Source organism: Ischnura elegans, chromosome 10 (genome assembly GCF_921293095.1).
Source record: "Ischnura elegans chromosome 10, ioIscEleg1.1, whole genome shotgun sequence".
Lineage (NCBI taxonomy): Eukaryota > Metazoa > Arthropoda > Insecta > Odonata > Coenagrionidae > Ischnura > Ischnura elegans.
Window position 1 is genome coordinate 11,715,420 of NC_060255.1, and position 144,179 is coordinate 11,859,598.

The following is a 144,179-nucleotide window of genomic DNA, read 5'->3' on the forward strand; positions in this document are numbered from 1 at the left end:
ACATATTGGTATTCCTCATAATAGAATGTGGAAATATGTTTTGCATGTAGTCCCATATTCGATATATATCGAATCTTCGTTTTCTTAAAATATATCGAATTGCTATAACACATACGATTCGGCATCCACGGGCATATGTGCGATGGTAATAGATAGTGGATGACCATAGAATGATTTTCGAATCAATAGCCATGAGCATTTTGCCGTACAGATTTCAGTGTTATCGAACGTTCGATTCGATTATAATAAGAAATAGGAATATTGACATTACTTGGGAAGTATTTGAGGTAGATGAATGAAATTTGGTAAATGGGAGGATATTGGAATTTGGCATCATGCACAGGGGATATACGTTTTGCATTTTGTCTCGCATTCGATATATATCGAATCTGCGTTTTCTTAAAATATATCGAATTGCTATAACACATACGATTTGGCATCCACGGGCATATGCGCGATGGTAATAGATAATGGATGACCATAGATTGAATTTCGAATCAATAGCTTTGAGCATTTTGCCGCACATATGTCAGTGTAATCGAACGTTCGATTCGATTATAATAAGAAATAGGAATATTGACATAACTTGAGAAGTGTTTGAGGTAGATGAATGAAATTTGGTAAATGGGTACATATTGGTATTTGGCATAATAAACAGGGGATATACGTTTTGTATGTCGTCTCACAATCGATATATATCGAACCTGCGTTTTCTTCAAATGTATCGAATTGCTATACTACGTAAAAAATTAAGCATCCACGGGCATAGTTGTGATTGAAATAGATAGTGGATCACCATAGAATGAAATTCGAAGTAATATTTATGAGAATTTTACCATACAGATGTCATTATAATCGAAGTTCGATTCGATTATTTTATGAAATACGAATATTGACATAACTTGAGAATTATTTGAGATACATGAATGAAATTTGGTGAATGGGTACATATTGGTATTCCTCATAACGCACAGGGGAAATACGTTTTGTATGTCATCTCACATTCGATATATATCGAATCCGCTTTTCATTAAAATATATCGAAATGCTATATCACATAGTATTTAGCATCCACGGGCATAGTTGTGATGGTAATAGATATTTGATGACCATAGAACGCACCTTTAATCAATAGCAATGAGTATTTCACTGTACCGATGTCAGTATAATCGTAAGTTCGATTCGATTATTACGGCAAATACGTTAATTGATATAACTTGATAAGTATTTCAGGTAGATCAAAGAAATTTGGTAAATGGGTACATATTGGTATTCTTCTTAATCCAATAGTGAAAAATGTTTTGTATGTAGTCTAACATTCGATATATATCGAATCTGCGTTTCCTTAAAATGTATCGATTTGCTATACCACGTAGGTTTTAGCATCCACGGGCATAGTTGAGAAGGTGAGAGATAGTGAATTACCATAGAATGAATATTAATCAATATCTTTGAGCATATTACATTATATATATAAGTTTATTCGAAATATCGATTCGATTACTATAACAAATACGAATATTGACATAACTTGAAAAGTATTTGAAGTAGATGAATGAAATTTGGTAAATGAGTAAATATTGGTATTCCTCATTATGCAATTAGGAAATTGGTTTGTATTTAGTCTCTCATTCGATATATATCGAATCTGCGATTACTTAAAATGTATTAAATTGCTTTACATCATAATATTTAGTATCCAAGGGCATATTTGAGAAGGATTATAGATAATGGATGAATAGAATGAATTGTTATGGATATAATGATAAGAGTATGAATAGATTTGCGTATTTTTCAATACTGATGTCACTTAATTCATAAGTTCGATTCGATTATTGTAGCAAATATGCAAATTGACATATCTTCATTAATATTTCAGTTTGAGGTATGAAATTTCGTGTGTGAGTACATATTAGTATTCCACTTGCTGTCAAATAGAAATTAATGAAGACTATGGGCTAAGTTCCAATTAATGTCAAATATGAGTTTTCATAAAATTAATCGACTGGCTTAACCTTTGACATGGTGAATTTCTCCAACTTTTCAACAACTTATGGACCCAAGACACAACTACTTATGACACAACGATACACACTATACCCTTCACTAACACGCTTGAAGAATTCAAGCATTATATACTCGTTAGATATATTAAAGCTGCAATCGGATTGATCACTGACTGATTCATCATAATTCCCAGCCCAAACTGCCGAGTCGATCGAGTTGAAATTTTCGGTGGTAAAAGTAAAAAAAAATTCATCGGGAGGAAAAATCTCAAAATCCCGAAAAGTTCGATACTTTTCGATATATATCGAGTTGAATTAACATGGCAGCCTTATGGGACTAAAACTCTTTCCTTAATTACGACTAAACTTGGCGTCTCAGGGTAATCGTCTCCCATTGACGTAAACTAGATTTTTTTGTCTATTTTTTGGTACCTTTGCTTTTCGTCGAACTCTTTCGATCACTGTCGAAATAATTTTTGAAAATCGACAATGCTTTTCTTATGGACCAATTTTGGAATTTTTTTTGACCCACTTGCAAAAGTAGTAGGACCGTCGCCGCCTAATACAATTTATCTAATTTTTTACCTGATTTTTAGGCTATCTCGGAATTTTCGTATGTCGAATAGATTCCGAGTTATTAGCATTATCGAAATAACATTGTCGAGATAGGACGATAAATAAATATCGATTTGAGAGCTGGCGCTTCAAAATTAGGCTATTCAGCTCAAAAAAGCATGCCTACAAACGTACCTTCGGTACGTCCAGGTTTTCATTTTTAATTAGGTTTCGTAATATTTAATGAATTATTTCGTTCCGAAATTTTCCCAAATTATTTTCTTGAACCCCCGGCAATCGCCGCCATTCCTAGCCGCCAAACGGGCGGTGGTCGGTGCCCGTAAGTAATACACGCATTTCCCTATCCCATTAATGTATTTAGACGGGTGAAATTTGCGGAGGGCTAACATAGGTCTATACCCAGTAAAGCCTCACGGAAAAACTTTTTAAAGTATTGATTTTTTCATTACGTATTCGGTATCGCATATGCAACAGTCATTTGTTATATATACGGATTTCCCATTGACATTGGCCATAGGCTTAGAAGGTGAATTTACTGCAATGGTGTAATGGAAAAGAGCATAACTTCCAAAGTATTTCACCTAGGCCTATGAAATTTGGCAGGTAGGTACATCATTGTATTTTTATTATGACTATATAAAATTTAGTCCAATAATGGCCATAATTTTCGATATATATCGAACCTACGTTTTCTTAAATTCTATCGAATGTTAATAACTTATTGGAATACTCATCTCCGGGAGAAAGTTGTGCCGGTTTACATGTAAAAACGACCAATCAATTGAAAAAAAAACAGATGACATGGATATTTCAGAGAGCCGGTGTCAGTATAATCGAATTTTCGATTCGATTATTATAACTAAAATGAATATTGAGATAACTTTATAAGTATTTGCGGTAGATGAATGAAATTTGGTAAATTGGTACTATTTGGTATTGCTCATAATTCAATGGGGAAATTTGTTTTGTATGTAGTCCCATATTCGATATATATCGAATCTGCGTTTTCTTAAAATATATCGAATTGCTATAACACATACGATTTGGCATCCACGGGCATATGTGCGATGGTAATAGATAGTGGATGACCATAGATTGAATTTCGAATCAATAGCTTTGAGTATTTTGCCGCACATATGTCAGTGTAATCGAACGTTCGATTCGATTATAATAAGAAATAGGAATATTGACATAACATGAGAAGTGTTTGAGGTAGATGAATGAAATTTGGTAAATGGGTAGATATTGGTATTTGGCATCATGCACAGGGGATATACGTTTTGTATTTTGTTTTACATTCGATATATATCGAATCTGCGTTTTCTTAAAATATATCGAATTGCTATAATACATACGATTTGACATCCACGGGCATATGCGCGATGGTAATAGATAATGCATGACCATAGATTGAATTTCGAATCAATAGCTTTGAGTATTTTGCCGCACATATGTCAGTGTAATCGAACGTTCGATTCGATTATAATAAGAAATAGGAATATTGACATAACATGAGAAGTGTTTGAGGTAGATGAATGAAATTTGGTAAATGGATACATATTGGTATTTGTCATAATGAACAGGGGATAAACGTTTTGTATGTCGTCTCACATTCGATATATATCGAACCTACGTTTTCTTCAAATGTATCGAATTGCTATACTACGTAAAAATTAAGCATCCACGGGCATAGTTGTGATTGAAATAGATAGTGGATCACCATAGAATGAAATTCGAAGAAATAAATATGAGAATTTTACCATACAGATGTCATTATAATCGAAGTTCGATTCGAATATTATATGAAATACGAATATTGACATAACTTGAGAATTATTTGAGATACATGAATGAAATTTGGTGAATGGGTACATATTGGTATTCCTCATAACGCACAGGGGAAATACGTTTTGTATGTCGTCTCACATTCCATATATATCGAACCTACGTTTTCTTCAAATGTATCGAATTGCTATACTACGTAAAAATTAAGCATCCACGGGCATAGTTGTGATTGAAATAGATAGTGGATCACCATAGAATGAAATTCGAAGAAATAAATATGAGAATTTTACCATACAGATGTCATTATAATCGAAGTTCGATTCGAATATTATATGAAATACGAATATTGACATAACTTGAGAATTATTTGAGATACATGAATGAAATTTGGTGAATGGGTACATATTGGTATTCCTCATAACGCACAGGGGAAATACGTTTTGTATGTCGTCTCACATTCCATATATATCGAATACGCTTTTCATTAAAATATATCGAATTGCTATATCACATAGTATTTAGCATCCACGGGCATAGTTGTAATGGTAATAGATATTTGATGACCATAGAACGCAACTTCAATCAATAGCAATGAGTATTTCACTGTACCGATGTCAGTATAATCGTAAGTTCGATTCGATTATTACGGCAAATACGTTAATTGATATAACTTGATAAGTATTTCAGGTAGATCAAAGAAATTTGGTACATGGGTACATATTGGTATTCTTCTTAATCCAATAGTGAAATATGTTTTGTATGTAGTCTAACATTCGATATATATCGAATCTGCGTTTCCTTAAAATGTATCGATTTGCTATACCACGTAGGTTTTTGCATCCACGGGCATAGTTGAGAAGGTGAGAGATAGTGGATGACCATAGAATGAATATTAATCAATATCTATGAGCATTTTACATTATATATGTAAGTGTTTTCGAAATATCGATTCGATTACTATAACAAATACGAATATTGACATAACTTGAAAAGTATTTGAAGTAGATGAATGAAATTTGGTAAATGAGTAAATATTGGTATTCCTCATAATGCAATTAGGAATGATGTTTTGTATTTAGTCTCTCATTCGATATATATCGAATCTGCGATTACTTAAAATGTATCAAATTGCTTTATATCATAATATTTAGTATCCAAGGGCATATTTGAGAAGGATTATAGATAACGGATGAATGTGATGAATCCGTATGGATATAATGATGAAAGTTTGAATAGATTTGCGTATTTTTCAACACAGATGTCGCATTAAGCATAAGTTCGATTCGATTATTGTAGCAAATATGCAAATTGACATATCTTCATAACTTTTTAAGTTAGAGGTATGAAATTTCGTGTGTGAGTACATATTAGTATTCCACTTGCTGTCAAATAGAAAATAATGAAGACAATGGGATAAGTTACAATTAATATCAAATAAGAGTTTTCATAAAATTAATCGAACGGCTTTACCTTTGACATGGTGAATTTTTCGAACTTTTCAACAACTTATGGACCCAAGACCAAACTACTTAGGACACAACGATACACACTATACCCACCACGACACGCTTGAAGAATTCAAGCGATAAAATACTCGTTACATATATAAAAGCTGCAATGTCATTGATCACTTATTGATTGATACAAATTCACAGCCTTAACTACCGGGCCGATCGAGTTGAAATTTTCGGTGGTAAAACTAAAAAAAAATTCATCGGGAGGAAAAATCTCAAAATTCCGAAAAGTGCGATACTTTTCGATATATATCGAGTTGAATTAACATGGCAGCCTTACGGGACTAAAACTGTTTCCTTAATTACGACATAACTAGGCGTCTCAGGGTAATCATCTCCCACCGACGTAAACTAGATTTTTTGGTCAATTTTTTGATACCTTGGTTTTTCGTGTATCTCTCTCGATCACTGTCGAAATAATTTTTGAAAATCGACAATGCTTTTCTTATGGACCAACTTTGGAATTTTTTTTGACCCACTTGCCAAAGTAGTTGGACTTTCGCCGCCTAATACGTTTTTTCTAATTTTTTACCTGATTTTTTGGCTACCTCGGAAAATTTGTATGTCGATTACATTCCGAGTTATTAGCATTATCGAAATAACATGGTCGAGATAGGACGATCGATAAATATCGATTTGAGAGCTGGCGCTTCAAAATTAGGCTATTCAGCTCAAAAAAGCATGCCTACAAACGTACCTTCGGTACGTCCAGGTTTTCATTTTTATTTAGATTTCGTAATATTTAACGAGTTATTTCATTCCGAATTTTTCCCAAATTATTTTCTTGAGCCCGCGGCAATCGCCGCCATTCCTCTCCGCCAAACGGGCGGTGGTCGGTGCCCGTAAGTAATACACGCATTTCCCTATCTCATACGTGCATGTATACGGATGAAATTTGGAGAGGGCTAACATGGTTATGATCCCAGTAAAGCCTCACCACCTAACTTTTTTGAGTATTGATTTTTTCATTACGTATTCGGTATCGCATATGCAACAGTCATTTGTTATATAAAGGGATTTCCCATTGACATTGGCCATAGGCTTAGAAGGTGAATTTACTGCAATGGTGTAACGGAAAAGAGCATAACTTCCAAAGTATTTCACCTAGGCCAATGAAATTTGGCGAATAGGTACATCATTGTATTATTATTATGACCATATAAAATTTAGTCCAATTATGTCCATCACTTTCGATATATATCGAACGTACGTTTTCTTTAATTCTATCGAATGTTATTAACTATTTGAAAAATATATCTTGAGAGTTACTTATGCCGGCATAACATTTGAAACGACCAACCAATGGAAAAAAAACAAATGACATGCGTATTTCCGAGAACCTATGTCAGTATAATCGAATTTTCGATTCGATTATTATAACTAAAATGAATATTGAGATAACTTGATAAGTATTTGAGGTAGATGAATGAAATTTGGTAAATTGGTACATATTGGTATTCCTCATAATGCAATGGGGAAATATGTTTTGCATGTAGTCCCATATTCGATATATATCGAATCTGCGTTTTCTGAAAATATATCGAATTGCTATAACACATACGATTCGGCATCCACGGGCATATGTGCGATGGTAAGAGATAGTGGATGACCAAAGAATGAATTTCGAATCTATAGCTATGAGCATTTTGCCGTAAAGATGTCAGTGTTATCGAACGTTCGATTCGATTATAATAAGAAATAGGAATATTGACATAACTTGGGAAGTATTTGAGGTAGATGAATGAAATTTGGTAAATGGGTAGATATTGGTATTTGGCATCATGCAGAGGGGATATACGTTTTGTATTTTGTCTCACATTCGATATATATCGAATCTGCGTTTTCTTAAAATATATCGAATTGCTATAACACATACGATTTGGCATCCACGGGCATATGCGCGATGGTAATAGATAATGGATGACCATAGATTGAATTTCGAATCAATAGCTTTGAGCATTTTGCCGCACATATGTCAGTGTAATCGAACGTTCGATTCGATTATAATAAGAAATAGGAATATTGACATAATTTGAGAAGTGTTTGAGGTACATGAATGAAATTTGGTAAATGGGTACATATTCGTATTTGGCATAATGAACAGGGGATATACGTTTTGTATGTCGTCTGACATTCGATATATATCGAACCTGCGATTTCTTCAAATGTATCGAATTGCTATACTACGTAAAAATGAAGCATCCACGGGCATAGTTGTGATTTAAATAGATAGTGGATCACCATAGAATGAAATTCGAAGAAATATTTATGAGAATTTTACCTTACAGATGTCATTATAATCGAAGTTCGATTCGATTATTATATGAAATACGAATATTGACATAACTTGAGAATTATTTGAGATACATGAATGAAATTTGGTGAATGGGTACATATTGGTATTCCTCATAACGCATAGGGGAAATACGTTTTGTATGTTGTTTCACATTCGATATATATCGAATCCGCTTTTCATTAAAATATATCGAATTGCTATATCACATATTATTTAGCATCCACGGGCATAGTTGTGATGGTAATAGATATTTGATGACCATAGAATGCACCTTTAATCAATAGCAATGAGTATTTCACTGTACGGATGTCAGTATAAAAGTAAGTTCGATTCGATTATAACGGCAAATACGTTAATTGAATTAACTTGATAAGTATTTCAGGTAGATCAAAGAAATTTGGTAAATGGGTACATATTGGTATTCTTCTTAATCCAATAGTGAAAAATGTTTTGTATGTAGCCTAACATTCGATATATATCGAATCTGCGTTTCCTTAAAATGTATCGATTTGCTATTCCACGTAGGTTTTAGCATCCACGGGCATAGTTGACAAGGTGAGAGATAGTGCATTACCATAGAATGAATATTAATCAACATCTATGAGCACATTACATTATATATATAAGTTTATTCGAAATATCGATTCGATTACTATAACAAATACGAATATTGACATAACTTGAAAAGTATTTGAAGTAGATGAATGAAATTTGGTAAATGAGTAAATATTGGTATTCCACATAATGCAATTAGGAAATTGGTTTGTATTTAGTCTCTCATTCGATATATATCGAATCTGCGATTACTTAAAATGTATCAAATTGATTTACATCATAATAATTAGTATCCAAGGGCATATTTGAGAAGGATTATAAATAATGGATGAATGTAATGAATCCGTATGTATATAATGATGAAAGTTTGAATAGATTTGCGTATTTTTCAATACAGATGTCACATTAATCATAAGTTCGATTCGATTATTGTAGCAAATATGCAAATTGACATATCTTCATAACTTTTTCAGTTAGTGTTATGAAATTTCGTGTGTGAGTACATATTAGTATTCCACTTGCTGTCAAATAGAAATTAATGAAGACAATGGGCGAAGTTTCAATTAATATCAAATATGAGTTTTCATAAAATTAATCAAATGGCTTTACCTTTGACATGGCGAATTTTTCGAACTTTTCAACATCTTATGGACCCAAGACACAACTACTTATGACACCACCATATCTCCTTACCCACCACGACACGCTTGAAGAATTCAAGCGATAAAATACTCGTATTAACGTCCCTATAATAGCTGCGATTTGATTCACTGATTGGGTGATTGATACAAATTAGTAGCCAAACTGGTGATATGTGTGGGTATATGGAATATTGGACGTAAAAGTAAAAAAAAATTCATCGGGAGGAAAAATCTGAAAAGTTGAAAAAGTCGATTAGTTTTCGAGATATATCGACTTGAATTAACATGGGAGCCTTATGGGACTAAAATTTTTTCACTTTTATTATGTATTTTTAAATATGTGAGGAACATGAGATTCCCTTGGTATAAACTAGATTTTTTGGTTGATTTTTTGGTGTGGTTGTCAATGCGATGAATTAATATTTAGTATTTTTTATGATTTTTTGAAAGTGCCCCATGCTTTTCTTATGGCACTACGTTAGGATTTTTTTTGACCAACTTGCAATCATCACAGGACAAATTCCTTGAAACGCAAGATACTAGATTTTTTGGTTAATTTTTTGGCTATCTTAAAATTTTCGTACGTCGAAACAATTCCGAGGAATAAACGATTTCGATTTTCCATTGTAGAGGTGGTCGAATTTTCAATCTTGGATTTCGGCGTTGAGACATGTGCCATATGAAAATTTGGAATCTTTAAGAAAAACCGTTAGAGGGTTCTCCGAACCCTCACGTTTGAGCTTACTTTCGCCGTATCCCTCTTGGTTAATTAATAATTAAATTCCGAAAAATGTCCTGCAAGCGAAAAATCATTGTCGCCATTTTTTTGTGGAGCATGCAATCTTGAATATCTTAGCAACCGTTTAAGCTAGAGGAATGAAATTTTCAGATAAATAATATTATTAAAATGGTCAACTTTTGCAATGATGACCATTCCGCTCGATCGATTCATGTGCGAGTTATATCGATACGAATCTCCTTGGATACGCTTTAATCGCTAATAACTTTTTTATTAATCAAGTTTTGAACAAGAATGTCATACAAAATACGACAGAAAATGTCATTCATCCGACAAAAGTTAAAACAGGCGAATCGATTGATTAGACTCGAAGTTATGATCGATACAAGGTTGTATTCGATTGAGCCATTTTTTGGGCTTATTTACATAGTTACGGAAATAAAAATTTTAACAATATGTAGGGAAAAAAATGAATTATGCGCACACATAAATTATTTAGATGAATTATGTTTCCTAATGAAGATACATCGATTTGAATTTATATCTTTTTGTATAAGGCCCCCGTAAGAAATACACGCATCCCGTCTGTCTACGTCACCATTATAAGAACATAGGCTAAATTTTGAAAGCGGGGATATTAGAGAAGGCAGGGATCAGGGAGTGACCATAGAAGGGATATCAATAGGATTGCGGATTTTACAGTACAGATGTCAGCAGTGTCTAAAGTACGATTCGATTAGTATAGCAAATACGCAAATTGGCATAACTAGATAAGTGTGTACGTTGGACCAATGAAACTTGGTAAACAGGTACATCTTGGTATTCCTCATGATACTCTATGGTAGTATGTTTTGTGTTCAGTCTCACGTTCGATATATATCGAATCTACTTTTTCTTAAAATATATCGAATTGCTATAACATGTAGGATTTAACATTCAAGGACATAGTTTACTAGGGATTAAATAGTAGATACCCATAGACTGGATTTAAAACCAATAGCATTGCGGATTTTACAGTACAGATGTCAGTATGATCGAAAAATCGATTCGATTATTATAGCAAATACGTTAATGGGCATAACTTCCATAGATTTACCGTTGGATCAATGAAATTTGGTGATTGGGTACATATTGGTATTCCTCACGATTCCCAATGAAAATTTGTTTTGTACGTAGTCTCACATTCGATATATATCGAATCTACTTTTTCTTAAAATGTATCGAATTGCTATAACATGTAGGATTTTACATCCAAGGACATAGTTGACTAAGGATTAAATAGTAGATACCCATAGACTGGGTTTTAAACCTATCGGATTGCGGACTTTACCGTACAGATGTCAGTATGATCGAAAAATCGATTCGATTATTATAGCAAATACGTAAATATGCATAACTTCAATAGATTTACCGTTGGATCAATGAAATTTGGTGAATGGGTACATATTGGTATTCCTCACAATGCCCAATGAAAATTTGTTTTGTACGTAGTCTCACATTCGATATATATCGAATCTACTTTTTCTTAAAGTATATCGAATTGCTAATACATGTAGGATTTTACATCCACAGGCATAGTTGACCAGGTATTAAATAGTAGATACCCATAGACTGAAAATTAAACCAATGGGATTGCGGACTTTACCGTTCGGATGTCAGTATGATCGAAAAATCGATTCGATTATTATAGCATATACACAAATTGGTATAACTTGAAAAGTATACCCGTTGGACCAATAAAATTTGGCGAATGTGCACATCTTGGTAATCCTCACACTGCCCAACAGAAATATGCTTTGTATGTTGTCTAACGTGCGATATATATCGAATATGCTTTTTCTTCAAATATATCGAACCGCTATAACATATTGGATTTTACATCCAAGGGCATAGTTGGCCAGGTATTGTATAGTAGATACACAGACTGACAATTAAACCAATAGCATTGCGGATTTTACAGTACAGATGGCAGTGTAATCGCAAGATCGATTCGATTATTCTATCAAATACGCAAATTTGCAAAACTTGATTAGTTTATACGTTGGACCAATGAAATTTGGCAAATGGGTACATCTTGGTATTCCTCACAATGCCCAAATGAAACATATTTTGTGTATAGTCTCACGTTCGGTATTAATCGAATCTACTTTTTCTTAAAATATATCGTATTGCTATAACATATAGGATTTTACATCCAAGGACATAGTTGACCAATATAATTATGTGGAAGATAGCCATAGACTGTAAGTTAAATCAATAGCATTGCGGATTCAACAATACAAATGCCAGTAAAATCGAAGAATGGATTCGATTATTATAACAAATACATAACATTGGCACAAGTTGAATAGTGTATCCGTTGGACCAATTAAATTTGGTGCTTGGTACATCTCGGTATTCCTCACAATTCCCAAAGGTAATATGTTTTGCATGTAGTCTCACGATTGATGCATATCGAATATGCTTTTTCTTAAAATATATCGAATCGTTATAACATAGGATTTTGCATGCACGTACATAGTCGACCAGGAATTTTAGTGTTGATGATCAAAGATTGGAAGGTAAATCAATCGGATTGCGTATTTTCAATGCACGTGTCAGTATACTCGATAATTCGATACGATTATGATAGCAAATATGCCAAATCTTTTTTGAAAATTGGAATATCTTGAGAATAACTATTTTTTAAGACCAAAGAAATTAGAGGAATCGTTACAATTCAGTATTATACAAACTGCATTATGGACATTCGTTTTTCAAGTGGAATATCTTTATATATTTATCTAAAGAATCTGCGTTGTATTTTCAAGAGTGGCTTATCACAATGCTTATGAACTTTAACAGTTGAAAAATAACCACATAATCAACACTCTCTTGAAATTTTTAAAACCTTATTCCGATTATGTGTCAATGGTTAACTTAATGGATCAAAGAATCAATTATCCGTCAAATAAAATCACATTGAAAATAACAAATATTTCTAACAGTGAAAAATTTAGTTCCTTACCCTTTCAAAAAACGGCGGGGAAATTTTTGAATATTAAACCACTTATGGGCACATGACTCGAAGATATGTGACACAACTATGTTTCCACCCCCCCTAATTACCCGCTTGATGAATTCAAGCGTCCAATCGACTCGTTACATATATTAAAGCTGCAATGTCATTGATGACTTATTGATTGATACAAATTCACAGCCCAAACTACCGGGCCGATCGAGATGAAATTTTCGGTGGTGAAATTAAAAAAAAATTCATCGGGAGGAAAAATCTCAAAATTCCGAAAAGTGCGATACTTTTCGATATATATCGAGTTGAATTAACATGGCAGCCTTATGGGACTAAAACTATTTCCATAATTACGACTAAACTTGGCGTCTCAGGGTAATCGTCTCCCATTGACGTATAAAAGATTTTTTGGTCGATTTTTTCGTACCTTCGTTATTCGTCGAACTCTTTCGATCACTGTCGAAATAATTTTTGAAAATCGACAATGCTTTTCTTATGGACCAACTTTGGAATTTTTTTTGACCCACTTGCAAAAGTAGTAGGACCGTTGCCGCCTAATATAATTTATCTAATTTTTTACTTGATTTTTTGGCTATCTCGGAATTTTCGTATGTCGAATAGATTCCGAGTTATTAGCATTATCGAAATAACATTGTCGAGATAGGACGATCGATAAATATCGATTTGAGAGCTGGCGCTTCAAAATTAGGCTATTCAGCTCAAAAAAGCATGCCTACAAACGTACCTCCGGTACGTCCAGGTTTTCATTTTTAATTAGGTTTCGTAATATTTAATGAATTATTTCGTTCCGAAATTTTCCCAAATTATTTTCTTGAGCCCGCGGCAATCGCCGCCATTCCTCGCCGCCAAACGGGCGGTGGTCGGTCTCCGGAAGAATTACACGCATTTCCCTATCCCATTAATGTATTTAGGCGGGTGAAATTTGCGGAGGGCTAACATAGGTCTATACCCAGTAAAGCCTCACGGCATAACTTTTTAAAGTATTGATTTTTTCATTACGTATTCGGTATCGCATGTACAACAGTCATTTGTTATATATACGGATTTCCCATTGACATTGGCCATAGGCTTAGAAGGTGAATTTACTGCAATGGTGTAATGGAAAAGAGCATAACTTCCAAAGTATTTCACCTAGGCCTATGAAATTTGGCAGATAGGTACATCATTGTATTGTTATTATGACCATATAAAATTTAGTCCAATAATCGCCATCACTTTCGATATATATCGAACCTACGTTTTCTTTAATTCTATCGAATGTTAATAACTTATTGGAATACTCATCTCCGGGGGAAGGTTGTGCCGGCATTACATGTAAAAACGACCAACCAATTGAAAAAAAAACAGATGACATGGATATTACAGAGAACCGGTGTCAGTATAATCGATTTTCGATTCGATTATTATAACTAAAATGAATATTGAGATAACTTTATAAGTATTTGCGGTAGATGAATGAAATTTGGTAAATTGGTACATATTGGTATTGCTCATAATTTAATGGGGAAATTTGTTTTGTATGTAGTCCATTATTCGATATATATCGAATCTGCGTTTTATTAAAATATATCGAATTGCTATAACACATACGATTCGGCATCCACGGGCATATTTGCGATGGTAATAGATAGTGGATGACCATAGAATGATTTTTGAATCAATAGCTTTGAGCATTTTGCCGCACATAAGTCAGTGTAATCGAACGTTCGATTCGATTATAACAAGAAATAGGAGTATTGACATAAGTTGGGATGTATTTGAGGTAGATGAATGAAATTTGGTAAATGGGAAGATATTGGTATTTGGCATCATGCAAAGGGGATATACGTTTTGTATTTTGTCTCACATTCGATATATATCGAATCTGCGTTTTCTTAAAATATATCGAATTGCTATAACACATACAATTTGGCATCCACTGGCATATGCGCGATGGTAATAGATAATGGATGACCATAGAATGAATTTCGAATCAATAGCTTTGAGCATTTTGCCACACATATGTCAGTATAATCGAACGTTCGATTCGATTATAACAAGAAATAGTAATATTGACATAACTTGAGAAGTGTTTGAGGTAGATGAATGAAATTTGGTACATTGGTACATATTGGTATTCCTCATAATACAATGGGGAAACATGTTTTGCATGTAGTCCCATATTCGATATATATCGAATCTGCGTTTTCTTAAAATATATCGAATTGCTATAACACATAGGATTTAACACCCACGTGCAAAGTTGAGGCGGAATTTATCTGTGTGTGACAATAGAATTAATTTCGAACGATTACAATTGCGCTTTTTGCCATAAATGCGTCCGTTTCATCGAAAGTTCGATTCGATTATTATAACTAATGCGAATATTGGCATAACTTGAAAAGGATTTTAGGTGGATGAATGAAATTTGGTAAATGGGTACATATCGTATTCCTCATAATGCGATGGGGAAATATGTTTTGTACGTAGTCTCACATTCGATATATATCGAATCTGCGTTTTCTTAAAATATATCGAATTTCTATAATGTACAGGATTTAATATCCGCGGGGAAAGTTGAAGGCGAATAATATAGTGAATGACCGTAGAATGAAATATGAATCTATAAAATTGCGCATTTCACCATACAGCTCTCAGTGTAATCGAAAGTTCGATTACATTATTTTACCAAATACTTAAATTAGCATAACTTGATTAGTAGACTTAGACCAATGGATTTTGGTGAATGAGTACACCTTGGTATTCTAGATAACGGACGGTGGTAACATGTTTTGTATTGCTGGAGACTCATCGGTAGTTTACCTCATCTTTTCAATGTAGGCACTCTTTTGTTTTCATAGCGGATTAAATAGCCCTTAAGCGTGACCATTGCAGCAATACGTAAAATACCACATCTTGGGAAGTATTTATTTTAGACCAATGAAATTCGGTTTGTAGGTATATCATAGTATTGCGCACACGGCATCATGGAAAAAAATTTGGAATAATATTGCCTATATATCGAATCTGCATTTTGGTCAAATGTTTGGAATTGCTATTACTTCTAATAGTGAACATCTACGAGGATACTACTGCAAATATTATGAAGAAGATGACCTATTACTTAATATAAAATCTATAGGGTCGCGGATTTTTCTATACTGGTGTCAGTAAAATCGAAAGTTCTATTTCATTATCGTAGAAAATACTCAAATTTTCATATCTTGGCAATTATCTCAGGTATATCAAGGAAAATTGGTGAATGGATACATCATAGCTTTGTTCATACTGCACAATGAAAATATGTTTGTTTACTGGCCTCATGGAGATATAAATAGTGATGCACTTTCCGTTACTGTAGACAGTATGTCGTCTTAGATCAATTGCTCTTGCAAATAACCTAAAAGGCATATATTGGTAAGTATTCCCTTTACACTAACGACCTTTTGCTGTATCGTTCGTCTTGCTATTCACCTTAGCATCATTTCTCGGCCACACGCGTCGTGGCTGGATCATGGGGGGAGTGCAGGATGGGCCCAGGCTACCCACACACCCATCGCCGCCCACCAAGCGTGGGCCTTCCGCCTACGTGGAGGTAAATCTTTAAAAAAATCCTAATAACAGAAATAGCCGTCATATATTACATGATTGGAAGTGAAGCTGGTCTGTTTTTTGTTTTATATTAGTGTAAATAATTGTCGCAGTGCTGCTAAAAAAACACTAGCTGTTGGCGTTGTTAACGTAGCCCCGTATGCTACCAGTGGCACGTATTTCCTGATTTAAGTCACGCTTTCATTATGAATGCGTATCAATATACAGCGACGTTAATTTATAATAGCATAACTTACCTAACTACGATTGATAAGGTGAAAATCCATTTTATATTTCAATTTGGGAAGCCGCTGCATTGGGATATGTTTTCTTTTGTGTCGATCCGTCAATCATATCTTAACGCGTATTCATTACTTGCCGTTTTCATACTCAATTCACGGAATTTTCTTCGTGGATAAAAAATTTGCATTTTAAGCGCTCTTTGCTGATATGATTACGTGTTAAATACTATCGCGTATTATGATTGGTGTGCGTGTAACAATATGGACTGATATTTTAGGCTTATATATTATCATTTCGTATGCATTTTAATACCACCATAATAACACCTTTAATGTTTTACGTCAATGGATACCTGCTCTTTCAGATATTACTCTGCTCTTTTAATTTCTTTGTACAATCGCTAATCTTTACAGAGCTGCGATGAAGAAAGGAAAATGCATAAGTTGGTCGTCCTTTCAATTACAATATTAATATAATTTAACACAGAATTATTTCGTGCTTCGGAATGGGCTGGCTGCGTTAGGTCAAAATAACTTCCCGACTGGGGTACCACCAGCCGATGGATAGCATTGACGATCTTATGCGGTTCGTGTCGACTACGTACGAGTTTTTTTATGTTGTCTTCACTGAACACAGATTGGGGAACGGGGAAGTGTGTGATGGACAGTTAGCTCCGAGACGCGGCGACACGATTGAAGGGGAGGTGAGAAAAAGAGCGCTGATTGGTTAAGAGTGCGAGGGGGAGAGAGTGACGAAGACGTTAGGAGGTGATAGGGGGGAGAGACGGGTCAAACCCTCCCGCGGGTCAGGTCGCATGGAGAAGATGGTGGGTGAGGGGTAATGGCGGGGGGGGGGGGGTGAGGTAGAGAGAGAGGGCGGGAGAGGGGAATGCCCGACATTCATTGCGAGCGAGGGGGGTAGATTTTGAATGCTTGCGTAACGGACGTGGAAGCCCTCCCTCTTCCGGCTACCTGTTTGAACATGTGCTTTATAACTGCCTAGATTTTCAGAGTAGACGGACGTGGCTGAAGCTCTCTGCACTTATTTTTTCTCTGTGGGAGTTTATTCGCAGTGGTTCTTCAAGAATTTCGTGCTATTCATCTTCCCGATTATTACCTTATTCCACCCCCTTAGAATTTGTAAATCGTCTTCAATTTATTCAATAATCAGTGTTTTCCACAAACGGAATCCATTTCGTTGTTCAAGGTCCCTGTACGTAATACGTTATGAGTTCTCCAGAGCCGGGACCAAGTGGTGAGTCTTATTTCTTTGTATAATTTTTCTGTTAAAATTTATTTGCCAATGTTTTCACTATGTTCATTGTTGATTGTTGGTCAAAGACATGGATATTTGCCAGTGTTCAAGGGTATTTCTATGTCGCGTTCAGACAGCAGTATGTTCAGCGTGGGTATGAGCGACGAAGGAGGATGTTTATAGAATAATTTAATGTCAATGTTTGAAACTCCTGTGTCTGCGGCGGGTTAACAGGTGCTACCGATTTTCATTTTTTTGTAACGGTGAAGTAATGTTGTCCAGTAAGGGGAATCCTCATATGACTTTCACACGGTATAGTTGTGGCGTATTATTTTTCGCTGGCGTTGTTAATCGCATATTAATTATGTTTCACGTACATAAGATACTGCTAATTATGTTTTTCTTCGACGTAGTTAATCGCGCATTGATTGCTTCACGTAAGTTATTGTTAATTATGTTTTCGTCACATAGACGTGTGACTATATCTACAATGCTTGCGTTCCATTTTCCGTGTTATGCCTTTGCACGTGTTTCCGCATGGAGAACTATTTGCATTGTGGTTTTACGTTATCGTGTATTTCTATTAATTGCATACAATTACGTGTTGGAATTCCCTCACCCTATATTAATTCTTTGTTTGCGTGTGGCATTTCATTGCAAAGTCTGTTACGTCTTAATACATTTAACGGCACGCATTGTTCAGTCATTCAATAGTAAGTTTCAAACCAATAATGTCTTTCACGGTATGTTACTACTTGCATATTAAGTATGCGGATCGGTGAATACGAAGTGTTGCAGATATTATTAACAATGGAAAAAGTTTTCCTGAGGTGGAAATTTTACCCTAAATGCTTTAGTGAAACCGTGTCGGCCCTTCTAATGTGTGCACAGTAATTATTATTTGAATCCTTTAATTTCTTTGTTTCTAACAATTCCCGATACATATAATATCTATGATTGTAGTTTATTAATGTTAACCCTGTCGTAGTTTCCGGTGTTATAAAATGCGTAGAGAAACCTCTTTTTCTTCCCGATAACTAAATTTGCAAGCTTTCCAATAGTCCTCATTATTAAATCAATTGCTTGCTTATCTCACTTAAATTCCATGTTACAAGCGAAATCTGAAGGACTTCCATACACCATTGCTAGGTACACACGGATTTTGAATGGCGATTTTAGTTTTACTTCTATCAACATGTGCGGTATTTAGGGTGAGCGAAAACCATAGATGTTATGGGAAGAAGTGCTGAAGCGAGGGGAGGAGGTGCTTACGGAAGATAGGGGGAGCTTCGCTGAGCCCTACTGTTTGCGGCTCGGCGTGTAGGAACGAGGAGTGGAGAAAGAGAGGAGAGGGGCAGGAGGGGGGAGTTAGGTGAAGGGGCACCGCTTCTGGCAGCCCTGCGGGCTAACGTGGAAATACCTTTCCACACGCGACACGGAATTGCGCAGGCTACAACTGTATTCATTTTTAAAATGGCGTGCAATTGCGCGAATGCATGAAGGAAGTTAAAACAGGGGCTGTTTGCCATCTCCCTTCCACGCATTTTTGCAAATTTTTTAGCCATTCACCATTTACGTGAAGCAATTTTGGCTGCGCCTTCGTACACACGTCAGATATTGCGAGTACGGGACCCGCGTTAAACGGTCATAAAACCTTTTTGCCACGCGTCTGACCACGGGTTAATCTTCATAAAAATGTCATCAAAAATAAATGTAATATTGGTAAATGTATTTCTGCTACTCGGGGATAGCGGAACAACATCATCCAAATCGAGTATCGCCGTATCTGATTTTCGGGTTATCTTTGCATTAAGTACAACATGGTAGCGATTATGTTTCCGGCGGCAAAATATCTCTGGGAAAAAGTTGACAATCAGTTGGAAAAAATAGCAATACTGAATATGAGGAAAAACAGCATCATTTATTTTCTATAATGGTGCGACCTTATTACTATGAGTAATGTTGACGCATATTCTAATTTTCTCTTACGCCATAACAATATTTAACCATTATCTTCTTCTGGAAAAGTAATAATGAAAGTACAAAAATGTTATGCTTTACCTATTTTCATTGGCTATTGCAGGCGGTTTCTTAAAATGATTTACGATAGGATGTACACTCCCCGTGTTGATGTTTACAGGACATAGTTTGTGTTCGCCATTTCTTGGTGTAGATCAAGCCAAGAATATTTTCTCCATTTGATAGTATTTTCAGACACCCACATTAATTCAGTGTGGTAATGAATACAAAAGTGTTCGAGTTTTCATGGTTTGAAAATGTTTTTTTTACACCAAACCCTATGGTGAAACCGTAAACGTAATTCATTGGTATGTACGATCATAATTTTTTACATCACCTACTTTCGCTGATTGAAATGATTCCCGAATAATACATCGTCTATATTTGGCGTTTTTTAATTAATGCACGTAAAATAATATCCGGTGTCGTAATAGTACGTAAAGAAACTTCACCTTTTCCCCCCCTTTAATGGATTAGTGAAAGTTATTTTACACAGTCATTCAATTCGTACCTGGAGAGTACTTACCCGGCGATAGATATATAGTTACACCTGACGTTTTCACTATGTTCATTGTTGATTGTTGGTCAAAGACATGGATATTTGCCAGTGTTTCAAGGGTATTTCTATGTCGCGTTCAGACAGCAGTATGTTCAGCGTGGGTATGTGCGACGAAGGAGGATGTTTATAGAATAATTTAATGTCAATGTTTGAAACTCCTGTGTCTGCGGCGGGTTAACAGGTGCTACCGATTTTCATTGTTTTGTAACGGTGAAGTAATGTTGTCCAGTAAGGGGAATCCTCATATGACTTTCACACGGTATAGTTGTGGCGTATTATTTTTCGCTGGCGTTGTTAATCGCATATTAATTATGTTTCACGTACATAAGATACTGCTAATTATGTTTTTCTTCGACGTAGTTAATCGCGCATTGATTGCTTCACGTAAGTTATTGTTAATTATGTTTTCGTCACATAGACGTGTGACTATATCTACAATGCTTGCGTTCCATTTTCCGTGTTATGCCTTTGCACGTGTTTCCGCATGGAGAACTATTTGCATTGTGGTTTTACGTTATCGTGTATTTCTATTAATTGCATACAATTACGTGTTGGAATTCCCTCACCCTATATTAATTCTTTGTTTGCGTGTGGCATTTCATTGCAAAGTCTGTTACGTCTTAATACATTTAACGGCACGCATTGTTCAGTCATTCAATAGTAAGTTTCAAACCAATAATGTCTTTCACGGTATGTTACTACTTGCATATTAAGTATGCGGATCGGTGAATACGAAGTGTTGCAGATATTATTAACAATGGAAAAAGTTTTCCTGAGGTGGAAATTTTACCCTAAATGCTTTAGTGAAACCGTGTCGGCCCTTCTAATGTGTGCACAGTAATTATTATTTGAATCCTTTAATTTCTTTGTTTCTAACAATTCCCGATACATATAATATCTATGATTGTAGTTTATTAATGTTAACCCTGTCGTAGTTTCCGGTGTTATAAAATGCGTAGAGAAACCTCTTTTTCTTCCCGATAACTAAATTTGCAAGCTTTCCAATAGTCCTCATTATTAAATCAATTGCTTGCTTATCTCACTTAAATTCCATGTTACAAGCGAAATCTGAAGGACTTCCATACACCATTGCTAGGTACACACGGATTTTGAATGGCGATTTTAGTTTTACTTCTATCAACATGTGCGGTATTTAGGGTGAGCGAAAACCATAGATGTTATGGGAAGAAGTGCTGAAGCGAGGGGAGGAGGTGCTTACGGAAGATAGGGGGAGCTTCGCTGAGCCCTACTGTTTGCGGCTCGGCGTGTAGGAACGAGGAGTGGAGAAAGAGAGGAGAGGGGCAGGAGGGGGGAGTTAGGTGAAGGGGCACCGCTTCTGGCAGCCCTGCGGGCTAACGTGGAAATACCTTTCCACACGCGACACGGAATTGCGCAGGCTACAACTGTATTCATTTTTAAAATGGCGTGCAATTGCGCGAATGCATGAAGGAAGTTAAAACAGGGGCTGTTTGCCATCTCCCTTCCACGCATTTTTGCAAATTTTTTAGCCATTCACCATTTACGTGAAGCAATTTTGGCTGCGCCTTCGTACACACGTCAGATATTGCGAGTACGGGACCCGCGTTAAACGGTCATAAAACCTTTTTGCCACGCGTCTGACCACGGGTTAATCTTCATAAAAATGTCATCAAAAATAAATGTAATATTGGTAAATGTATTTCTGCTACTCGGGGATAGCGGAACAACATCATCCAAATCGAGTATCGCCGTATCTGATTTTCGGGTTATCTTTGCATTAAGTACAACATGGTAGCGACTATGTTTCCGGCGGCAAAATATCTCTGGGAAAAAGTTGACAATCAGTTGGAAAAAATAGCAATACTGAATATGAGGAAAAACAGCATCATTTATTTTCTATAATGGTGCGACCTTATTACTATGAGTAATGTTGACGCATATTCTAATTTTCTCTTACGCCATAACAATATTTAACCATTATCTTCTTCTGGAAAAGTAATAATGAAAGTACAAAAATGTTATGCTTTACCTATTTTCATTGGCTATTGCAGGCGGTTTCTTAAAATGATTTACGATAGGATGTACACTCCCCGTGTTGATGTTTACAGGACATAGTTTGTGTTCGCCATTTCTTGGTGTAGATCAAGCCAAGAATATTTTCTCCATTTGATAGTATTTTCAGACACCCACATTAATTCAGTGTGGTAATGAATACAAAAGTGTTCGAGTTTTCATGGTTTGAAAATGTTTTTTTTACACCAAACCCTATGGTGAAACCGTAAACGTAATTCATTGGTATGTACGATCATAATTTTTTACATCACCTACTTTCGCTGATTGAAATGATTCCCGAATAATACATCGTCTATATTTGGCGTTTTTTAATTAATGCACGTAAAATAATATCCGGTGTCGTAATAGTACGTAAAGAAACTTCACCTTTTCCCCCCCTTTAATGGATTAGTGAAAGTTATTTTACACAGTCATTCAATACGTACCTGGAGAGTACTTACCCGGCGATAGATATATAGATACACCTGACGTCCCTGCGGACGACCTTTTCCGTATATGTACGTGAGGGAGCTTAATGCTATCATCATTGCTAGCGCGTAATATTCTGTTTTTGAAGCAATTTTAATGTTTGAGCATTTCAACCATGGACACTTTTGATAGTGTTCGGAGGAATTTTTTTTGCTTCTTATTTTAAATGTGTCAAACTGTGCTTGACTTCATTCTACGGAGGAAAACGGCATGTTTCATTTATTTTTAAAGGAATGTCAGTAGTGATTTCACTATGATTTTCAACGAGGTGTGTTAATCATTGCCCTTCAGAATTTAAGAGTATGCAGATTGACTAACTATTCTATGATTAGGCGTCATTATCGCGGTATTTGAGAATTCAATGTTTTTACTGTCTATTTAAAGGTTTCACGCTATTTTCTGCCAATGCAAACTTAAGTGTCAATGTATCTTTTTTTATCTAATCTCTAATATATCGTACTTTCTGTGGTTATCAGTATTAAATGAAAAACAAAATATTCATATATATTACATTTATAACAAAAATATCAACCTCTTTCTTTAGACCAGTTACTATTTTTTCAAATCAGGTATCAGACCAATATGGGCTATCCGATCCCATCATTCCTCTTCGTCAGATTCTGACGGCTCTTCCATCGCTGATTCGGAGCCCTTGACGTCAGGTAATGTTTCCTATATTTAATATTGTTAATATTAATATTTCATTTCTTTTAATTTCACATTAGGTATATTATTTTGGACAAAAACAAATATTGCGTTACTTAAACATGTTCATATTCGTTTTTATGAATTTTCATTTCTAAAAGATATTTTCATTTCCCTTTTGTTTATTTTCTTATTATTTTAAATCCCCAAATTCATTATGCATATAGTAACAATTTTTTAAAATTTCCTTCATCAAGGTGTCCCACCAAAAAAGCGAGGCAGGCCGTGCAAAACGAAGAGAGGGAGGCCGAAAACTTCCACCCTTACTCGGTCACAACAACGCAATATAGCATCTAAGAAGTATGCCTCTAATAACCCCGTTCCACATCGAGAGGCTGTTAAGCGACATAGGGTACAGCATCCAGAAATCCAAAGGGCAGCGTCACAGCGATATCAAGCGGCAAACCCGGAGGTTCATAGACAGGCCGAGCAGCGTTACGTAGAGGCAAACCCTGATGCTCGCACTGAGGCCTCTCAGAGATATAATGTAGGTAACCCTGAAATAAACCGGGAAGCCGTAAGCCGTTATCGCAGAGAAGTAAACACCCGTGTCCGCAATTTAATACGAGGGTACACCGGTCCACCTTTGTCACAACTACTGTGCCTAGGTAATCTTCCCGGCGAGTATCTAGAGCACGTACCATCCCTCACACTGCAAGTGGAGTCCTTAAGGTCAGAAATGATTTTCCGGTGTCCGTACTGTAGGGCCGCGCTCTTCGTTGAAGAATCTAAAAGGGCTAAATGGTGCTGTGGGGGCGGGGATTACGTAGTGAATGCTTTACCACAACTTGAGGCTCCTTTTTATTCTGATAATTATTTTCTAAAAAACGCGCGAGCTTTCAACAACTTTTTTGCTTTTTCCGCTTTGGGGGTTAGTGGTAAATTTCAAAATCCCGACGCAGGTGTTGCCTTTGTAAAGATTCAGGGCAGGATTTACCACCGCGTATTCGATTTGAGCTGGAAAGGGGAGAAAAATAATATGGCGTTATACGTAGAGGACCCGCAGGAGCGACTCAGGTTAGCGAGGGAAATAGAATTGAGGCAGGACGTGGTCAATGACGTCATGGAATACCTAGGTCAGGTCAACCGCCTAATTGCAGACCTGCGGAATCTAAATAATCATGTCTCCGAGTCGGCGCACTTGGTTTTTAAACAGACCTCAAGGAGGACCGATGGACCGATAATTGGAGATGCACCCGCGACGAATGAGATAGCTGGCATCTTGAGCACAAATTTCGAGTATCATCCGCATCAGGTCGTTGTATGGAAAAAAGGAGAGGCGAAACCCCATCAGGTACATTATTTGAGTGAGACGTACGAGGCGTTGCAATATCCTCTTATATTCCCACATGCGTCATCCGGATGGTCACCCGACCTGCGCGATCGTACGGGTAATAAAATAACTCAGGTTAAATATTATAGGAAACTTCTCCTCTCAGAGCCAAGATTCACGTTTTTGCGTCGGCTTTCTCAGGAGTATTTCGTAGACATGTGGTGCCGCGCAGAAGAGGCGCGTCTGCAATACGTTAAGCATAATCAGCGTAACATTTTGAGAATCGCCTCGAGACAGGAGCTGGACGAGTCAATTGCCGCTGAGGGAGACATTGTGCCAGGGAAGGTGTACCTGCCGTCGACGTTCACCAATAGTCCGCGCTACATGCAGATACGTTATCTTGATGCAATGGCGCTGGTTTCGAGGAAAGGGAAACCCAGTTTTTTTCTTACCGTTACCTGTAATCCGTCCTGGGTCGAGATTAAAAATAGCCTAAACCCGGGTGAGAATGCCGTGGATCGGCCAGATTTATGCGTGAGAGTGTTTCAGGAGAAGCTTCGTAAACTTCTCAATGGCATTAGGAACGGCGTTATTTTCGGGGAGCTAATTTACATTCTTTACGTGATAGAGTTTCAAAAGCGTGGCCTTCCCCACGCACACATCGCTTTTCGAGTCGCCGGAGGAGGCCCCACGCAATCAGATGAGATAGATTCTTTTGTTAGGGCCACCATTCCACCGAGAGAGGAGGCGAATGGCCGACTTCACACGTTGGTCCTTCAGCATATGATACACGGACCATGCGGCATTAATAACCCGAATGCACCGTGCATGGACAGGGAAACCGGGAAATGCTCGAAGCGGTACCCACGGTCGGCAAACGAAGTCACTCACGCCGACCGGAGAGGGTTCATTCTTTACCGTAGACCTTGCGATAGAACCGTTGAGATGGGAAGGAACCGGGTCGTCACGGATGAGTGGATCGTACCTTACAATCCTGCAGTTCTCCTCCTAATGGAATGCCACTGTAACCTCGAAGTGGCCACGAGTCAAAGAGTAGTCAAGTATTTGTTTAAATATATAAACAAGGGACCAGACCGCGCGAGAGTAGCGATCGTAGAGGACCAGACGATGGACGAAGTTGAAAACTACGCCAACCTCCGATACATCAGTGCCTGCGAGGCCTTATGGCGTATATTAGAATATGACGTCAGTTGCCGGGAACCGACCGTGTTAAATTTACCAATCCATCTCCCTCAGCAGGATAACGTTATATTCCGTCCAGGACAGGAGAGGGAGGCGCTTCATAGAAGCAAATCCAAGTTGACGTTGTACTTGAATAGGCCGGAAGATCCAGAATTCACGCCATTGACGTTGATAGATTTTTACGAACAGTACGTAGTGGATACGACCGCTAAGCCAGGGAGCATTCCTTTCGACGATGGTAATCATTTCATTCATAAGCGACAGCGTGGGAGCAGCGTAGCTCGACTTCGGTGGCTCTCCCCCACGCTGGGGGAATTGTTTTTTCTGAGAATGCTCCTGGCGCGATTCCCGTGTAGGAGTTACGAGGAGTTGCGCACCGTAGACGCCGTTACCTACGGATCTTTTCAAGAAGCGGCAATGGCAAGAGGGTTGCTCGACGAACTAGACGAATACGGACACGCTCTAGAAGAGGCTGCGACTTTTAAGACGGGAAGAGCTCTGCGACAACTCTTCTTCGCCGTAATTATGTTTGGTGCTCCCGCAGCCGTTCTTTGGGAAAGATTTAAGGGCCCCCTGAGCGAGGACTACGCGGGACGTTTAGACGAAAGAGCGGCCTATCATCACGCCTTATGCGATATAGATCACATGCTTCGTCCTCACGGAAGATGTTTGAGGGACATGGGTCTTCCTGAGGTCGAAGACGTAACTACGGAAGTCGGTCGAGAAGAGGTACGATGGAATCCCGAGGACGCCGCCAGGGCAGTTGAGGAGTGGCGTCCCAAGCTGACCGAGGAACAGCTTAGCGTTGTCGACGCCGTAATCACCGCCGTTAGGAATGTTCATATGAGGGATAGAGTATTTTTTATTGACGGGCCAAGCGGGACGGGGAAAACCGTGGTTTTAAATCACCTGACGGCTAGGATGCGTGCAGAGGGCGCCATCGTGTTATGTACAGCCTCAACGGGAATAGCTGCTTTGAATCACCAAGGGGGTATCACCGCGCATTCAATGTTTCAATTGCCGCTAGAGACGGACGACCCTAATGCACCGTGCGGCATTACCGGAGGGAGCCAGAGGGCCGATCTTATACGTAGGGCTTCGCTAATCATTTGGGATGAGGCGCCCATGTCACATAGAAACACAATAAACATTCTCGACCGATCATTGAGGGATATTTGTCAGGTGGAAGCGGCGTTCGGGGGGAAAGTTGTAGTGCTAGCCGGCGATTTCAGACAAATACCGCCTATTATTCCAGATGGGTCAAAGGCCGACATAATCGACGCTTCCCTTAAGTCATCCGTATTATGGCCTATCATTATTAAGAAAAAACTCCGTTCCATTCTTCGCTCTCGAGACGATCGTGCGTACTCGAAGTTCGTTCTTGCTGTCGGGGAAGATAGAGTCCCAACCGTAGCGATGGGGGAATATCAAACTATTCCTCTCGGTAGTATTTCATTCACAACATCATTGCAGGAGCTTATAGATTTCGTGTATCCCGCTGATGTGTTAAGTAATCAAGCCCTATGCTGTAACCGCGCCATTCTGTCGGGGACTAATCATAACATCTCGGAAATAAATAGATTCGTATTGGACATGATACCGGGAGAAATTGTTCGCCTGTGCAGCGCCGATAGCACACCACCGTGCGCGGGGGCGGTGGATAACACATTAATACATACGGACGTTCTCAACGCTATAAGTCACTCGGGTGTCCCTGACCACATTCTAGAGTTGAAGGTTGGCTGCGTGGCCATATTGATTAGAAACATCAGCTTTGAAGATCGTTTAGTTAACGGGACGAAAGTTATCGTAGAGAAAATATCCCGGCGATTCATTGAAGCTAGAATTCCGAATGCGACAGACACGGTAATGATCCCTAGAATACCTTTTAAATTTGCCGTTTCAAATTCAGGGATAGAAATGATCCGTAAACAATTTCCTTTGAAAGTGGCGTACGGAGTCACTATAAATAAGTCTCAAGGCCAGACCCTGGAAAAAGTAGGCGTCGATTTGCGGAGCGATGTATTTTCTCACGGTCAGTTGTACGTTGCTCTAGGCCGCGTTAGATCAGTGAACGACGTGAAAGTCTTAGTAAACGAAAACAGAGTAAGTAATGACAGGGCCCATACAATTAATATCGTTATGAAAGAACTATTAGATACATGAACACGATAGTTACGTTTGCACGGGAAAAACATGTAATTTTTGAAAACGTTCACTCAAATAGAAACACAACAACGACGATAACAATTTATGGTAACGGTTACTATTTACTCGCGTAATTCACGGTTTGAAAAATGCTTTTAACAGGAACAATTTAGAATTAAAGTAATCGGGAACCGGTGTCCAATGAAGGCGTCGCAGTAAATGAATGCCAATGAAAATTTATTCATTCCTGGCAATGACCAAAGTAGTATTGTTTTCTCCCATGGAAAATAGTTTATAGCCTTGGGAAGGTCTCGAAGAGCAGAAGACAGAAGTAAAAATTTTTGTAATTGAAGAAAGAACATTGAAAGAGTGCCCTCATTCTGCCCGCATCATCCTCGAAGATTTAGTACGAGAAAAAGAAGACCATCCACCTGCGTATTCACTATCCGAATCCATAAACATGCGCTTCGCTGAGTTGTGTAGGATTGCTACGAGAAGTACGAGAATGCCTTCCATGTCTACGCTTTGAGGTGCTTAGGGTGACCTTATCCTCGCTCGAAAGAGTTGGTCACCAAGAAGATTGTAGAGTAGGGACATGTGAAGGCCGAGTACTGGCCATATGGATAGGGTTTGTGGTGACCCTACGTGCCTTCCATCGTAATCGTTCTATATTTTACGGAGACCCATTAGGACGCTGTGAACGGCTGGTCTCCGGCGTAGGGGGGAGAAGGCACCACGGGTGTTTCCACCGCAGAGAGAGAGAGGTATCCAAGAAGATTGAAGACTAGGGAAATGGGGGGGATTAGTTTCGTAATTCGTAGGTAGAAACAGTAGTCGTTTTAATTTAAAAAATACAAAAACTCAAAAAAATGAAAAAACTAAAATACAAAAATAGTATATTAATATTTTAGTATTGCATGTTGTTTGATCAAAATGAACTTTGTTTTTCCATCACATTATTTCATTATTTCCGTATAACTTCGAAAACTTCGAAGTTCCGCATGACTGGAGGTCAATTTTTTTAACACACTATGAAGAAATAGTGATTAATGCATGTTATGGAAAACAGAAACCAAAATCAAAATTAAATTCAAACCGGTATTATGGAAAATTAATAAATGTAGAGTAGAAAATATATTAGTACACCATATGATGTATGTCGACTCTCTAATAAGAAGCACCTAGCATGATATATTATTGCATGGGCTCCAAGAGGAGATTCTTTGGAGTACGGTGTTATTAATTTTATTTACATTATATCAACTTACTTATCCCCGGTATGACTTAAGTAATATGATTTTGACATTAACTGAAATGCGTGGAAGTTCCGCATTGCTGGTGGGGAATACATATTTATTCAGAGCAAGAATAATTATTATTTTATGCATGTAATAAAAAAGGAAAAAAATTAAAATTTCTTGCACAGGACTGTGGAGTTGTGTTATCATGTGGATGAGTAAAGAATTCTGCTGCAATATTTGATTGTATCTATCTTATCATGAATGTTAATCAGCAAAGTATTTTTAGGGTAATGGGGCCTGTCTCGAAAGCCTCTTAATTATGGTGGCAGTAGGGCGTCAATGATTGGGGATCCTGTCAGTTGGTGAAACAGAAGGGGTCCGCAATCATTGGCGCGATGGACCGGCCATCGGTATTCATATTCATTTGTTTGAATGCTGGAAACGGGTTCCTAACGAGCTGTTTGTGGTACCTCACGGGTCAGCATGGAAAACCACAGTTAACCGAAAGAATTTCTAATGAAGAAGCAGGATCAATTTCATAAATTTTAAATTTATTGGTACTACCGGTTTCGCTGGTACCAATATATTTAAAATTGTGAAAATTGCTCCATCTTCTTCATTGTGTTCCGTTTCCACTCCATTTCGCCTAATACCTAAGATTATATTCGAAAGATATTCTGTCTAAAAAAACCGAACTCGATCGTTGTACATAGAATCTGGAAGCTATATTATGTATTCAGGTCTTACTATTTTTGCCATTTCTCACATGAGATAGTTCTACTTGAAACACATCCTTAAATATATTCGTGTCCGAACTCCCATAAACAATTAATTACTACAAAATGGACCCTTTCAACATTTTCAGCGTGTCATGCGATACACATTCACCTTTTTCTACCCGTTTCGGTGACTTTTTATGAGAATACTTGAATGGCTTATGGACTCAATACTAGATCTCATATGACACTACCATGTCCAAATACCCTGTATTCACACGCTTGATATATTCAAGCATTATATACTCGTTACATATATAAAAGCTGCAGATTGATTGTTGACTTATTGATTGATACAAATTCACAGCCCAAACTACCGGGCCGATCGAGATGAAATTTTCGGTTGTAGAACTAAAAAAAAATTCATCGGGAGGAAAAATCTCAAAATTCCAAAAAGTGCGATACTTTTCGATATATATCGAGTTTAATTAACATGGCAGCCTTATGGGACTAAAACTTTTTCCTTAATATCGTCATAACTAAGCGTCTCAGGGCAATCGCCTTCCCGTGACGTAAACTAGATTTTTGGTCGATTTTTTAGTACCTTTGTTTTTCGTCGATCTCTTTCGATCATTTTCGAAATAATTTTTAAAAATCGACCATGCTTTTCTTACGGACCAACTTTGGAATTTTTTTTTACCCACTTGCAAAAATAGTACGTCGTTCGCCGCCTAATACGTTGATTCTTATTTTTTACCTGATTTTTTGGCTTTATCGGAACTAACGTATGTCGAATAGATTCCGAGTTATTAGCATTATCGAAATAACATTGTCGAGATAGGACGATCGATAAATATCGATTTGAGAGCTGGCGCTTCAAAATTAGGCTATTCAGCTCAAAAAAGCATGCCTACAAACGTACCTCCGGTACGTCCAGGTTTTCATTTTTATTTAGGTTTCGTAATATTTAACGAGTTATTTCATTCCGAATTTTTCCCAAATTATTTTCTTGAGCCCGCGGCAATCGCCGCCATTCCTCCCCGCCAAGCGGGCGGTGGTCGGTCTCCGGAAGAAATACACGCATTTCCCTATACCATTCATGTATTTAGGCGGGTGAAATTTGCGGAGGGCTGACAGGACTATACCCAGTAAAGCCTCACGGCATAACTTTTTAAAGTATTGATTTTTTCATTACGAAACCAGTATCGCATAGGCGACACTCATTTGTTATGTATACGGATTTTGCATTGACATGGGCCCATGGTTTAGAAGGTGACTTTGCTGCTATGGTGAAACGGAAATGCGCATTACTTCCAAAGTATTTCACCTAAGCCTATGAAATTTGGCGAAACGGTACATCATTGTATTGTGCATTTGACCTAATAAAATTTAGTCCAGTACTGGTCATTACTTTCGATATATATCGAAACTACGTTTTCTTGGATTTTATCGAATGCTGATAACTTATTGGAATACTCAACTCCGGGGATAGTTGTGCCGGCATAACATGTGAACCGACCAACCAATGGGAAAAAAACAAATGACAAGCGTATTTCAGAGCACCGGAGTCAGTATAGTCGAATTTTCGATTCGATTATTATAACTAAAATGAATATTAGGATAACTTGATAAGTATTTGTGGTAGATGAATGAAATTTGGTAAATTGGTACATATTGGTATTCCTCATAATATAATGTGGAAATATGTTTTGCATGTAGTCCCATATTCGATATATATCGAATCTGCGTTTTCTTAAAATATATCGAATTGCTATAACACATACGATTCGGCATCCACGGGCATATGTGCGATGAAAAGAGATATTGGATGACCAAAGAATGAATTTCAAATCAAAAGCTATGAGCATTTTGCCGTACAGATGTCAGTGCAATCGAATGTTCGATTCGATTATAATAAGAAATAGGAATATGGACATAACTTGAGTAGTATTTCACGTAGATGAATGAAATTTGGTAAATGGGTACATATTGGTATTTGGCATAATGCACAGGGGATATACGTTTTGTATGTCGTCTCACATTCGATATATATCGAATCTGCGTTTTCTTGAAATATATCGAAGTGATATACTACGTAAAAATTAAGCATCCAAGGGCATAGTTGTGATGGTAATAGATTGTGGATGACCATAGAATGAAATTCGAAACAATAGCTATGAGCATTTTGCCGTACAGATGTCAGTGCAATCGAACGTTCGATTCGATTATAATAAGAAATAGGAATATTGACATAACTTGAGAAGTATTTCAGGTGGATGAATGAAAATTGGTATCTGGGTACATATTGGTATTTAGCATAATTTATAGGGTATAAACATTTTGTATGTCGTCTCACAGTCGATATATATCGAATCTGCGTTTTTTTCAAATGTATCGAATTGCTATACTGCGTAGAAATTAAGCATCCACGGGCATAGTTGTGATGGTAGTAGATAGTGGATGACCATAGAATGATTTCCGAATTATTGCCATGAGATTTTTACCATACAGACGTCAGTATAATCGAAGTTCAATTCGATTATAATATGGAATACGAATATTGACATAACTTGAGAAATATTTGAGGAAGTTGAATGAAATTTGGTAAATGGGTACATATTGGTAATTCACATAACGCACAGGGGAAATACGCTTTGTATGTCGTCTCACATTCGATATATATCGAATCCACTTTTCATTAAAATGTATCGAATTGCTTTATCACATAATATTTAGTATCCACGGGCAAAGTTGTGAAGGTCATATACAGTTGATGAAAAGAATGAATTGAAATGTATAATATGATGAAAGTATGAATAGATTTGCTTTTTTCTCAATACAGATGTCACTTTATTCAATAGTTCGAATCGACAATGGTAGCAAATATGCAAATTGACATATCTTCATAACTATTTCACTTGGAGGTATGAAATTTCAGGTGTGAATACATATAAGTATTTCACTTACTGTTGAATAGAAATTGATGAAGATAATTAGCTTACTTTAAATTTATATCAAATATGCTTTTTCATAAAATATATCGTATAACTTTAACTTGGTGTGATGGAATTTTCTAAGTTTTTACTAACTTATGGACCCCGGACTAGGCTACTTCTGACACAACTCTACCTCCATACCCTTCACTAACACGCTTGAAGAATTCAAGCATTATATACTCGTTGGATAATATAAAGCTGCAAAACGATTGATGACTTATTCATTGATACAAATTCACAGCCCAAACTACCGAGTCGATCGAGTTGAAATTTTCGGTGGGAAAACTAAAAAAAAATTCATCGGGAGGAAAAATCTCAAAATTCCGAAAAGTGCGATACATTTCGATATATATCGACTTGAATTAACATGGCAGCCTTATGGAACTAAAACTATTTCCTTAATTATGCCATAACTAGGCGTCTTGGGGTATTCGTCTCCCACTGACGTAAACTAGATTTTTTGGTTTATTTTTTGAAACCTTAGTTTTTCGTCGATCTCTTTCGATCACTGTCGAAATAATTTTTGAAAATCGACAATGCTTTTTTTATGGACCAACTTTGGAATTTATTTTGACCCACTTGCAAAAGTAGTAGGACCGTCGCCGCCTAATACAATTTGTCTAATTTTTTACCTGATTTTTTTGAAATCTCGGAATATTCGTATGTCGAATAGATTCCGAGTTATTAGCATTATCGAAATAACATTGTCGAGATAGGACGATCGATAAATATCGATTTGAGAGCTGGCGCTTCAAAATTAGGCTATTCAGCTCAAAAAAGCATGCCTACAAACGTACCTCCGGTACGTCCAGGTTTTCATTTTTATTTAGATTTCGTCATATTTAACGAGTTATTTCATTCCGAAATTTTCCCAAATTATTTTCTTGAGCCCGCGGCAATCGCCGCCATTCCTCCCCGCCAAGCGGGCGGTGGTCGGTCTCCGGAAGAAATACACGCATTTCCCTATCCCATTCATGTATTTAGGCGGGTGAAATTTGCGGAGGGCTGACAGGACTATACCCAGTAAAGCCTCACGGCATAACTTTTTAAAGTATTGATTTTTTCATTACAAAACCAGTATCGCATAGGCGACACTCATTTGTTATGTATACGGATTTTGCATTGACATGGGCCCATGCTTTAGAAGGTGACTTTGCTGCTATGGTGAAACGGAAATGCGCATAACTTCCAAAGTATTTCACCTAAGCCTATGAAAATTGGCGAAACGGTACATCATTGTATTGTGCATTTGACCATATAAAATGTAGTCCAGTACTGGTCATTACTTTCGATATATATCGAAACTACGTTTTCTTGGATTTTATCGAAAGCTAATAACTTATTGGAATACTCATCTCCGGGGATAGTTGTGCCGGCATAACATGTGAACCGACCAACCAATGGAAAAAAACAAATGACATGCGTATTTCCGAGAACCTATGTCAGTATAATCGAATTATTCGATTCGATTATTTTAACTAATATGAATATTGAGATAACTTGACAAGTTTTTGTGGTAGATGAATGAAATTTGGTAAATTGGTACATATTGGTATTCCTCATAATGGAATGTGGAAATATGTTTTGCATGTAGTCCCATATTCGATATATATCGAATCTGCTTTTTCTTAAAATATATCGAATTGCTATAACACATATGATTCGGCATCTACGGGCATATGTGCAATGGTAATAGATAGTGGATGACCATACAATGAATTTTGAATCAATAGCTATGAGCATTTTGCCGTACAGATGTCAGTGTAATCGAATGTTCGATTCGATTATAATAAGAAATAGGAATATGGACATAACTTGAGTAGTATTTCACGTAGATGAATGAAATTTGGTAAATGGGTACATATAGGTATTTGGCATAATGCACAGGGGATATACGTTTTGTATGTCGTCTCACATTCGATATATATCGAATAAACGTTTTCTTGAAATATATCGAATTGATATACTACGTAAAAATTAAGCATCCAAGGGCATAGTTGTGATGGTAATAGATTGCGGATGACCATAGAATGAAATTCGAAACAATAGCTATGAGACTTTTGCCGTACAGATGTCAGTGCAATCGAACGTTCGATTCGATTATAATAAGAAATAGGTATATTGACATAACTTGAGAAGTGTTTGAGGTAGATGAATGAAATTTGGTGAATGGGTACATATTGGTATTTGGCATAATGAACAGGGATTATACGTTTTGTATGTCGTCTCACATTCGATATATATCGAACCTGCGTTTTCTTCAAATGTATCGAATTGCTATACTACGTAAAAATTAAGCATCCACGGGCATAGTTGTGATTGAAATAGAGTGTGGATCACGATAGAATGAAATTGGAAGAAATAAATATGAGAATTTTACCATACAGATGTCATTATAATCGAAGTTCGATTCGATTATTATATGAAATACGAATATTGACATAACTTGAGAATTATTTGAGATACATGAATGAAATTTGGTGAATGGGTACATATTGGTATTCCTCATAACGCACAGGGGAAATACGTTTTGTATGTCGTCTCACATTCGATATATATCGAATCCGCTTTTCATTAAAGTATATCGAATTGCTATATCACATAGTATTTAGCATCCACGGGCATAGTTGTGATGGTAATAGATATTTGATGACCATAGAACGCAACTTTAATCAATAGCAATGAGTATTTCAATGTACCGATGTCAGTATAACCGTAAGTTCGATTCGATTATTACGGCAAATACGTTAATAGATATAACGTGATAAGTATTTCAGTTAGATCAAAAAAATTTGGTATATGGGTACGAATTGGTATTCATCATAATGCAAAAGGGAAATACGTTTTGTATGTAGTCTCACATTCGATATCTATCGAATCTGCGTTTCCTTAAAATGTATCGAATGGCTATACCACGTAGGTATTAGCATCCACGGACATAGTTGAGAAGGTGATAGGTAGTGGGTGACCATAGAATGACATTCTAATCAATAGCTATGATCATTTTACTTTACATATGTAAGTACATTTGAAATATCGATTCGATTAATTTAACAAAAACGAATATTGACATAACTTAAAAAATTCTTGTGGTAGATGAATGAAATTTGGTAAATGAGTAAATATTAGTATTCCTCATAATGCAATTAGGAAGGATGTTTTGTGTTTAGTCTCTCATTCGATATATATCGAATCTGCGATTACTTAACATGTATCAAATTGCTTTACATCATAATATTTAGTATCCAAGGGCATATTTGAGAAGGATTATAGATAATGGATGAATGTAATGAATCCGTATGGATATAATGATGAATGTTTGAATAGATTTGCGTATTTTTCAATACAGATGTCACATTTATCATAAGTTCGATTCGATTATTGTAGCAAATATGCAAATTGACATATCTTCATAACTATTTCAGTTAGAGGAATGAAATCTCGTGTTGGAGTACATATTAGTATTCCACTTGCTGTCAAATAGATATTAATGAAGACAATGGGCTAAGTAGCAATTAATATCAAATATGAGTTTTCAAAAAATTAATCGAATGGCTTTACCTCTGACATGGTGAATTTTTCGAACTCTTCAACAACTTATGGACCCAAGACCAAACTACTTATGACACTACTCTAACTATATACCCTTCACTAACACGCTTGAAGAATTCAAGCATTATATACTCGTTGGATATATTAAAGCTGCAAATCGATTGATCACTTATTCATTGATACAAATTCACAGCCCAAACTGCCGGCCCGATCGAGATGAAATTTTCGGTGGTAAAACTAAAAAAATATTCATCGGGAGGAAAAATCTCAAAATTCGAAAAAGTGCGATACATTTCGATATATATCGACTTGAATTAACATGGCAGCCTTATGGGACTAAAACTCTTTCCTTAATTACGCCATAACTAGACGTGTAAGGGTAATTGCCTCCCACTGACGTAAACTAGATTTTTTGGCCAATTTTTTGATACCTTGGTTATTTGTCGATCTCTTTCGATCACTGTCGAAATAATTTTTGAAAATCGACAATGCTTTTCTTATGGACAAACTTTGGAATTTTTTTTGACCCACTTGCAAAGGTAGTTGGACGTTCGCCGCCTAATACATTGTTTTTAATTTTTAGCCTGATTTTTCGGCTATCTCGGAATTTTCGTTTGTCGAATAGATTCCGAGTTATTAGCATTATCGAAATAACATTGTCGAGATAGGACGATCGATAAATATCGATTTGAGAGCTGGCGCTTCAAAATTAGGCTATTCAGCTCAAAAAAGCATGCCTACAAACGTACCTCCGGTACGTCCAGGTTTTCATTTTTATTTAGATTTCGTAATATTTAACGAGTTATTTCATTCCGAAATTTTCCCAAATTGTATTCTTGAGCCCGCGGCAATCGCCGCCATTCCTCCCCGCCAAGCGGGCGGTGGTCGGTCTCCGGAAGAAATACACGCATTTCCCTATCCAATTCATGTATTTAGGCGGGTGAAATTTGCGGAGGGCTGACAGGACTATACCCAGTAAAGCCTCACGGCATAACTTTTTAAAGTATTGATTTTTTCATTACGAAACCAGTATCGCATAGGCGACACTCATTTGTTATGTATACGGATTTTGCATTGACATGGGCCCATGCTTTAGAAGGTGACTTTGCTGCTATGGTGAAACGGAAATGCGCATAACTTCCAAAGTATTTCACCTAAGCCTATGAAATTTGGCGAAACGGTACATCATTGTATTGTGCATTTGACCATATAAAATATAGTCCAGTACTGGTCATTACTTTCGATATATATCGAAACTACGTTTTCTTGGATTTTATCGAAAGCTAATAACTTATTGGAATACTCATATCCGGGGATAGTTGTGCCGGCATAACATGTGAACCGACCAACCAATGGAAAAAAAACAAATGACATGCGTATTTCCGAGAACCTATGTCAGTATAATCGAATTATTCGATTCGATTATTTTAACTAATATGAATATTGAGATAACATGATAAGTATTTGCGGTAGATGAATGAAAATTGGTAAATTGGTACATATTGGTATTGCTCATAATTCAATGGGTAAATTTGTTTTGTATGTAGTCCCATATTCGATATATATCGAATCTGCGTTTTCTTAAAATATATCGAATTGCTATAACACATACGATTCGGCATCCACGGGCATATGTGCAATGGTAATAGTTAGTGGATGACCATAGAATGATTTTCGAATCAATAGCTATGAGCATTTTGCCGTACAGATTTCAGTGTTATCGAACGTTCGATTCGATTATCATAAGAAGTAGGAATATTGACATAACTTGGGAAGTATTTGAGGTAGATGAATGAAATTTGGTAAATGGGTAGATATTGGTATTTGGCATCATGCAGAGGGGATATACGTTTTGTATTTTGTCTCACATTCGATATATATCGAATCTGCGTTTTCTTAAAATATATCGAATTGCTATAACACATACGATTAGGCATCCACGGGCATATGTGCAATGGTAATAGTTAGTGGATGACCATAGAATGATTTTCGAATCAATAGCTATGAGCATTTTGCCGTACAGATTTCAGTGTTAACGAACGTTCGATTCGATTATCATAAGAAGTAGGAATATTGACATAACTTGGGAAGTATTTGAGGTAGATGAATAAAATTGGGTAAATGGGTAGATATTGGTATTTGGCATCATGCAGAGGGGATATACGTTTTGTATTTTGTCTCACATTCGATATATATCGAATCTGCGTTTTCTTAAAATATATCGAATTGCTATAACACATACGATTTGGCATCCACGGGCATATGCGCGATGGTAACAGATAATGGATGACCATAGATCGAATTTCGAATCAATAGCTTTGAGCATTTTGCCGCACTTATGTCAGTGAAATCGAACGTTCGATTCGATTATAATAAGAAATAGGAATATTGACATAACTTGAGAAGTGTTTAAGGTAGATGAATGAAATTTGGTAAATGGGTACATATTGGTATTTGGCATAATGAAAAGGGGATATACGTTTTTTATGTCGTCTCACATTCGATATATATCGAACCTGCGTTTTCTTCAAATGTATCGAATTGCTATACTACGTAAAAATAAAGCATCCACGGGCATAGTTGTGATTAAAATAGATAGTGGATCACCATAGAATGAAATTCGAAGAAATAAATATGAGAATTTTACCATACAGATGTCATTATAATCGAAGTTCGATTCGATTATTATATGAAATACGAATATTGACATAACTTGAGAAATATTTGAGATACATGAATGAAATTTGGTGAATGGGTACATATTAGTATTCCTCATAACGCACAGGGAATATATGTTTTGCATTTAGTCCCATATTCGATATATATCGAATCTGCGTTTTCTGAAAATATATCGAATTGCTATAACACATACGATTCGGCATCCACGGGCATATGTGCGATGGTAAGAGATAGTGGATGACCAAAGAATGAATTTCGAATCAATAGCTATGAGCATTTTGCCGTTAAGATGTCAGTGTAATCGAATGTTCGATTCGATTATAATAAGAAATAGGAATATGGACATAACTTGAGTGATATTTCACGTAGATGAATGAAATTTGGTAAATGGGTACATATTGGTATTTGGCATAATGCACAGGGGATATACGTTTTGTATGTCGTCTCACATTCGATATATATCGAATCTGCGTTTTCTTCAAATGTATCGAATTGCTATACTACGTTAAAATTAAGCAGCCTAGGGCATAGTTTTGATGGTAATAGATTGTGGATGACCATATAATGAAAATCGAATCAATAGCTATGAGCATTTTGCCGTACAGATGTCAGTGTAATCGAAGTTCAATTCAATTATTATATGAAATACGAATATTGACATAATTTGAGAAATATTTGAGGTCATGAATGAAATTTGGTGAATGGGTACATGTTGGTATTCCTCATAATGCTCTGGGGGAATATATTTTGTAAGTTAAGATACATTCGATATATATCGAATCTACGATTGCTTAAAATATATCGAATTGCTATACCAGGTAGAATTTAGCATCCACGGGCCAAGTTGAGAAAGTAATAGATAGTGGATGAAATGAATGAATAGAAATGGAGAACATAATAAAAGTATGAATTCGTTTGCGTATTTTTCAAGATAGATGTCACTCTCATCACAAGTTCGTTTCGATATTTGTAGAAAATATTCAAATTGACATATCTTCATAACTATTTCAGTGACACCAATGAAATTTGGAGTGTGTGTACATATTAGTATTCGGCTTATATCCCAATCGAATTAAATGAATATAACAGGCTAACTATCGATTTATATCGAGTATAAATTTTCATAAAATATGTCCAATTGCTATAACCTGACGTGGTCGAATTTTCAAACATTTTACCAACTTATGGACCCAGGACTAGGCAACTTCTGACACTACTCGATCTCAATACCCTTCACTAACACGCTTGATATATTCAAGCGCATAAACCTTAGTTTTTCGTCGATCTCTTTCGATCACTGTCGAAATAATTTTTGAAAATCGACAATGCTTTTCTTATGGACCAACTTTGGAATTTATTTTGACCTACTTGCAAAGGTAGTAGGACCGTTGCCGCCTAACACAATTTGTCTAATTTTTTACCTGATTTTTTTGCTATCTCGGAATATTCGTATGTCGAATAGATGCCGAGTTATTAGCATTATCGAAATAACATTGTCGAGATGGGACGATCGATAAATATCGATTTGAGAGCTGGCGCTTCAAAATTAGGCTATTCAGCTCAAAAAAGCATGCCTACAAACGTACCCTCGGTACGTCCAGGTTTTCATTTTTATTTAGATTTCGTAATATTTAACGAGTTATTTCATTCCGAATTTTCCCCAAATTATTTTCTTGAGCCCGCGGCAATCGCCGCCATTCCTCTCCGCCAAACGGGCGGTGGTCGGTGCCCGTAAGATATACACGCATTTCCCTATCTCATACGTGCATGTATACGGATGAAATTTGGAGAGGGCTAACATGGTTATGATCCCAGTAAAGCCTCACCGCCTAACTTTTTAGAGTATTGATTTTTTCATTACGTATTCGGTTTCGCATATGCAACAGTCATTTGTTATATATAGGGATTTCCCATTGACATTGGCCATAGGCTTAGAAGGTGAATTTACTGCAATGGTGTAACGGAAAAGAGCATAACTTCCAAAGTATTTCACCTAGGCCAATGAAATTTGGCGAATAGGTACATCATTGTATTATCATTATGACTATATAAAATTAAATCCAATAATGTCCATTACTTTCGATATATATCGAATCTACGTTTTCTTTAATTCTATCGAATGTTAATAACTATTTGAAATACATATCTTGAGAGTTACTTATGCCGGCATAACATTTGAAACGACCAACCAATGGAAAAAAACAAATGACATGCGTATTTCCGAGAACCTATGTCAGTATAATCGAATTTTCGATTCGATTATTATAACTAAAATGAATATTGAGATAACTTGATAAGTATTTGAGGTAGATGAATGAAATTTGGTAAATTGGTACATATTGGTATTCCTCATAATGCATGGGGGAAATATGTTTTGCATGTAATCCCATATTCGATATATATCGAATCTGCGTTTTCTGAAAATATATCGAATTGCTATAACACATACGATTCGGCATCCACGGGCATATGTGCGATGGTAATAGATAGTGGATGACTATAGAATGAATTTCCAATCAATAGCTATGAGTATTTTTCCGTACAGATGTCAGTTTAATCGAACTTTCGATTCGATTATTATACGAAATAGGATTATTGACATAACTTGAGAAGTATTTCAGGTAGATGAATGAAATTTCTTAAATAGGTACATATTGGTATTTGGCATAATTCACAGGGGATAAACGTTTTGTATGTCGTCTCAAATTCGATATATATCGAATCTGCGTTTTCTTCAAATGTATCGAATTGCTATACTACGTTAAAATTAAGCAGCCAAGGGCATAGTTTTGATGGTAATAGATTGTGGATGACCATAGAATGAAAATCGAATCAATAGCTATGAGCATTTTGCCGTACAGATGTCAGTGTAATCGAAGTTCATTTCGATTATTATATGAAATACGAATATTGACATAACTTGAGAAATATTTGAGGTTATGAATGAAATTTGGTAAATGGGTACATGTTGGTATTCCTCATAATGCTCAAGGGGAATATATTTTGTAAGTTGAGTTACATTCGATATATATCGAATCTACGATTGCTTAAAAAATATCGAAACGCTATACCAGGTAGAATTTAGCATCCACGGGCAAATTTGAGAAAGTAATAGATAGTGGATGAAAGGAATGAATAGAAATGGAGATCATAATAAAAGTATGAATTCATTTGCGTATTTTTCAATATAGATGTCACTCTCATCACAAGTTCGTTTCGATATTTGTAGAAAATATTCAAATTGACATATCTTCATTACTATTTCAGTCACACCAATGAAATTTGGAGTGTGTGTACATATTAGTATTCGGCTTACTTCCCAATCGAATTTAATGAAAGTAACAGGCTAACTATCGATTTATATCGAATATAAATTTTCATAAAATATGTCCAATTGCTATAATCTGACGTGGTCGAATTTTCAAACATTTTACCAACTTATGGACCCAGGACTAGGCAACTTCTGACACTACTCGATCTCAATACCCTTCACTAACACGCTTGATATATTCAAGCGCATATCGACTCGTTGGATATATTAAAGCTGCAAATTCATTGATGACTTATTCATTGACACAAATTCACAGCCCAAACTACCGGGCCGATCGAGATGAAATTTTCAGTGGTGAAACTAAAAAAAAATTCATCGGGAGGAAAAATCTCAAAATTCCGAAAAGTGCGATACTTTTCGATATATATCGAGTTTAATTAACATGGCAGCCTTATGGGACTAAAATTATTTCCTTAATATCATCATAAATAACAGATTTAGAGAGATCACCTCCCACTGACGTAAACTAGATTTTTTGGTCGATTTTTACAAACCTTGGTTTTTCGTCGATCTCTTTCGATCACTGTCAAAATAATTTTTGAAAATCGACAATGCTTTTCTTATGGGCAAACTTTGGAATTTTTTTTGACCCACATGCAAAAGTAGTTGGACGTTCGCTGCCTAATACATTGTTTCTAATTTTTAGTTTGATTTTTCGGCTATCTCGGAATTTTCGTATATCGATAACATTTCGAGTTATTAGCATTATCGAAATAACATTGTCGAGATAGGACGATCGATAAATATCGATTTGAGAGCTGGCGCTTCAAAATTAGGCTATTCAGCTCAAAAAAGCATGCCTACAAACGTACCTTCGGTACGTCCAGGTTTTCATTTTTATTTAGATTTCGTAATATTTAACGAGTTATTTCATTCCGAATTTTTCCCAAATTATTTTCTTGAGCCCGCGGCAATCGCCGCCATTCCTCTCCGCCAAGCGGGCGGTGGTCGGTCTCCGGAAGAAATACACGCATTTCCCTATCCCATTCATGTATTTAGGCGGGTGAAATTTGCGGAGGGCTGACAGAACAATACCCAGTAAAGCCTCACGGCATAACTTTTTAAAGTATTGATTTTTTCATTACGAAACCAGTATCGCATAGGCGACACTCATTTGTTATGTATACGGAGTTTGCATTGACATGGGCCCATGCTTTAGAAGGTGACTTTGCTGCTATGGTGAAACGGAAATGCGCATAACTTCCAAAGTATTTCACCGAAGCCTATGAAATTTGGCGAAACGGTACATCATTGTATTGTGCATTTGAGCATATAAAATGTAGTCCAGTACTGGTCATTACTTTCGATATATATCGAAACTACGTTTTCTTGGATTTTATCGAATGCTAATAACTTATTGCAATACTTAACTCCGGGTATAGTTGTGCCGGCATAACATGTGAACCGACCAACCAATGGAAAAAAAACAAATGACATGCGTATTTCCGAGAACCTATATCAGTATAATCGAATTATTCGATTCGATCATTTTAACTAAAATGAATATTGAGATAACTTGACAAGTTTTTGTGGTAGATGAATGAAATTTGGTAAATTGGTACATATTGGAATTCCTCATAATGGAATGTGGAAATATGTTTTGCATGTAGTCCCATATTCGATATATATCGAATCTGCGTTTTCTTAAAATATATCGAATTGCTATAACACATACGATTCGGCATCCACGGGCATATGTGCGATGAAAAGAGATATTGGATGACCAAAGAATAAATTTCAAATCAAAAGCTATGAGCATTTTGCCGTATAGATGTCAGTGTAATCGAATGTTCGATTCGATTATAATAAGAAATAGGAATATGGACATAACTTGAGTAGTATTTCACGTAGATGAATGAAATTTGGTAAATGGGTACATATTGGTATTTGGCATAATGCACAGGGGATATACGTTTTGTATGTCGTCTCACATTCGATATATATCGAATCTGCGTTTTCTTGAAATATATCGAATTGATATACTACGTAAAATTTAAGCATCCAAGGGCATAGTTGCGATGATAATAGATTGTGGATAACCATAGAATGAAATTCGAAACAATAGCTATGAGCATTTTGCCGTACAGATGTCAGTGTAATCGAATGGTCGATTCGATTATAATAAGAAATAGGAATATGGACATAACTTGAGTAGTATTTCACGTAGATGAATGAAATTTGGTAAATGGGTACATATTGTTATTTGGCATAATGCACAGGGGATATACGTTTTGTATGTCGTCTCACATTCGATATATATCGAATCTGCGTTTTCTTGAAATATATCGAATTGATATACTACGTAAAAATTAAGCATCCAAGGGCATAGTTGTGATGGTAATAGATTGTGGATGATTATAGAATGAAATTCGAAACAATAGCTATGAGTATTTTGCCGTACAGATGTCAGTGTAATCGAATGTTCGATTCGATTATAATAAGAAATAGGAATATGGACATAACTTGAGTAGTATTTCACGTAGATGAATGAAATTTGGTAAATGGGTACATATTGGTATTTGGCATAATGCACAGGGGATATACGTTTTGTATGTCGTCTCACATTCGATATATATCGAATCTGCGTTTTCTTGAAATATATCGAATTGATATACTACGTAAAAATTAAGCATCCAAGGGCATAGTTGTGATGGTAATAGATGGTGGATGACCATAGAATGAAATTCTAAACAATAGCTATGAGCATTTTGCCGTACAGATGTCAGTGCAATCGAACGTTCGATTCGATTATAATAAGAAATAGGAATATTGACATAACTTGAGAAGTATTTCAGGTGGATGAATGAAAATTGGTATCTGGGTACATATTGGTATTTAGCATAATTCGTAGGGTATAAACATTTTGTATGTCGTCTCACAGTCGATATATATGGAATCTGCGTTTTCTTCAAATGTATCGAATTGCTATACTGCGTAGAAATCAAGCATCCACGGGCATAGTTGTGATGGTAGTAGATAGTGGATGACCATTGAATGATTTCCGAATTATTGCCATGAGATTTTTACCATACAGATGTCAGTATAATCTAAGTTCAATTCGATTATTATATTGAATACGAATATTGACATAACTTGAGAAATATTTGAGGAAGTTAATGAAATTTGGTAAATGGATACATATTGGTAATTCACATAACTCACAGGGGAAATACGCTTTGTATGTCGTCTATCATTCGATATATATCGAATCCACTTTTCATTAAAATGTATCGAATTGCTATATCACATAATATTTAGTATCCACGGGCAAAGTTGAGAAGGTCATATACAGTTGATGAAAAGAATGAATGGAAATGTATAATATGATGAAAGTATGAATAGATTTGTTTTTTCTCAATACAGATGTCACTTTATTCATTAGTTCGAATCGATTATGGTAGCAAATATTAAAATTGACATATCTTCATAAGTATTTAAGGTAGACCAATTAAATTTGGAATGTGAGTACTTATTATTATTTCACTTACTGCTAAATAGAAAAATAATGCAGCTTATGGGCCAACTTTCGATTACCATCGAGTATCCGTTTTGATAAAATATATTAAATTGCTTTAACTTGACGTGGTGAATCTTTCGAACTTTTCAACAACTTATGGACCCAAGACCAAACTACTTATGACACAACGATACACACTATACCCTTCACTAACACGCTTGAAGAATTCAAGCATTATATACTCGTTACCGTCCCTATTAAAGCTGCAAACTGACTCATTGATTGGGTGATTGATACAAATTAGTAGCCAAACTGGTGATAGGTGTGGGTATATGGAATATTGGACGAAAAAGTAAAAAAAAAATCATCGGGAGGAAAAATCTGAAATCTTAAAAAAGTCTATAACTTTTCGAGATATATCGACTTGAATTAACATGGGAGCCTTATGGGACTAAAATTTTTTAGGTTTTTTTCGGTATTTATAAATGCGTCAGGAACATGAGATTCCCTGGACGAAAACTAAATTTTTTGGTTGATTTTTCAGTGTGGTTGTCATTTCGATAAAATGATATTTAGTATTTTTTATGATTTTTTGAAAGTGCCCCATGCTTTTCTTATGGCACTACGTAAAGAATTTTTTTGACCAACTTGCAATCATCACAGGACAAATTCCTTGAAACGCAAGATACTAGATTTTTTGGTTGATTTTTTGGCTATCTCGAAATTTTCATATGTCGAAACAATTCCGAGGAATAAACGATTTCGACTTTCCATTGTAGAGGTGGTCGAATTTTCAATCTTGGATTTCGGCGTTGAGACATGTGCCATATGAAAATTTGGAATCTTCTGGAAAAACCGTTAGAGGGTTCTCCGAACCCTCACGTTTGAGCTTACTTTCGCCGTATCCCTCTTGGTTAATTAATAATTAAATTCCGAAAAATGTCCTGCAAGCGAAAAATCATTGTCGCCATTTTTTTGTGGAGCATGCAATCTAGAATATCTTAGCAACCGTTTAAGCTAGAGGAATGAAATTTTCAGATAAATAATATTATTAAAATGGTCAACTTTTGCAATGATGACCATTCCGCTCGATCGATTCATGTGAGAGTTATATCGATACGAATCTCCTTGGATACGCTTTAATCGCTAATAACTTTTTTATTAATCAAGTTTTGAACATGAATGTCATATAAAATACGACTGAAAATGTCATTCATCCGACAAAAGTTAAATCAGGCGAATCGATTGATTAGACTCGAAGTTATGATCGATACAAGGTTGTATTCGATTGAGCCATTTTTTGGGCTTATTTACATAGTTACGGAAATAAAAATTTTAACAATATGTAGGGAAAAAAATGAATTATGCGCACAAATAAATTATTTAGATGAATTATGTTTCCTAATGAAGATACATCGATTTGAATTTATATCTTTTTGTATTAGGCCCCCGTAAGAAATACACGCATCCCGTCTGTCTACGTCACCAATATAAGAACATAGGCTAAATTTTGAAAGCGGGGATATTAGAGAAGGCAGGGATAAGGGAGTGACCATAGAAGGGATATCAATAGGATTGCGGATTTTACAGTACAGATGTCAGCAGTGTCTAAGGTACGATTCGATTAGTATAGCAAATACGCAAATTGGCATAACTTGATAAGTGTGTACGTTGGACCAATGAAACTTGGTAAACAGGTACATCTTGGTATTCCTCACGATACTTTATGGTAGTATGTTTTGTATTCAGTCTCACGTTCGATATATATCGAATCTACTTTTTCTTAAAATATATCGAATTGCTATAACATGTAGGATTTAACATTCAAGGACATAGTTTACTAGGGATTAAATAGTAGATACCCATAGACTGGATTTAAAACCAATAGCATTGCGGATTTTACAGTACAGATGTCAGTATGATCGAAAAATCGATTCGATTATTATAGCAAATACGTAAATGGGCATAACTTCCATAGATTTACCGTTGGATCAATGAAAATTGGTGATTGGGTACATATTGGTATTCCTCACGATGCCCAATGAAAATTTGTTTTGTACGTAGTCTCACATTCGATATATATCGAATCTACTTTTTCTTAAAATGTATCGAATTGCTATAACATGTAGGATTTTACATCCAAGGACATAGTTTACTAGGGATTAAATAGTAGATACCCATTGACTGGATTTTAAACCAATAGCCTTGCGGATTTTACAGTACAGATGTCAGTATGATCGAAAAATCGATTCGATTATTATAGCAAATACACAAATTGGTATAACTTGAAAAGTATACCCGTTGGACCAATGAAATTTGGCAAATGTGCACATCTTGGTATTCTTCACAATGCCCAACATAAATATGTTTTGTATGTTGTCTAACGTGCGATATATATCGAATATGCTTTTTCCTCAAATATATCGAACTGCTATAACAAATAGGATATTACATCCAAGGGCATAGTTGACCAGGTTTTATATAGTAGATACCCATAGACAGAAAGTTAAACCAATAGCATTTCGAGTTTTACAATACAGATGTCAGTAGGATCGAAAAATCGATTCGATTATTATAGCAAATACGTAAATTGGCATAACTTCAATACTATATCCGCTGGACCAATGAAATTTCGTGAATGGGTAAATCCTGGTATTTCTCACAATGCCCAATGGAAATATGTTTTGTATGTAGTCTAACGTTCGATATATATCGAATCTACTTTTTCTTAAAAGATATCGAATTGCTATAACCTATAGGATTTTACATGTAGGGACATAGTTGACCAGGAATTTTAAAGAAGTTACCCATACACTGGAAGTTAAACCAATAGTATTGCGGATTTTAAAGTACAGATGTCAGTATAATCGAAAGATCGATACGATAATTATAGCAAATACGCAAATTGGCATAACTTGATTGCTTTATAAGTTGGACCAAAGAAATTTTGGGAATGGGTATATCATGATATTTCTCACAATGCCCAATAGAAATATGTTTTGTATATGGTCTCACATGCGATATATATCGAATCTTCATTATCCAAATTATATCGATTTGCGTTAAAATTTAGGAATTTACATCCACAGGCATTGATGACCAGGAATTATAGAGTAGATGACTATTAACTGGAATTATAATATACAACGTTGCGGATTTTACAGTGCAGATGGCATTTTAATCGAAAGATCGAATCGATTATTGTAGCAAATATGCAAATTGGCATAATTTAAATAGTATATGCGTTGGACCAATGAAATTTGGTGAATGGGTACACATTGGTATTCCTCACAATGCCCAAAGGGAAGATTTTTTGTATGTAGTCTCTCATTCGATATATATCGAATATACTTTTTCTTAAAATATATGGAATTGTTATAACACATCGGAATTTACATCAATGGGCAAAGTTGACCAGGAATAATATGGTGAATGGCCATTGACCGGAATTAAAATCAAACGCATTGCGAATTTTACATTACAGATGCAGTATAATCGAATGATCGAATCGATTATTATAGAAAATACGGAAAATGGCATAACTTGATTCGTATATTCTTTGGACCAATGAAATTTGGTGAATGTGTACATCCTGATATTCTTCACAAAGCCCAATCGAATATGTTTTCCATTTACTGTCTCATTAGATGTATATCGATTCAGCGTTTTCTTAAAATATATATTGAATTGCTATAACATGCAGGATTTTACATCCGCGGGCGTATTTGACCATGAAATATAGGGTAGATGATCTAATGGGAAGATAAATCAATAGGATTGCGAATTTATATTTTCACATGTGAGTAAACTTGACAATTCGTTATGATTATGGTAGCAAATATGCTAATTTGCGTATCTTTTTTACTACTGATGTTAGACAAAAGAAATTTTATGAATATGTTTATTAAAGCATTGTTCATGCTGCACCAATGAAATATATTCGTTTGTTATGCTCCCATTCGACACCTATCGAATATACCTTTTGTAAAATATATCGAACTGCTATTACTTACCAAATACAACATCAACGGAGACAGTTGAACATTCTTCGGTTCTTTCTCCAATTTAAGTTTCATAACCGTATTTATATATTTATTGTAATCAATGCGTTTTGTTGTTATAAACCTTCCTTAGATCTAGAAAAATGACAGCATTGAGAGACACACATCGTCAGAGAAATCCGAACATTACTTCATTATTCGAGACATATTTATTCGAATAATCATTTCATTAGTCACTGTTCATTTATTTTCTAATAATGATGTATTTAATTTCATTAAGTCTGCTGTATTCAAACGCTAAAAATCAAAAATAAAGGTGATATAATCCTAGGTTAAGGGCTAAAATAAGAAAAATCGGCTACATTTCATAAGTTCATCTATCGTACACTATACATTTTTCTACATTGCGCAATTCATTCATATCAAAATGGTTTCCCGAAGCATTGATCACCGTGGTTACTAAGGTCTTAAGTATTGTTGACAGTGAATGAGTGTATTGTCCGCATATTTCACTCATTCAAACGATATTTGGGGTGTTTCTTTCCCTTTTTGAACCACTTATAGGCATATGACTCGGAAACATGTAACACAACTATGTTCCCTTCCCCCTAATTACCCGCTTGATGAATTCAAGCGCCCAATCGACTCGTTGGATATATTAAAGCTGCAAAACGATTGATCACTTATTGATTGATACAAATTCACAGCCCAAACTACCGGGCCGATCGAGTTGAAATTTTCGGTGGTAAAAGTAAAAAAAAATTCATCGGGAGGAAAAATCTCAAATTTCCAAAAAGTGCGATACATTTCGATATATATCGACTTGAATTAACATGGCAGCCTTATGGGACTAAAACTCTTTCCTTAATTACGACTAAACTTGGCGTCTCAGGGTAATCGTCTCCCATTGACGTAAACTAGATTTTTTGGTCGATTTTTTGGTACCTTCGTTTTTCGTCGAACTCTTTCGATAACTGTCGAAATAATTTTTGAAAATCGACAATGCTTTTCTTATGGACCAACTTTGGATTTTTTTTTGTCCCACTTGCAAAGGTAGTAGGACCGTCGCCGCCTAATACAATTTATCTAATTTTTTACCTGATTTTTTGGCAATCTCGGAATTTTCGTATGTCGAATAGATTCCGAGTTATTAGCATTATCGAAATAACATTGTCGAGATAGGACGATCGATAAATATCGATTTGAGAGCTGGCGCTTCAAAATTAGGCTATTCAGCTCAAAAAAGCATGCCTACAAACGTACCTTCGGTACGTCTAGGTTTTCATTTTTATTTAGATTTCGTAATATTTAACGAGTTATTTCATTCCGAATTTTTCCCAAATTATTTTCTTGAGCCCGCGGCAATCGCCGCCATTCCTCTCCGCCAAGCGGGCGGTGGTCGGTCTCCGGAAAAAATACACGCATTTCCCTATCCCATTCATGTATTTAGGCGGGTGAAATTTGCGGAGGGCTGACAGAACTATACCCAGTAAAGCCTCACGGCATAACTTTTTAAAGTATTGATTTTTTCATTATGAAACCAGTATCGCATAGGCGACACTCATTTGTTATGTATACGAATTTTGCATTGACATGGGCCCATGCTTTAGAAGGTGACTTTGCTGCTGTGGTGAAACGGAAATGCGCATAACTTCCAAAGTATTTCACCTAAGCCTATGAAATTTGGCGAAACGGTGCATCATTGTATTGTGCATTTGACCATATAAAATGTAGTCCAGTACTGGTCATTACTTTCGATATATATCGAAACTACGTTTTCTTGGATTTTATCGAATGCTAATAACTTATTGGAATACTCAACTCCGGGGATAGTTGTGCCGGCATAACATGTGAACCGACCAACCAATGGAAAAAAAACAAATGACATGCGTATTTCCGAGAACCTATGTCAGTATAATCGAATTATTCGATTCGATCATTTTAACTAAAATGAATATTGAGATAACTTGACAAGTTTTTGTGGTAGATGAATGAAATTTGGTAAATTGGTACATATTGGTATTCCTCATAATGGAATGTGGAAATATGTTTTGCATGTAGTCCCATATTCGATATATATCGAATCTGCGTTTTCTTAAAATATATCGAATTGCTATAACACATACGATTCGGCATCCACGGGCATATGTGCGATGAAAAGAGATATTGGATGACGAAAGAATGAATTTCAAATCAAAAGCTATGAGCATTTTGCCGTACAGATGTCAGTGTAATCGAATGTTCGATTCGATTATAATAAGAAATAGGAATATGGACATAACTTGAGTAGTATTTCACGTATATGAATGAAATTTGGTAAATGGGTACATATTGGTATTTGGCATAATGCACAGGGGATATACGTTTTGTATGTCGTCTCACATTCGATATATATCGAATCTGCGTTTTCTTGAAATATATCGAATTGATATACTACGTAAAAATTAAGCATCCAAGGGCATAGTTGTGATGGTAATAGATTGTGGATGACCTTAGAATGAAATTCGAAACAATAGCTATGAGCATTTTGCCGTACAGATGTCAGTGCAATCGAACGTTCGATTCGATTATAATAAGAAATAGGAACATTGACATAACTTGAGAAGTATTTCAGGTGGATGAATGAAAATTGGTATCTGGGTACATATTGGTATTTAGCATAATTCACAGGGGATAAACGTTTTGTATGTCGTCTCAAATTCGATATATATCGAATCTCCGTTTTCTTCAAATGTATCGAATTGCTATACTACGTAAAATTAAGCATCCACGGGCTTAGTTGTGATGGTAATAGATAGCGGATGACCATAGAATGAAATTTGAATCAGAAGCTATGAGATTTTTACCATACATATGTCAGTATAATCGAAGTTCAATTCGATTATTATATGGAATACGAATATTGACATAACTTGAGAAATATTTGAGGAAGATGAATGAAATTTGGTAAATGGGTACATATTGGTAATTCACATAACGCAGAGGGGAAATACGCTTTGTATGTCGTCTCACATTCGATATATATCGAATCCGCTTTTCATTAAAATGTATCGAATTGCTATATCACATAATACTTAGTATCCACGGGCAAAGTTGAGAAGGTCATATACAGTTGGTGAAAAGAATGAATAAAAATGTATAATATGATGAAAGTATGAATAGATTTGCTTTTTTCTCAATACAGATGTTACTTTATTCATTAGTTCGAATCGATTATGGTAGCAAATATTAAAATTGACATATTTCCTTAACTATTTCAGTTAGAGGTATGAAATTTCAGGTGTGAATACATATTAGTATTTCACTTACTGTTGAATAGAAATTAATGAAGATAATTGGCTTACTTTAAATTTATATCAAATATGCGTTTTCATAAAATATATCGTATAACTTTAACTTGGTGTGATGGAATTTTCTAATTTTTTACTTACTTATGGACCCCGGACTAGGCTACTTCTGACACTACTCTACCTCCATACCCTTCACTAACACGCTTGAAGAATTCAAGCGCCAATATACTCGTTGGATAATATAAAGCTGCAAAACGATTGATGACTTATTGATTGATACAAATTCACAGCCCAAACTACCGGGCCGATCGAGTTGAAATTTTCGGTGGTTAAATTAAAAAAAAATTCATCGGAGGGAAAAATCTCAAAATTCCAAAAAGTGCGATACTTTTCGATATATATCGAGTTGAATTAACATGGCAGCCTTATGGGACTAAAACTGTTTCCTTAATTACGACATAACTAGGCGTGTCAGGGTAATCGTCTCCCATTGACGTAAACTAGATTTATTGGTCGATTTTTCGATAACTTAGATTTTCGTCGATCTCTTTCGATCATTGTCGAAATAATTTTTAAAAATCGACAATGCTTTTCTTATGGACCAACTTTGGAATTTTTTTTGACCCACTTGCAAAAATAGTACGTCGTTCGCCGCCTAATACTTTGATTCTTATTTTTTACCTGATTTTTTTGCTTTATCGGAACTAACGTATGTCGAATAGATTCCGAGTTATTAGCATTATCGAAATAACATTGTCGAGATAGGACGATCGATAAATATCGATTTGAGAGCTGGCGCTTCAAAATTAGGCTATTCAGCTCAAAAAAGCATGCCTACAAACGTACCTTCGGTACGTCCAGGTTTTCATTTTTATTTAGATTTCGTAATATTTAACGAGTTATTTCATTCCGAATTTTTCCCAAATTATTTTCTTGAGCCCGCGGCAATCGCCGCCATTCCTCCCCGCCAAGCGGGCGGTGGTCGGTCTCCGGAAGAAATACACGCATTTCCCTATCCCATTCATGTATTTAGGCGGGTGAAATTTGCGGAGGGCTGACAGGACTATACCCAGTAAAGCCTCACGGCATAACTTTTTAAAGTATTGATTTTTTCATTACGAAACCAGTATCGCATAGGCGACACTCATTTGTTATGTATACGCATTTTGATTTGACATGGGCCCATGCTTTAGAAGGTGACTTTGCTGCTATGGTGAAACGGAAATGCGCATAACTTCCAAAGTATTTCACCTAAGCCTATGAAATTTGGCGAAACGGTACATCATTGTATTGTGCATTTGACCATATAAAATGTAGTCCAATAATGTCCATCACTTTCGATATATATCGAACCTACGTTTTCTTTAATTCTATCGAATGTTAATAACTATTTGAAATACATATCTTGAGAGTTACTTATGCCGGCATAACATTTGAAACGACCAACCAATGGAAAAAAAACAAATGACATGCGTATTTCCGAGAACCTATGTCAGTTTAATCGAATTTTCGATTCGATTATTATAACTAAAATGAATATTGAGATAACTTTTTAAGTATTCGCGATAGATGAATGAAATTTGGTAAATTGGTACATATTGGTATTGCTCATAATTCAATGGGGAAATTTGTTTTGTATGTAGTCCCATATTCGATATATATCGAATCTGCGTTTTCTTAAAATATATCGAATTCCTATAACACATACGATTCGGCATCCACGGGCATATATGCGATGGAAATAGATAGTGGATGACCATAGAATGATTTTCGAATCAATAGCTATGAGCATTTTGCCGTACAGATTTCAGTGTTATCGAACGTTCGATTCGATTATAATAAGAAATAGGAATATTGACATAACTTGGGAAGTATTTGAGGTAGATGAATGAAATTTGGTAAATGGGTAGATATTGGATTTGGCATAATGCACAGGGGATATACGTTTTGCATTTTGTCTCGCATTCGATATATATCGAATCTGCGTTTTCTTAAAATATATCGAATTGCTATAACACATACGATTTGGCATCCACGTGCATATGCGCGATGGTAATAGATAATGGATGACCATAGATTGAATTTCGAATCAAAAGCTTTGAGCATTTTGCCGCACATATGTCAGTGTATTCGAACGTTCGATTCGATTATAATAAGAAATAGGAATATTGACATAACTTGAGAAGTGTTTGAGGTAGATCAATGAAATTTGGTAAATGGGTACATATTGGTATTTGGCATAATGAACAGGGGATATACGTTTTGTATGTCGTCTCACAATCGATATATATCGAACCTGCGTTTTCTTCAAATGTATCGAATTGCTATACTACTTAAAAATTAAGCATCCACGGGCACAGTTGTGATTGAAATAGATGGTGGATCACCATGGAATGAAATTCGAAGAAATAAATATGAGATATTTACCATACAGATGTCATTATAATCGAAGTTCGATTCGATTATTATATGAAATACGAATATTGACATAACTTGAGAATTATTTGAGATACATGAATGAAATTTGGTAAATGGGTACATATTGGTATTCCTCATAACGCACAGGGGAAATACGTTTGGTATGTCGTCTCGCATTCGATATATATCGAATCCGCTTTTCATTAAAATATATCGAATTGCTATATCACATAGTATTTAGCATCCACGGGCATAGTTGTGATGGTAATAGATATTTGATGACCATAGAACGCAACTTTAATCAATAGCAATGAGTATTTCACTGTACCGATGTCAGTATAATCGTAAGTTCGATTCGATTAATATCGCAAATACGAATATTGATATAACTTGATAAGTATTTCAGGTAGATCAAAGAAATTTGGTAAATGGGTACATATTGGTATATCTCATTATGCCAAGGGGAAATACGTTTTGTATGTAGCCTCACATTCGATATATATCGAATCTTCATTTCCTTAAAATGTATCGATTTGCTATACCACGTAGGTTTTCGCATCCACGGGCATAGTTGAGAAGGTGAGAGATAGTGGATGACCATAGAATGAATATTAATCAATATCTCTGAGCATTTTACTTTATGTATGTAAGTATATTCGAAATATCGATTCGATTATTATAACAAATACGAATATTGACATAACTTGAAAAGTATTTGAGGTAGACGAATGAAATTTGGTAAATGAGTAAATATTGGTATTATTCAAAATGCACATAGGACATATGTTTTGTATTTAGTCTCTCATTCGATATATATCGAAAATGCGATTACTTAAGGTGTATCACATTGCTTTACAACATAATATTTTGTATCCACGGGCATATTCGAGAAGGTTTATACATAATGAATGAATAGAATGAATTTGTATGGATATTTTGATGAAAGTATGAATTGATTTGTGTATTTTGCAATACAGATGTCAATTTATTCATAAGTTCGATACGAATATTGTAGCAAATATGCAAATTGACATATCTTCATAACTATTTCAGTTAGAGGTATGAAATTTCGTGTTTGAGTACATATTAGTATTCCACTTGCTGTCAAATAGAAATTAATGAAGACTATGGGCTAAGTTCCAATTAATATCAAATATGAGTTTTCATAAAATTAATCGACTGGCTTTACCTTTGACATGGTGAATTTCTCCAACTTTTCCACAACTTATGGACCAAAGACACAACTACTTATGACACAACGATACACACTATACCCTTCACTAACACGCTTGAAGAATTCAAGCGATAAAATACTCGTTGGATATATAATAGCTGCAAATTGATTAACAATTGACTCATTGATACAAATTCACAGCCCAAACTACCGGGCCGATCGAGTTGAAATTTTCGGTGGTAAAATTAAAAAAAAATTCATCGGGAGGAAAAATCTCAAAATTCCGAAAAGTGCGATACTTTTCGATATATATCGAGTTGAATTAACATGGCAGCCTTATGGGACTAAAACTTTTTCCTTAATATCGTCATAACTAAGCGCTTCAGGGCAATTGCCTCCCCCTGACGTAAACTAGATTTTTTGGTCGATTTTGTAGTACCTTCGTTTTTCGTCGATCTCTCTCGATCACTGTCGAAATAATTTTTGAAAATCGACAATGCTTTTCTTATGGGCAAACTTTGGAATTTTTTTTGACCCACTTGCAAAGGTAGTTGGACGTTCGCCGCCTAATACATTGTTTCTAATTTTTAGCCTGATTTTTCGGCTATCTCGGAATTTTTGTATATCCAATAGATTCCGAGTTATTAGCATTATCGAAATAACATTGTCGAGATAGGACGATTGATAAATATCGATTTGAGAGCTGGCGCTTCAAAATTAGGCTATTCAGCTCAAAAAAGCATGCCTACAAACGTACCTTCGGTACGTCCAGGTTTTCATTTTTATTTAGATTTCGTAATATTTAACGAGTTATTTCATTCCGAATTTTTCCCAAATTATTTTATTTAGCCCGCGGCAATCGCCGCCATTCCTCCCCGCCAAACGGGCGGTGGTCGGTTCCCGGAAGAAATACACGCATTTCCCTATCCCATTCATGTATTTAGGCGGGTGAATTTTGCGGACGGCTAACATAGGACTATACCCAGTAAAGCCTCACGGCATAACTTTTTAAAGTATTGATTTTTTCATTACGTAACCGGTATCGCAAAGGCGACACTCATTTGTTATGTATACAGATTTTGCATTGACATGGGCCCATGCCTTAGAAGGTGACTTTGCTGCTATGGTGAAACGGAAATGAGCACAACTTCCAAAGTATTTCATCTAGGCCTATGAAATTTGGCGAATAGGTACATCATTGTATTGTTAATATGACCATATTAAATTAAGTTCAGTAATGGCCAACACATTCGATATATATCGAAACTACGTTTTCTTGAATTTTATCGAATGCTACTATCTTATTGGAATAATCATCTCCGGGGATAGTTGGGCCAGAATAACATGTGAAACGACCAACCAATAAAAAAAAAACAAATGACATGCGTATTTCAGAGCACCGGAGTCAGTATAGTCGAATTTTCGATTCGATTATTATAACTAAAATGAATATTGAGATAACTTGATAAGTATTTGTGGTAGATGAATGAAATTTGGTAAATTGGTACATATTGGTATTCCTCATAATGCAATGCGGAAATATGTTTTGCATGTAGTCCCATATTCGATATATATCGAATCTGCGTTTTCTTAAAATATATCGAATTGCTATAACACATATGATTCGGCATCCACGGTCATATGTGCGATGGTAATAGATAGTGGATGACCATAGAATGAATTTCCAATCAATAGCTATGAGTATTTTGCCGTACAGATGTCAGTGTAATCGAACTTTCGATTCGATTATTATACGAAATAAGATTATTGACATAACTTGAGAAGTATTTCAGGTAGATGAATGAAATTTGGTAAATGGGTGCATATTGGTATTCCACATAATGCAATGGGGAGATATGTTTTGTATGTAGTCTCACATTCGATATATATCGAATCTTCGTTTTCTTAAAATATATCGAATTGCTTTAATGTACTGGATTTAATATCCACGGGGAAAGTTGAAAGCGAATAATATAGTGAATGCCAGTATAATGGAATATGAATCAATAAAATTGCGCATTTAACCATACAGGTGTCAGTTTAATCGAAAGTTCGATTATATTATTATACCAAATATTTAAATTGTCATAACTTGATAAGTATTTCCACTGGAGCTATGAAATTTTGCGAATGGGTAAATATTGATATACCTTATAGTATCCTGTGCAAATATGATTTGCATGTAGTATCATATTCGATATATATCGATTCTGCGTTTTCTTAAAATATATCGAATTGCTATAACACATACGATTCGGCATCCACGGGCATATGTGCGATGGTATCAGGTAGTGGATGACCATAGAATGAGTTTTGAATCAATAGCTATGAGCATTTTGCCGTACAGATGCCAGTGTAATCGAACGTTCGATTCGATTATATTAAGAAATATGAATATTGACATAACTTGAGAAGTATTTCAGGTAGACGAATGAAATTTGGTAAATGGGTACAGATTAGTATTCGGCATAATGCACAGGGGATATACGTTTTGTATGTCGTCTCACATTCGATATATATCGAATCTGCGTTTCCTTAAAATGTATCGAATTGCTATAGCACGTAGAATTTAGCAGCCACGAGCATAGTTTAGAAGGTTACAGATAGTGGATGGATAGAATGAATTGAAATGAGTAACATACTGAAAATATGAAATCATTAGCCTATTTTTATATGCAGATGTAACTTTACTCATAAGTGCGATTGCATTATTGTAGCAAATAATCAAATTTACATATCTTCAAAACTATTTCAGTTAGAACAATGATATTTGTAGTGTGGGTACGTGTTGGTATTCCACGGACTTCCTAATAGAAAACAATGAAGATAATGGGCTAACTGTCGATATGTATCGATTATGCGTTTTCATAATTTATGTCGAATTACTTCAACTTGACATGGTGGAATTTTCAAACTTTTTACCTACTTATTGACCCAAGACTAGGCTACACGTGACACTATAATTTCTCAACACCCTTTACACACCTGCTTGATATATTCAAGCATTATATACTCGTTGGATAATATAAAGCTGCAAAACGATTGATGACTTATTGATTGATACAAATTCACAGCCCAAACTACCGGGCCGATCGAGATGAAATTTTCGGTGGTAAAATTAAAAACAAATTCATCGGGAGGAAAAATCTCAAAATTCCGAAAAGTGCGATACTTTTCGATATATATCGAGTTGAATTAACATTGAAGCCTTACGGGACTAAAACTATTTCCTTAATATCATCGTAAATAAGCATCTCTGGGCAATCGTCTCCCATTGACGTAAACTACAATTTTTGGTCGATTTTTTGATATCTTAGTTTTTCGTCGATCTCTATCGATCACTGTCGAAATAATTTTTAAAAATCGACAATGCTTTTCTTATGGACCAACTTTGGAATTTTTTTTGACACACTTCCAAAAGTAGTTGGACGTTCACCGCTTAATGCATTGTTTCTAATTTTTAGCCTGATTTTTTGATTATCTCGAAATTTTCATAGGTCGAATAGATTCCGAGTTATTAGCATTATCGAAATAACATTGTCGAGATAGGACGATCGATAAATATCGATTTGAGAGCTGGCGCTTCAAAATTAGGCTATTCAGCTCAAAAAAGCATGCCTACAAACGTACCTTCGGTACGTCCAGGTTTTCATTTTTATTTAGCTTTCGTAATATTTAACGAGTTATTTCATTCCGAATTTTTCCCAAATTATTTTCTTGAGCCCGCGGCAATCGCCGCCATTCCTCTCCGCCAAACGGGCGGTAGTCGGTCTATGGAAGAAATACACGCATTTCCCTATCCCATTAATGTATTTAGGCGGGTGAAATTTGCGGAGGGCTAACATAGGTCTACTACCAGTAAAGCCTCACGGCATAACTTTTTAAAGAATTGATTTTTTCGTTACGTATTCGGTATCGCATGTACAACAGTCATTTGTTATATATACGGATTTCCCATTGACATTGGCCATAGGCTTAGAAGGTGAATTTACTGCAATGGTGTAATGGAAAAGAGCATAACTTCCAAAGTATTTCACCTAGGCCTATGAATTTTGGCAGATAGGTACAACATTATATTGTTATTATGACCATATACAATTTAGTCCAATAATTGCCATCACTTTCGATATATATCGAACCTACGTTTTCTTTAATTCTATCGAATGTTTATAACTATTTGAAATACATATCTTGAGAGTTACTTATGCCGGCATAACATTTGAAACGACCAACCAATGGAAAAAAAACAAATGACATGCGTATTTCCGAGAACCTATGTCAGTTTAATCGAATTTTCGATTCGATTATTATAACTAAAATGAATATTGAGATAACTTTTTAAGTATTCGCGATAGATGAATGAAATTTGGTAAATTGGTACATATTGGTATTGCTCATAATTCAATGGGGAAATTTGTTTTGTATGTAGTCCCATATTCGATATATATCGAATCTGCGTTTTCTTAAAATATATCGAATTCCTATAACACATACGATTCGGCATCCACGGGCATATATGCGATGGAAATAGATAGTGGATGACCATAGAATGATTTTCGAATCAATAGCTATGAGCATTTTGCCGTACAGATTTCAGTGTTATCGAACGTTCGATTCGATTATAATAAGAAATAGGAATATTGACATAACTTGGGAAGTATTTGAGGTAGATGAATGAAATTTGGTAAATGGGTAGATATTGGATTTGGCATAATGCACAGGGGATATACGTTTTGCATTTTGTCTCGCATTCGATATATATCGAATCTGCGTTTTCTTAAAATATATCGAATTGCTATAACACATACGATTTGGCATCCACGTGCATATGCGCGATGGTAATAGATAATGGATGACCATAGATTGAATTTCGAATCAAAAGCTTTGAGCATTTTGCCGCACATATGTCAGTGTATTCGAACGTTCGATTCGATTATAATAAGAAATAGGAATATTGACATAACTTGAGAAGTGTTTGAGGTAGATCAATGAAATTTGGTAAATGGGTACATATTGGTATTTGGCATAATGAACAGGGGATATACGTTTTGTATGTCGTCTCACAATCGATATATATCGAACCTGCGTTTTCTTCAAATGTATCGAATTGCTATACTACTTAAAAATTAAGCATCCACGGGCACAGTTGTGATTGAAATAGATGGTGGATCACCATGGAATGAAATTCGAAGAAATAAATATGAGATATTTACCATACAGATGTCATTATAATCGAAGTTCGATTCGATTATTATATGAAATACGAATATTGACATAACTTGAGAATTATTTGAGATACATGAATGAAATTTGGTAAATGGGTACATATTGGTATTCCTCATAACGCACAGGGGAAATACGTTTGGTATGTCGTCTCGCATTCGATATATATCGAATCCGCTTTTCATTAAAATATATCGAATTGCTATATCACATAGTATTTAGCATCCACGGGCATAGTTGTGATGGTAATAGATATTTGATGACCATAGAACGCAACTTTAATCAATAGCAATGAGTATTTCACTGTACCGATGTCAGTATAATCGTAAGTTCGATTCGATTAATATCGCAAATACGAATATTGATATAACTTGATAAGTATTTCAGGTAGATCAAAGAAATTTGGTAAATGGGTACATATTGGTATATCTCATTATGCCAAGGGGAAATACGTTTTGTATGTAGCCTCACATTCGATATATATCGAATCTTCATTTCCTTAAAATGTATCGATTTGCTATACCACGTAGGTTTTCGCATCCACGGGCATAGTTGAGAAGGTGAGAGATAGTGGATGACCATAGAATGAATATTAATCAATATCTCTGAGCATTTTACTTTATGTATGTAAGTATATTCGAAATATCGATTCGATTATTATAACAAATACGAATATTGACATAACTTGAAAAGTATTTGAGGTAGACGAATGAAATTTGGTAAATGAGTAAATATTGGTATTATTCAAAATGCACATAGGACATATGTTTTGTATTTAGTCTCTCATTCGATATATATCGAAAATGCGATTACTTAAGGTGTATCACATTGCTTTACAACATAATATTTTGTATCCACGGGCATATTCGAGAAGGTTTATACATAATGAATGAATAGAATGAATTTGTATGGATATTTTGATGAAAGTATGAATTGATTTGTGTATTTTGCAATACAGATGTCAATTTATTCATAAGTTCGATACGAATATTGTAGCAAATATGCAAATTGACATATCTTCATAACTATTTCAGTTAGAGGTATGAAATTTCGTGTTTGAGTACATATTAGTATTCCACTTGCTGTCAAATAGAAATTAATGAAGACTATGGGCTAAGTTCCTATTAATATCAAATATGAGTTTTCATAAAATTAATCGACTGGCTTTACCTTTGACATGGTGAATTTCTCCAACTTTTCCACAACTTATGGACCAAAGACACAACTACTTATGACACAACGATACACACTATACCCTTCACTAACACGCTTGAAGAATTCAAGCGATAAAATACTCGTTGGATATATAAAAGCTGCAAATCGATGACTGACTGACTCATTGATACAAATTCACAGCCTCAACTGCCGGGCCGATCGAGATGAAATTTTCAGTGGTAAAATTAGAAAAAAATTCATCGGGAGAAAAAATCTCAAAACTCCGAAAAGTGCGATACTTTTCGATATATATCCAGTTGAATTAACATGGCAGCCTTATGGGACTAAAACTCTTTCCTTAATTACGAGAAAACTTGGCGTCTCAGGGTAATCGTCTCCCATTGACGTAAACGAGATTTTTTGGTCGATTTTTTGATTCCTTGGTTTTTCGACGATCTCTTTCGATCACTGTCGAAATAATTTTTGAAAATCGACAATGTTTTTCTTATGGACCAACTTTGGAATTTTTTTTCGCTCACTTGCAATGGTAGTTGGACGTTCGCCGCCTAATACTTTGTTTCTTATTTTTAACCTGATTTTTTGCCTATCTCGGAATTTTCGTATGTCGAATAGATTCCGAGTTATTAGCATTATCGAAATAACATTGTCGAGATAGGACGATCGATAAATATCGATTTGAGAGCTGGCGCTTCAAAATTAGGCTATTCAGCTCAAAAAAGCATGCCTACAAACGTACCTCCGGTACGTCCAGGTTTTCATTTTTATTTAGATTTCGTAATATTTAACGAGTTATTTCATTCCGAATTTTTCCCAAATTATTTTCTTGAGCCCGCGGCAATCGCCGCCATTCCTCTCCGCCAAACGGGCGGTGGTCGTTGCCCGTAAGATATACACGCATTTCCCTATCTCATACGTGCATGTATACGGATGAAATTTGGAGAGGGCTAACATGGTTATGATCCCAGTAAAGCCTCACCGCCTAACTTTTTTGAGTATTGATTTTTTCATTACGTATTCGGTATCGCATATGCAACAGTCATTTGTTATATATACGGATTTCCCATTGACATTGGCCATAGGCTTAGAAGGTGAATTTACTGCAATGGTGTAACGGAAAAGAGCATAACTTCCAAAGTATTTCACCTAGGCCAATGAAATTTGGCGAATAGATACATCATTGTATTATTATTATGACCATATAAAATTTAGTCCAATAATGTCCATCACTTTCGATATATATCGAACCTACGTTTTCTTTAATTCTATCGAATGTTAATAACTATTTGAAATACATATCTTGAGAGTTACTTATGCCGGCATAACATGTGAACCGACCAACTAATGGAAAAAAAAACAAATGACATGCGTATTTCCGAGAACCTATGTCAGTATAATCGAATTTTCGATTCGATTATTATAACTAAAATGAATATTGAGATAACTTGATAAGTATTTGAGGTAGATGAATGAAATTTGGTAAATTGGTACATATTTGTATTCCTCATAATGCAATGGGGAAATATGTTTTGCATGTAGTCCCATATTCGATATATATCGAATCTGCGTTTTCTGAAAATATATCGAATTGCTATAACACATACGATTCGGCATCCACGGGCATATGTGCGATGGTAAGAGATAGAGGATGACCAAAGAATGAATTTCGAATCAATAGCTATGAGCATTTTGCCGTAAAGATGTCAGTGTAATCGAACGTTCGATTCGATTATAATAAGAAATAGGAATATGGACATAACTTGAGTAGTATTTCACATAGATGAATGAAGTTTGGTAAATGGGTACATATTGGTATTTGGCATAATGCACAGGGGATATACGTTTTGTATGTCGTCTCACATTCGATATATATCGAATCTGCGTTTTCTTCAAATGTATCGAATTGCTATACTACGTTAAAATTAAGCAGCCAAGGGCATAGTTCTGATGGTAATAGATTGTGGATGACCATAGAATGAAAATCGAATCAATAGCTATGAGCATTTTGCCGTATAGATGTCAGTGTAATCGAAGTTCAATTCGATTATTATATGAAATACGAATATTGACATAATTTGAGAAATATTTGAGGTAATGAATGAAATTTGGTGAATGGGTACATGTTGGTATTCCTCATATTGCTCAGGGGGAATATATTTTGTAAGTTGAGTTACATTCGATATATATAGAATCTACGATTGCTTAAAATATATCGAATTGCTATACCAGGTAGAATTTAGCATCCACGGGCAAAGTTGAGAAAGTAATGGATAGTGGATGAAAGGAATGAATAGAAATGGAGAACATAATAAAAGTATGAATTCGTTTGCGTATTTTTCAATATAGATGTCACTCTCATCACAAGTTCGTTTCGATATTTGTAGAAAATATTCAAATTGACATATCTTCATAACTATTTCAGTTACACCAATGAAATTTGGAGTGTGTGTACATATTAGTATTCGGCTTACTTCCCAATCGAATTTAATGAAAATAACAGGCTAACTATCGATTTATATCGAATATAAATTTTCATAAAATATGTCCAATTGCTATAACCTGACGTGGTCGAATTTTCAAACATTTTACCAACTTATGGACCCAGGACTAGGCAACTTCTGACACTACTCGATCTCAATACCCTTCACTAACACGCTTGATATATTCAAGCGCATATCGACTCGTTGGATATATTAAAGCTGCAAATCGATTGATGACTTATTCATTGATACAAATTCACAGCCCAAACTACCGGGCCGATCGAGATGAAAATTTTGGTGGTAAAAGTAAAAAAAAATTCATCGGGAGGAAAAATCTCAAAATCCCGAAAAGTGCGATACTTTTCGATATATATCGAGTTGAATTAACATGGCAGCCTTATGGGACTAAAACTCTTTCCTTAATTACGACTAAACTTGGCGTCTCAGGGTAATTGTCTCCCATTGACGTAAACTAGATTTTTTTGTCTATTTTTTGGTACCTTTGTTTTTCGTCGAACTCTTTCGATCACTGTCGAAATAATTTTTGAAAATCGACAATGCTTTTCTTATGGACCAATTTTGGAATTTTTTTTGACCCACTTGCAAAAGTAGTAGGACCGTCGCCGCCTAATACAATTTATCTAATTTTTTACCTGATTTTTTGGCTATCTCGGAAAATTCGTATGTCGAATAGATTCCGAGTTATTAGCATTATCGAAATAACATTGTCGAGATAGGACGATAAATAAATATCGATTTGAGAGCTGGCGCTTCAAAATTAGGCTATTCAGCTCAAAAAAGCATGCCTACAAACGTACCTTCGGTACGTCCAGGTTTTCATTTTTAATTAGGTTTCGTAATATTTAATGAATTATTTCGTTCCGAAATTTTCCCAAATTATTTTCTTGAGCCCCCGGCAATCGCCGCCATTCCTAGCCGCCAAACGGGCGGTGGTCGGTCTCCGGAAGAATTACACGCATTTCCCTATCCCATTAATGTATTTAGACGGGTGAAATTTGCGGAGGGCTAACATAGGTCTATACCCAGTAAAGCCTCACGGAAAAACTTTTTAAAGTATTGATTTTTTCATTACGTATTCGGTATCGCATATGCAACAGTCATTTGTTATATATACGGATTTCCCATTGACATTGGCCATAGGCTTAGAAGGTGAATTTACTGCAATGGTGTAATGGAAAAGAGCATAACTTCCAAAGTATTTCACCTAGGCCTATGAAATTTGGCAGGTAGGTACATCATTGTATTTTTATTATGACTATATAAAATTTAGTCAAATAATGGCCATAATTTTCGATATATATCGAACCTACGTTTTCTTAAATTCTATCGAATGTTAATAACTTATTGGAATACTCATCTCCGGGAGAAAGTTGTGCCAGTTTACATGTAAAAACGACCAATCAATTGAAAAAAACAGATGACATGGATATTTAAGAGAGCCGGTGTCAGTATAATCGAATTTTCGATTCGATTATTATAACTAAAATGAATATTGAGATAACTTTATAAGTATTTGCGGTAGATGAATGAAATTTGGTAAATTGGTACTATTTGGTATTGCTCCTAATTCAATGGGGAAATTTGATTTGTATGTAGTCCCTTATTCGATATATATCGAATCTGCGTTTTCTAAAAATATATCGAATTGCTATAACACACACGATTCGGTATCCACGGGCATATGTGCGATGGTAATAGATAGTGGATGACCATAGAATGATTTTCGATTCAATAGCTATGAGCATTTTGCCGTACAGATTTCAGTGTTATCGAACGTTCGATTCGATTATAATAAGAAATAGGAATATTGACATAACTTGGGAAGTATTATAGGTAGATGAATGAAATTTGGTAAATGGGTAGATATTTGTATTTGGCATCATGCACAGGGGATATACGTTTTGTATTTTGTCTCACATTCGATATATATCGAATCTGCGTTTTCTTAAAATACATCGAATTGCTATAACACATACGATTCGGCATCCACGGGCATATGTGCGATGGTAATAGATAGTGGATGACCATAGGATGATTTGCGAATCAATAGCTATGAGCATTTTGCCGTACAGATTTCAGTGTTATCGAAGGTTCGATTCGATTATAATAAGATATAGGAATATTGACATAACTTGGGAAGTATTTGAGGTAGATGAATGAAATTTGGTAAATGGGTAGATATTGGAATTTGGCATCATTCACAGGGGATAAACGTTTTGCATTTTGTCTCGCATTCGATATATATCGAATCTGAGTTTTCTTAAAATATATCGAATTGCTATAACACATACGATTTGGCAACCACGGGCATATGCGCGATGGTAATAGAAAATGGATGACCATAGATTGAATTTCGATTCAATAGCTTTGAGCATTTTGCCGCACATATGTCAGTGTAATCGAACGTTCGATTCGATTATAATAAGAAATAGGAATATTGACATAACTTGAGAAGTGTTTGAGGTAGATGAATGAAATTTGGTAAATGGGTACATATTGGTATTTGGCATAATGAACAGGGGATATACGTTTTGTATGTCGTCTCACAATCGATATATATCGAACCTTCGTTTTCTTCAAATGTATCGAATTGCTATACTACGTAAAAATTAAGCATCCACGGGCATAGTTGTGATTGAAATAGATAGTGGATCACCATAGAATGAAATTCAAAGAAATAAATATGAGAATTTTACCATACAGATGTCATTATAATCGAAGTTCGATTCGATTATTATATGAAATACGAATATTGACATAACTTGAGAATTATTTGAGATACATGAATGAAATTTGGTGAATGGGTACATATCGGTATTCCTCATAACGCACAGGGGAAATACGTTTTGTATGTCGTCTCACATTCGATATGTATCGAATCCGCTTTTCATTAAAATATATCGAATTGCTATATCACATAGTATTTAGCATCCACGGGCATAGTTGTGATGGTAATAGATATTTGATGACCATAGAACGCAACTTTAATCAATAGCTATGAGTATTTCACTGTACCGATGTCAGTATAATCGTAAGTTCGATTCGATTAATATCGCAAATACGAATATTGATATAACTTGATAAGTATTTCAGGTAGATCAAAGAAATTTGGTAAATGGGTACATATTGGTATTTCTCATTATGCCAAGGGGAAATACGTTTTGTATGTAGCCTCACATTCGATATATATCGAATCTTCGTTTCCTTAAAATGTATCGATTTGCTATACCACGTAGGTTTTGGCATCCACGGGCATAGTTGAGAAGGTGAGAGATAGTGGATGACCATAGAATGAATATTAATCAATATCTCTGAGCATTTTACTTTATGTATGTAAGTATATTCGAAATATCGATTCGATTATTATAACAAATACGAATATTGACATAACTTGAAAAGTATTTGAGGTAGATGAATGAAATTTGGTAAATGAGTAAATATTGGTATTCTTCAAAATGCACATAGGACATATGTTTTGTATTTAGTCTCTCATTCGATATATATCGAAAATGCGATTACTTAAGGTGTATCACATTGCTTTTTAACATAATATTTTGTATCCACGGGCATATTCGAGAAGGTTTATAGATAATGGATGAATAGAATGAATTTGTATGGATATATTGATGAATGTATGAATAGATTTGTGTATTTTTCAATACAGATGTCACTTTATTCATAAGTTCGATTCGATTATTGTAGCAAATATGCAAATTGACGTATCTTCATAACTTTTTCAGTTAGAGGTATGAAATTTCGTGTGTGAGTACATATTAGTACTCCACTTGCTGTCAAATAGAAATTAATGAAGACTATGGGCTAAGTTCCAATTAATATCAAATATGAGTTTTCATAAAATTAATCGACTGGCTTTACCTTTGACATGGTGAATATCTCCAACTTTTCAACAACTTATGGACCCAAGACACAACTACTTATGACACAACGATACACACTATAACATTCACTAACACGCTTGATATATTCAAGCGCATATCGACTCGTTGGATATATTAAAGCTGCAAAACGATTGATCACTTATTGATTGATACAAATTCACAACCCAAACTACCGGGCCGATCGAGATGAAATTTTTGGTGGTAAAAGTAAAAAAAAATTCATCGGGAGGAAAAATCTCAAAATTCCGAAAAGTGCGATACTTTTCGATATATATCGAGTTGAATTAACATGGCAGCCTTATGGGACTAAAACTATTTCCTTAATTACGACTAAACTTGGCGTGTCAGGGTAATCGTCTCCCATTGACGTAAACTAGATTTTTTGCTCGATTTTTTGGTACCTTCGTTTTTCGTCGAACTCTTTCGATCACTGTCGAAATAATTTTTGAAAATCGACAATGCTTTTCTTATGGACAAACTTTGGAATTTTTTTTGACCCACTTGCAAAAGTAGTAGGACCGTCGCCGCCTAATACAATTTATCTAATTTTTTACCTGATTTTTTTGCTATCTCGGAATTTTCGTATGTCGAATAGATTCCGAGTTATTAGCATTATCGAAATAACATTGTCGAGATAGGACGATAAATAAATATCGATTTGAGAGCTGGCGCTTCAAAATTAGGCTATTCAGCTCAAAAAAGCATGCCTACAAACGTACCTTCGGTACGTCCAGGTTTTCATTTTTAATTAGGTTTCGTAATATTTAATGAATTATTTCGTTCCGAAATTTTCCCAAATTATTTTCTTGAGCCCCCGGCAATCACCGCCATTCCTAGCCGCCAAACGGGCGGTGGTCGGTCTCCGGAAGAATTACACGCATTTCCCTATCCCATTAATGTATTTAGACGGGTGAAATTTGCGGAGGGCTAACATAGGTCTATACCCAGAAAAGCCTCACGGAAAAACTTTTTAAAGTATTGATTTTTTCATTACGTATTCGGTATCGCATATGCAACAGTCATTTGTTATATATAGGGAATTCCCATTGACATTGGCCATAGGCTTAGAAGGTGAATTTACTGCAATGGTGTAATGGAAAAGAGCAAACTTCCAAAGTATTTCACCTAGGCCTATGAAATTTGGCAGGTAGGTACATCATTGTATTTTTATTATGACTATATAAAATTTAGTCCAATAATGGCCACAATTTTCGATATATATCGAACCTACGTTTACTTAAATTCTATCGAATGTTAATAACTTATTGGAATACTCATCTCCGGGAGAAAGTTGTGCCGGTTTACATGTAAAAACGACCAATCAATTGAAAATAAACAGATGACATGGATATTTCAGAGAGCCGGTGTCAGTATAATCAAATTTTCGATTCGATTATTATAACTAAAATGAATATTGAGATAACTTTATAAGTATTTGAGGTAGATGAATGAAATTTGGTAAATTGGTACATATTGGTATTCCTCATAATGCAATGGGGAAATATGTTTTGCATGTAGTCCCATATTCGATATATATCGAATCTGCGTTTTCTTAAAATATATCGAATTGCTATAACACATACGATTTGGCATCCACGGGCATATGTGCGATGGTAATAGATAGTGGATGACCATAGAATGATTTTCGAATCAATAGCTATGAGCATTTTGCCGTACAGATTTCAGTGTTATCGAACGTTCGATTCGATTATAATAGGAAATAGGAATATTGACATAACTTGGGAAGTATTTGAGGTAGATGAATGAAATTTGGTAAATGGGTAGATATTGGTATTTGGCATCATGCACAGGGGATATACGTTTTGTATTTTGTTTCACATTCGATATATATCGAATCTGCGTTTTCTTAAAATATATCGAATTGCTATAATACATACGATTTGACATCCACGGGCATATGCGCGATGGTAATAGATAATGCATGACCATAGATTGAATTTCGAATCAATAGCTTTGAGCATTTAGCCGCACATATGTCAGTGTAATCGAACGTTCGATTCGATTATAATAAGAAATAGGAATATTGACATAACATGAGAAGTGTTTGAGGTAGATGAATGAAATTTGGTAAATGGATACATATTGGTATTTGTCATAATGAACAGGGGATATACGTTTTGTATGTCGTCTCACATTCGATATATATCGAACCTGCGTTTTCTTCAAATGTATCGAATTGCTATACTACGTAAAAATTAAGCATCCACGGGCATAGTTGTGATTGAAATAGATAGTGGATCACCATAGAATGATATTCGAAGAAATAAATATGAGAATTTTACCATACAGATGTCATTATAATCGAAGTTCGATTCGATTATTATATGAAATACGAATATTGACATAACTTGAGAATTATTTGAGATACATGAATGAAATTTGGTGAATGGGTACATATTGGTATTCCTCATAACGCACAGGGGAAATACGTTTTGTATGTCGTCTCACATTCGATATATATCGAATCCGCTTTTCATTAAAATATATCGAATTGCTATATCACATAGTATTTAGCATCCACGGGCATAGTTGTAATGGTAATAGATATTTGATGACCATAGAATGCAACTTCAATCAATAGCAATGAGTATTTCACTGTACCGATGTCAGTATAATCCCAAGTTCGATTCGATTATTACGGCAAATACGTTAATTGATATAACTTGATAAGTATTTCAGGTAGATCAAAGAAATTTGGTACATGGGTGCATATTGGTATTCTTCTTAATCCAATAGTGAAATATGTTTTGTATGTAGTCTAACATTCGATATATATCGAATCTGCGTTTCCTTAAAATGTATCGATTTGCTATACCACGTAGGTTTTAGCATCCACGGGCATAGTTGAGAAGGTGAGAGATAGTGAATGACCATAGAATGAATATTAATCAATATCTAAGAGCATTTTACATTATATATGTAGGTTTATTCGAAATATCGATTCGATTACTATAACAAATACGAATATTGACATAACTTGAAAAGTATTTGAAGTAGATGAATGAAATTTGGTTAATGAGTAAATATTGGTATTCCTCATAATGCAATTAGGAAATATGTTTTGTATTTAGTCTCTCATTCGATATTTATCGAATCTGCGATTACTTAAAATGTATCAAATTGCTTTATATCATAATATTTAGTAACCAAGGGCATATTTGAGAAGGATTATAGATAATGGATAAATGTGATGAATCCGTATGGATATAATGATGATAGTTTGAATAGATTTGCGTATTTTTCAACACAAATGTCGCATTAAGCATAAGTTCGATTCGATTATTGTAGCAAATATGCAAATTGACATATCTTCATAACTTTTTCAGTTAGAGGTATGAAATTTCGTGTGTGAGTACATATTAGTATTCCACTTGCTGTCAAATAGAAAATAATGAAGACAATGGGCTAAGTTACAATTAATATCAAATAATAGTTTTCATAAAATTAATCGAACGGCTTTACCTTTGACATGGTGAATTTTTCGAACTTTTCAACAACTTATGGACCCAAATCCAAACTACTTAGGACACAACGATACACACTATACCCACCACGACACGCTTGAAGAATTCAAGCATTATATACTCGTTGGATATATTAAAGCTGCAAATTCATTGATGACTTATTGATTGACACAAATTCACAGCCCAAACTACCGGGCCGATCGAGATGAAATTTTCGGTGGTGAAATTAAAAAAAAATTCATCGGGAGGAAAAATCTAAAAATCCCGAAAAGTGCGATACTTTTCGATATATATCGAGTTTAATTAACATGGCAGCCTTATGGGACTAAAACTCTTTCCTTAATTACGACTAAACTTGGCGTCTTAGGGTAATCGTCTCCCATTGACGTAAACTAGATTTTTTGGTCGATTTTTTGGTACCTTCCTCATTCGTCGAACTCTTTCGATCACTGTCGAAATAATTTTTGAAAATCGACAATGCTTTTCTTATGGACCAACTTTGGAATTTTTTTTCGCTCACTTGCAATGGTAGTTGGACGTTCGCCGCCTAATACAATTTATCTAATTTTTTACCTGATTTTTTTGCTATCTCGGAATTTTCATTTGTCGAATAGATTCCGAGTTATTAGCATTATCGAAATAACATTGTCGAGATAGGACGATCGATAAATATCGATTTGAGAGCTGGCGCTTCAAAATTAGGCTATCCAGCTCAAAAAAGCATGCCTACAAACGTACCTTCGGTACGTCCAGGTTTTCATTTTTATTTAGATTTCGTAATATTTAACGAGTTATTTCATTCCGAATTTTTCCCAAATTATTTTCTTGAGCCCGCGGCAATTGCTGCCATTCCTTTCCGCCAAACGGGCGGTGGTCGGTCTCCGGAAGAAATACACGCATTTCCCTATCCCATTCATGCATTAAGGCGGGTGAAATTTGCGGAGGGCTGACAGAACTATACCCAGTAAAGCCTCACGGCATAACTTTTAAAGTATTGATTTTTTCATTATGAAACCAGTATCGCATAGGCGACACTCATTTGTTATGTATACGGATTTTGCATTGACATTGGCCCATGCTTTAGAAGGTGACTTTGCTGCTATGGTGAAACGGAAATGCGCATAACTTCCAAAGTATTTCACCTAAGCCTATGAAATTTGGTGAAACGGTACATCATTGTATTGTGCATTTGACCATATAAAATGTAGTCCAGTACTGGTCATTACTTTCGATATATATCGAAACTACTTTTTCTTGGATTTTATCGAATGCTAATAACTTATTGGAATACTCAACTCCGGGGATAGTTGTGCCGGCATAACATGTGAACCGACCAACCAATGAAAAAAAAAATGACATGCGTATTTCCGAGAACCTATGTCAGTATAATCGAATTATTCGATTCGATCATTTTAACTAAAATGAATATTGAGATAACTTGACAAGTTTTTGTGGTAGATGAATGAAATTTGGTAAATTCGTACATATTGGTATTCCTCATAATGAAATGTGGAAATATGTTTTGCATGTAGTCCCATATTCGATACATATCGAATCTGCGTTTTCTTAAAATATATCGAATTGCTATAACACATACGATTCGGCATCCACGGGCATATGTGCGATGAAAAGAGATATTGGATGACCAAAGAATGAATTTCAAATGAAAAGCTATGAGCATTTTTCCGTACAGATGTCAGTGTAATCGAATGTTCGATTCGATTATAATAAGAAATAGGAATATGGACATAACTTGAGTAGTATTTCACGTAGATGAATGAAATTTGGTAAATGGGTACATATTGGTATTTGGCATAATGCACAGGGGATATACGTTTTGTATGTCGTCTCACATTCGATATATATCGAATCTGCGTTTTCTTAAAATATATCGAATTGATACACTACGTAAAAATTAAGCATTCAAGGGCATAGTTGTGATGGTAATAGATTGCGGATGACCATAGAATGAAATTCCAAACAATAGCTATGTGCATTTTGCCGTACAGATGTCAGTGCAATCGAACGTTCGATTCGATTATAATAAGAAATAGGTATATTGACATAACTTGAGTAGTGTTTGAGGTAGATGAATGAAATTTGGTGAATGGGTACATATTGGTATTTGGCATAATGGACAGGGATTATACGTTTTGTATGTCGTCTCACATTCGATATATATCGAACCTGCGTTTTCTTCAAATGTATCGAATTGCTATACTACGTAAAAATTAAGCATCCACGGGCATAGTTGTGATTGAAATAGATAGTGGATCACCATAGAATGAAATTCGAAGAAATATATATGAGAATTTTACCATACAGATGTCATTATAATCGAAGTTCGATTCGATTATTATATGAAATACGAATATTGACATAACTTGAGAATTATTTGAGATACATGAAAGAAATTTGGTGAATGGGTACATATTGGTATTCCTCATAACGCACAGGGGAAATACGTTTTGTATGTCGTCTCACATTCGATATATATCGAATCCACTTTTCATTAAAATGTATCGAATTGCTATATCACATAATATTTAGTATCCACGGGCAAGGTTGAGAAGGTCATATACAGTTGATGAAAAGAATGAATGGAAAGGTATAATATGATGAATGTATGAATAGATTTGCTATTTCTCAATACAGATTTCACTTTATTCATCAGTTCGAATCGATTATGGTAGCAAATATTAAAATTGATATATTTCCTTAACTATTTCAGTTATAGGTATGAAATTTCAGGTGTGAATACATATTAGTATTTCACTTACTGTTGAATAGAAATTAATGAAGATAATTGGCTTACTTTAAATTTATATCAAATATGCGTTTTCATATAATATATCGTATAACTTTAACTTGGTGTGATGGAATTTTCTAAGTTTTTACTAACTTATGGACCCCGGACTAGGATACTTCTGACACTACTCTACCTCCATACCCTTCACTAACACGCTTGAAGAATTCAAGCATTATATACTCGTTAACGTCCCTATAATAGCTGCGATTTGATTCACTGATTGTGTGATTGATACAAATTAGTAGCCAAACTGGTGATATGTGTGGGTATATGGAATATTGGACGTAAAAGTAAAAAAAAATTCATCGGGAGGAAAAATCTGAAAAGTTGAAAAAGTCGATTAGTTTTCGAGATATATCGACTTGAATTAACATGGGAGCCTTATGGGACTAAAACTTTTTCACTTTTATTATGTATTTTTAAATATGTGAGGAACATGAGATTCCCTTGGTATAAACTAGATTTTTTGGTTGATTTTTTGGTGTGGTTGTCAATGCGATGAATTAATATTTAGTATTTTTTATGATTTTTTGAAAGTGCCCCATGCTTTTCTTATGGCACTACGTTAGGATTTTTTTTGACCAACTTGCAATCATCACAGGACAAATTCCTTGAAACGCAAGATACTAGATTTTTTGGTTGATTTTTTGGCTATCTCGAAATTTTCATATGTCGAAACAATTCCGAGGAATAAACGATTTCGACTTTCCATTGTAGAGGTGGTCGAATTTTCAATCTTGGATTTCGGCGTTGAGACATGTGCCATATGAAAATTTGGAATCTTTAAGAAAAACCGTTAGAGGGTTCTCCGAACCCTCACGTTTGAGCTTACTTTCGCCGTAACCCTCTTGGTTAATTCATAATTAAATTCCGAAAAATGTCCTGCAAGCGAAAAATCATTGTCGCCATTTTTTTGTGGAGCATGCAATCTTGAATATCTTAGCAACCGTTTAAGCTAGAGGAATGAAATTTTCAGAGTAATAATATTATTAAAATGGTCAACTTTTGCAATGATGACCATTCCGCTCGATCGATTCATGTGCGAGTTATATCGATACGAATCTCCTTGGATACGCTTTAATCGCTAATAACTTTTTTATTAATCAAGTTTTGAACATGAATATCTTACAAAATACGACTGAAAATGTCATTCATCCGACAAAAGTTAAATCAGGCGAATCGATTGATTAGACTCGAAGTTATGATCGATACAAGGTTGTATTCGATTGAGCCATTTTTTGGGCTTATTTACATAGTTACGGAGATAAAAATTTTAACAATATGTAAGGAAAAAAATGAATTATGCGCACACATAAATTATTTAGATGAATTATGTTTACTAATGAAGATACATCGATTTGAATTTATATCTTTTTGTATTAGGCCCCCGTAAGAAATACACGCATCCCGTCCAATTACGTCACCAATATAAGAACATAGGCTAAATTTTGAAAGCGGGGATATTAGAGAAGGCAGGGATAAGGGAGTGACCATAGAAGGGATATCAATAGGATTGCGGATTTTACAGTACAGATGTCAGCAGTGTCTAAAGTACGATTCGATTAGTATAGCAAATACGCAAATTGGCATAACTTGATAAGTGTGTACGTTGGACCAATGAAACTTGGTAAACAGGTACATCTTGGTATTCCTCACGATACTCTATGGTAGTATGTTTTGTATTCAGTCTCACGTTCGATATATATCGAATCTACTTTTTCTTAAAATATATCGAATTGCTATAACATGTAGGATTTAACATTCAAGGACATAGTTTACTAGGGATTAAATAGTAGATACCCATAGACTGGATTTAAAACCAATAGCATTGCGGATTTTACAGTACAGATGTCAGTATGATCGAAAAATCGATTCGATTATTATAGCAAATACGTAAATGGGCATAACTTCCATAGATTTACCGTTGGATCAATGAAATTTGGTGATTGGGTACATATTGGTATTCCTCACGATGCCCAATGAAAATTTGTTTTGTACGTAGTCTCACATTCGATATATAACGAATCTACTTTTTCTTCAAATGTATCGAATTGCTATAACATGTAGGATTTTACATCCAAGGACATAATTTACTAGGGATTAAATAGTAGATACCCATTGACTGGATTTTAAACCAATAGCTTTGCGGATTTTACTGTACAGATGTCAGTATGATCGAAAAATCGATTCGATTATTATAGCAAATACGTGAATGGGCATAACTTCAATAGATTTACCGTTGGATCAATGAAATTTGGTTATTGGGTACGTTTTGGTATTCCTCACGATGCCCAATGAAAATTTATTTTGTAAGTAGTATCACATTCGATATATATCGAATCTACTTTTTCTTAAAGTATATCGAATTGCTAATACATGTAGGATTTTACATCCACAGGCATAGTTGACCAGGTATTAAATAGTAGATACCCATAGACCTAAAATTAAACCAATGGGATTGCGGACTTTACCGTACAGATGTCAGTATGATCGAAAAATCGATTCGATTATTATAGCATATACACAAATTGGTATAACTTGAAAAGTATACCCGTTGGACCAATGAAATTTGGCGAATGTGCACATCTTGGTAATCCTCACACTGCCCATCAGAAATATGCTTTGTATGTTGTCTAACGTTCGATATATATCGAATATGCTTTTTCTTCTAATATATCGAACCGCTATAACATATAGGATTTTACTTCCAAGGGCATTGTTGGCCAGGTATTATATAGTAGACACACAGACTGAAAATTAAACCAATAGCCATGCGGATTTTACAGTACAGATGGCAGTGTAATCTCAAGATCGATTCGATTATTCTATCAAATACGCAAATTTGCAAAACTTGATTAGTTTATACGTTGGACCAATGAAATTTGGCAAATGGGTACATCTTGGTATTCCTCACAATGCCCAAATGAAACATATTTTGTGTATAGTCTCACGTTCGGTATTAATCGAATCTACTTTTTCTTAAAATATATCGTATTGCTATAACATATAGGATTTTACATCCAAGGACATAGATGACCAATATAATTATGTGGAAGATAGCCATAGACTGTAAGTTAAATCAATAGCATTGCGTATTCAACGATACAAATGCCAGTATAATTGAAGAATGGATTCGATTATTATAACAAATACATAACATTGGCACAAGTTGAATAGTGTATCCGTTGGACCAATTAAATTTGGTGCTTGGTACATCTTGCTATTCCTCACAATTCCCAAAGGTAATATGTTTTGCATGTAGTCTCACGATTGATGCATATCGAATATGATTTTTCTTAAAATATATCGAATCGCTATAACATAGGATTTTGCATGCACGTACATAGTCGACCAGGAATTTTAGTGTTGATGATCAAAGATTGGAAGGTAAATCAATCGGATTGCGTATTTTCAATGCACGTGTCAGTATACTTGATAATTCGATACGATTATGATATCAAATATGCCAAATCTTTTTTTCAAAATGGAATATCTTGAGAATAACTATTTTTTAAGACCAAAGAAATTAGAGGAATCGTTACAATTCAGTATTTTACAAACTGCATTATGGACATTCGTTTTGCAAGTGCAATATCTTTATATATTTATCTAAAGAATCTGCGTTGTATTTTCAATAGTGGCTTATCAGAACGCTTATGGACTTTAACAGTTGAAAATAACCACATAATCAACACTCTCTTGAAATTTTTAAAACCTTATTCCGATTATGTGTCGATGGTTAACTTAATGGATCAAAGAATCAATTATCCGTCAAATAAAATCATATTGAAAATAACAAATATTTCTAACAGTGAAAAATTTAGTTCCTCACCCTTTCAAAAAACGGCGGGGAAATATTTGAATATTAAACCACTTATGGGCACATGACTCGAAAATATGTGACACAACTATGTTTCCACCCCCCCTAATTACCCGCTTGATGAATTCAAGCGCCCAATCGACTCGTTTAACGTCCCTATAATAGCTGCGATTTGATTCACTGATTGGGTGATTGATACAAATTAGTAGCCAAACTGGTGATATGTGTGGGTACATGGAATATTGGACGTAAAAGTAAAAAAAAATTCATCGGGAGGAAAAATCTGAAATCTTTAAAAAGTCGATAACTTTTCGAGATATATCGACTTGAATTAACATGGGAGCCTTATGGGACTAAAATTTTTTAGGTTTTTTTCGGTATTTATAAATGCGTCAGGAACATGAGATTCCCTGGACGAAAACTAGATTTTTTGGTTGATTTTTCAGTGTGGTTGTCATTTCGATAAAATGATATTTAGTATTTTTTATGATTTTTTGAAAGTGCCCCATGCTTTTCTTATGGCACTACGTTAGGATTTTTTTTGACCAACTTGCAATCATCACAGGACAAATTCCTTGAAACGCAAGATACTAGATTTTTTGGTTGATTTTTTGGCTATCTCGAAATTTTCATATGTCGAAACAATTCCGAGGAATGAACGATTTCGACTTTCCATTGTAGAGGTGGTCGAATTTTCAATCTTGGATTTTGGCGTTGAGACATGTGCCATATGAAAATTTGGAATCTTTAAGAAAAACCGTGAAAGGGTTCTTCGAACCCTCACGTTTGAGCTCACTTTCTCCGTATCCCTCTTGGTTAATTAATAATTAAATTCCGAAAAATGTCCTGCAAGCGAAAAATCATTGTCGCCATTTTTTTGTGGAGCATGCAATCTTGAATATCTTAGCAACCGTTTAAGCTAGAGGAATGAAATTTTCAGAGTAATAATATTATTAAAATGGTCAACTTTTGCAATGAGGACCATTCCACTCGATCGATTCATGTGCGAGTTATATCGATACGAATCTCCTTGGATACGCTTTAATCGCTAATAACTTTTTTATTAATCAAGTTTTGAACATGAATGTCATACAAAATACGACTGAAAATGTCATTCATCCGACAAAAGTTAAATCAGGCGAATCGATTGATTAGACTCGAAGTTATGATCGATACAAGGTTGTATTCGATTGAGCCATTTTTTGGGCTTATTTACATAGTTACGGAAATAAAAATTTTAACAATATGTAAGGAAAAAAATGAATTATGCGCACACATAAATTATTTAGATGAATTATGTTTCCTACTGAAGATACATCGATTTGAATTTATATCTTTTTGTATTAGGCCCCCGTAAGAAATACACGCATCCCGTCCAATTACGTCACCAATATAAGAACATAGGCTAAATTTTGAAAGCGGGGATATTAGAGAAGGCAGGGATAAGGGAGTGACCATAGAAGGGATATCAATAGGATTGCGGATTTTACAGTACAGATGTCAGCAGTGTCTAAAGTACGATTCGATTAGTACAGCAAATACGCAAATTAGCATAACTTGATAAGTGTGTACGTTGGACCAATGAAACTTGGTAAACAGGTACATCTTGGTATTCCTCACGATACTCTATGGTAGTATGTTTTGTATTCAGTCGCACGTTCGATATATATCGAATCTACTTTTTCTTAAAATATATCGAATTGCTATAACATGTAGGATTTAACATTCAAGGACATAGTTTACTAGAGATTAAATAGTAGATACCCATAGACTGGATTTAAAACCAATAGCATTGCGGATTTTACAGTACAGATGTCAGTATGATCGAAAAATCGATTCGATTATTATAGCAAATACGTAAATGGGCATAACTTCCATAGATTTACCGTTGGATCAATGAAATTTGGTGATTGGGTACATATTGGTATTCCTCACGATGCCCAATGAAAATTTGTTTTGTACGTAGTCTCACATTCGATATATATCGAATCTACTTTTTCTTAAAATGTATCGAATTGCTATAACATGTAGGATTTTACATCCAAGGACATAGTTTACTAGGGATTAAATAGTAGATACCCATTGACTGGATTTTAAACCAATAGCCTTGCGGATTTTACAGTACAGATGTCAGTATGATCGAAAAATCGATTCGATTATTATAGCAAATACGTAAATGGGCATAACTTCAATAGATTTACCGTTGGATCAATGAAATTTGGGGATTGGGTACATATTGGTATTCCTCACGATGCCCAATGAAAATTTGTTTTGTACGTAGTCTCACATTCGATATATATCGAATCTACTTTTTCTTAAATTGTATCGAATTGCTATAACATGTAGGATTTTACATCCAAGGACATACTTTACTAGGGATTAAATAGTAGATACCCAATGACTGGATTTTAAACCAATAGCCTTGCGGATTTTACAGTACAGATGTCAGTATGATCGAAAAATCGATTCGATTATTATAGCAAATACGTAAATGGGCATAACTTCCATAGATTTACCGTTGGATCAATGAAATTTGGTGATTGGGTACATATTGGTATTCCTCACGATGCCCAATGAAAATTTGTTTTGTACGTAGTCTCACATTCGATATATATCGAATCTACTTTTTCTTAAATTGTATCGAATTGCTAATACATGTAGGATTTTACATCCACAGGCATAGTTGACCAGGTATTAAATAGTAGATACCCATAGACTGAAAATTAAACCAATGGGATTGCGGACTTTACCGTACAGATGTCAGTATGATCGAAAAATCGATTCGATTATTATAGCAAATACGTAAATGGGCATAACTTCAATAGATTTACCGTTGGATCAATGAAATTTGGTGAATGGGTACATATTGGTATTCCTCACAATGCCCAATGAAAATTTGTTTTGTACGTAGTCTCACATTCGATATATATCGAATCTACTTTTTCTTAAAATATATCGAATTGCTAATACATGTAGGATTTTACATCCACAGGCATAGTTGACCAGGTATTAAATAGTAGATAATCATAGACTGAAAATTAAACCAATGGGATTGCGGACTTTACCGTACAGATGTCAGTATGATCGAAAAATCGATTCGATTATTATAGCATATACACAAATTGGTATAACTTGAAAAGTATACCCGTTGGACCAATGAAATTTGGCGAATGTGCACATCTTGGTAATCCTCACACTGCCCAACAGAAATATGCTTTGTATGTTGTCTAACGTGCGATATATATCGAATATGCTTTTTCTTCAAATATATCGAACCGCTATAACATATAGGATTTTACATCCAAGGGCATAGTTGGCCAGGTATTGTATAGTAGATACACAGACTGAAAATTACACCAATAGCTTTGCGGATTTTACAGTACAGATGGCAGTGTAATCGCAAGATCGATTCGATTATTCTATCAAATACGCAAATTTGCAAAACTTGATTAGTTTATACGTTTGACCGATGAAATTTGGCAAATGGGTACATCTTGGTATTCCTCACAATGCCCAAATTAAACATATTTTGTATATAGTCTCACGTTCGGTATTAATCGAATCTACTTTTTCTTAAAATATATCGTATTGCTATAACATATAGGATTTTACATCCAAGGACATAGTTGACCAATATAATTATGTGGAAGATAGCCATAGACTGTAAGTTAAATCAATAGCATTGATGATTCTACGCTACAAATGCCAGTATAATCGAAGAATGGATTCGATTATTATAACAAATACATAACATTGGCACAAGTTGAATAGTGTATCCGTTGGACCAATTAAATTTGGTGCTTGGTACATCTTGGTATTCCTCACAATTCCCAAAGGTAATATGTTTTGCATGTAGTCTCACGATTGATGCATATCGAATATGCTTTTTCTTAAAATATATCGAATCGTTATAACATAGGATTTTGCATGCACGCACATAGTCGACCAGGAATTTTTGTGTTGATGATCAAAGATTGGAAGGTAAATCAATCGGATTGCGTATTTTCAATGCACGTGTCAGTATACTTGATAATTCGATACGATTATGATAGCAAATATGCCAAATCTTTTTTGCAAATTGGAATAACTATTTTTTAAGACCAAAGAAATTAGAGGAATCGTTACAATTCAGTATTTTACAAACTGCATTATGGACATTCGTTTTGCAAGTGGAATATCTTTATATATTTTTCTAAAGAATCTGCGTTGTATTTTCAAGAGTGGCTTATCACAATGCTTATGGACTTTAACAGTTGAAAAATAACCACATAATCAACACTCTCTTGAAATTTTTAAAACCTTATTCCGATTATGGGTCAATGGTTAACTTAATGGATCAAAGAATCAATTATCCGTCAAATAAAATCACATTGAAAATAACAAATATTTCTAACAGTGAAAAATTTAGTTCCTTACCCTTTCAAAAAACGGCGGGGAAATTTTTGAATATTAAACCACTTATGGGCACATGACTCGAAAATATGTGACACAACTATGTTTCCACCCCCCCTAATTACCCGCTTGATGAATTCAAGCGCCCAATCAACTCGTTGGATATATAATAGCTGCATTCGGATTAACCATTGACTCATTGATACAAATTCACAGCCTTAACTACCGGGCCGATCGAGATGAAATTTTTGGTGGTAAAACTAAAAAAAAATTCATCGGGAGGAAAAATCTCAAAATCCCGAAAAGTGCGATACTTTTCGATATATATCGAGTTGAATTAACATGGCAGCCTTATGGGACTAAATCATTTTCCTTAATATCGTCATAACTAAGTGTCTCAGGGCAATCGTCTCCCCCTGACGTAAACTAGATTTTTTGGTCGTTTTTTTGATACCTTAACTTTTTGCGTATCTTACTCGATCACTGTCGAAATAATTTTTGAAAATCGACAATGCTTTTCTTATGGACCAATTTTGGAATTTTTTTTGACCCACTTGCAAAAGTAGTAGGACCGTCTCCACCTAATACAATTTATCTTATTTTTTACCTGATTTTTTGGCTATCTCGGAATTTTCGTATGTCGAATAGATTCCGAGTTATAAGCATTATCGAAATAACATTGTCGAGATAGGACGATCGATAAATATCGATTTGAGAGCTGGCGCTTCAAAATTAGGCTATTCAGCTCAAAAAAGCATGCCTACAAACGTACCTCCGGTACGTCCAGGTTTTCATTTTTATTTAGATTTCGTAATATTTAACGAGTTATTTCATTCCGAATTTTTCCCAAATTATTTTCTTGAGCCCGCGGCATACGCCGCCATTCCTCTCCGCCAAACGGGCGGTGGTCGGTGCCCGTAAGATATACACGCATTTCCCTATCTCATACGTGCATGTATACGGATGAAATTTGGAGAGGGCTATCATGGTTATGATCCCAGTAAAGCCTCACCGCCTAACTTTTTTGAGTATTGATTTTTTCATTACGTATTCGGTATCGCATATGCAACAGTCATTTGTTATATATAGGGATTTCCCATAGGCTTAGAAGGTGAATTTACTGCAATGGTGTAACGGAAAAGAGCATAACTTCCTAAGTATTTCACCTAGGCCAATGACATTTAGCAAATAGGTACATCATTGTATTATAATTATGACCATATAAAATTTAGTCCAATAATATCCATCACTTTCGATATATATCGAACCTACGTTTTCTTTAATTCTATCGAATGTTAATAACTATTTGAAATACATATCTTGAGAGTTACTTATGCCGGCATAACATTTGAAACGACCAACCAATGGAAAAAAACAAATGACATGCGTATTTCCGAGAACCTATGTCAGTATAATCGAATTTTCGATTCGATTATTATAACTATAATGAATATTGACATAACTTGATAAGTATTTGAGGTAGATGAATGAAATTTGGTAAATTAGTACATATTGGTATTCCTCATAATGCAAAGGGGGAATATGTTTCGCATGTAGTCCCATATTCGATATATATCGAATCTGCGTTTTCTTAAAATATATCGAATTGCTATAACACATACGATTTGGCATCCACGGGCATATGCGCGATGGTAATAGATAATGGATGACCATAGATTGAATTTCGAATCAATAGCTTTGAGCATTTTGCCGCACATATGTCAGTGTAATCGAACGTTCGATTCGATTATAATAAGAAATAGGAATATGGACATTACTTGAGAACTATTTCACTTAGATGAATGAAATTTGGTAAATGGGTACATATTGGCATTTGGTATAATGAACAGGGGATATAAGTTTTGTATGTCGTCTCACAATCGATATATATCGAACCTGCGTTTTCTTCAAATGTATCGAATTGCTATACTACGTAAAAATTAAGCATCCACGGGCATAGTTGTGATTGAAATAGATAGTGGATCACCATAGAATAAAATTCGAAGAAATAAATATGAGAATTTTACCATACAGAGGTCATTATAATCGAAGTTCGATTCGATTATTATATGAAATACGAATATTGATATAACTTGAGAATTATTTGTGATACATGAACGAAATTTGGTGAATGGGTACATATTGGTATTCCTCATAACGCACAGGGGAAATACGTTTTGTATGTCGTCTCACATTCGATATATATTGAATCCGCTTTTCATTAAAATATATCGAATTGCTATATCACATAGTATTTAGCATCCACGGGCATAGTTGTGATGGTAATAGATATTTGATGACCATAGAACGCAACTTTAATCAATAGCAATGAGTATTTCACTGTACCGATGTCAGTATAATCGTAAGTTCGATTCGATTAATATCGCAAATACGAATATTGATATAACTTGATAAGTATTTCAGGTAGATCAAAGAAATTTGGTAAATGGGTACTTATTGGTATTTCTCATTATGCCAAGGGGAAATACGTTTTTTATGTAGCCTCACATTCGATATATATCGAATCTTCGTTTCCTTAAAATGTATCGATTTGCTATACCACGTAGGTTTTCGCATCAACGGGCATAGTTAAGAAGGTGAGAGATAGTGGATGACCATAGAATGAATATTAATCAATATCTCTGAGCATTTTACTTTATGTATGTAAGTATATTCGAAATAACGATTCGATTATTATAAAAAATACGAATATTGACATAACTTGAAAAGTATTTGAGGTAGATGAATGAAATTTGGTAAATGAGTAAATATTGGTATTCCTTAAAATGCACATAGGACATATGTTTTGTATTTAGTCTCTCATTCGATATATATCGAAAATGCGATTACTTAAGGTGTATCACATTGCTTTACAACATAATATTTTGTATCCACGGGCATATTCGAGAAGGTTTATAGATAATGGATGAATAGAATGAATTTGTATGGATATTTTGATGAAAGTATGAATAGATTTGTGTATGTTTCAATACAGATGTCACTTTATTCAAAAGTTCGATTCGATTATTGTAGCAAATATGCAAATTGACATATCTTAATAACTATTTCAGTTAGAGGTATGAAATTTCGTGTGTGAGTACATATAAGTATTCCACTTGCTATCAAATAGAAATTAATGAAGACTATGGGCTAAGTTCCAATTAATATCAAATATGAGTTTTCATAAAATTAATCGACTGGCTTTACCTTTGACATGGTGAATTTCTCCAACTTTTCAACAACTTATGGACCCAAGACACAACTACTTATGACACCACCATATCTCCTTACCCACCACGACACGCTTGAAGAATTCAAGCATTATATACTCGTTGGATATATTAAAGCTGCAATCGGATTGATCACTGACTGATTCATCATAATTCCCAGCCCAAACTGCCGAGTCGATCGAGTTGAAATTTTCGATTGTAAAACTAAAAAAATATTCACCGGGAGGAAAAATCTCAAAATTCCGAAAAGTGCTATACTTTTCGATATATATCGAGTTGAATTAACATGGCAGCCTTATGGGACTAAAACTCTTTCCTTAATTACGCCATAACTAGGCGTCTTAGGGTAATCGTCTCCCACTGACGTAAACTAGATTTTTTTAGCAATTTTTTGATACCATAGTTTTTCTTCGATCTCTTTCGATCACTGTCGAGATAATTTTTAAAAATCGACAATGCTTTTCTTATGGACCAAGTTTGGAATTTTTTTTGGCCAGCTTGAAAAATTAGTTGGACCGTCACCGCCTAATACAATTTATCTAATTTTTAGCCTGATTTTTTGGCTGTCTCGAAATTGTCGTATGTCGAATAGATTTCGAGTTATTAGCATTATCGAAATAACATTGTCGAGATAGGACGATCGATAAATATCGATTTGACAGTTGGCGCTTCAAAATTAGGCTATTCAGCTCAAAAAAGCATGCCTACAAACGTACCTTCGGTACGTCCAGGTTTTCATTTTTATTTAGATTTCGTAATATTTAACGAGTTATTTCATTCCGAATTTTTCCCAAATTATTTCCTTGAGCCCGCGGCAATCGCCGCCATTCCTCTCCGCCAAACGGGCGGTGGTCGGTGCCCGTAAGATATACACGCATTTCCCTATCTCATACGTGCATGTATACGGATGAAATTTGGAGAGGGCTAACATGGTTATGATCCCAGTAAAGCCTCACCGCCTACCTTTTTTGAGTATTGATTTTTTCATTACGTATTCGGTATCGCATATGCAACAGTCATTTGTTATATATAGGGATTTCCCATTGACATTGGCCATAGGCTTAGCAGGTGAATTTACTGCAATGGTGTAACGGAAAAGAGCATAACTTCCAAAGTATTTCATCTAGGCCAATGAAATTTGGCGAATAGGTACATCATTGTATTATTATTATGACCATATAAAATTTAGTCCAATAATGTCCATCACTTTCGATATATATCGAACCTACGTTTTCTTTAAATCTATCGAATGTTAATAACTATTTGAAATACATATCTTGAGAGTTACTTATGCCGGCATAACATTTGAAACGACCAACCAATGGAAAAAAAACAAATTACATGCGTATTTCCGAGAACCTATGTCAGTATAATCGAATTTTCGATTCCATTATTATAACTAAAATGAATATTGAGATAACTTGATAAGTATTTGAGGTAGATGAATGAAATTTGGTAAATTGGTACATATTGGTATTCCTCATAATGCAATGGGGAAATATGTTTTGCATGTAGTCCCATATTCGATATATATCGAATCTGCGTTTTCTTAAAATATATCGAATTGCTATAACACATACGATTCGGCATCCACGGTCATATGTGCGATGGTAATAGATAGTGGATGACCATAGAATGAATATCCAATCAATAGCTATGCGTATTTTTCCGTACAGATGTCAGTGTAATCGAACTTTCGATTCGATTATTATACGAAATAGGATTATTGACATAACTTGAGAAGTATTTCAGGTAGATGAATGAAATTTGGTAATTAGGTACATATTGGTATTTGGCATAATTCACAGGGGATAAACGTTTTGTATGTCGTCTCAAATTCGATATATATCGAATCTGCGTTTTCTTCAAATGTATCGAATTGCTATACTACGTAAAATTAAGCATCCACGGGCTTAGTTGTGATGGTAATAGATAGCGGATGACCATAGAACGAAATTTGAATCAAAGGCTATGAGATTTTTACTATACAGATGGCAGTATAATCGAAGTTCAATTCGATTATTATATGGAATACGAATATTGACATAACTTGAGAATTATTTGGGGTAGATGAATGAAATTTGGTAAATGGGTACATGTTGGTATTCCTCATAATGCTCAGGGAGAATATATTTTGTAAGTTGAGTTACACTCGATATATATCGAATCTACGATTGCTTAAAATATATCGAATTGCTATACCAGGTAGAATTTAGCATCCACGGGCAAAGTTGAGAAAGTAATAGATAGTGGATTAAAGGAATGATTAGAAATGGAGAACATAATAAAAGTATGAATTCATTTGCGTATTTTTCAATATAGATGTCACTCTCATCACAAGTTCGTTTCGATATTTGTAGAAAATATTCAAATTGACATATCTTCATAACTATTTCAGTAACACCAATGAAATTTGGAGTGTGTGTACATATTAGTATTCGGCTTACTTCCCAATCGAATTTAATGAAAATAACAGGCTAACTATCGATATATATCGAATATAAATTTTCATAATATATGTCCAATTGCTATAACCTGACGTGGTCGAATTTTCAAACATTTTACCAACTTATGGACCCAGGACTAGGCAACTTCTGACACTACTCGATCTCAATACCCTTCACTAACACGCTTGATATATTCAAGCGCATATCGACTCGTTACATATATAAAAGCTGCAATTTGACTGAACACTGACTCATTGATACAAATTCACAGCCTAAACTACCGAGTCGATCGAGATGAAATTTTCGGTGGTAAAACTAAAAAAATATTCATCGGGAGAATAAATCTGAAAATTCCAAAAAATGCGATACATTTCGATATATATCGAGTTGAATTAACATGGCAGCCTTATGGGATTAAAACTATTTCCTTAATATCGTCGTAAATAAAAGTCTAACAGACCTCTTCTCCCATTGACGCAAACTAGATTTTTTGCTCAATTTTTTGATACCTTGGTTTTTCGTCGATCTCTCTCGATCACTGTCGAAATAATTTTTGAAAATCGACAATGCTTTTCTTATGGACTAACTTTGGAATTTTTTTTGACCCACTTGCAAAAGTAGTAGGACCGTCGCCGCCTAATACAATTTATCTTATTTTTTACCTGATTTTTTGGCTATCTCGGAATTTTCGTATGTCGAATAGATTCCGAGTTATTAGCATTATCGAAATAACATTGTCGAGATAGGACGATCGATAAATATCGATTTGAGAGCTGGCGCTTCAAAATTAGGCTATTCAGCTCAAAAAAGCATGCCTACAAACGTACCTTCGGTACGTCCAGGTTTTCATTTTTAATTAGGTTTCGTAATATTTAATGAATTATTTCGTTCCGAAATTTTCCCAAATTATTTTATTGAGCCCGCGGCAATCGCCGCCATTCCTCGGCGCCAAACGGGCGGTGGTCGGTCTCCGGAAGAATTACACGCATTTCCCTATCCCATTAATGTATTTAGGCGGGTGAAATTTGCGCAGGGCTAACATAGGTCTATACCCAGTAAAGACTCACGGCATAACTTTTTAAAGTATTGATTTTTTCATTACGTATTCGGTATCGCATGTACAACAGTCATTTGTTATATATACGGATTTCCCATTGATATTGGCCATAGGCTTAGAAGGTGAATTTACTGCAATGGTGTAATGGAAAAGAGCATAACTTCCAAAGTATTTCACCTAGGCCTATGAAATTTGGCAGATAGGTACATCATTGTATTGTTATTATGAACACATAAAATTTAGTCCAATAATCGCCATCACTTTCGATATATATCGAACCTACGTTTTCTTTAATTCTATCGAATGTTAATAACTTATTGGAATACTCATCTCCGGGGGAAAGTTGTGCCGGCATTACATGTAAAAACGACCAACCAATTGAAAAAAAAACAGATGACATGGATATTACAGAGAACCGGTGTCAGTATAATCGATTTTCGATTCGATTATTATAACTAAAATGAATATTGAGATAACTTTATAAGTATTTGCGGTAGATGAATGAAATTTGGTAAATTGGTACATATTGGTATTGCTCATAATTTAATGGGGAAATTTGTTTTGCATGTAGTCCCTTATTCGATATATATCGACTCTGCGGTTTCTTAAAATATATCGAATTGCTATAACACATACGATTCGGCATCCAGGGGCATATGTGCGATGTTAATAGATAGTGGATGACCATAGAATGATTTTCGAATCAATAGCTATGAGCATTTTGCCGCACATATGTCAGTGTAATCGAACGTTCGATTCGATTATAACAAGAAATAGGAATATTGACATAAGTTGGGATGTATTTGAGGTAGATGAATGAAATTTGGTAAATGGGTAGATATTGGTATTTGGCATCATGCATAGGAGATATACGTTTTGTATTTTGTCTCACATTCGATATATATCGAATCTGCGTTTTCTTAAAATATATCGAATTGCTATAACACATACGATTTGGCATCCACGGGCATATGCGCGATGGTAATAGATAATGGATGACCATAGAATGAATTTCGAATCAATAGCTTTGAGCATTTTGCCACACATATGTCAGTAAAATCGAACGTTCGATTCGATTATAACAAGAAATAGTAATATTGACATAACTTGAGAAGTGTTTGAGGTAGATGAATGAAATTTGGTAAATGGGTACATATTGGTATTTGGCATAATGAACAGGGGATATACGTTTTGTATGTCGTCTCACATTCGATATATATCGAACCTGCGTTTTCTGCAAATGTATCGAATTGCTATACTACGTAAAAATTATGCATCCACGGGCATAGTTGTGATTGAAATAGATAGTGGATCACCATAGAATGAAATTCGAAGAAATAAATATGAGAATTTTACCATACAGATGTCATTATAATCGTAAGTTCGATTCGATTAATATCGCAAATACGAATATTGATATAACTTGATAAGTATTTCCGGTAGATCAAAGAAATTTGGTAAATGGGTACATATTGGTATTTATCATTATGCCAAGGGGAAATACGTTTTGTATGTAGCCTCACATTCAATATATATCGAATCTTCGTTTCCTTAAAATGTATCGATTTGCTATACCACGTAGGTTTTGGCATCCACGGGCATAGTTGAGAATGTGAGAGATAGTGGATGATCATAGCATGAATATTAATCAATATCTCTGAGCATTTTACTTTATGTATGTAAGTATATTGGAAATATCGATTCGATTATTATAACAAATACGAATATTGACATAACTTGAAAAGTATTTGAGGTAGATGAATGAAATTTGGTAAATGAGTAAATATTGGTATTCTTCAAAATGCACATAGGACATATGTTTTGTATTTAGTCTCTCATTCGATATATATCGAAAATGCGATTACTTAAGGTGTATCACATTGCTTTACAACATAATATTTTGTATCCACGGGCATATTCGAGAAGGTTTATAGATAATGGATGAATAGAATGAATCCGTATGGATATTTTGATGAAGGTATGAATAGATTTTTGTATTTTTCAATACAGATGTCACTTTATTCATAAGTTCGATTCGATTATTGTAGCAAATATGCAAATTGACATATCTTAATAACTATTTCAGTTAGAGGTATGAAATTTCGTGTGTGAGTACATATTAGTATTCCACTTGCTTTCAAATAGAAATTAATGAAGACTATGGGCCAAGTTCCAATTAATATCAAATATGAGTTTTCATAAAATTAATCGACTGGCTTTTCCTTTGACATGGTGAATTTCTCATACTTTTCAACAACTTATGGACCCAGGACCAGGCCACCATTCACACCACCATATCTCCTTACCCACCACGACACGCTTGAAGAATTCAAGCGCCAATATACTCGTTATATTTATATTTATATATTTAAAGCTGGAAATTCATTAAAATTGCGTGATTGACCATAATTAGCAGCCCAAACTACCGGGCCGATCGAGCTGAGATTTTTTGTGGTAAAACTAAAAAAATATTCATCGGGAGAAAAAATCTGAAAATGCCAAAAAGTGCGATACTTTTCGAGATATATCGATCTACTTTAACATGGGCTCTTATGGAAAAAAAATAAATTCGCGATATGACCTACTTTAAATCGCCGCACGCGGACGACATCCAATTGGGAAACATTAGTTTTTTGGCCGATTTTTTTGGCATGGGTTAGAAGCTTCCAAGTCGAGCCGATTTCGAGATATCGATTTACACGCGTTCTTATGTGATTTCGATTTGACAGCTGGCGAACGAAACTTAAGCTATGTAGCTCGCGAAGATGTTGGCACAAGCCTAACTATTCGTTAGACTTTGGGTTTTCTTTTTTAATTAGGTATCGTAATAGTTAATGAATTATTTCATTTTGAAATTTTCCCAAATTATTTTTTTGGCTTCCCGGCGATCGCCGCCATTCCTCCCCGCCAAACGGCAAGCGGTCGGACTCGGTAAGAAAAACTCGCATCGCCTTATAGGAGGGAGCATGGCAGTAGACATTGGGAACTTGCATTGGGTATGTATACGGAGATTCTTAACCAAAGACCACGGTCCATTTTTCGAAATGCGTTTTTCTATTGTTTCCAAATTAATATCTGCTATCTCATGAATATGGATATGCATATGAATACAGGATGGGTAGGACCATTGGCTCTTAGGGTCCCCTATGCCGCCATTGAAAAAAGCAAATGAACATAACTCTGTTGGTGTTTAGGATAGACCAATGAAAGTTGGCAAACGGGTACATCTTGGTATTCTCCATACAGCAATGTTTAAATGACTACTGTTGGTGAGTTAACGTCCGATATATATCGAATCTACGTTTTCTTGAATATTATCGAGGGCTAATAACTTTTTGGAATATCCATCGCTTGAGATGGTTGTGCCAGCATAACATGAAGAATGACATACTAATGGAATGTAACCCAATAGAAATGCGTATTTCAGAGTACCGGTGTCAGTTTAATCGAAAGTTCGATTCGATTATTTTACCAAATACGTAAATTGGCATAACTTGGTAAGTATATTTGTAAGGCCAACGAAATTTGGTAAACTGATGCATCTTGGTATTACTCACAACCTGTTGTGTAAATATGTTTGCTATGTAGTCACACAATCGATATATATCGAATCTGCGTTTTCTTAAAATATATCGAATTGCTATAATACATAGGATTTAACATCTACGGGCAAAGTTGAGAAGGAATATTATAGTGTAAGACCACAGAAGGTAATTTGAATAAGTACCTTTGCGCATTTTACTCAACAGGTGTCATTATAATCGAGAGTTCGATTCGATTATTATAGCAAATACGAATATTTGTATAACTTAATAAGTAATACTGTTAGACCAATGAAATTTAGTGAATTGATACATCTTGGTAATACACATAATGCATTGTGTAAATATGTTTACTATGTAGTCTCATATTCGATATATATCGAATCTGCGTTTTCTTAAAATATATCGAATTGCTATAATACATAGGATTTAACATCTACGGGCAAAGATGAGGAGGAATATTATAGCGCAAAACCACAGAAGGTTAATTAAATCAGTAGGATTGCGCATTTTACTGTACACGTGTCAGTATAATCGAAAATTCGATTCGATTATTATAGCAAATACGAATATTGGTATAACTTAATAAGTATTACAGTTATACCAATGAAATTTAGTGAATTGATACATATTGGTATTACACATAATGCATTGTGTAAATATGTTTACTATGTTGTCTCATATTCGATATATATCGAATCTGCGTTTTCTTAAAATATATCGAATTGCTATAATACATAGGATTTAACATCTACTGGCAAAGTTGAGGAGGAATATTATAGTGTAAGACCACAGAAGGTAATTAAATCAGTAGCATTGCGCATTTTACTGTACAGGTGTCAGTATAATCGAAAATTCGATTCGATTATTATAGCAAATACGAATATTGGTATAACTTAATAAGTATTACAGTTATACCAATGAAATTTAGTGAATTGATACATATTGGTATTACACATAATGCATTGAGTAAATGTGTTTACTATGTTGTCTCATATTCGATATATATCGAATCTGCGTTTTCTTAAAATATATCGAATTGCTATAATACGAGGGATTTAACATCCACGGCCAAAGTTTAGGGAGAATATTATAGTGTAAGACCACAGAAGGTTATTTGAATCAGTAGCATTGCGCATTTTACTGTCCAGGTGTCGGTATTTTTCGAAATTTCGATTCGATTATTATACCAAATAAGTAAATTGGCAATTCTTGACATGTATTTATCGTAAACCAACCAAATTTGGTAAATAAGTACATTTTTGTATAATCCTCATGATGAACTTTGAGAATAGGTACTGTATGTAGTCTAAAATTCGATATATATCGAATCTTCGTTTTCTTAAAATACATCGAATTGCTAAATCACATAGGATTTAACACTCACGGGGAGAGTTGAGTAGGAAATATGTAGTGGATGAGCAAAGAATTGAATTTTTAACACTAGCAATGCACATTTCACTTTACAGGTGTAAGTTTAATCGGAAGTTCGATTCGATTATTATACCAAATAAGTATATTGGCATAACTTGATAAGTATTTTTGTTACACCAACGAAATTTGGTAAATGAGTACATCTTGGTATTCCTCATGATGTACAGTGGGAATACGTAAGGTATGTAGTCTCACATTCGATATATATCGAATCTGCGTTTTCTAAATATATATCGAATTGATATACCACATTGGATTTAACATCCACGGGGAAAGTTGAGTAGGAAATATGAGGTGGATGACTAGAGAATCAAATTTGAATGAATAGCATTACGCATTTCACTTTACAGGTGTCAATTTAATCGAAAGTTCGGTTCGATTATTATACCAAATAAGTAAATTGGCATAACTTGATAAGTTTTTTCGTTACACCAACGAAATTCGGTAAATGAGTACATCTTGGTAATCCTCTCGACGTACATTGAGAATAGTTACTGTATGCAGTTTCACATTCGATATATATCGAATCTGCGTTTCCTTAAAATATATCGAATTGCTATAGCACATAGAATTTAAAATCCATGGGCATACCTGATAAGGTAATAGATAGTGGATGACCATAGAATGAAACTCTAATCAATAGCTATGAGCATTTTACTGTACAGATGTCAGTATAATCGAAAGTTCAATTCGATTATTATAACAAATACGAATATTGACATAACTTGATAAGTGTTTGAGGTAGGTGAATGAAATTTGGTAAATGGGTACATATTGGTATTCCTCATAATGCACACGGTAAATATGTTGTCTATGAAGTCTCACATACGATAAATATCGAATCTGCGTTTCCTTAAAATATATCGAATTGCTATACCACATCATCACCATCGAAGGGCATAGTTGAGAAAGTAATAGATATTGGATCAATAGAATGAACAGAAATGGATAACATTATAAAAACATGAATAGAATTGCGTATTTTTCAATACAGATGTCACTTTATTCATTTGATTCCATTATTGTAACCAATATTCAAATATATATATTTTCATAACTATATCAGTTAGACCAATAAAATTTGGTATGTGAGTACATATTAGTATTCCACGTACTTTTCAATAGAAATCAATGCAGAGGATGGACTATCTTTCGATAAATATCGAATCTGCGCTATCATAAAATATATCGAATTGCTTTGACATTACGTGGTGGAATTTTAGGACTTTTCAAAAACGTATGGACACGAGACTCGAAACCACGTGACACAATTATGTTTTCTCTACCCTCTCCAACCCGCTTGAAGAATTCAAGCACCCATCCACTCGTTACATATTTAAAGTGGGAAAGTAATTGATTGATTGGGTGATTGACACAAATTAGTAGCCAAAACTGTGATATTTGTGGGTATATGGAATATTGGACGTGAAAGTAAAAAAAAATTCATCGGGAGGAAAAATCTGAAAAGTTGAAAAAGTCGATTAGTTTTCGAGATATATCGACTTGAATTAACATGGGAGCCTTATGGGACTACGACTTTTTCGCTTTTATTTTGTACTTTTAAACGCCCGAGGAACATGATATTCAATAGACATGGACTAGATTTTTTGATCGATTTTTTGGTGTGGTTGCCATAGCGACGAATTGATATTTAGTATTTTTTATTACTGTTTGAATGCTCTCAATGCTTTTCTTATGGGAAAACTTTAGGAATTTTTTTGACCAACTTGCAATAATCGCACGACAAATTCCTTTGCCAAAAAGTTAGATAATTCATTGGTTAATTTTTTGGCTATCTTAAAATTTTCGTACGTCGAAACAATTCCGAGGAATAAACGATTTCGATTTAACATTGTCGTGATGGGCGAATTTTCAAACTCGGATTTCAGCCTTGAAACATGTGCCATATGAAAATTTGGAATCTCCAAGAAAAACCGTTAGAGGGTTCTCCGAACCCTCACGTTTGAGCTTACTTTCGCCGTAACCCTCTTGGTTAATTCATAATTAAATTCCGAAAAATGTCCTGCACGCGAAAAATCATTGTCGCCATTTTTTTGTGGAGCATGCAATCTTGAATATCTTAGCAACCGTTTAAGCTAGAGAAATGAAATTTTCAGAGTAATACTTTTATCACAATGGTCAACTTTTGCAATGATGACCATTTCGCTCGATCGATTCATGTGCGAGTTATATCGATACCAATCTCCTTGGTTACGCTTAAATCGCTAATAACTTTTTTCTAAATCAAGGCATGAATGTGAAAGTCATATATAATACTACTGTTAATGTCTTTTCTTCGACAAAAGTTAAATCAAGCGAATCGAGCGATTACAGTCGAAGTTATGATCGATAAAAGGTTGCATTCGATTGAGCCATTTTTCAGACCTATTTACATAGTTACGGGGATAAAAATTATAAAAATATGTAAGGGAAGAAATGAATTATGCGTACACATAAATTATTTAGATGAGTATTGTTTCCTAACGAAGATATATCAATATGAATTTATATCTTTTTGTATTAGGTCCCCATAAGAAATACACGCATCGCCCTATATACGTCACCAATATAAGAACATAGGCGAAATTTTGAAAGCGGGGATAGTAGAGAAGAGAGGGATAAGGGTATGGCCATAGAATGGAGGGGTTATCAATAGGATGCGAATTTATCAATACAGGTGGCAGTATAGTCGAATGTACGATTCGATTTTTGTAGCAAATACGCAAATTTGCATAAAATGATAAGTGTATACGTTGGACCAATGAAATATAGTGAATTGGTACATCATGGTATTCCTCACAATGCGCAATGGAAACATGTTTTGTATATAGTCTCACGCTCGATATATATCGAATCTACTTTTTCTTAAAATATATCGAATTGCTATAGCATATAGGATTTTACATCTAAGGACATAGTAGACAAGGAAATACATAGTAGATACCAATATCCCAGAAATTAAACCAAAAACATTGCGAATTTCAAAGTACAGATGTCAGTATGATCGAAAAATCGATTCGATTATTATAGCAAATACGTTAATTGGCATAACTTCAATAGTGTTTCCGTTTGACCAATGAAATTTGGTGAATGGGTACATCTTTGTATTCCTCACAATGCCCAATGAAAATAAGTTTTGCATGTAGTCTCACATTCGATATATATCGAATCTGCTTTTTCACAATTTATATCGAATAGCTATAACATATAGGATTTTACACCCACGGGCATTGTTGACCAGGAATTATAGAGTAGATGACCATAGACTGGATAAACAAAAAAATGTCATTGCGGATTTTACATTACAGATGTCAGTATAATCGAAAGATCGAATAGATTATTTTAGCAAATACGCAAATTGGCATAACTGGATTAGTAAATACGTTGGACCAATGAAAATTGGTGAATGGGTACATCTTGGTATTCCTCACATTGCCAAATGGAAATATTGTTTATGTTTAGTCTCACGTTCGATATATATCGAATCTACTTTTTCTTAAAATATATCGAATTGCTATAACATATAGGATTTTACTCCCACGGGCATTGTTGACCAGCAATTATATAAAAGATGACCATAGACTGGATATTAAAAAATTGACATTGCGGATTTTACATTACAGATGTCAGTATAATCAAAAGATCGAATCGATTATTTTAGCAAATACGCAAATTGGCATAACTGGATTAGTAAATACGTTGGACCAATGAAAATTGGTGAATGGGTACATCTTGGTATTCCTCACATTGCCCCATGGAAATATGTTTTGCATGTAGTCTCACATTCGATACATATCGAATCTGCTTTTTCACAAATTATACCGAATAGCTATAACATTTAGGATTTTACACCCACGGGCATTGTTGACCAGCAATTATATAGAAGATGACCATATCGTGGAAATTTAATCGATATTTTTGCGGATTTTACAGTACAGATGTCAGTATAATCGAAAGATCGATTCGATAGTTATAGCAAATGCTGAAATTAGCATATTTTGATTAGTATATACGTTGCACCAATGAAATTTTGTGAATGGGTACATCTTGGGATTCCTCACAATGCCCAATTGAAATATTGTTTATGTTTAGTCTCACGTTCGATATATATCGAATCTACTTTTTCTTAAAATATATCGAATTGCTATAACATATAGGATTTTACATCCAAGGACATAGTTGACCAGGAAATATAGAGAAGATTTCTATTAACTGGAATTAAAATCCACGGCTTTGCGGATATTACAGTGCAGATTGCAGTTTTATCGAAAGATCGATTCCATAATTGTAGCAAATACGCGAATTGGCATAACATGATTAGTATTTACGTTGGACCAATGACACTTGGTAAATGCGTACATCTTGGTATTCCTCACAATGCCCAATTGAAATATTTTTTGTTTATAGTCTCACGTTCGATATAAATCGAATTTACTTTTTCTTAAAATATATCGAATTGCTATTACATGTAGGATTTTACATCCGAGGACATAGTTGACCAGGAATTATGTAGTAGATACCCATACACTGGAAGTTAAACCAATAGCATCGCGGATTTAACAGTACAGATGTCAGTATAATTGAAAAATCGATTTGAATATTTTAGCAAATATTTAAATTGGCATCACTTGATTATTGTATCCGTTTGACCAATGAAATTTGGTGAATGGGTACATCTTGGTCTTCCTCACAATGCCCAATGGAAATATGCTGTGCGTGTAGTCTCACGATCTATATATATTGAATATGCTTTTTCTTAAAATATATCGAATCGTTATTACATACAGGATTTTCTATCCACGTACATACTTGACCAGGAAATTTAGGGTTGATAATCGAAGACGGGAACAGGATTACGAATTTTCAAAACAGTATACTTGATAATTCGATACGATAATGATAGCAAATATGCCAAAGCTATTTTTTTCAAATTGGAATATCTTGAGAATAACTATTTTTTAGTACCAAAGAAATTTGGGGAATCGTTACAATTTAGTATTTTACACACTGCATTATGGACATATGTTTTGCGAGTGGTATATCTTTATATATTTATCTAACGTATCTGCGTTTCATTTTCAAGTTTCGCTTATCACAACGCTTTTGGACTTTAAGAGTTGAAAAATAACCACAAAATCATCACTGTCTTGAAATTTTAAAAACCTTATTCCAATTATGTCTCAGTGCTAAACTTAGCCTATTCAAATAATGAACTATCCGTCAAATGAAATCATATTGAAAATAACAAATAATTTTAAAAGTAAACAATTAAGTTCCTTACCCTTTCAAAAACCGGCAGGGAAATTTTTGAATATTTTTAACACTTATGGACACAATGCTCGACAACACGTGACACAACAATGTTCCCACCCCCCTAATTACCCGCTTGATGAATTCAAGCGCCCAATCGACTCGTTACGCTATTTAAAGCTGGAAAGTAATTCATTGATTGGGTGATTCATCAAAATTAGCAGCCCAAACTGTGATATGTGTGGGTATATGGAATATTGGACGTAAAAGTAAAAAAAAATTCATCGGGAGGAAAAATCTGAAAACTTGAAAAAGTCGATTGGTTTTCGAGATATATCGACTTGAATTAACATGGGAGCCTTATGGGACTAAAACTTTTTCACTTTTTTAATGTATTTCTAAATATGTGAGGAACATGACATTCTTTTGACATAAACTAGATTTTTTGGTCAATTTTTTGGTGTGGTTGTCATTGCGATGATTTGATATTTACTATTTTTTATGATTTTTTGAAAGTGCCCCATGCTTTTCTTATGGCACTACGTAAAGAATTTTTTTGACCAACTTGCAATCATCGCAGGACAAATTCCTTGAAACGCCTGACACGAGATTTTTTGGTTGATTTTTTGGCTATCTTGGAATTTTCGTGCGTCGAAACAATTCCGAGGAATAAACGATTTCGATTTTACATTGTCGAGATGGGCGAATTTTCAATCTTTGATTTCGGCGTTGAGACATGTGCCATATGAAAATTTGGAATCTCCAAGAAAAACCGTTAGAGGGTTCTCCGAACCCTCACGTTTGAGCTTACTTTCGCCGTAACCCTATTGGTTAATTCATAATTAAATTCCGAAAAATGTCCTGCACGCGAAAAATCATTGTCGCCATTTTTTTGTGGAGCATGTAATCTTGAATATCATAGCAACCGTTCAAGCTACATGAATGAAATTTTTAGGGTAATACTTTTATCAAAATGGTCAACTTTTGCAATGATGACCATTTCGCTCGATCGATTCATGTGCGAGTTATATCGATACCAATCTCCTTGGTTACGCTTAAATCGCTAATAACTTTTTTCTTAATCAAGGCATGAATGTGAAAGTCATATATAATACTACTGTTAATGTCTTTTCTTCGACAAAAGTTAAATCAAGCGAATCGAGCGATTACAGTCGAAGTTATGATCGATAAAAGGTTGCATTCGATTCAGCCATTTTTCAGACCTATTTACATAGTTACGGGGATAAAAATTATAAAAATATGTAAGGGAAGAAATGAATTATGCGTACACATAAATTATTTAGATGAGTATTGTTTCCTTACGAAGATATATCAATATGAATTTATATCTTTTTGTATTAGGTCCCCGTAAGAAATACACGCATCGCCCTATATACGTCACCAATATAAGAACATAGGCGAAATTTTGAAAGCGGGGATAGTAGAGAAGAGAGGGATAAGGGAATGGCCATCGAATGGAGGGGTTAAAAATAGGATGCGAATTTTTCAATACAGGTGGCAGTATAGTCGAATGTACGATTCGATTTTTGTAGCAAATACGCAAATTGGCATTAAATGATAAGTGTATACGTTGGACCAATGAAATTCAGTGAATTGGTACATCATGGTATTCCTCACAATGCGCAATGGAAACATGTTTTGTATATAGTCTCACGCTCGATATATATCGAATCTACTTTTTCTTAAAATATATCGAATTGCTATAGCATATAGGATTTTACATCTAAGGACATAGTAGACCAGGAAATATATAGTAGATACCCATAGACCAGAAATTAAACCAAAATCATTGCGAATTTTAAAGTACAGATGTCAGTATGATCGAAAAATCGATTCGATTATTATAGCAAATACGTTAATTGGCATAACTTCTATTGTGTTTCCGTTGGACCAATGAAATTTGGTGAATGGGTCCATCTTTGTATTCCTCACAATGCCCAATGGAAATTTGTTTTGTATGTAGTCTCACGCTCGATATATATCGAATATAATTTTTATTAAAATATATCGAATTGCTATAACACATAGGATTTTACATCCAAGGACATAGTTGACCAGGAATTATATAGTAGATACCCATAGACTGTATGTTAAACCAAAAGCAATGCGGATTTTAAAGTACAGATGTCAGTATGATCGAAGAATCGATTCGATTATTCTAGCAAATACGTTAATTGGCATAACTTCAATAGTGTTTCCGTTTGACCAATGAAATTTGGTGAATGGGTACATCTTTTTATTCCTGACAATGTCCAATGAAAATATGTTTTGCATGTACTCTCTCATTCGATATATATCGAATCTGCTTTTTCACAATTTATATCGAATAGCTATAACATATAGGATTTTACACCCACGGGCATTGTTGATCAGGAATTACATAGTAGATGACCATAGACTGGATTTAAAAAAAATGTCATTGCGGATTTTACATTACAGATGTCAGTATAATCGAAAGATCGAATCGATTATTGTAGCAAATACGCAAATTGGCATAACTGGATTAGTATATACGTTGGACCAATGAAAATTTATGAATGGGTACATCTTGGTATTCCTCACATTGCCCAATGGAAATATGTTTTGCATGTAGTCTCACATTCGATACATATCGAATCTGCTTTTTCACAAATTATATCGAATAGCTATAACATTTAGGATTTTACACCCACGGGCATTATTGACCAGCAATTATATAGAAGACCACCATAGCGTGGAAATAAAATCAATATCGTTGCGGATTTTACAGTGCAGATGTCAGTATAATCGAAATATCGATTCGATTATTATAGCAAATACGTTAATTGGCATAACTTCAATTTTGTTTCCGTTGGACCAATGAAATTTGGTGAATGGGTACATCTTGGGATTCCTCACAATGCCCAATTGAAATATTGTTTGCGTTTAGTCCCACGTTCGATATATATCGAATCTACTTTTTCTTAAAATATGTCGAATTGCTATAACATATAGGATTTTACATCCAAGGACATAGTTGACCAGGAAATATAGAGAAGATTTCTATTAACTGGAATTAAAATCTACGGCATTGCGGATATTACAGTGCAGATAGCAGTTTTATCGAAAGATCGATTCGATAATTGTAGCAAATACGCGAATTGGCATAACATGATTAGTATTTACGTTGGACCAATGAAATTTGGTGAATGGGTACATCTTGGTCTTCCTCACAATGCCCAATGGAAATATGCTTTGCGTGTAGTCTCACGATCTATATATATTGAATATGCTTTTTCTTAAAATATATCGAATCTTTATTACATACAGGATTTTCTATCCACGTACATAGTTGACCAGGAATTTTAGGGTTGATGATCGAAGACTGAAACAGGATTGCGAATTTTTAATACACGTGTCAGTATACTTGATAATTCGATACGATAAAGATAGCAAATATGCCAAAGCTATTTTTTTCAAATTGGAATATCTTGAGAATAACTATTTTTTAGTACCAGAGAAATTTGGGGAATCGTTACAATTTAGTATTTTACACACTGCATTATGGACATATGTTTTGCGAGTGGTACATCTTTATATATTTATCTAAGGAATCTGCGTTTCATTTTCAAGTTTCGCTTATCACAACGCTTTTGGACTTTAAGAGTTGAAAAATAACCACAAAATCATCACTGTCTTGAAATTTTAAAAACCTTATTCCAATTATGTCTCAGTGCTAAACTTAGCCTATTCAAATAATGAACTATCCGTCAAATGAAATCATATTGAAAATAACAAATAATTTTAAAAGTAAACAATTAAGTTCCTTGCCCTTTCAAAAACCGGCAGGGAAATTTTTGAATATTTTAAACACTTATGGACACAATACTCGACAACACGTGACACAACAATGTTCCCACCCTCCTAATTACCCGCTTGAAGAATTCAAGCACCCAATCGACTCGTTCAATTTAAAGCAAAAAATCCGGTGATAGAGGCTCGGAAGCCCTCATACCTTGTATTATTTATAATATAAATATCTGAGTGAGCGTATAAAATATAAAATTGGAGCAATGAAACAAAAAAATGTATAATACATGAGTAACATCTTTATAGCAGCCTGAGCCACGGCCGTTGGATGTGGACACGTTGATTGTAAGTTGATGTTATTGACGGCACCTCATTCATTTATGAAATTAGAACAATTTGATATTTCTAATGTCCGCTATGCTTTTATGTACTATGACTTCATCTATTTCTTGGCTGATAGCGGAAAATTCGTCGTTTAAGACTGCCTGTGCTGGTATTACAAGGTGAATACCAGTGAATCCAGTTTTGCTCGCTGCTTGGAGATTTCTACTTGTATCTTTTGTACCAAAATAGTGCTATTTTCAACGTGACAACTCCCGTTAATCTACTGCTAATAATCACAGCACCAGTGGTTGTAATGCACAGGGTTTGAGAAGGTTGAAAAATATCAGCGAATAGTAATTATCGGTGATCCATCGTGATGGAATAGTAAACATTGCAATTACGCTATCGTTAAAAGTCTGACAGTAATAAAAAATTGTCAGTGGCCTATTCATCTCCGTTGGTCACCGTAGATATGACATTTCACGATCAAGCTATCAAGATCAAAGCTGCATGTGAAGTTTTTTTTTTTAGTATATCAACGAATACCAGTGATCTAAGTAACCTGTGCCACTTGCGTGGGCTAATTTAGGGCTCTAAATCAATGAATAAATAGTATTTTTAATTTTGTTCTGTTTTGTAATTTATGTTCGTGAAACCAAGGAAATGCTGAAATTCTGTCAAATCATCATGAAATAAGAGTTGCTTTTAACAATAAGTGCATGTCTTGTGTTTTTTTAACTGTCTATTGTTTGTTCTGGTTAACTGGTAAGTTGTACGTGACTTCTAGTTTTTGGTGATTGTATTTTCCTATTCCCCCTATATTTTTATGGTGCGTGCTAATATATCATTTGTGGATTTACCTATATTATTGAATTATGTTGCATCTTGTGTGTTTGTTGGCAGCGGAACCGATTCGAGATCTCACACGTGAATTGTGTTCAGACTGTTTTCCTGTGAATTTGTGTTCGTGAAACCAAGGAAATGGTGAAACTCTGTCAAGTCATCATGAAATAAAAGTTTCTTTTAACAATAAGTGCATGTCTTGTGTTTTTTAAACTGTCTATTGGTTTTTCTCGTTAACTGTCTCAAAGTTATCTTCATTATTTTAGAAAGTGATTTTCTTGTGCTCCCTGAGTTGGCATTAGCTTTTCAAACCCCGCTACTTACCTGGAAATAATGAAAAGAAACAGGTTATTGGTTATTTCATAGGAGTTCCGTGTTTTCGTCAGTGATTAAGGCCCTCAAGCTAAGTATTTGAGATGGATTTTTAGCATTTTCAGCGGGAAGGGAACCGGGCCACTGTCGGGCGGATAGGACTTCTCCGCTAACAGCACGGCTCGTAAACTCAAGAAGGCAGTGGTCGGACCCAAAAGAAGGAAGCTATGCCCATAATTGCAACCTCTTGGGATACGGACTCACCAAATTTCCCTTAATCCTCGTAAGAGTTCATTTTTCAAGACATCGTGATGAATTTAAAAATCCAAACTGCTCGTAATTAAAATTCACGAGAAATAATTAAACTACCGCTAACACTTTACAAAAATTCCAAAATTAGGCTCCCTTGCCATTTTTTTTACCCCTATTCATAATCTCGGTTTCTTTACCTACATACTTAATTTGCTAAATAGAATGAATCTATTGAATTTGTAAAGCATTCTTCTGATAAATTCTCTATTCAAAATCTTGGTTTCTTTACCTACATACTTAATTTGCTAAATAGAATGAATCTATTGAATTTGTAAAGCATTCTTCTGATAAATACGAATTTTTTCATTGCACTCACCGTTGTCCGTTTCCGAATAAGAATAGACCAACATCCTACTACCTCTTATTTCTGCCAGGGAGTTATCAAAAGAATTTGAGGAGTAGAATGCAGTGCCATCGCTCTTTCGAGAAGTTTTTATGGTAGAAGAAAAGATAGGGGCACCTAAAAAGCAGGATATATGGCAAAAGGATGAGTTGTGATGTAATGTTAATATTTATTATTTATGTTTATTTTCCGGAAAATCGCCGGTGTAGTTTCAGGGAGGAGCGTAGGAAGAAATGATGAGGTAATGTGTTGAAATAGACAGCTTCTAGAATGGGTGTGTCAAGGAAGGCAGGAGAAGAGAAGAGCCATGTACTGAGGCAGGAATGAAAGGAAACAAAACGCCATCGTTTTGCGGAGCTATCTTTGGAAGAAAGGATTTTATGGAGGGAGGGTGCCCGGGGTGAATTCTCGTACCCGTCTCTCTCCCCCTTCTTTTATATGTTTGCTTGCTGGCCGACTCAATGGTGGGACGAGGTCGGACTTTATTTATTCTTTTATTGTAACCTTTCCATAGAAGTTTTACGGAAAGCGGCAGCGGTTAAGACCTCTTAATCGCGGTTGATGTGGTCATATTTATCGGGGGGGACTTCAAGATAATTTGGACAATTGAGTGAGTTTCAGATAACGTTTTATACGCTTTGCTGATACCGCTTGGGACTTATGGTCAAAGGCTAACCTCGGAGCCTTTTGCCTTTGATAAGAAAACGTTAAGCTTCTCCATTGCGATACGCGTTTACATTTTGACATGAATCCTGCGGCTCTTGAGGCTTGACTCAATGAACCGATTCCGCTGAAAAGAAAATTTTATTTGAGGAATTCGCGATAAAAGTCGCAAAGTTATTTTTATTCACACCGAGGTCTCAAATGGAGATACTTGCTGCGATAGAAATGGATGCGCGTTGATGGATGAAAGTAATTCCACTGAAATCTCAAAATTCACTACGGTAAAAATATTCCTCAGCTGTTATCGCCGATATCCATCGAGTTTTGAAAGCATACATAGGATACAGGGAAATTGTGGGCTGAAATTCATACATTTTTTAAACGATTCCTTTTATAGCTGCATATGCGAACTCCAGCTCTGTACACACGTTAATAACGTCATTTTATTTCAAGTAATATTTTCCTTTGCCAATTAATCGACACGTAGTCGTCGTACATTAAATGAAAAAATTCCCTTTACTCTCTTTTTAGATATATAATGAGAACATTTAATCAATTTTTTTCAACTTTCAACTTTCTGACATTTATGTTTTAGCGTTTATCAATCTTTTTACATGCCTGGAAAATTATCGCCATATAGACCTGCAGATTTTCGAATTCATTGTTCAGGAATTTTCCACCAGAAAGCCAATTTGGTGTCCGTCGGATTATGAGGTACAGATACGTGAGTGTACTTTGAAAATTTCATGACAATGGCACGTAGTCGTTCCTCTAACCTATCATTTCAAGAAGAAGTCATCGGCTAAAACCCAGAAAGAAGAGCTTACGATGACTGAACACAACAATATCCCATAGTTACACGAAACTTTAAAAAGGTGCTATCCATATATATGCAGCACAAGTAAAAGAAGACCAAATTGATACAAGAAAGAAAACTTTAGTCCCAAATAGAGGTATTTTAGTAGCAGAGGAAACGTATTTGCTTAGGAACCTTTTAAATTAGAATTTATTTCAATTTCTAAGTGCAAAGAGAACGCGGATATAAAATATTTCTAGGATTTTTTTTCAAAAAGATGTAATTCAATTGCTCCATTTTGAGAATTTCATAACTCGATTTTTTAGAAGTAGATGTTTATGATGAAGAATATGTCGTACAGAAATTGCACCCAACAATCACAGAATTTATGAATACCCACACCTTTTCTCTCTTAAACTCAAGGCCATACTGACGGGTAGGTATTATAAATATTTAATTTAATATATTTCTCCCTTGGAGGGAGTCAGATTTTATTCCTCGTCTTTACTTTGGTCTGACTAATAAAAATAAGTATGTTTCCGGAACCGACCAATTCAATTTAAATTTAAGCTATTTACGTGAAAATAAATTGATATTTTTTTCGATATTTCATATGCATTAAATAAAGATGAACCAGTCCTCGTCAAATGAGTACCCGTGGTTATTGGTTCTCTATTTACTGATACAAGGGTTATTTCTCTTACACTAATATGTATATTCATCATTTAAAAATACCCTTTTTTCCCCTCATACTACGTATTTATTTTGAAATTCATACTCATGCAGAATCAAAATTGATTCAATTATAAATCCTCTCCATGCTGTTCCTATGCAGGTCAAGAGTTCTAAGGTCTTGAGACACCAGCCCTTAAAATCAAGCTATTGATTAATGTGTGTTATTGAGTCAGACCTTATTGGCTTCATTAGGAGACGAATGCATCTTGGTATATTTTTCATCCCTCGAGTTTATATCGGCGTTGATTCATCTGCTAATTTAACTAAAAATAAGGAAGTTAATTGCTGATAAAATTATTTAAGGAAATTATTTCTTGGGTAAAAGACTGCGTTGTGAAAAACACTATATCCTCGGTAGTAAAGTGGTCAGTATCCTCGCCTGTCACGCGGGAGACCGGGGTTCGATTCCCCGCCGGGGAGAATTTTTTGTTAAAAGTTTCACTGTAAATTGGCGTCACGGCTGTATGTGAAATTTACTTAAATAAATAAAATAAAATAAATAAGGATGTCACGATTCACGGTTTATGAGGCTATCCGTACTGTAACTGTTTTCGTTGTGATTAGCGGGTATATATACAGTATTTATTGAATCCAAATGTTGTTTTCTCTTCTCTTTCGCTTCTATTTTTAGCATGTATTCGTTGTGTTGTATACTTCCGGGTATAATATAGAAAATATAACAAATTACGATAATTATAGAATGACCTCTTGAAATTTTGATTCATATAGGATGTTCATTCTGGCCAAGGTTTAAATAGCTTGACTAGCAGGTAGTACACAGGCTCATATCAATCGTTTGAAGGGAAAAAATGGCATAAAATTGAAGCAGTCTTTGTTGTGTGTCATCTGTGTACTCCATCACATCAAAGCTTCAACTGTTGATATAGTTCAATTCACCAAAGCCTACATTTTATATGCACTCCTTGTAACCCTCCTGGATTTTCTGTATTTGAAAATTTTTAATCAACGATGAAATCTGTGTTGCAATACAAAATACATTTCCTCGTTTTTTACCCATTCTTGCCTCTACTTCTAAACCCTTTCACAGCCGCTTTATTTTTAACTGTCTAAAAAAATATTTTTCAGCATAGACTTCTTATAAACTGCATAATGATCGTATGCTGTTTAAATAGTGAATGTACTTGTATTTGTTTAAATAATGTTATGCCCATGGACAGGGGGACTATAAGGTTGCATAGGCCGGTTATTCTAGAAAATTTTGCCTCTTGACATTACTAGATAGCAGCACCCATGGCCATAAGGAATTATATAATATACATGAAAATGAACTCAATATTTTTTGCTTGAGTTTCATATGTTTTGAAACGTAAAATTTACCATACCTATATAACTAATAGCTCCAGGCTTTACTTTGTGAAACCTCTCCATACTGGAAGTAAGGAAATAAAACTTTGTAAGGTTCACTGTTATTTAATTATGGGCATGACCCGAGTTTCGTAGGTTATACAACATTTAAAGAACAACACCCCCCTTGCCAACGAACAAGTGCTCCCCTCCCACACCCCTCTCTTTTCCATCCCCATCAATGAACTCCTGCAGTGACAACCTTTAAATTTTCAAGTGCCTATCCACCTGTGTGCCGTTAAACTTTCCAAGAACGAATACTAAGCAGTGCCTTTACCAAAATTCCCCCAGTGACCCATGTCCTTCGGGGAGAACATTAACCCATACCAGCACCTTCCACAGCCGGACTCAACGACCTCCCATGGACTATTGTGATTTAGAAAACTCAATGTACCCTGCTAATCCTCTCTTTCTTCCCCAACACCGCCACCTTCTTTAGCTCTCGTCTCCTCACCCACTTTAACCTCGCCCTCCCCTGGCTGGTCAGATCCTCACAGGAAAAACCCTCGTCCCAAATTAAGGCTGCCCCTTTCCCCCACCCCCTCTCCCTATTTCAGTCCGTGTTTAACCCTCACCCCCGCTCTTTCAACCAGTCCTTTTCCATTCCAATAGATGTCCTCACAGTCACTTGTGTACTTTGTGTATAAATGTATGATGCATGCAAGATCAGTCACCTGACGATGTAACCAAGTTACGAAACCCGGGTCGTGCCCATAATTAAATAACAGTGAACCTTACAAAGTTTTATTTCTTTACCACACCTACCTGTTAAATACCAAATTATACTAATTGCAAGAGTAGACTACTTTTTCTTGGTAAAAAAACATATTTTTTAATTAATCAATTTGAAACCTTTATTGTACATATTTAAGCAAAATATGTTCCATCAACATAGCTAGTTCACAATAATGAACTAATGGTGGAATAACCCAAAACAGTTTCTTCCCTTTACAAAACACAAATCTACATTACATTCTGTGCAGAACACATGCGTTTTTCCCTTGTAACCAATTGCCTTACAACGAGTAGCCTCTTTGATATCGCCATACTCCCGAAAATTATATACTTAATCTTTCTGAGTTTCCTGATATGGCCTACTGTCCATCTTATTTTACCGTTATAAACAAAGATTGTCTTTTTTGTAAAAAGTGGACGATTTTACCAAATGGGTTCTGGAAACAAAATTAAATCGACTTTATGCCGCCATGGTAATGGGAAAGTGTAGGTTTGGAGAACATATAAATCTGCAGGAATGTAAATTTTCAAGATTGATGTGAGTTTTCCATGTGAACCGGAGCCCATTTGTCATCATCCAAGATTTTTTCATCCCGCCTCATTTTTTTGTAATGAATACTGCTATTGTAATTTACACGTCTTGTTGTTAAGTAGCTAGAGAAATACCATCTCTCATCACCTTCGGTAAGTTTATTCATAAAATATCAATATTATTGGCCGATTGAAATTTCTTTAATTCCGAAACTGATGTAGGCAAGCGAAATGTGACCAGACCGGGGGTAATTCTTCCAGTATGACATTGGCTAATTAAACTTCATTTAAGAAATTTAAAATGCCGTAACATAACCCGTTAATATATCGCATTCCTATGAATAAAGCCAGCAAATATTAGCTCAATTTAATGCATTCGCATCCAGAGTTCGTGTTACGAACAGTGAGTGTGAATCGCTTGCTGAATTTATGAAGTTGAGTAAAACAGCTTCCGAATTAATTTGATGTGATAATCCTAAGTATTCAATAAACTAGCTTCTTTTTATTTGTTATCTGATGACGGAAAGTAAATCACAGTCCTGTAACTTAAAAGAAACGTAATTATGAGGAACCTTTGGTCCAAATCAACTTTGATGAAGGACTCAAAGGTCATGGTTTCGATAGTAACATGCGAATCCATAATTTATAAGTCCATACACCCATATCAGCATCCAATCAAATGAATAAACATTGATGTACGAGTATTACAACCACGATGAGTAATGAAAATGACTTCGGATGTCGATGGAGGTTTTCCTCGTTCAACCTCATTATGCCAAGCAAACATTGCCTTCGTCGAGGCCTACCGGGGGCGTTCTCCAAGAAAAAACAAGGGCATTATCATTTTTTAGTTACGTGATCATTTTCATGGAACAGAGGCCTGGTAACGAGTCCCAACATCAAAGAAATGTAACGGCGCTGTCTCACTCAAGGGCGACAAATTATTTGGAGTAAATAAAGGGTCATCCAAATTGGGTAACGGTCTGGCATAATTGCGATTTCAGGTCTAATGATTAATTGCATCGGGTTTTTAATAAAATTGACTGTCACAGATGGATAGTAAGTGTGCGGTGGCCTTTGGTATCTACTTTCTCTCCCCCTGGGGCAAAATCAAGTCCGACAACACACGCTACATGACGCTAATTATTTGCGAATCCCCAACCAACGGAAATCGCTAAAAGCCTTGCGTTGCATGGTACTCCGATGCTGATGGTGACTAATAGGGTGATTTCCTATTATTTTCTTATTGCCTTAATCGAAATATTATTACTCCTGGAGTTCGCATTTCACGCTTTTAGAATTTTAAATGACGATATCTATTTTTCGCGATTACATGAAAAGTGAAAATTTTCAAGCGCGCGAAAATGCGACGGCTAAGTATGAATGCTGGGAAAACCCCGTGTGACGTCATTCTTATTCCCGCTGTCGCCGTGTGAGGTGACCTTGGGAAGAAGCTTTGAGCGCTGATTCGATGCAGGCTGCTAGCAGGTAGCAGAGTACCCTGCTAGTAGGTAGCAGAGTACCCTGCTAGTAATTAGCAGAGTACCCTGCTAGCAGGTAGCGCTTGGCTTAAATAAGAATTATTAATACCCTGTCAAACGAAGGAAACTTTCCGACCTTAGGCAGTTATAAATGGTGATTATTAAGGCATGTTTCCCTGAGGTCTGTGCCTCATGCATTCATTGGTAACCTCAGACGATGTAAAACTCCTATCTACTCGTATAGAAACTAGGTCCCTGTGACGTCACGTGGAGTGACATCGCATGGGCGCCAATCTGAACTTTTTCAAATGCGATTAAAATTGACCATTGCCATTTGTCTGAACTGTGATTTCTAAAACTAAATAATTTGCATATCATAAATAATGGTGGGTGACGAATCGCAATCAATGCCTTTCGTTTTCTTTGGTGAAGGAAACTACCTTATTGAGCTGAGTGATTATCAGATTGTAGTGTGCACCTTCTCTAGTGTTGCCAACTCCGCCATTGTCAAAGTATCCGACCCATTTTTTCTAAATAATTCGTATCTATTATTACTACATGGTGTCATTAGATTGTCATTATTAATGTTTTCTACCGATTAAGGTTGGTTTCCGTAGTGGATCAATGGAGTATTCGGGCATTCTCCCCAACCTTCATGGACTTCACTCTTAAAATCACTGTAAGTCCCACACCCTTTCATTTCATCAAAAAATCCCCTTCCCTTCCTTCATCTTCTTCGCTAATCCTACTAACACTGTTTTCAACATCCCCTCCCCGCTAAACACTCCCTTAATCCATGCGTTCTGTCTCCTCCGTATCTCATCTAAAAGTTGCCTCTCCTCACCCACTTGGTCGTTCGTCTTCCTCTCCGTCCTCTTCTCCATCTTCAGAATCTTTAATAACCTTTTCTTTGAACCTTGACATCACGCTTTTGTCATAAGCTCCTACCAGATCATAAACGGCTGCATTGCTAACGGATTTCCCTTCCTAATATCCTTGCCGCTGCATCAATTTTCCACTGATGTGCTGCGCAAATATTTGACTTGACCTTCTTGCTCAAAAATTTCCCATTTATTTTTTTATTGAGAGATACATTCCAAGTGGGCGATGATTAACAGAAGCGCATAAGCTTGGTCTTCTTGATATTAACCCTCGTGCCATACGCTTGTGCCATTGTGCGTTCACAACGCTTGTCTAACCCATCCACTAGAGCCTGCAGCCCTCCTACAGACTGGCTAATCAACGCCCGATCGTCCGCAAACCTCACTAATTTAAACATCATTGCCCCCACTTTTGTTCCAATTTCCAATTGAAATTGAAATTGAAATTTATTCTTTTTATAATATACAGAGCTTGAGTAATACAAATTTTTTTACATTAAACGAGGAACATTAGGTCCCCCTTAGGATAATTCCTGTTTGGGGATAACCGACTCTTCAAAAGTCGCTCTTTTAAGATATTGGCTACATAACACAAAGTACATAATACACTGCAGTTTTGCTGAATCACAAAATCAACACAAAAACATAATTTTCTTGATTTCAAATGACCAATCTATTACATTTCAAGGAAACATCTCTCTATGTTTAACAAGATGTGTGATGAGGCACGAAAGTAAATTTAAAATCTAAACATTAGTAAATCAGGAAAATAGCATATTTGCTGGAACACAAAAAACTCGATACAACAACAATATATCAAAGAATTATGTAGAAACCTGTACTCAAACTTTTTAATCAAGTACTCCTTGATTTTGAATAACCAATCTTTAACACATTTTAGGAAACTTCTCTCTTTTGTTACACGAGATATATGATGAGGCAAGGAAGTAAATAATTTAGGGCCTAAATAAATGAATGATCTTCTAAATATTTCGTTACACGGTTTTGGAATGTAATGTTTTGAATTCGTCCCACACCTCTCCTACCCGTCTCCTTCCGGGTAAGTACTTGTCGCATCCATACCGTCTGTCTCCCGTTTCCCGTCTAGGAGCAGCCTCTCCTCACCTATCTTGTCTAGCACTTCGTCTTCCTCTCGATTCACTCTTCTTTCTCCATTCTTCTCCAAACCCGCATCTCGAACGCCCCCAGTCTTTTCCCGTCGTCCATCGTAATTGTCCACGTTACCGCACCGTTTAGCCCTTTTATCTAGATGAGATTCCTCACTAGCCTATTTTTTAAGCTCTTCCAACGATCCCCTGATATTCTCCTTCCTATTTATGAACGCCTACTTTGCTAGCCCAACTCTCTTTCAGATATTCTTACCGCTGCATCTGTTTTCATCTAATGGGCTTGCCTAATAGTTGAATAGCCCTACCTGCTAAAGTTTTTTTTCCGCCAACTAATTTTTTGAGCCTCACATTCCTAGCTATCGATGCTTTACAAAACTGCATTACTTTTGCCTTCCTGTAATTAATATTCATGAAATTGACCCTTCCCTCACTCAGAGGGGTATCAGTGGAGCAGCTTGACGGGTGGCGTGTAATCCTTCGTCACACGAGAGTTGGGCATTTTTGCCGAGTTTTTAGCCCTCATGTTACGCGCAGGAATAATAAATATAAATTTTCTAAAAGCGTCGATGATTGCAAGGATTGAAGTATTCCCACGCGCAACACGAGGGCTGCTAGTATGGTAAAAATGTTCAACACTAGTGTTTTCGGAGTATCGGGTTTTCTCGAGATTATGGTTTCCGGCAATTCCCCACTTTTACATCGAAGGAGGTGAAAGATACCTGTATATTTCTATTGGGGCATAAAATACGTCCATATCATCGACATTCGTCTGATTTCGAGCCGTTAAATAGGAACTTAAAATCAACGCTGATCATTTTCCACCATGACGCACAGGACCAATGGGATGTGAACATAAGTACCTACCATATTCATTGCATTTAATTCCATTTTCCATGAGAGCACAATATGTACTCCGAGAGGGCTCGTTTTGGGGCGAGAATTAAATCAGCCCTTGGCCATGCCCTGGACAATCGATGAAATGTCTTTCAGGACAAACGGGGTGAGAGCACCGAAGAAAGGTGGACCGAAGTCCTTGGGAACTTGAAACTTGTGTTTATGATTTCATTCTGCTTTCATTTGTATGCCCATGGCTGTATGTACGCATGTAGTTTCAGTGTCGGCAGTAAAGGCTTTTCTTTGTTTTGAAATTTGTTAGGAATTTATAAAAAATGCAGTCAAGGATTTTCCCGAAGTTCAAGGAGGAAGCCCTGCTCATAAACAAGCATATTATTGAGAGGGTATGTTTTTCTAAATGTGACGGAGGAACAACGTGGGCTGATTTATCATTATGACTGTCAAATCATAATAAATAATGCATTAGTGCAAGGTTGGCTTCTGGCTTGTAATACAGGTTCATTAAATCATTTTAATATTAATTTAACAGTTATGAACATGGTATGGCAGCAATAGATCGTTGCAATATCATTAGAAGCATATTGTGAGCCTTAAATGATTTCTTTCGCCAATCTGAGCGAAAAGACGTAATTAAAAAAAATACTTCTCTCTACCTTTCCATTTAACTTTGTTGAAGATATTTTCGAAATAAAACTACTTACGCACGTGTAATTGTGATGTCTGAAGTGCTAGAAGGACCAATCTCTGCTCAGAAACAGTCGGGCATAAAAAGTTTTTTGTCAAACATGTAAAAATGTAAGAAGTGATGAGTCGTGCATAGAAGACACATGAGCACAAAATTTTCGGGCATTATTATGACAATTTCATTGCATGGGTTTTATGTGTTTGTAGTTTACTTGTATTTTTCCTTCGCGATATTTACATGACCTAGTGGTTATGATTAACATTCGTGACATTAACTTCTACATTGATCGAAACTATTGAATTAATGTATGCCTTATAGCCTACTATAATAATTTCTACGTATTTTTATAACAATAAAAGCTGAAGGCACTTAGAATGTCGTAATTTACAAAGTATGATAATTTCAACTAGAGGCAAAGGTTGCAAGGGAGACCGTAGCTATAAATAATATCAGGAATCGGAGGGAACAACCGTTTGAAGTAATGGTCGCGCACAATTTACACCCGTTGAGTTCCTCGCTAAACAAAAAATCAGCAATGTTTCTGCCGAAACTGTCCAAACCATGTCGAATAACCCGCTTAAATAGTTCGGTGACTTTGAATTGAGCATTGAGAATTGACTTTGAAAAAAGAATTGAAGGATGTGGAAACCAAAGAGTGTACACGTAAATTTCACATATCTCAAATTAAATAATTCAATCCGCAAGATATTCCAATTGATCCATCCCAAGTGGTCCCAACCTTCCTTTTGGTATTGTTGTGTGTTGGTCCTGGGATAGCAGTGGTCTCAGAAGATGCGTAACCTCGCATTTCCCTTTTTTGATCGAATTTTCATTTTTCGACATCCGTCAATTACCACATCCGTCTGAACCGACAGACGGATATGGTAATTGACTAGGTTCCCTTGTTCCTGTTGATTTTCTTGTGCTTTTTTGAGGGTTTTTTGCTGCTGTTACTGTTTAGTTATTTAAAATTGACACCACTGCTAAAGAGAGAATTTTTTTTTAATCTTATGGTTTTTTACCCTTAGTTGTGATTTTTTGTTAAAAAAAGGTTAAGCTAATTCCTGATTCTCGTTGTGAGTAGATAATTTATTGAATTGAGTGTGATTATTACTTATGCTCTTACGTGTGATTTGATTTATCTACCAATGTGTATGCGTGGTCCCAGCGAAGACGAAGAAGACATTCGGGTGCACACATTTGTATATGTCTGAGGTTTGCCCAGGAAGTGATACACCAAAATTTTTTTCTCAGCCGACAGCAATTTTGCGTATTTAAAACTTCTCTCATGAAATACCTAAAGTTTCATGGGGGGGGGGGGGGGGGTTACGCAAAATTTCTGACTTTTTCGACGGAATGCTTAGCTGCGGGACCATTATACTACCATGCTTCGAGTTACAGAATAAACGCCTGAACTGTTCTGGCTCACTTGTATGATACCCTCTCCTCCACCACCTATTCCAGGCTTTTGAAGGAGGTAGCGAAGGAAAACCAGTGGCAAGAAACGGAGGCGATGAGCCGCCCCTCACTCAGAAGGTATCGGTGGAGAAGCTTGGTGGGTGGCGTAATCCTCCGCCTCAGTACCGGACAAGACACCCGTAAACAGGGGCCTACAACACCTAGGGCAAATGGGGCCCAGGATATATCAAGCGGTGCCATCCCGCAAGCCGGGTGCATTTTTGTTTCGGCGAGGCTCTCGTCGAGTGCATGACGGTGTAAAGCAGCTCCCGGGAGTCCGACAGCCGCGGCGCCCTCTTCAAGAGCACCGACTGCTACCTCCACAGACACGGTAATAGCATACTCAAATTCTATCTTCCCTGCTTCTCTTTATATAGTTGATATCTTGTGCCGATTCACAATTTCACGGGGATACCGCTTAATTTTTTTATGGGTTTATAAATGCCATTAGTTACTGAATATTTTTCTTTCTACCTAACCCACCGCGCTCCTCGGGCTTGTAGGCGCGTGTCACAATGCTTCCCACGATACTTGTCAAACGTATCCACTAGCCCTTTCGCGCCGGACGTCGGGTGGAGCCGACGGGCATTTTCATACGCAGAACACCTGACGTCGGGTATTGCCTCATTCACATTACGATTGTTCCAGCGATTGTCGGAACTATAGTGCATTCCCACGACGATGGTTAAAACCTGTGCTGCCCTCTAGTGCAGGTCTCTTTCTTCTTCGGCTCTCGCGGTGGACAGATTGCTCGGGTGAGATGGGGATTTCTTAAAAATCATACAGCTTTTACTTAGTCTTTGGTAATGTTTCCTATGATGTTATTAGTTATCATCGTTGTTTTCTATAATAATTTTGATTTTGAATATTTCTACTTCTAATAGATATTGATTGAAAATGACTCGTAATTTTGTGACAATTTTTTCTTTGAGTGCTGATTATTCTTGTTTGTGGAGTTTTTCCCTCAACCAGCTAGAGACAGACGATCGGAGTTCCCTGTGTCTGGGGCTGACGTTCACAATCTCGAAGATTTGAAGACGTAACTCCACAAATTCCATAAAATTTAGCATACTGCAAAAAGAATCTACCACCAGCTAAACAAGTTTCCCACCACTACTTACCCTCGAAAATAAGTCGTTTAGTCTTCTCGGTAGAAACCATCGTGTAAGAGCCATTAAGTTTCAAGTTTTGAATACCACCGCGTAGTTTACTCTGGGCTTTCTTGACTTACAACGAGTATTTCGCCCAAAGACCTCTTAAGGAATTTTTAGCTACGGCCAATGAGCTATGGTGGAAGGTCACAACTCCACCGGTCTTTTGTTGAGATTTGCTCTACTTTCTCTATCCTGTTGAGAATTTCATTCTTCACAAAGTGGAATTCTGTCATAATTTTCTGTCTGTCAATAAGTTTTGCGTCCAGAATATGATCATGCGTTGACAAATTTTAAGAAGATTTAAGCTAAAATCCTTAAATTTTTAAGAAGACAACACGAGTTTTAAAAAAGTAAGTCGTCACGGAAATAAAATACAAAATACGACGAATACGTGAAAACCAAGACAACATGATACGTACTCTGAAACGATTTAATAAGGATTTATTAAAATCAACCGGATTTTCAGTTAGATGTCTTGAATTGAAACATAAAGCTTATATATTCTTTATTCTTGCCCGTGTCTGCCATATCGACCTTGGTTTCACTTTCCTAGCTTGTTCGCAAATTTGCAAAGGTAGGGAAAATCCTCGTGAAGTTAAAACTTCGAACAAAGGCTTTAGGATGGTGTATCAGTTCGTCAATAGGCCCTGGCCTCGGTCACATGCCTTTTGTCCCCATTTTGAGTTGAGCAAAGGTTTGAATAGAATTTCATTTGGTATTCTCAACGGCGAACCCACAAACCAGAGTGAAACCCCAGCATTCGAGCCGTAGTTTCATAGCGGACGAACTTAGTACTCATCGTCCCACTCATTCGAGGATAGAAAATGGCTCATCCTAAACAGTGTCCTAGACTGAGATAGACCTGATATTTAAGCATGTGTTTGAAGATGCCAGCTTGTGCAAAGTAAAAGAGAAAACAATAGGGTGGTGTCCTATTATTTTTTTACTGTCTAAATAGAAAGATTATTACTCCTGAAGTACGATTTTCACACTTTTAGATTTTTTAATGACGATATCTATTTTTCGCGATTAAATGAAAAGTGAAAAATTTCATGCGCACGAAAACGCGACGGCTAAGTAGGAATGATGGGAAAAAGTCCGTGTGACGTATTTCTGGTTACCCCTACCGCCTTGTGAGGTGACCTTGTGGCGAGGCTTGAGCGCTGATACGACGCAGGCTGCTAGCAGGTAGCTGGTAGGGCTTGGCTTAAATAAGGATTATTATTGCCCTATCAAACGAAGGAAACTTTCCGAACTTAGGTATTTTTAATGTGTGATTATTAAGAGATGTTTCCCTGAGCTCTGTGCCTCATGCATGCATTAGTAATCTCAGACGATGTAAAACGTATAGAAACTAGGTCCCTGTGACGTCACGTGGAGTGGAATCGCATGGGCGCCAATCTGGCCTTTTTCAAATGAGGTTAAAATTGACCGTTGCCATTCGTCTAAACTGGGATATAAAACCAAATAATTTGCATATTATGAATACTTTAATGGTGGGTAAGTAATCGCAATCATTGCATTTCGTTTTCTTTGATGAAGGAAACTACCCTATTGCACAAAAAATGCATATGAAAACTGCTCTTACAAAATTCCGGATTTCCAATAGCCATCACAAGATTATCCAATTCTTAGAGGTTCTACACAATGTTTTCAACTTCATCGATGGATCAAAAAATCGAGAGAAATATACCTCATTAGAAAAATCGAATACTATCAATAGGTAAAAGTTGTAGATTTGATGGTCTCAGTTTGATGCAATGCGACCAGCTATACAAATTAATCTCCGAACTACCTTGTTTTGGAGGTAATTAACTTTTGTTTTTCTCAATGTACTGAAATTTTATGCTTCTGAATCTTCAGTAAGTCATCATGAAGATATCAGATAAATTAAAACTGTGAACACTCTCATGCATCAAGAAGGGGCGCAATGTGAATTTATGGCGGAATATCCTATATTAATTCCGCTAATATTCTTTTAAATGTTAATCCTCAGAACCCCAAATAAATCAAAATTTAAAATAAAAAAATTGAAAAAAATGAAAACGTCAAAAATTGATGACACATACAATAAAAGCAGAGAAAGAAAAATAGGATTATGGTGAATGGAAGTGTTGTGAGACAGAAATCTGAAAGCCAATAGATCGATTGTAACCACCGAAAGAACTAAATGAAATGAATTCCTTTTACAGTCTCCACTTGTTATTACGCCTGCGAGTTTCTCGCTTGCAGTCTATTTGATCTTCGGTACTCGACGCCTGACTTGTCACGGAGGATTCTAGTTTTTCTATGGATACCATACAAATTGATCATTTTTCTGATCCAAGAGAGTACATCCACGCACGCGATCATAGACTGTTTCCTTGTCTCCCTCCTAATTCGTAGAACAAAATAGCGCCTTTCTTGTAATTAAGGTCGTTTTACTTTGAGCTAAAAAAACGCTTTTTCTTCTGTGCTTATTCCATCCCTGTTGGTGTTATTTTGACTTTTAAAAGTAACAGTAACACAATAACGCCTATATATATAGCAGCAATACAATTGTGGCAGGAGTATTGATAGTATGATTATTTTCGGTGTTTAAGTACACAGTAACAATAAAAATTTATGAAAAATTAATAAGGGAAATACATTATTATCATTATGCCTTAAGGCGTAATGATAGCGGCGGCTGGGAGCCGCTCCGGGCGACCAATGCCGATCGTTTTTTCCCACTGCCGGAGTTCACATACTACTCAATTGCGGAACAACTAGAAGATATAGAGACTTGCGGTCTTCTTTATTGTATGTAAGAGACGTGTATTCACGGAAAGGAAGGAAATAAATAGTAATATGTCCTCAGATTATTGAGAAAATCAAGTTAGACTTTGGCCAATTATAACTTCACTCCAAGGTAAAACATTAAAATTCTAAAACAATCTGTGGTTGCACTTTTCTTCCATAATCACCTTGAGACCCACAGATCTATTTTAATTCGCGTGGCCTAAAATGGGTGCACCGTGGAGTACTGCAGGCCCTAAACGGCGACGAAGGACGTGATACGCGCCAATTCGAATTTCTTACTTCCCCTCACCCCGCTCCGCCCTCCCAACAGCGGCAACGTCGTAGAAAGTGGAATGGGGAGTGATACCCCGCCCCTCAGCCTTCTAGACCTCGCTCCCGCCCGTCTCGCCGACGCTCCGAGACGAAGCGAGTATCAGGTTACCTGTGAGTGTAAGGTGAAGTCGAAGAAAAGCGAATGAAATTCGCTTGGCCTTCCCTGAGTTTTGGAGTGTAAAAGCTACTCCATGAGAAGCGAAGAGGAACACTCCCCTCAACTGTCTAGCCCGCCCTCCCATCCGGGTTTGCGGTGAGACCGTGCGACTGCTCAGACCCTTCGCTTTTCTCCCCTGCATGTCTTCTAGAACGGTTCATTTGGTGGATTCGGTTCATGGGATTTGATTCGTGGCAATGAATCGGTTCTTTAAATCGTTCATAATAAACCGAATGAACCGCGGGAATCTCAAATCCATCTGAATCTCTAATCTGTGTGAATCTTGAATCCATGGAGAATACATTTTATGTATATGTAATGCATTAATCATGCTTGATTCCATGAAAATCTGTCAACCTACTGCATTTAAAATATTATGGCTGATAGCAATTTGCAGTGATTATTAATTTTCATTTTAAAGGCATTTATAATAAATTACTTTTAGATTCCTCTTCGATTTGTCTGAATGTTATGCTTTACTTAAATTTGAATCCGAATTGATGAATGACCGGGGTGCTACTTCCGAGCCCAAACTCTATTTCGTTCCCATCTCAACGAAATAAAATCTAAGGCTATATTACCCATGCTTCACAGGTTCACTACTGTCACTGACCATTTTGCTATGAAAGCTATATTCACTGGATGCGTTCTCCAAATCCTACTTTTTTCTCCGTTATCTACTCCACTGCCTGTCCCTCCAAACTGAAAATTCTTAAACACTCAGTCAATTTCCCCTTTTCAGTTGTCCGACACCAAGTTCCTCACCTCCGATTTTCTTCTCGCTATGAAATAATTTCTGTCATATCATTTGCCCCACTATCCACTAGTGAAAATATTTATGATCATTCTTTCATTTCAATTCCATTAATTCCTCAGAAATACTCCGTTTCTTTTCACTCCACATTCCCAACCGCGCGTTACCACCTGCTTTACCAACCTAAATTCCGTCTTTCTCTCTCCCAGATATTAATTTTTTTTACTGACTTTCTTCCTTTTTCAACACTATTACTTCCACCTACTTTTCCCTGGATCTCTCAATACTATTCGGATCTTTCAAGACGCTGCGTTTGAAAGCCATCTTCTCCTGAATCTTTGTTTTTACTTTTTTTATAGTTTTTCCTAAATCCTCACGTTTTAAGTTTTACACCAATTTAAAAGGCCGTATCGGCCGTTTTTTAGTAACTAGATAAATAAATTGAAGTTATCAAAGTTTCTGTGAATGACTGCCTTTATTTTTGTCATAATTATTTCCTCCGTGTGTTTCGGAAGCTATTAAAGTGATTTTAGTTTTTATAAACAAAATTATTTTCAATATATTATTATACAAATTAATAAAATGTATTTATAGCTGCTATCAATCCTAATGCAGAAATACTCCTTATTTATTTCTTCAAATTTTTCGTAAAAGGACTGAGAAGACAACGGTCTTTCTAACGCGCTTCTTGTCAAGCCAAGCAAAAATTATCCTATTTACTCTTTCCGAGAATTCCATGATCACAACTTAAACCAATCAAAGATATGCAACGGAACGCGCTTGGTGGCTTATTTTAAAGAAGCTATTAATGAATGTGATTCACGCGACTATTCTCAAACGAAAACTCAAAGTTGAGGAAGTTCTCATTCGAAGGATTCCATGATCACAACTTATATGCCCTTTTGAGCTTAAAGGAATTCAGTTTCCAGTTCGTGTTGCATTCATGTTGACGATTAACAAATAACATGTTAAATCTTTCAGTCTTTGTGATGCTTGTTCCCATATGCTCATGAAAACTCCTGATTTCCATATGGCAATTTGTATGTGGTCAGATCTCGAGTTTGTAAACCATCCGATGTGCTACTTTCTTTGATTCGCTATATTTATTTCGCTTCATACACATTATCTTATGCCCGATAAATTACAAAAACAGTTGTGTATCTGAATGTGCTTGACTCAAGAAATTAATCCCGAATGTGTAGGGCACACCGTAGTGCGTTAACGCATGGAGCACGTTCACGCAGTACACTTTTTCCAAGCCGAGTTACTAAAACTGTCACGCCTTAAGTCATTTCATATTAATGATGCTCCCCTGGGATTTCATATTAATGCTGGTCCTACAAATTCTTGCGCGGTTTTGAGAATCAGTCAAGCTTCCGTCAAGCGTTGCGTGAACTTAACCCATGAGCGGGCCAAGCTTACGCAACAGACTTCGACCTAAAAACATTTTTTTACAGTTAGTAACGCATATAGCCGACAACTGAATGCGTAAAATTTTTACTATATTAACTGCTTTATAAAACCACAATGTCTAACATTTTTCAAGTTTTAACATCATAATTAGAAAATTCATTGAAAAAAATCCGCGTAAACGTGCCACGATCCACCCTATGTACATTCAATAAAGAAAATATCTATCTCACAAGCAAGTTTGGTACTTCCTTATGTACTTTAAATTAATTTGTTTCCTTGTTTTATTATAATAAGTCAAATATGATTAAAAACGGTACAGACGCTATTCATTTATCAATGGTGTAACTAAACTGTTCACTGATTGTCAGGCGGTATGAAGCTCGCCGGGTCAGCTAGTATTCCCTAAATGACCGCTGTAATCACCCCTATGTTTTTCTCTTTGTCCTCCTACACAGTCAACCTCCCGCATTCTGAGCATTTAGAGGACGTATATCATCTTTCAGATTTGTATATTTTTTTGTTTTTGCGAGTGCTTTTGAAAAATTATAACCTTACCAGATAATTGTATTGAAGTAGAAACTATTCATTATGTATTAGCATAGAGTAATTATATATAGAGGGCTCACCGCACGTGCAAAAATCGTATACAGTTTTGGTGTAGCTGTAGAACAATTAATCAAATGGCGAGGAACAATTTTTTGCGATTTTTTTTTATTTACTCCTTCCACAAGTCTAAAAATATATTCTGAAGCAGAAAGGGTCGCTACGTTTAGTGGAGACAATAGTTATTCGATTTTGTTTATAACAATTATTATGAAAAATGTCTCCTCGAATTTCGGAATTGCTAAATAATTGTATTGAAGTAGAAATTATTCCTTATGCATTAGCTACATTAATCAAAGCCCATATTCTAGTTATCACCTCTGCGGTGGGGGCAATCCTTTGGCCTTATGTTGTTCCCATTAGTATAACAATCAATCAAGATCATGCAAATTGAATATCAAATCCAGTCAACACAACCGTGATGCTTGTGACATTTAATAAAACCAGGTATCCACTCGGGAATCTGGATAATAGGGTAGTTTCCTTCATCAAAGAAACGAAAGACATTGATTACGCTTGGTTACCCACCATTAGTGTATCCATAATATACAAATTATTTGGTTTAAGAAATCCCAGTTTAGACGAATGTCAATTAATTTTAACCTCATTTGAAAAAGGCCAGATTGGCGCCCATGCGATGACACTCCAAGTGACGTCAGAGGGACCTATTTTCTATGCGAGTAGATAGGAATTTTAAGTCGTCTGTGATTACCAATGCATGCATGAGGCACAGAGCTCAGGGAAACGTGTGTTAATAATCACCTATTAAAACTGCCTAGGGTTGGAAAGTTTCCTTCGTCTGATAAGTTATTAATAATGCTTACTTAAGCCAAGCGCTACCTGCTAGCAGCCTGCATCACAGCGGCGCACATATCGACGTCCTAAGGTCACCTCACTTGGCGGCAGCGGGAACCAGAACGACGTCACACGGGGTTTTCCCAGCATTCATACTTAGCCGTCGCGTTTTCGCGCGCTTGAAAATTTTAACTTCTCATTTAAACGCGAAAAATAGATATCGTCATTTAAAATTCTAAAAGCGCGAAATACGAACTCCAGGAGTTTCTTTAGATTTAGGCAATAAAAAATAATAGGAAACCACCCTATTGCAACTCCACTTTTTGCAGGAAACAAGCAGCATTCCAATACATTCGAGTCCCATTGGCGAATACGCCTGTCGTATCTAAATCAGTGGGGTGCCAATGATAGTGATGAGATTTCAGCTCTGAGACTTCGTCGTGCGATTGCGGGACGTGCAAGGCGATGCTTGCCCAAACGCATTAGCGGCGTGGGAGTCGGAATGCCGCTGAATCACAGACGCCGTGTAGAGGGAGCCTCATACGGACACACCGCGGCATAGTGGCTGAAGAGTAATGGCCTTCCCTCTCCATTGTCCTCACGTCTCTATCTCCTTGATGTTTCCTAGCGCGCTGTCCCTACCTATCGCGTACGTGAGGCTTGTGATCGCCCCCGTCGCAGTGACGGACCCCAAGTGAAATCCACAGAACGAGGTTTGTTTACGGCAATGTGTAATAGACGATTTTAGGCCTGAAAGAGTCCGATTTTGAATAAAAGATACAGTGTCCGGCGTGATACGGTGGAAATCTTTGATATTCAGCTTAGTAAAACCACTTGTTTGTTTCCACACACTTTTATTTAAACCGACCATGGTTTCGGCAACTGGTGCCATTATCAATGCGCCACTGGTGCCTTGATAATGGCACCAGTTGCCGAAACCATGGTCGGTTTAAATAAAAGTGAGTGGAAACAGACAAGTGGTTTTACTTAGCTAGGTCCGATTTTGGGTCCAAAAGTCGGATTATGCAAACGCGACCAAGAATAAAACGGAAGAATCCCAGATCATGCGACTTTCTCCGACCTTTCAGTGTCTGAAAATGGCGCTCATTTTATTTATCTTTCTCGGGCTTCCGACCGGGTCGTCTCTCAACGTTTCGGTAAAATACATCGTCCCGAGGACTGATTGATGCACTTTGCTCAGGCGGGTGAGGGGGATGATTTTCCGACCAAATGAAAACCGTCCTCAACAACTCAAAATAATCCGTCGCCTGAGCAAATGGTTTCATTGAGCCATGAGGAAGATGATAAATTATCCCTGTGAAACGTCGACGGAAATGGTCGATAAAAGATTTTTAAAAGAAAGACCTTTAACAAACACGATAAAACGAAACGACGCGCGGTACTTCATACCAATCTTATATTGGTATTAATCTGCTCAGCAGTCCCTTGGCGATTTGGAACCCGAAGCGAATCATAATCTGAAAAAACACGATATTGCAATTTTTCAGTGTTTTTATATAGGAATTTATTTTACAATCCTCATTTTCATGATTAATTAGAAGATGGAGTTTTCAATTTTGTCCTACACGTTCGGTTACTGTGGAGCCACCTCGAGCCGTTTGATTTATATTTGCTCTCAGGATAGATCCTTTTTAGCCTCTGCGTAGGTGCCGAAGATTGATCACGTGGTTTCCAATAAATAGCAGAAAGATGTATGATCTTAGGTGTTCCCGGCGTATCAGGTGCAGAAAAGTCTGATATTCAGAAGATCCACTGAGGATGAACAGGAAGTCGCTGCTCGAAAAGTCCGGAGATATGGAGAACATCAACCGGTGGAAAACCCGAGAAACGTTCTACAAAGACAGGAACATTCTGTTACCGCAATAGGCAGTGTAACATGATGCCGAAAGCTGTCCTTAAATTATCCATCACTGTTCTTCTCTTATCTTCAACGTCATTATAAAAAATAATTTGATTCATAATAGATTGGATAGTCAGGTGGATAAGCCAAATTACACCGTAGCTTGGTACCTAAGTAGTCCCATGTCTTCATATGCTAGGCGTGGTGTTTTCAAGCTCAACGTGTCTCGTGTACTTACCTGAGACTTGTAAAAGTTGCCGCTCAAGTGGCATAGTGTTTTCTATCCACAGAATGAGGTCTTTGGTATGTATACACCCCTTGAGGGCTTTGGCATCTTATAGCGGCCTGTTGACTTCATTTGCGAATTGTCCGTCCCCCATCCCATCGTGGACTTCTCTTTTCAATTTTAAAATATTTCTTGGAGTGTAGGTCAAATGTATGTTATGCAAAAAAGTTAAAGCCAACGTTTCTGTTTATTATAAACCATCATCAGGGCTATGAAAGGAAAAAAACATAAGAACAATATAAAATACATTATGTACATGTATTTTATATTGTTCTTATGTTTTTTATTCATAGCCCTGATGAATGTTTAAAATGAACAGAAACGTTGGCTTTAACTTTTTTGCACAACATACGTTGACCTACACTCCAAGAAATATTTTAAAATGAATTAAACGAGGATAAGGAAAAAAAATCTCTTTTCTACTCACGACGAGATCTCTTCCCTTGCATAACATCCATAAATGCTACTCTCATGCATCCTCTCTCTAAGTTTTCCTGGATATCACACAATTACTTATACCACTTATTTTTTACAGAGCGCGACCCGGGTTTCAATGAATTATCATCATCTTCAGGCGCAAATTATGATTTAAAAAAAAAACAGAAAAATAATCATAAATCATAATTATGATTATTAAAAATCATTATTTGCGCCTGAAGATGATGATTAGTCATTGAAACCTGGGTCGTGCTCTGTAAAAAATATGTGGTATAAGTAATTGTGTGATATCCAGGAAAACCTATAAAGGAATACCACAAAGTAAATCAAGACTAAGTGAATTTGTTTTTCACCCTCTCTCTCTCTGGCTGGCATAACATTCTTTCCTCCAGCACGGTTGTCAGCGTCCCGTGCCCGCTCAGCAGTTGCTCCATCCATACCATATATATCCTCCACATCTCATCTATAAACTGCCTCTCCTCGCCCACCATTTCATCGTTCCTTCTCAACCACTTCATCTTCCCCATTCTTCTCTACACCTCTACACACCTCGAACGCTTTCGCACTCCTCTCCAATCCTACTTTCTAAGTAACCACGTTTCCGCATTGCTAAGAGCTACACCAAAAAACAGACTCTACACTACCCTTTACTTTAAATGTTTACGTTATGATCCTCTCATCGGCCCTTTTCTGTTCAGGAGTGCCTTTTTTGCAAACGCTACGCAGCGGCCCCAAATAGAAAAAATCTGGCTAAAAGTCATTTTTTCGACTTTTTACAAGGAAGTTTTGAATCACGTAATCGGATTTAACAAAATATCGCCTACAATATTTCGTACCTGATAGGTCTGTGTGGTCATGATGTTGACCTGTGTAACCCGTAATACGTGTTGAGGCCAAAACGCCCGACCCGTAGAAATAGTCGATTTTAGGAAAACTGAACTTAATCTTTCACTTTTTATTTCATGGTATTCATCTGTAAATTTTTACACGATAATTTTGTATTTTTTTAAAACAATATGAGGATAAATTTGGCTCGTTTAGTATTGTTAATAACATTATTTAATTATTTATAATTTTAACTATTTTTGGGCATATTTTTAGTCAAAGGTGCCTATATAGTTTTGTGCTTCTCCGTGCTCCACGAAGATTTTTATACTAAATCCATGGGAAGAGTTTATACAACAAGATGGAGGAAAAAATCTTGCCTACACATGCCTGCACGGCATCTAGCGGGTTTTAAGTTGAGCGGTGCAAGTTGCTCAGGGCGGCTGGCCGGCAGCCGGCGGAAGACCGAATGGATTTATCGCTCGAATATTCCTGTACCGGTGGTTGAATTCACGTGGTATGTACTTAAAATAATTTTCAATCCTGTGATATTTCATAAATAAAAAGTTTTACGATTCACGCACGAACACTATGCATTGAACTCTATCTTTCAAATATTCACTACATCAATGAGAGCCGGCTTCCATGCTCTTAATGAGATAAATTATGCGTGATCTGAAGCGACTACATAAGTCACTATGGGAGCAATTGACAGTAGACGCTAGATATTTTTCTCTGCAATACTTTCATCATACTTATATAGAGCGGATATCTCTTAAATGCTAGAAAGCTTTTTCATCGCGTTATTCCGAAAAAAGGCCTTGGCGCTAGGAGCAATAAATGCTCCCTTATCGCCGCAAATGTTACGTACCCTGAGGAGCACAGAGAGAAATGAATGCTCATAAGCGAAGAAGAAGGATACTTCGTTGAATATTTGCCTACAAGTTTTTGCCTGCATGAAAGCAAGCTTGCCAAATATTCTGATGCGCTTTATGCGGAGAATGTTTATCCTGAAATACCTGATGAGGTGTAATGAAACCGCGAGAACTTATTAGCATCATCAGTATCAAATGGCTACTATTATATTCTCGCACAATAAAAGTAATGGTAGGAGTTAAACATCTGTAGGCAATGACCGCGATTGATTTATTTATCACAAATCTTATTGAAATTTTATCTTTCGCAAGCTATTCATTTAAAATCATATGTTATTAGCACTCAAATTGAAGAACTAGATACATTTGTACATTTACTTTCTACGTGGCTTGCATCAGAGGTGCAGCAAATATAGCGAGGAGCACTTACCACGGTGAACAAAGTGTGCTGACTCGAACGCGGAGCAGAAACCGTCGGTCATGAAAGGGCTGATGCGAGGGCGATAGGAGAAGCACCACCATCCAATTTCAGTATCGCCCAATCCACATGGATCAGGTGTGGAGAGAGGAGACCTCAAAGTGAGCACCACCACTCGTTTCGACTAGGGATGGTCGGATCGGATACCTCGGATCCAAATATCCGCGGATATTGCCCTTCATCGGATACATCGGATCCAAAGTCGCGGAAGACATCGGATCTGGATCCGAAATTTTGAATAATAGCTTCAGTGAATGCAACGCGCAGTAAGGGTGGAAAGAGTTCCGATTCTATCTTCGAATGCGCCGTCGCATGCGATTCTTGTCCTACTCATGAACCGTTTTGTTTGAAAGCTCTAGAAGAGGTTACATAGAAGAATTTCAGCCGAGGAAAATAAAAATAGCAAAATACGACTGGCACATAGTGCGACTCTTCCCAAGAGATTGAACGATCATCGGGGGAATCTCAGCGTCAATAATTTGAAAATGCATTTGGATCCGAAAATATCCAATCCGAAAGATCCGACTCCGAAAATCAAGGATCCGATCCGGATCCGATAAAGATCCTGGATCCGTCCATCCCTAGTTTCGACTCTTCGCCTGGGGCCGCAACTACAGATAGCACGTCCTCTACGGAAATGAGTTCACGGTGAAAGGTTGGGCCACATTCGCAACGGCTAGTTCCCCAAGAAGACCTGAGAGCTTCGCTAAGAAAAGCTGTACTTGAACAGTGGAGGGAGTCGTGGAGGACTCAGAACGATAACAAACTACGAAGCATCAAGGCGACAACGTCAGCTTGGCCCTCCTCCGCCAGGAACAATCGAAGGGAGGAAGTAGTAATAACACGGCTAAGGATAGGGAACTGCCCTTTGACTCATGCCTTTCTCTTTACCGAAGAGTAGCAAGCTCCTCAGTGTGATAAGTGAAGGTGCCCCTTAAGTATCCGACATATCCTACGTAAGATCAGATCATATAATTAAAATAAGAGAGATAGATTGTAGAACAGACATATTCAGAATGTCATTTTTTCCACGATCAATAAGAGATTATAATGGCAGTGATAAAACTCATAAATAGATTGCACGGCTTGTAGTGTAGCCTACTAACCTATGTAAAACTTAATGCATGTTTCTTAATTTTATTTTTATTTCTAACAGCATATAGTAGTATAATTTGTTAGCATACGTGACGTTTTTGGGCTGTGTGGTGTGCATGTGGGAGTCCAATTGCATGCCGGTGACTGATAACCCCTGGCAAACACCCTAGAGGTGGCTCGCAGGGTATTAAGTAGATGCAGATGTGTAATAAATACCGTGACGAGCGGATACGGTTCAATATAGGGGGTGACCTTGATTCCCTTCTCGGAGACCACCCCACTAATTTGAATAATGTTATATTATTTCTCAAGGAAATCGGTCTGTTTAGCAAAATATAAAAGCCCCTACTTATTTTATGTTAATAAACTAATTGACGACCATTTGAATAAATGATTTGAATCGAATGAGTGAGCAGTGTTGCAGAATGACCTAATAGCCGTCGACGCACCCGAACACCCAATTCTACTTCTATTCTACTAAAGAACAGAATAGTGCTTTCTCCAGACTCGGATGAATGTCGAGTAGAGAGATCTTACGCCTACCTCCCGTTATTATCGTCGGCACGATTTAACAAATCGAGCATGCATTCACACTGTATCATAGGAAAATGGACATAGGCGTAAGTTCGTCAGGAGGGAATAGCGTACTGTGGTCCTAAATAATAATAATAATAATAATAAATAATTTTATTACTCCACACACAAATTACATGACAATAACAAAATTGAGTAACTTTAGGTAGCCGCTAAGGATAACCTGTTTGAGGCTACCATCCAAAATAATAATACATTATGATTTGCATATAGTGTAGCTCATTTTGTGTTACCTTGATATTCTATACTAACAAAGCTTAAGTGCGTACATGAAAAAAACAACTAGCATTTATATTAGCTAAAAAAACAACTAGTATTTAAAAAGTAGTATTTATAATTCATTTACATCAATATATTATAACAATATTTGTTCTACACTTTCTTTAGTGAGAAGCCAAGAATGTGCATTTTGCAAAAACTTTTTCAAAGACTTGGAAATAAGGCATGACTGGGGTAACAAATTAAAAACCTTTGGTCCTACGTACAAAAAACAACTTTTAAACAAAGTCGAATTTGGTTGTGGTAAGGGCACACTTATTTCACGCAGGGTAAAGGGAGAAGGCAGGGACTGAAATATTTTAGAGTTTTTTATTATTTTAGAATAAAAAAAGGTGGTCAAAATTAATTACATTTGCAGGTATAAGAAACTACTGGAGCCAGGTTAGCTTTTCAAATGAAAACTAATCCCACGAAACTAGATAAAATAACGAGGTATATTTTTTCCCCTGATAGAGGGAGTTAGGTTGGAGGTGTGCGCTTGGTTAGTGAAAAAGAAGAATGGTGGTCTGCTGATTGAAATGTAAAGACGAGCTCATTTCTCGATAAGGAAGAATATAGAGAAGATAAATGAGAAAACACCACTCAATCTCCTTCACAGCTCTTAAAGATGCTGGAGAAAACATTCAATCAGCTTTGCATAGTAAAGACACTCATCAACTCCTTTAAATTTTTCCATTGTGTGGATAACTGAGATGCATCAATGAAAATAGATCTGCTGAAGCAAAATTCCACCCCAATACCCTCATAAAAGGCTGCGTAAGTGGGTATTCTGTCAGGTTAAGGCACTAAGGACGCTGAACTACTCCCAAAAGTTCCATTACTTCCTTTTTCTCCGCTGTTGAGAAGGAAACATGTTTTATTTAACTCCAAGGAAATATCAACCATGCCTGAGAAAAGTGGAAGAAGCTTAAATCTCTAGCAGGCCTCTAAAAAGTCCCGTATTTCATCCCAGAGATAACAACGACTGAGGATGTCGTCGATGGAGGCCGCTATGTAGCAGTCCGGAAATTAGGCAGGGTGAAGTAGAGAGGATGCGGTAGGTTTTCCGACTGAGGGAGCTGCATGAATGCGAGACGACGTGAGGCAAGATGAAGAGGAGGGCAAATGGGCGATGTGGTTCTGTTGATGCATGATCGTGGTCCCCGTGATGTCATTGGGATCGACTAGTCCCTCTCCATTACGGCCAAATGGGACGACAGTAAGGGACTTCGCTCGTCTTGCCGGGAACAGGCCTCGTCCACTCAAGGATTTAGAATTATGGGCAGTCCATTGGGAGGTGGGAGTAGGGTAGGTGGGGATGGCGATGGCCCAGTGATCGTGGTTCCGTGGCGAATGGACCGGAGTGTGGATGGCTGCGAAGAGAATCTCATGCCACTCAATCGAAGCAAAAAAAAGTGTAATGTCCACTCTCTATAATGGTACAAACTTTTAACAACATGTATCGGCGCATAGCGGCATCATTAAGCTAAATTGATAACTTTATAAATGAATTATATCTGATACTGACACTGTAAGTCAATAAGAATGTTGCAACTGACTTTCATAGTGACCATTAGCAACTTTTATAGTCACTCTGTTGTTTTACCATATCTCGCGAAATAAAGTGTCGGACCACATGATTTGTTTTGGAAGTCGCCGACGACGGAATAGTCCGTTTACATGTACGCTTGAATATAATATTGCATTGCTTAGATTTTCGGTGGGACATGACGCACTAAGTAATCAGAGGAAAGCGGTACATAATGGATAGCGGAAAACCACTTAAAGATATCGCTGCCGTCGTGCGTTTTATCATCCCGTGACGAATTAATAAGTTGTTTACGCTGCAGTACAACCATGATTATGCTTCAAGGTAGTGCGCTCTAGAACATGATCCGAAGGAAACTTACTCTTCAAATGGACATCCAAAATCTTCCCATCCAATTCAGTTAATTAGAGAGCAGGCGAAAAAAATAATTTGGGGAAGATCTGTACGTTGTTTCTCGCTCAGAAAAATCCTACCTTTTGGAGACAAGACCCGTAATGACGCCACAGAGTCCAGCACCAATAAAAAAGCACAATAAGCTTAGAGCGAAGGCTCTGCAAGGGTGAAGGCCGGTCGACGAGGAGTTTTTTTGTTTAGGGTCACGTCAGGTGCACAGACATCACAATGCAGTCGAACAGTTGCATTCCGGTGCAACAGAAGAAAGGCACCGGGAAGAGAAAAAAGGAAGGAGTCTCTATATCTGCTCTATATCTAAAGGAGTGCGCTTCAACATCCTAATACTTTCAATCATTTAGTTGGTTCAATGTTATCTCAATGTTTGCTATTTCCTAATTTCCGCAAGACTACGAATGCTCTCAAGATATCATATGGGATATAGCTCGTAATTACAGTTAAATGTTTTACAAGAACCTAAATTAGTCACCACAGAGAATTCACTGTTCTTTAAATATCGATGCAGGGGATGAAAATGGACGGTGACATTTAAGAGCTGTGAAGGAGATTGAGTGGTGTTTTCTCCTTCATCTTCTCTAGATTCTTCCTTATCGAGAAATAAGCTCGTCTTTACATTTCAGTCAGCCCACAACTCTCCTACTTTTTCACTAACCAAGCGCCCACCAGCAACCTAACTCCCTCTATTGAGAGAAAAAAAAATTGCTCTTCATTTTATCTAGTTTTATAATTTCGTGGGATTAGTTTTCATTTAAAAAGCTGTACTGGCTCCAGTAGTTTCTAGTACCTGCTTGAGGAAGGTTGGGCTCATTACTTCTGTCCGATGGTTATTTGACGCAATCCAATAAAATGCATTTCATAGAATCCATTCCATAGAGAACACCTGCAATATAAATGACATAACTCAGGTTCCATGAGAAAAATATGCTAACATAATAATATAATATAATAATATTTATTTTCTCTGGGTACAATACCCTTGAGAACACAAATTTTACATTAGTGGTGAGCAAAGTACATACATACTACAGTTGATAACATATTAATTATAAGTGAATTACATATAAGCATAAATAAATAGCATATTTCAGTAGATAGTTCAGTTTCGGTTTATCAAGTTGAATTTAATGGAAACACGAAAACGTTAATATGTCATTTAATAAGGTATTTTTAACATAATAATAGATCAAAAATTTGACAACAGATACTATTATCATTTTATAACATTTAATGAATAATAAACCAAAAAATGTGAATGTCGCAAATTGTGTTGGGTATTAAAGTTTGGATTACATGACTATGAATTACAGATTACTGAATTATGTTTTTCGGGAAAGGTGAGAATGAAGTTTTTATATGATGTACTGCATATTTGAAATATTCTTTAAGTTGATGGGGAGGGAGTTTCATAATTTTGTAGAACTTACGAGGAAGGAGTGATGGTATTTGGTGGTTCTGTGGGTGGGGCAATAAAGGTCGGACGACGCGCTTCTAGTATTCATAGTGCGGGACTGTGGTTGGTGTTCCAACATATCTATAAGGTATTTTGGTTCTGAGGTGGAAAATAAGGAGAATAGGAAAACACTGAGCAGATAATTACGTCTGTCCTTGACAGGCAACCAGGATAGTTTTTCCCTATAAGAGGTTCATCGTAGCGGAGGCTAAAAATGAATCTAATACAAGAGTTTTGGATCCTTTGAAGACTCTCATTAAGTTTATCAGTAAGATCTAGGAACAACAGTCTAAATGGGGAAATGCTAAGGCATTAATTAATCCTCTGAAGACTCTCATTAAGTTTATCAGTAAGATCACCAAATACCAATGAACAATAGTCTAAATGGGGAAATGCTAAGGCATTAATTAATTTTGTCCTAGTATGAGTCGGTAAGACATGTTTCTGGGTTTTAAGCTGATGAAAGATGCTGTTAACGCGATTTGAAATTTGGTTGACTCGATCATGCCAAGTGAGATTGGTATTCATAAGAATTCCCAAATTTCTGACTACATTAGAGTAGTGAACGGTGACATTATCGATTTTTATACGCGGTATGATATCGTAGTTAATTTTATTGATGAATTTAGAGCTACCAATTATTATTGAATTAGTTTTGGTACTATTCAGGGTTAGTTGGTTGTCTTTTACCCATGAGGAGATAGCTTCAGCATCGCGTTGGACTTCAGTTATTCCATCACAGAGATCATGCAGATGGCATTGTAAATAAATTTGCAGGTCGTCGGCATATAGCTTATAATTACAATGTTTTAATGTTTTTGGGAGGTCCAAAATGTAAATTACAAACAAATGTTGGCCAAGAACCGACCCCTGGGGAACACCAGTGTCCTTCCCAACAGAGTCCTTGACAGCCTGTTTACGGTCTGTGAGATGAGAGTGAAATCCGTTTAGAACAGAGGCAGAGAAATTCAGACGCGCTAACTTAGCGAGGAGTTAATGCTTTACTCGATCGAACGCTTTGCTAAAATCATAAAGAACCAAAATTGTAACCATTTTCGATCACTGGCCAGATGAGTGCGGTCAGTTATTTTCAGAAGGGTGGATTGAGTGCTAAAGTTCTTTCGAAGAACAGACTGGTAAGGGTCTAGTTTATTATTCTTAATCAGGTAATCACTGACTTGTAGGTGAACAAGTTTATCGAGAACTTAAGATAATGAGCAGAGTAGAGAAATAGGTTGATAATCAGATGGTGAAGAGGGATTTCTCAATTTTTTAATTGGTAGAACTATTACTGACTTCCACATAGATGGGATGGACAGAGGTGGTAAAAGAATGATTAAAAATTTCAAGGATGACGGGGGCCAAGACGTCGCCAGCCTTATTTATAAAGTCTATTGATGTTTCGTCAATACCCGAGGATTGTGACTTGCAGCGACGTGCAGTGCTTTGGTCAGAAGATCAGGAGTAGTATGCTTAAAGTAGAAGTTTCTATCGTTGTATGGGACCAAAGGTTCAATACTAGTATTATGCTGCGTTGATCCATTCGGATCACCACTGGTGAGACTTGTAATGATTTTTCGAATGATTTTTCCTCCCTGGAATTTTTCACATGTCTGCAAATAGATTTTTCCGAGGGGTTTCTCAACCTTCATAGAATGGACTGAATGCTTCTGAAATAAGGTTACCTGCCGCTAACATGTGTTTCTGGTTCGGAGTTTAAATAAGTGGCTGATGTTTAAATGCCGGTCAGGGGATCCAGTAATAGACTTTGTGATTAAATTGATTCTTGGTTAGCAAAATAATGGCAAATAAAAGAAATTAAAGACAAAGGAAAGCCATTTGTAGTTATCATTTTTTATTGCAACATCTTCATCACAATTTAGCGACATTATAGTAAATACCCTCACTAACCTCGAGACATATCATGCAGGAGGAGGTACATAGTTATTTCAATCATCCTTCGTCTTTCTGCCGAGGTGATTTGCTGAGTGAAATCCGGAATAGCGCCGTTATTTTCTCCTAGCGTGCAAAGTGTAATCAGGACTGTAAGTGCCGCTGGGTGATACTTTAAACTTATGCAAGTGTAATCCTAGATATTTTTGTCGTAGAAGTAATTATTGCCTCTTTAGAAAAGATTCCAATTTCTGCTGGATAAATTTTCCATGGTTATTATGGCAGGAAACAAGGAAAAATAGCCAGCGTTTAACCTCTCAAGCGCGGCAAGCATTTAATCCTATCATTGCGGCCGGATGACATTGAAATGGCTTCGCCTTTTTGCCATGCTCTCTTTCAATAATTTATAACTTTTATTATACACGATCAGTATCGTTGAAAATTTTTGTGGACCTGCGTAAAAAATATGATATTTTATGATAATTTTTCAAGCAATTTGAATTAATATTTAACATTTTGTATATCTCGTTCTCTGAACACAATAGATAAGTTTTCATTTTCAAAGTTTTAAATTTAGTTTCCATTAACAAGCGAGATGCAAGCAAGCAAGCAATAAAATTATAACCCAAATTCACATTGCTCGCACCAGTACACGCTGTTCCCTCTTTTCCCATGCTTGGCACAAACTGCACACCTCCTTTGGTGCTTTCATATCTTCCGAGTTGCAGGAATTCTCTATAGGAAATATCGTTCTGCGAGGATTGGTTCTAATTTGTCTATGGAGTGACGGCCTTGTACAAACTGTCCGCGTGGAGTTGCCTATTTCAAAAATAATCCCTTGACCAGCTGCACGCGAAATGGTAAGATGGCCAACTTTGTATTCATGTTTTCCCTGCGAATAACGTATGAATTTAGGAATGCGGGATTCAATAGTCTTCTAAATAACTTTTTAGATCACTTGCTATGGCATGTAAGATTTTACACTTTCCCGGCGAGCAGAATATTTAAACTTTTCTCGGGATTACGCGCAGTTAAGATCTTCTAAGAGCGCCGAATTTTCGGCTTCCAACTCTTTAGCTATTAACACGGCTGCTAGCCAAAACGTCCTATGATGGGCTAGAATCGAAAAAAGCTGGCCAAAACCTCAAAATCAATTTTTTTGAAAGTTGAAACTTCGCATACATATTCTCAAATAAATTGTGCATAACTTTCTAGATTATTTCTTTCCTGCTCCTTCGCGTTCACAATATATTTGAGGTCAAAGTTGAACAAATTTTGCGAAAAACGACCACCCTCGATATTTTCTGAAAATTGCCAACTTTACCCTCGTGCAGTGGTTTCATTAATAGTTTTATTGACAAAACTGTTATGCCATTTAAATAAACACTTCTTTTTTAAAATTTGGAGTGTTTAGAAGATTTTGTCTCATCATTAACCATAGATATTTAACAAAATGGCGGAGCCTTTGCGACCAAATTGTCGAAACGTAGAGAAAAAGTAGACACTTCCGCCGACGTCCTTACTTATACCTCGTCATTCTATGAACCTTCATCATTGTGAATCTAAAGAAAAATCTAGCACCAACTTACAACCCCGAATTTTACATTGTTTTTTTTTAGAGTGCGGTCAAATCCGGTTCATCCCCCGGTCTAACCCTGCACAGTGCACATTCGGCTTTATTCACTTGCGTCAAGTGCATTCTGCTATACAACAGTTTTTTTCCTGTTGTCAGGCGGAAGAACAAATAAAGCGGATGGTTTACCAACACGTGGACATGCAGCATATATTTGACCATGAGAACAATATGGCGTTTCTAGATTCATTGCAAAAACACTCACCTTGTGATTTGATAATCGCCATCGCGAATGCAACACGACTTGGAAATTGAATTCGTTTTAACTCAAAGGGCAAATCGGTTGGGATTACAGGAATCCTCGGAATGAGAACATCCTCATATTTGAATTTTCCATTGAGTATAGTCGCGTGAATCACATTGATTATCAGTTTTTTAAATCACCAAACGCGTGCCATTGCATAGTTTTGGTTGGTTTGGGTTTCAAAGCATCGTGAACACCGAACCTACCTTCAGCTGTAAATGGTGCCGTGTTAAGCCACACACATCTAAGGACTTTAAAAATTCAGATGGAAGGTGGCGATTTCGTCTTTGGTTGTTACACAGTCAATAGCTTTTAATTAATGCAGAGTACAAACTATTTGATCTTGACTTACCAAGTTTCAGTTATCCATATCTTCGTTCGAAGCCGCCGAAATTGCGCGCTCAATCAACTATTTGTGCTTTTTGTAGTTTTCAATCGTTTTCGTGAATACTTTGTTGATAAGTTCATCCTTCAATGTTACGAAATTACAAAACTTCCGAGGAAATGAAATTAATCCACTCGATTCGTGGACAGGTATACAGCCATAACTGTTAGTTAACAATTGCTTGGAGATTTGTTGAAAAACACGTCAGTGACGTGTTTGTTGGCATCTCAATATTAGCTGGGATTAGCTAGAATTAAATGATTTTAATATTTTAAATATGTTTCAACAATTAAAATGTTTTCAATATTGTTAGGAAGCTCAGTCATTAAATTGGTTAAAACAAAACAAATTGACCAACTTGATAGCTTTTGCAGAATTACCAACCCCCCAAAAAATTACCCTAAGGTCAAGATCAATTTTTTCCGTAAATTTTTTCTATTTTAAAATGTTTATTCTGTTATCCGGGGCTGAAAAGAATAAAAAAAAATAAATATCATTTAAATCGGTGCAGCAATTCTCGAGTTTAAAATGGTGTAACTAACACAATTTTCAACTTTATCAGATGCTACATGTGGAGTGTTTTGTGTACATGTTACTTCTATGGAGGCGTGGCTTGGACGTTGGCATTAGCAGAGAAGTCGAGAGTGGAAGCATTCAAAATGTGGTGCTACCGAAGAATGATGAAGATAAAATGGGTTGACCGTGTAAGTAACGAGGAAGTACTGTGAAAAGTGGGAGAAAAGAGATTTCTTTCTAAAATCTTAAAAAGAAGACGGGACAAATTAGTTGGCCACAGAACGAGGCATGATGGTCTGATGAAGACAATCGTTGTAGAACAGGGAAGAAGGACAAGAGGCGTCCCCAAATGTGTTACATTATATGGATTATAAAGGATGTGAATGAGGAGAAATACGTCGCTATGAAAAGGTTAGCGGATAGTAGAGAGGAATGGAGAGCTGCGTCTAACCAGTGTTAGGATCGTTGATCAATGATGATGACCAGAAAACCCTTTCTGGCTACGTTTACACCTATCACCAGGATCTCTTTTCCACAAGTACTCTCGCATTTAAGCCAAAGCCGATACTATTTATATTGTGTAATCCAAAGACGAGGCCTAAAAACTTCAGACGTACTTAGCAATAATACTAACCGTGGGTATTTTGATGCTTCTTAACGTGAACAGCTGAGTTATGTTTCGCAAATATTCTTTTTATCCAGCGCAGTCCATATAGGGGCATATTGACCTGGAATGGTGACTAAGAGAAGAGAGTAACTGGTTCAGCCAGGTTACAGCCTGGAAAATTAAAAAAAAATGTGTTAAAAATTTAAAAAAAAAGCATAATCAATAATTTCAATGCATTTTCCTGCATTTTAAGGGTCTTTTACTGCCGAAATCTACCTTCTTGTCATAAATTTTCATATTTTAAAATGTTTAACCCCTCTTATCCCTTAGAAGAAATTGAAATTCTAAAATAATCGTTTTAATCCCTCTAAATAATCGAAAAGTGAAAAATAGAAGGGGGTTCCCCCGAAAACGGTGGAAGATGGGGGAAACCGACGTCGTATTTGAATTCAGAAGGTCACTAGCATGAACAGGAATGGTGTAAGAGACAATTTTCATGCCATCAAGCGTTGTTAGTTATGATAACCTGTTTCGCTAACTCCCAAGATTATTATTCCTGGAGTATTTATTTCACACTTTAAGATTTTTAAATGACGATATCTATTTTTCGCCAATAAATGAAAAGTGAAAATTTTCAAGGGCGCGAAAACGCGACGGCTAAGTATGAATGCTGGGAGAACCCCGTATGACGTCATTCTGGTTCCCTCTGTCGCCGTGTGAGGTGACCTTAGGGCGAGGATATTTGCGCCGCTGCGATGCAGGCTGCTAGCAGGTAGCTGAGTACCCTGCTATCAGGTAGCGCTTGGCTTAAATAAGGATTATTAATACCTTATCAAACGCAGGAAACTTTCCGACCTTAGGCAGTTTTAATAGGTGATTTTTAAGACATGTTTCCCTGAACTCTGTGCATCAAGCATGCATTGGTAATATCAGACGATGTAAAACTCCTATCTCTTCGTATAGAAACTAGGTCCCTGTGACATCACGTGGAGTGGCATCCCATGGGCGCCAATCTGGCCTTTTTCAAATGCGGTTAAAATTGACCATTGCCATTTGTCTAAACTGGGATTTCTAAAACCAAATAATTTGTATGAATACACTAATGGTGGCTAACGAATCGCAATCAATGCATTTCGTTTTATTTGATGAAGGAAACTACCCTACTCGGATTGGCTTCTTCTCCACATTCGCCCAGGACAGGCACACGCCACAGCTTTATCGAGTCAATGCAGGTGTGGAGATTCAAATGCTGTGCTCTCGAACTTTTAGAAAGGTCACAAAATATCTCGCTATCGGATGTCATGCGCCCACCGACGTTGAGTCCAGTAACACGGTCTGTTCGGAGATTACAGCGTGACGTATTCACATTGGAGAGTAATGGTTTGGGCTGTATCACCATGAGGGACCACGAGGTTAGATGTGGAATTCTTAAAAAAAAGAATCGGGACTCGGTCGACAGGCGTCGTACTGGCGTCGAAAACGAAGGGTGTCGGTTCGCTCAAGCTAAAAGTGGATGAAATTAAACCCTGCTCTCTGAGCTGAACACATTTCAGGAACAAACCTTGTGACAGAAAAAAATTGAAATTCTAATTTCCTTGCACGGATGGCTATGATAGGAACTAAAATGACCATGAAGGTGAATGATGAATTGCAGTTTATAAGCAATTGCTAAAGTAGTTTTTATGCTAGTTCAAAACCAATAATTCTTCCTACGGGACCTGTTTAATCTTTCCGCCGCAAAGTAGAATCATGGTTAAAACAGAGTCGTAACCAGAGAACGTATCATAGCGGAGGGCGTGGTTGATAAGATCTGTCCAGGG

General features: G+C 36.0%; 1 protein-coding gene across 1 annotated transcript; it reads left to right on the forward strand.

Annotated features, from left to right (window-relative positions):
• Nucleotides 1-26,906: 26,906 nt before the first annotated feature.
• Nucleotides 26,907-119,136, forward strand: LOC124167116 (ATP-dependent DNA helicase PIF2-like). The gene is made up of 2 exons (XM_046544914.1): nucleotides 26,907-28,226; nucleotides 118,999-119,136. The coding sequence occupies exons 1-2, from the start codon at nucleotides 26,907-26,909 to the stop codon at nucleotides 119,134-119,136; spliced, it is 1,458 nt and encodes a 485-aa protein (XP_046400870.1).
• Nucleotides 119,137-144,179: the final 25,043 nt, after the last annotated feature.

Bases quoted from the DNA above. Each gene is read 5' to 3' on its own strand.
- LOC124167116 (XM_046544914.1), top strand. From the start codon at position 26,907: ATGGCAAGAGGGTTGCTCGACGAACTAGACGAATACGGACACGCTCTA. The intron at 28,227-118,998 runs GTTGGCTGCGTG...CACCTATTCCAG, and splicing joins ACCACATTCTAGAGTTGAAG to GCTTTTGAAGGAGGTAGCGA.